This window comes from Carassius carassius, chromosome 1 (assembly GCF_963082965.1).
Source record: "Carassius carassius chromosome 1, fCarCar2.1, whole genome shotgun sequence".
Taxonomy (NCBI): Eukaryota; Metazoa; Chordata; class Actinopteri; order Cypriniformes; family Cyprinidae; genus Carassius; species Carassius carassius.
In genome coordinates this window covers 53,799,682-53,922,181 of record NC_081755.1, presented here as the reverse complement: position 1 = coordinate 53,922,181, position 122,500 = coordinate 53,799,682, and the positions used below count along the sequence as shown (strand labels likewise).

General features: G+C 40.6%; 2 protein-coding genes across 4 annotated transcripts; one reads left to right on the top strand and one right to left on the bottom strand.

Annotated features, from left to right (window-relative positions):
- Positions 1 to 9,787: 9,787 nt before the first annotated feature.
- LOC132153606 (glutamate receptor ionotropic, NMDA 2B-like) lies at positions 9,788 to 59,328 on the bottom strand. 3 transcript variants are annotated; one of them, XM_059562695.1, is made up of 18 exons: positions 58,817 to 59,328; positions 58,109 to 58,276; positions 52,378 to 52,477; positions 52,179 to 52,252; positions 42,604 to 43,176; positions 27,932 to 28,075; positions 27,585 to 27,855; positions 24,617 to 24,800; positions 20,371 to 20,485; positions 20,059 to 20,267; positions 19,642 to 19,813; positions 17,924 to 18,077; positions 17,721 to 17,846; positions 16,903 to 17,132; positions 16,634 to 16,794; positions 15,691 to 15,878; positions 14,912 to 15,150; positions 9,788 to 14,117 (listed from the first exon to the last, which is right to left on the bottom strand). In XM_059562695.1, exons 5-18 carry the CDS (start codon positions 43,156 to 43,158, stop codon positions 12,129 to 12,131), a joined length of 4,737 nt encoding a protein of 1,578 aa, XP_059418678.1. In that variant the 5' UTR covers positions 43,159 to 43,176; positions 52,179 to 52,252; positions 52,378 to 52,477; positions 58,109 to 58,276; positions 58,817 to 59,328; the 3' UTR covers positions 9,788 to 12,128. The 3 variants fall into 3 exon arrangements, with proteins under 3 accessions (XP_059418678.1, XP_059418680.1, XP_059418679.1); XM_059562697.1 differs by having other exon boundaries at positions 52,179 to 52,249; XM_059562696.1 differs by having other exon boundaries at positions 58,821 to 59,328.
- Positions 59,329 to 63,364: 4,036 nt separating this feature from the next.
- On the top strand, positions 63,365 to 84,124 carry LOC132145661 (zinc finger protein 271-like). The gene is made up of 3 exons (XM_059556876.1): positions 63,365 to 63,698; positions 77,129 to 77,290; positions 82,634 to 84,124. The coding sequence occupies exon 3, from the start codon at positions 82,700 to 82,702 to the stop codon at positions 84,122 to 84,124; it is 1,425 nt and encodes a 474-aa protein (XP_059412859.1). The 5' UTR covers positions 63,365 to 63,698; positions 77,129 to 77,290; positions 82,634 to 82,699.
- The last annotated feature ends 38,376 nt before the right edge of the window (positions 84,125 to 122,500 follow it).

Below are 122,500 nucleotides of genomic sequence, written 5' to 3'. Positions count from 1 at the left end.
AAATAAATAAACTGTACCTTGTGTGCAGTTTTCTAAGACTGCACACAGTTTACCAATCTGTCCACATGGATGTAAATTGACAGTCTGTACCCACAGTTTAAAATCCATCCCCACGAATTGTAAAACCATGCACACAGTTTATTTATTTTTCTCTTCCCAGAACCTGGGGGGGGGGTTCCGTAGAAAAAGTTGCTTGTTTTCACAGGCCTGGTTGCTTATTTGTCTCACGAGACCTGGCAACACTGGATGCTTTGAAGTGAATCAGAAGAGCCGGCTCGTATCGAGTGAGAGCCGGCTCCCAGTTTTTTTCCTTTGGCTGCTTACCTCAAGGCAGAACTTTGTTTTGATTGATCAGCAATTGCATCACGGCCAATCAGATGTGAGTATATGGGATCACAACATTATGTAAAAACAGAGAGGGGGATGAAGTCAAGCTGCACTCCACTGCAAGTTAACGAGTCGTAACAACGTTAATGGAGGGGAGACTGTGTATTGTGGCAACAACGGTTCCTTCAGAGAGAATCTTCTCAAAAACAGGGCAGATAATCACAGAAAGAAGAAATAGGATCAGTCCATCAAAGCTGAGGCATCTGATTTTTTTGAATGCCAATCTTGTCAGGGCAAAGAAGACTGGATGCAATAGCAAGTTAAATTCTCCTTTAATAGAGCTTAACGCAGAATAAGTCAGATGTACAATAAATGACAAGACAATAAAGCAGCAGGAGAGATGGCAACACAGGGACCTTGATGGGCGATGGTGTCCGTGGTGAGTGAAGTCCGTGAAGTAACTGAGGCTGACGAGAAGAACGAGGAAATCCGGAATAAATCCACAGGAACAGACAGGCAACAGGAAACAGCGACGAGAAAGCCTGAGCAGGAAACAATACGAACAAACACCAGGGCTCCAAACAAACGATCTGACAAACATGAGACGAAAGACAAGGTGTTAATATAGGCAAGATGTAATAAGCCGCAGCTGCCGCTGATCAGACATCACCGGCAACGCCGATTGTCCACACACAACAATCAGGTGATACACCCCGCAACCTACACACAGACAACAAGATGACACCATATATATGAGAACCGTGACAGTACCCCTCCTCCTAGGAACGCCTCTCGGCGTTCCCACCACCCCTTACCTGTCGATTGTAATCATCGATAAGGGAGTGATCCAGAATGTCCCGGGCAGGTACCCAACTTCTCTCCTTCGGACCGTAACCTTCCCAGTCCACCAAGTACTGGAATCCACGTCCCCTCCGCCTCGAGTCCAGAATACTGTTAACCGAATAGGTTGGTTCCCCGTCTACGAGTCGCGGCGGTGGAGGAACTGGGGCAGGCGGATTAAGCGGTGAATGAAAAACTGGTTTAATTTTGGAAACATGAAAGGCGGGATGAATCCTCCTGTACGCTGGAGGCAATTTGAGGCGGACTGCCACCGGACTAATGATTTTGGTGACAGTAAACGGGCCAATGAATTTGGGAGCAAGTTTATTAGCAACGGAGCGGAGTGGAATATTCTTGGTAGAAAGCCACACTTTTTGACCAACGACGTATACGGGTGGCCTTGACCGGTGGCGATCGGTCTTAGCCTTGGTGCGCGCCCTCACCTGCAACAGAGTCTCATGGGCTCTGTTCCAGGTGCGGCGGCACCTCTGGACAAAGGCGTGGGCAGAGGGAACCGCGACTTCGGATTCCAGACTGGGAAAAACAGGTGGCTGGTAACCTAAGCTAGATTCAAACGGGGAGAGGCCCGTAGAAGACACTGGTAACGAGTTATGTGCGTACTCAATCATAGAGAGTTGTTGACTCCAGGAGGAAGGATTCTTGGACGCCAAACATCGCAACATACGCTCTAAATCCTGGTTGGCTCTCTCGGTCTGACCATTGGTCTGGGGATGGAACCCAGAGGAAAGACTAACCGTTGCCCCCAGCAACTTACAAAACTCCTGCCAAAATTTGGACACAAACTGGGGCCCCCTGTCAGAAACCACATCCACCGGGAGGCCATGTATCCGAAAGATGTGGTCAATGACAGCAACCGCTGTCTTCTTGGCAGAAGGTAATTTGGCCAAGGGTATGAAATGGGTCGCCTTCGAGAACCGGTCCACAACGGTCAAAACAACCGTATACCCTTGGGAGGGTGGGAGGGCGGTGACAAAATCTAGCGCGATGTGGGACCAGGGTCTCGAAGGGACAGACAGCGGTTGGAGTAACCCATCTGGAGGACGGTTGGAAGTCTTACCAGTGGCGCAAACCGAGCAAGCCAAAACAAAATCGCGGATGTCACGAGCCATACCTGGCCACCAGAATCGTTGCTTGACCAAACACCTGGTTCGATTAACCCCTGGATGGCAAGCAATGTTAGAGCAATGACCCCACTTAATGACGCAGGACTTTAACTCATCTGGCACAAATAAACGGTTCGGTGGGCATGCAGGTGGAGGCGTTACCCCTTCTAAGGCCGCCAGGACCTTCGATTCGACCTCCCATGTCAGAGTGGAGACCACTAATGTCTCAGGAAGAATACACTCGGGAGGGGACGGGCGTTCGGACGGACCAAAAATACGAGAAAGGCGGTACGATAGAGCAAAATCACAATGAACGAAAAAAAGTGCCCACCGAGCCTGCCTGGAATTGAGCCTTTTAGCTGATCGTATATATAAGTTCTTGTGATCAGTCCAGACGATAAAGGGAACCTCCGAACGCTCTTACCAGTGACGCCACTCCTCTAACGCTAATTTGACCGCCAACAACTCCCTGTTACCAATATCATAATTACTTTCCGCGGGAGATGAACGGTGAGAATAAAACGCGCAAGGGTGCATCTTGTTATCTGAGGGAGACCGCTGGGAAAGAACTGCTCCTACCCCCACCTCTGACGCATCGACCTCCACCACGAACTGACGTGATGGATCAGGGGCAATCAGAATGGGAGCCAAAACGAAGTGACTCTTCAGTTTAGCAAATGCAGCCTCGGCTGCATCTGACCACCTGAAAGCCGTTCTGGGGGAGGTCAAGGCAGTCAGAGGCGTGGCTAGTTGGCTGAAGTTGCGAATAAAACGCCGGTAGAAATTGGCGAACCCCAGAAACCGCTGTAGGGCCTTACGGGAATCTGGACTTGGCCAATCCACCACAGCCTTAACCTTGTCAGAATCCATGCGAATTCCCTCGGACACTCCGCCGCGAGGGTGCGGAACTCAATGGCGTAATCAGCGACCGTGCGGTTGCCTTGTTTGAGTGCGGTGAGTTTCCGGGCGGCCTCCTTGCCCGCCACCGCACGGTCGAACACCCTCCTCATCTCGGCGGCGAGTGCTAAGAACGAGGAGCAGCAAGGATCACAGTTCTCCCAAACCACCGTTCCCCACAGCGCTGCCTTCCCCGTGAGTAGCGTGAGCACGAATGCTACTTTGGACTCCTCCCTCTCGAATGTACGGGGCTGTAAAGTAAAGTGAAGAGAACACTTGTTGAGGAATGCTCTACAAAAGTCAGGCTCACCGGAATACGTCTGTGGCACGGGGAGGCGGGGCTCCGAGATGTCCCGTTGTTCTGAAGGCGGTGGGGAAACGGTCGGCGGGGCTGGCGCAGTGGGAGCGCGAAGTTGTTGCATCTGTTGGGAGAGCTCGGACACCTGTGTTACCAGCGCCTGGACGGCGCGTCCGGTGGAAGAGATGTTCTCCTGCTGCTGATCCATTCGAGTTATGCTGTGGTTGATGAAATCGGTGAGAGCCGCTGAACTCGCTGCATCCATGATGATGGTCAGATCGTTCTGTCACGGCAAAGAAGACTGGATGCAATAGCAAGTTAAATTCTCCTTTAATAGAGCTTAACGCAGAATAAGTCAGATGTACAATAAATGACAAGACAATAAAGCAGCAGGAGAGATGGCAACACAGGGACCTTGATGGGCGATGGTGTCCGTGGTGAGTGAAGTCCGTGAAGCAACTGAGGCTGACGAGAAGAACGAGGAAATCCGGAATAAATCCACAGGAACAGACAGGCAACAGGAAACAGCGACAAGAAAGCCTGAGCAGGAAACAACACGAGAGACACGAACAAACACCAGGACTCCAAACAAACGATCTGACAAACATGAGACGAAAGACAAGGCGTTAATATAGGCAAGATGTAATAAGCCGCAGCTGCCGCTGATCAGACATCAACGGCAATGCCCACACAGAACAATCAGGTGATACACCCCGCAACCTAAACACAGACAACAAGATGACACCATATATCTGAGAACCGTGACAAATCTTCACTGAGGACATTAATACTGTTTGCTTGAGTTTGGTTCTAGTTCTCTGGATTTATTTGCTGTTTTGTTGTTAATTTGTGCAATAAAATGTTTGATTAAAATATTAAACAAAAGAATGGTTTTGTTACAAATTAAATGCACAAAATTAGACAATTATAAGGATTCTCATAAAAACACTGCACATGAAAGGGTTTTCAGCACACAAACCATTAAAGGATCACTTCACCCATTTGCATTTGGCTTTGTATTGTTAGAAACCCAGTCATATATTATAATGATCATGGGTTTTTCCTTTGTTTTTCCCTGAGATGGGAGAAATAAGGATTTAATTGTTTTACTTCCTGCTTATTATGACTTAAAAATCGTCATTTTGCGTCATAATAAGCAGGAAGTCAAAATTCATTGAAAAGTGTAGAGACTACAGACACTAGCTTATTATTATTCCAGGGGGTGGGACCCACTCACCCTACAGGCCTATTACAGATCAGTGGGTGGGACTAAACTTACAGAAACGAAAATGAAAATCCGCCATCTTGTTTGGAAGCTATGTAGCTATGCTAACAAGCGCTTATGGAGTCAGATTTACGAGAATGGCTGGAGGAACAACTCATGATATGGAAGAAGAGGATTTTCAAAGTCTGTAGCTCGAAACAGATGTTCGTGGCTATCTATACGAGCCACAATATAGCGCAGAGCAGCTGAGGCTGATGGAGGAACAGGAGGCGGCGGCTGCAGCGGAGGCCGGAGACCTGCCTGTCGCGTCCGAGGAGCCGGGCGTGCTCGAGCTGGTGCGGACTGGTGGTGCCTGTGCTCTCGTTGTGCGCCTACGGACACAGAGCTCGAGTCCGTCTGCTGCCAAGAATTTCAAAGATACCAATTTCTCCTCGAAGAAATGTCTGAGGCAGACAAGGACACGGATGTTTGCGTTCTGAACCATCCTAGTTTCGCCCCGCATATGGACAGAGGCGTCCTGGAGACATATTTCAGAATTCCGAAGGTAAACTGGAAACGCCAGCCGAAGCCTGCACAAATGGACGTCTAACTGTAAAATAAGTGTTTCAATTTAATTTATTATTCATTTCGTGAAATGTATACAATTTCTTCAAGCATTATTATCACGAAATGATTCCCGGTTAATAAGTTACGTAACGTCAACTGTAAACTGTTTGTGCAGTACCTTTTTTAATGCACAAAAAGCTTACTGTGGCATTGTTTACTACTGTGCATACATCGCTAACTGTGTCCTCAATGTCTTGTAGACAATATCGCCTAACAGCCTAACAGCGGTGTTCTGGATTAGTGGGAGTGGCTTGTGGAGCTGTGCAAATGTGTTGCATTATGGGAGTTGTGGTTTTCCATACAAATGAGCCCTAAAGTTACTTTCTGTAATAACTCGGTCAAAAAGGCACCAAAATCGAAAGTTTTAATAGATTTCGACTACATATATGACCCACTTTCAATGAAGATCAATGTTCCCACGGGTGAAATGCTCCTTTAAGTTTTGCTAAAACAAAGGCCTACAAAAAATCCTAAATTAAGAGCCATTCAGGAGTCGAAAGAGCTCTCTGAAAAGAGCCGAACTTCCCATCACTAACACTCACTGACATCACTCACTTTACACTCGTGCAAGATTCGCGGGCTAAATGTTCACATTTGAAAATGCAGAAAGATTTGCCCCGGATCGTGAACTTCGCCTACACGAATTTTGCATCTAATGCTGGAAAGAGCAGCGCTAAATGTTGTGTGTGTTATCGCAAAAGACTGGGACATCTTCAAACTTTAACAGACACCTGTCACGGATGCACCCAGAAAAGTACGTAAAATGCTTTCCATTGGCTAACGTTAGCTTTTAAAAAAACTATTATTGACTAATGCATATATAATAATAAACAGAAGAAGCTAGGGTTGGGCATGTTTGACAATTTGGCAACAGACGTCGACGATGTCTGTTGATAACTTACTAGTCACTGTGTCAGATCAGATTACATGATTGTGTTTGTCTGTTGCAATGGTCACTGTGTCAGATGGATGACGCAATTTTGACTCCTAAAATCCTGTGGTGTCATGGACAAGAAACATGTCAGACTAACGTTACACGTTGCTTTCTGACCAGTCACGTGCCGTCACACACACACACACACACAAATTCACTTGAACAGATACAAACGCACTCACGCTAAATCACTCGGTCACACACACACACACACACACACACACACACTCTCTCTCTCTCTCTCTCTCTCTCTCTGCATATCGTATTTATTTTTATGTTTTAAGTATCTTTAAAATACAGTGTCCTGTAAAATGCATCTTTCTTTTTTTGCCGTGTGTATTTATGTTATACAGTGTTAAAGGATTAGTTCACACAAAAATGAAAATTTCCTAATCATTTACTCCTCCCAATGCTTTCTTCGTATAATGGACTTCATTGCCTACCAACTCAGTTGGTTGCTATTGTTTCCTCAAAAAACTTAAAATCTTTTCCAATACGGGACTCGAGACTCGACTCGGACTCGAACACTGGTAATGGTGACTCGACTTGGACTCGACTCAGACTCTTCTTTGGTGACTCGGACTCGAACACTGGGACTCGAGACTCGACTCGGACTCGACAGTTGGTGACTCGACTACAACACTGGTGTGTGTTCACTGCTCCAGGTGTCTGTGTGTGTGGGTGTGTGTTCACTGCTCTGGGTGTGGTGCATCTCGTTTAGCTAATCATCTTAACTAGCACACAAGCGTATATATATCCAGTCTTCCTACCTCCTGTCCCACGACAGTTTTTCGGAATGGACGGTTTGTCAGCATTTGGTTCGCTCTGTCTGTCATCCTATCACAGACCCAATCTTCATTCCAACGAAGAGATCTGTACTGGGGATTTTTCAGATCTGCTGCTTTTTGCCGGCCCCATGATCACTCCTACCCCGCCAAACATGGCCGCTGAGCACCAACAAGCGTCATCGCGTCAGCTGCTCTTCTCGTCAAGCCACACGATGTGGCCAAAAGACAGTGCAAAGCCCCGAGCTCGCCTCACTCGACAACACGATCGCCTCGCCCAAGACCGGGCTCTCTTCGAGTGCTGGATCGCAGCAGCAGCAGGCATTCACCAGCCTGTGCCGCACCCCAATTCTCACTGCAGCAAGCCTCTCTAGCTTCCCGCCGCGGGTCAACCTTTCACCGCGGCTTTTCCGGCCGTGGCGCAGTTCGATGCTGCCTCCACTAGCGGTGAAGACCGTGCATTGTAGTGATGTGTCGTTTGTGAACGATTCGTTCAGCCCATGTAGCCCTGATAAGTATATAAAAAAATTCAGCATTTTAAATCATGTTGTTTACTTGATTAATCGAATCGCATCAGACGGGGCTCCCCTCCCAGTGCAGCAGACCCATCAGCTCCCTTGGGTCGCAGGGTCATTCTTCAGTCTGTCGTTCTGAGTATGATGCATGCTCAGCGGTGGACAGGGGATCTCCCTCCCGGTGCAGCAGAGCCGTTGTGTGTGTGTGTGTCCAGGTGTGTGTTCACTGCTCCAGGTGTGTGTTCACCTTGTGTGTGTGTGTTCACTGCTCCGGGTGTGTGTTCACCGTGTGTGTGTGTATTCACTGCTCCGTGTCTGTTTACTGTGTGTGTGTGTGTTTACTGTGTGTGTGTGCGTGTGCACTGCTCCGGGTGTGTGTTCACTGTGTGTGTGTGTGTGTGTGTGTTCACTGCTCCAGGTTTGTGTTCACTGTGTTTCTGTGTGTTCACTGTGTGTGTGTTCACTGTGTGTGTGGGTGTGTTCACTGCTCCGGGTGTGTGTTCACCGTGTGTGTGTGTTCACTGTGTGTGTGTGTGTGTGTGCACTGCTCCGGGTGTGTGTTCACTGTGTGTGTGTGTGTGTTCACTGCTCCAGGTTTGTGTTCACTGTGTTTCTGTGTGTTCACTGTGTGTGTGTTCACTGTGTGTGTGGGTGTGTTCACTGCTCCGGGTGTGTGTTCACTGTGTGTGTGTGTGTTCACTGTTCCGGGTGTGTGTTCACTGTGTGTGTGTGTTCAGTGCTCCGGTTGTGTGTTCACTGTGTGTGTGTGTGTGTGTTCACTGCTCCGGGTGTGTGTTCACTGTGTGTGTTTGTGTGTGTGTTCACTGCTCTGGGTGTGTGTTCACTGTGTGTGTGTGTGTTCACTGCTCCGGGTGTGTTTTCACTGTGTGTGTGTTCACTGCCCCGGGTGTGTGTTCACTGTGTTTGTGTTCACGGTGTGTGTGTGTGTGTGCACTGCTCTGGGTGTGTGTTCACCGCGTGTGTGTGTGTGTGTGTGTGTTCACTGCTCCGGGTGTGTGTTCACTGTGTGTGTGTGTTCACTGCTCCGGGTGTGTGTTCACTGCTCCGGGTGTGTGTTCACTGTGTGTGTGTGTGTGTCTGTGTGCACTGCTCTGGGTGTATGTTCACGGTGTGTGTGTGTGTGTGTGTGTGTGTGTGTTCACTGTTTGTGTGTTTTCACTGCTCCGGGTGTGTGTTCACTGTGTGTGTGTGTGTGTGTCTGTGTGCACTGCTCTGGGTGTATGTTCACTGTGTGTGTGTGTGTGTGTGTGTGTTCACTGTTTGAGTGTTTTCACTGCTCCGGGTGTGTGTTCACTGTGTTTGGTAATTTTTTGTGTTATTAGCATGTGATGTGCTGCGGTGGTAATTTTGTATGTTATTTTTGTGTTCAACGCTGCTGTGGTAATTTTGTGTGTTATTAGCATGCATGGCACTGCAGTTTAATTCCTCAGGAAAGTTTGCTGGCGTGAGTCAGTGTAGTGGGCAGAGCTTCAGATCTTCTTACCCCCCACCCCTTGCGCACCGCTCTGTTGCTAGGCAACTGTTAATAAGAGTGAGCTGCAGCTTCACAAAGGATTGTGGGACTGTGGGGGTGTTGAGAGGTTCATTAAACGGCAGCAGCACAGTCAACAAGAATGAAGATTCTCTCTCCCTGCTTTTATATTGTTTGGAAGTCCTTCCCTGTCCCTCCCTCCACTGCCTGTCTCTTTTTCTCTGTGTCTATCAATATTTCATATGCCTCATTCTCCTACGTGAGTGGGGAATGAATATGAGGAAAGACGATGTATGAGGAATAATAGATAACAGTCGAGCTGAGCGCTTCATTTGTAGTTTAGCATCTCACTGTACGACAGAAAACGCTAATGCTAAAAACATATTGCACTGTTCACACTGTCATTACTCCATACTGCATACTAGACAAAAACTGCTGCATTCAGTCAGCTGCGAGCCATTACTGATGAGGCACTTTAGCAGCTTTCTGCTCTTTGTTAATGCTTAAATTCACAATCATTTGTCTTGAATTTGCATACTAGAATGAAGCTGAAAATGGTAACATTTCATCATGGGATATCACGTATCGTTTGTACACTACACATGCATAATTTATTCCATGCATATAGAAAATCTAGTGCAGCAGATTATGTGACAGCGTAGTACAGTACATAGAGAGTACAGTACATAGGGGACAACACACACTAGAGCGCAGAGTGAGATGAGCAGCAGACGGATTCAATAGTTTATTTTAATTAGCTTTATTCAGCATTTGAAAGAATTCTGATCCATCATCATAATCATCATCAAAACACTCGCTCACTATTAAAGTCTCATAGAGGTTTGTGTTCATATTGTCATACAAAAGGAGGAATTCTCTCATTATAATATACACAATCTGTACAGGTTTTCACTTGAGAATCATTTCAGAGATGTAAATGACGTAAAAATTTCAGTAACATATCAAAGTGGATGTAGTTCTTATTCCATAGTGAAACAATTCACTCATTCAGCCCGCATTCTCTTGCACTGCAGTTACCATGGGAACAGCATTGTAACACCATGGCAGTGCCATAGCAACAAGAGTATTTAACATAGAAGTCAGTCTCGCACACGCACACCTGACAAGCGACAAATTCATCGATCATGTGGAGAAAACAACAGATGGAGTTTGTACCGTATTAATGTGAATAACAGGGTGCTCCTTACCTGTAGAATACTTTAAACCAGCTATACTTACCTTAGAATAATGAAAATATAGTAGTCAACGGAACGTTAAAAGTTGCTTATATATTGCAAATGCACTAGAAAAATTATAACTACAGCTATGCGTAATAGGCGTATTCCTCTATGAGCATAAGAAAATGTGATTTTCAAGCATATAGAGCTCAAGCTACTGTATAAGCAGGGAACTCTCTCTCTTTCTCTCTCTGTGTGTGTGTGTGTGTGTTTTAATCTAAACTATTTATGTTTTTAGGAAAACTCAAACATAGATTACTGCGCTATAACAGGAACGCCGCTGGCTTCAACATATGAGAAGAAAACACCCTAAAACTCTTTGATATAATAATAATAATAATATTAGTAATGCTCTAAAAAGAAAAAGTTTAAAGACGTGGTTAGAGTTACTCTAACTGTAGAAACAATACAAGAGGAGATGAAAGGTTATTTTGTGGCAGACCTAAAGTGAGGACTGGACCTCACGATAGCACTACAGTTAAAAACATGACACTCTAGCAGCTTACTAATCAGCTTTACAATGTCAGAAAAATCCTTAGGAAGGGTTCAAAGCCCTGCTTCAGACCATTAAACACACTCTGTGACGGATGCTGGCGATCTGTGTGTGTGTGTGTGTGTGTGTGTTTGTTTACTTGTTAGCTGATTGTTAGCTAAATTTGACAAAATCACCTCGTGTAAACATCCTGAAAGGTAAAAATAAATAAATAACAAAAATGCTTTTTTCCCCCTACATGTTATGGTTTGGGTGAGTTTATAGCAATTATGCCCTCATTTACATAGCAACCCAAATGTGTGTGTGTGTGTGTGTGTGTGTGAGAACCTAGAAACATTCTCCAGCAGACGACCAGACATCTAAATAAACACAACTGAAGGAAAACTTAGCAAGTAGTAATCAGTACAACTAATCGAGTAAACTATCCACGACAGCACTGCTCAGCTCTGTTACATTGCAAAGGTAAATCCGAATAAAGGTAAATCCTTAAAATGAAGCCGGTTAGGAGGCAGTAAACTATCATAATTAAGTAATAAACATGGATTTAAAAAGCAAACTATCGCTTAAAATATCACATATCATGAGTTATAATGCTTTTGCTAAATTTTGCATATTTTATGTTTTTGTTATTTTGTTCTGTTTTTATCGTTATTTTGGTTATACTTTAAAAAGCTATATTAAAGGTAGACCTTGTCGGCTTATATAAAGAGAAATGTATTTACAACCAAAGAGAGGCATTGATACGGTCATATCATCTCCCTTTGTTTCTCACCTTCTGAGCGAGAGTCACATGAGTTTTACCGAAGGCGTATTAGCACAATTTCTTGTTGGATATGAAATATCACGGCAGTAGAGACTTGAATACAAATGATGGCATAAAACAGAGGCTTGTGCACTTTCACAAATGCACGCATGTTTCATGGCAGTAAACAGCACAGAAGAAGGCTGTTGCCATGGATGTGTTAGGCTTATGCGGAGACTGGATTGATCGTCACATTAAAAAATCCCTAATGCTCAGCAAAGGCCTCAGGAAAAGAACAGACAAATGAAACCCAATTTCAACAATAGATTACCAGTCAGCAGTGTCTTCACAAGTTCTCTGAGTCAAAGTTATTACCCTGTTTGAAAAAAAAAAATCAATGCGCATTTATTATGCTTTCATGATTGTATCTTCACAAAAGACAAGGGTACAGGACTGGGCTGTTCTGTTGGCCATCTGACTCGGCAGATGGATATGCTCTTGTTCTTCTCACCAGCTCATGGAGATGAACCAAATGTGAACGTGAACTTCACAGGAAATGACATTTTCAGTTCTTTCGAGTTCTGTGTGTCCTGCTAAAATCTGGACTCGTTATCACACATCAGACTCTATGCTAGAGAGCTTCTCGTACACGTGTCCGTTGCTGCCGGTGAACGGTCGAGGCGGACCGAGGCTGAGCTTGCTGGTGTGGTGGTTCCCCATGCACAGCTCTGCAGGGAAGCCCATGGGGCTGAGCAAATCCCCGTGCTGCGACTGCTGCTTGGTAACATAGTAGGACTTGGCACCGTGCAGCAGACACTGGTCATCTCCGAATGTAGGGATGAAGGGGTTGTGGTCGGTTCGATCGGGATAGAGGGATTTAGATAAAGCATGAACAGGCCCCTCCAGGAGTCCTCTGTCTCTCAGATCCCTCTCTCCCACCGAGCGCCGATGGGGTGCATTCTGCAACCCAAACGGCGATCCTGCGCCCCTCACGGCGGCTCCGTAGAATAGCGGGTCTTGCTCCGTGCCCTGCTCAGGATGCTCGAATATGTGTGCGAAGGAGGCGTCCATGCAGCGCTCCCGCTCCTTGAGGCTGACGCTGCGTGGCGGCGGTGCTGCACATAATGCAGGCGGCACACCCATCCCACTAAACTCTTCTCTCTGCAGGTCTACGAATGCATCGTAGGAGTGTTGCCGGCGTAGCGGCTTCCCGCTGAAGGCCCTGCGGCGCTGCGCTGGCGTCTGGCCTTTACTGCCTCCCAGTTGCTCCATCAGGTGGTTACTGTCCTCGCTGATATCGTACAGGTTTCCAGACTTCTTGCAGGCTTCGCATCGCATGCAAGTGGCAGAACTGGGACGGCTGCTTCCAACTCTTCCTGCGGCTCCCGATGCCACGCAGCCACTTCCTACATGCAGAACTCCAGCTCCGTGCTTGCTGCCTGCGCTGCTGGCCCGACAGCTGCGACATTCCCGGTCGCTGCTCTCTGGTTTCTTGGGTTTGCTCTTTAGGAAGTCGTCTACAGACACCAAACTGGTGCAGTTGCCTCCTCCTCCTCCTCCACCGCTGGGGCCATCGGTAAGATCCACATGCTCCCACTGAGGGATGCCATCCTTGGGTCGGAACTGATCCAGGTAGAAATCCCTCAGGCTTTCCTTGTCTTGTAGCAGATATGAGGTTGAGCTCACACCTCGTTTGCGCTCGGACGGAGGCGAAGCCGAGCGGTGCCCGTGGTGGTGGTGGTGATGCTGGCGGCGGCGGTAACCCAACTCGATCTCGTCGAGTTCCCTACGGGACTTTGCTGATGCTGGACGCTTCTTCAAGCTGTCTCTATACTGCTTGCGTTTCTTTGCGTTTCCCTCTAAATTGCCATAGGTGACGGTATGAGTGGAAATGTCAGACACATCAGAGCGGATGTTTCCGTCGTCTGCACCACCGCAGAACCGGTCTTGGCCTGCGATGTAGCCCGAACTGGAAGCTCCACCTTTAAAGGAGAACTTTCCGTACAGGTCAGCTAGTCCCTGCTTCAGTCCTGGCCCAGACGGAGGAGTCTGGCTCTGAAGCAGGTCAAATTTACTCATGTTCCTGTGCGTTAGTGCAGAACGTGGCTGTGTGGTAAAGATGGGGCCTACGCCACCTCCAAGGCTGTCACAGTCAAACATGCCGCCCTCCAGAGAACTGCTGGAGCCCAGGCTGTGGGGCCGGTTGGGGCCCGTTAGCCCCAGCGTGGAGCCCCCGTGGTGGTGCAGGTAGGGGTCCTGGTACAGGTTACTGTCCTTCAGGTGCAGGTTGCCGAAGGTGCGCTCCACCTCACTGATGTAGTCGCTGAACATGTTGTCATCAGGCAGGTAGGGGGCCTTGCAGTCTGAGTGTCCGGCCAGGCTTCGGCGGTGCTCGCTGATATCATACACAGAGGACTCTCGGCGGATGAAGTCCAGTGCACTGTGTGGGGAGCCGTTGACCCCGGAGAGGGATGCCATGTTCTTGGCGGTGCGCAGCAGACGCAGGATATTCGAATGTGTGTTGTTCATGGTAGCCGAGGGTGAATTGAGTGCTGAACTCTTATCTTCGATTTCTACTCCATGAATGCAGCTGTACATCTCCTGAGAGAGGGAGAGAGAGACATTTCAGTGTTCAGACAGCCTCTTGAAACTGTATTTTGCACTACTCTGAAGTTTTTGAACAGTAAGATTTTTTATGTTTTTTAAAGCGGTCTCTTCTGCTCACCAAGCCTGCATTTATTCGACCCAAAGTACAGCAAAAACAGTAATATTGTGAAATATTTTTAATGTTTAAAATAACAATTTTCTGTGAATATTTGTGAAACCGTAATTTATTTCTGTGATGCACAGCTTATCAGATAAATGATGTTCTTCTGAAATTTCTAGTCAAAGAAACTTTAAAAAATTATTTTAACAATAATAATAATAATAATAATAATACATATTCTTTGAGCAGCAAATCAGAATATTCAAATGATTTCTGAAGGATCAAGTAACTGGAGTAATGATGCTAAAAATCAGCTTTGAAATCACAAGAATAAATTGCATTCTATATCACAATATTTCTATAATATTTTAGAAATAAAAATGGTGCAAATAAATTATTGATTTAGCCTTCATGTGAACAAGAAATGTGAAATCAGCATTAAATAAACAAGACTCTCAGACTCATCTTATTTATAATTACCGGAATATAATTACCAAAATTTATAATTTATAAATTTGAAACTGCAAATTGATTGAAATATCAGAAATGTGTTTAAAAATCATATCACCGTTACTGAAAATGACTGTATTGTGATATACAGTATACTGAAACTGAATTATTGTCCAGCTCTACTGCGACGCTGTGTTTTTCAGAGGTGTGGCAGTGTGTGGTTTGAGGACAGAATTACCCTGCTGATGGTGAAGGTGAGCCCTGGTTTCCCGTTACACACGCCCATGAAGCAGAAGCGAAGGTGCCAGTAGAAGACATGTTCAGCGATGAAGGTGATGAGCGACAGAGCCATGGCAGCACCCAGCATGTAGAACACACCCGCCATATTGTCCACGTCCAGCTGACTGCTCATCACTTCATTCTTCTCGTGATGGCAGATCCCTGTGAGCCAGAGAGCCTCGAACTCCTCCATATCACCTGAGACACACACACACACACACGTTATAAAGGGTGACGCAATGCTCTGACACACTGGTCCATTACAACAATGAGTTTGGTTCACTGAAGACTTATCAAAACAAGGCAAGTACATGAAGGCTTGCTGAGAGACTTGTTTAAAAAACAATAAACATCTTACTGTTGGAAAACTTTTGACTGTAGTGTAAAGAGAGGACAATAGGATCCGGGAACATAGGAATTACTCCCCGGGAACAGAGCACATGTCAAATCAAAAGCTTAAAAAATATACAGAATCAAGTCCAAGAAGCAAAAGCATATGAAAATAAAATCAAAATGTTAAATTTCCAAAAATGCAACAACAGTCAGCCAATCAGGTAAGTAAAGATGCTTTCAGGAGATGAGCTCCTTGGGTCACAGAAGAATACTTCCCAAGACTGCAAACATCATAATTGCATCACTTTTATTGGGTGCAGCATTTACTGAAGTGTTGCTGGATTATTATGACTAGTGAACAAGCTGGCAGTTTATCTGATGTGGATGACTCAACATGAGCAGTACCGTCTCCAAAGAGCTGAAGGATGGCGAGGTCCACCTGTCTCTTCCAGCCCGAGTCTTTCTGGATAGCGATGCCATAGCCGGTGGAAGCGAACACTTTTCCGGAGCCAATGGTGACCAGCTTACAGCCCTCATCTCGGCCCGCCATGTAGTTCAGCACCGCCGCATCGTAAATGAAGGCATCCAGCTTCCTGCCATTCAAGACACCACACACATTGGTGAACATGCACAGATAATGTTTTCATGGAAACACTGCTATGAATTAGTTGCATAGTGGCCATTTTTAGTTCTTTTACAACATGAAAAATCAGTGTGAGTGTGCAAGGGCTAATTTTGATCTTCACACAAAATTATACTTTAGTCAAATTTGAGGCTTTCACAAAAAATGAGTTCATAAAGCCCTCGAAAAGTGATCCCAATGCTCCAGATAGTAAAGAAACATCTAAAATTATCTTTGTTTGTACGGTTTCTGTGAGGAGTTCCTTTTCTCCACTTACTTCTCGACAGCATAGCAACACCCTTGCAAGCACTCGCAGGAACCCTGGCAACCATATAGCAACACCTTAGCAACCACTCAGCGTTCAAGTCGATTCAATCGAACTAAACAAGACAGCTGGGAATACACCCTTGGCAATATTTCTTAGCCATATGAACTCATTTACATTTAGTCATTTAGCAGATGCTTTTATTCAAAGGGACTTACAAAAGACAATGGAAGCAATCAAAACTAACAAAAGAGCAATGAAACACAAGTGCTATAACATGTCTGAGTTAGCTTAACACAGTACACATAGCATGTTTTATTAAACTAATCATTAAGTTAGGAGTTAGATGAGGGAAATCTCTTAATTAATAGTGAATATGTGTTCTAAACTGTTACCATTGTCAGTAATGACTGGTCGAGAGCCATGTCAGAGAAGCGTCTCAGGTGGTTTCCCACACTCACCCTGTCTTCAGGCTGTACAGCGCTTCATCCACGTTGCGCTGGTGGAATTTGACCATGTAGGAGTGCATCTCTCTGTAGTTATTGCGGATGTTTCTCTCTGTGCTGCCGTTGGGCACGGTCCCAAAGCGAAACGGCGGGGAGAAGTCATTGGGTCTCTGAAACTGAAGACAGACAAACAGCACAATGGTGAGCAGACAGACAGACTGACCAGAAAACTGAATATCCACTCTACCTGAAAAAGAAAACAGCTGTATCTTCTATTAGAGCACCTTTTTATCGCTGAGGCCTGACACCTGGTCCACATACTCTTCCTGGATCATAAATGCGGCCAGGTTAGCAGTATAGCTGGCCAAGAAAATCACAGCAAAGAAGGCCCAGACGGACACCATGATCTTGCTGGTGGTTCCTCTGGGGTTCTGCACTGGCACAGAATTATTGAAGACCAAACCCCAGAGCAGCCAGATGGCCTTTCCGACGGTGAATGATGGACCTCCGGCCTCTGCGAGCACAGAAACACAACACAAGTGACTCCACCACTATCGCTTAACACCTGAGAGAAGTGAAGGTGTCCATCCTGACAAAGGAGCAGTTTAGTAGCTGGAGATCCAGGTATAACACAACACTCAATATAACTCACTATACACTTCCTGTATACTCTAGAATATTCTGGTTCAGTTAAGTTAAACTGATACCAACATAGCAAGGATGTTTTTTTAGTGCTTCACAAAATATGCTGCTCCACAAGAATCCTCTCACACAACCTTCAAAGTCATAGCAACCAATTTCACCAGATTTGTAATGACAATCACGTATAAACCTGTAGCCAACAGGCTCTAAAACTATTGTTTCAAATACTCTTTTAAATAAAAACTGAAGCCTTTACAAATTCATTTAAATTCCAGTTACAGCTGTTTATATGTTCAGCCCTGATGGAAAGGCTGTGTGACATGAGCCATGAGCAAAACTACAGAAGAACTGCATGACATTAAAGTTTGGAAATTACAATCAATAATGAATGACTCCCAGGAAAAAGCAGCAGTATTAGTCATGCAGATGAGCCCATGTGTGCGGAAGCGTCGTTCTGTACCTCTGCCGTCAATGAGACGGCGATTGTAGCCCACGGGACTGAAGTATTCGAAGATGAACACGGCAATGGCACAAACCAGCAGCAGCATTACGAACATCATGATCCAGACGTCTGCACTGAACGGCTCTGTGGACGGAGAACAGACACATGTTAACAGGTACGGACAGCAGAGAGGAAGAGAGGGAAAGAGGAGAGAGTCTCACCGAGGAACGCAGACGGAGACACGGTTCCATTGCTCCGAGACACCATGACACTGATGCCTGTCTCTATGAAGGGCACGGAGAAATCAATGACCTCTGACCTCTCCTCATTGATGGTCAGCGAGCCAACAGCCATGTGAGCGTTCTTCAGCACCACCTGCAGACAGAAAGACAGGTGAGATAGAGACAGACAAACAAACAGGTGAGATAGAGACAGAAAGAAAGACAGGTGAGAGACAGACAAACAGGTGAGATAGAGACAGACAAACAGGTGAGATAGAGACATAAAGACAGACAGGTGAGATAGAGACAGACAGACAGGTGAGATAGAGACAGACAAACAGGTGAGATATAGACAAACAGGTGAGATAGAGACAGACAGGTGAGATAGAGACAAACAGGTGAGATAGAGACAGACAGACAGACAGGTGAGATAGAGACAGACAGGTGAGAGAGACAGACAAACAGGTGAGATAGAGACAGACAGACAGACAGGTGAGATAAAGACAGACAAACAGGTGAGATAGAGACAGACAGACAGGTGAGAGAGACAGACAGACAGACAAACAGGTGAGATAGAGACAGACAAACAGGTGAGATAGAGACAGACAAACAGGTGAGATAGAGACAGACAGGTGAGATAGAGACAGACAGACAGGTGAGATAGAGACAGACAGACAGACAAATAGGTGAGATATAGACAAACAGGTGAGATAGAGACAGACAGGTGAGATAGAGACAGACAAACAGGTGAGATAGAGACAGACAGGTGAGATAGAGACAGACAAACAGGTGAGATAGAGACAGACAGACAGGTGAGATAGAGACAGACAGACAGGTGAGATAGAGACAGACAGACAGACAAACAGGTGAGATAGAGACAGACAGGTGAGATAGAGACAGACAGACAGACAAACAGGTGAGATAGAGACAGACAGGTGAGATAGAGACAGACAAACAGGTGAGATAGAGACAGACAGACAGGTGAGATAGAGACAGACAGACAGACAAACAGGTGAGATAGAGACAGACAGGTGAGATAGAGACAGACAAACAGGTGAGATAGAGACAGACAGGTGAGATAGAGACAGAGAGACAGGTGAGAGACAGACAGACAGACAAACAGGTGAGATAGAGACAGACAGGTGAGATAGAGACAGACAAACAGGTGAGATAGAGACAGACAGGTGAGATAGAGACAGAGAGACAGGTGAGAGACAGACAGACAGACAAACAGGTGAGATAGAGACAGACAGGTGAGAGACAGACAGGTTAGCTTCATTCCCAGCATTCATAGCTGCACTGTGTTGACTTGAGGACAGATATGGTGATGTGAACAGCAGATATGAGATGAGAGATTCTAGATCAACAACAGACAGAAAGTGGGTTATCACACTGTCTCTCTCTCTCTCTGTCTGTCTCTCGCTCTCTGTTGGTAATTTTAGCTCTAAATACCTGAACTTCACTTCACACGACTTAACTGGGGCATGGCAGTGTGTGTGTGTCTTATAATGGGATGGCAATGAGAGAAACGTAGATTGAAACCATGAGCATTTTTAGCATAAAGACACACCGAGCTGTCTAAATGAGGACACTGCACACTCCATAAAGACTTTGATAGTTTTTATAGACAGCTAATTATAAACACTATCTCCTAACACGAACACACAAAAACCCTCACAGCACAGATTATAGTTCCTGACTTAATTTTTAAGCCATACCTCTCCCACCATCCCATTCCATGTGCCGTTGATCTTCTTGCCGTGTTTGCCATTGGTGACCAGATAAAGGTCGTAGGTGAACTTCACAGACTTGGCGATCTTCTTCAGGATGTCGATACAGAAGCCTTTACAGCAGCGCTTGATGTAGATGCCAGAATCCCCCGTCTTATTCCTGACAGAGACAGAGACACGTGATCTGATAGAGTTCTGTAGTAACCCTCTGCTCATATTCGCTCATCTTAGACCAAACAACCCCCGCCCCGAAAAACCAAACGTTTGGAAAAGAAATTTTGAAAAATCGATACTTCATCAGATTGGCTTTTGAGCAGAATGGTTACTGCTCAAATAAATAAATAAAATACGCAAAAATACAAAAAAAGATGTTTTTCAGGGGAGAATGAGTGTGTGTGTGTTTACAGTGTTTTGAGCTGCTTGCGGCAGGGAACCGTGTTCCTCATGCAGGTGCCGCTGAGTGGATCCACGTCCTCCACCATCACGAACGGAGCCTCCTCCAGCGTCACGATGGACAGATGATCGTCCTCTCGGCTCTCCGTCCCAGAGTAGAGCTCGAACCGCGGCCACACGTGAAACTTCATCGACAGAGAGCCGTTCTCCCACTTACCCACCTGCACACACACACTGATGTTACTCACTCGTTGGAGATCATACACTGCAGTACTTCATTACACCGAGCTCGTCTGCTGCTCGTTCACATTCACACGCTCTTACTCTGTCCCACTGTCTGTCCTTGTTCAGCAGGATGATCACCAGTTTGGGGTGCATCTGATAGCCGTCCTCACTGAAGGAGAGATTCCGGCCCTCGAACGTCACGTTCATCAGATACCTGAGAAACACACCGCACATCAGTAACGCACACACACACACGGCCAAAACACTGCTGCTAAATAACACCCATAGATAAATAACTCCATAAAGAACACATTTATTTTATCAAAATAAATAATAACAACAATGATTATAAAACCATAATAAAGCTTATAAAATATAATGCAATAATAAGAAAACTAATAAAAAGTTTGCTTTTAAAATGTGTTTTGATATTTTGAATGCAGTGCTTTATTTTGCAAGTGAGGCATTTTGCATGTGTGCAATTCTTGGATTTGTATGTAATGTTTTGAAAATGTAAGCAGTTGAAAGAAAATGTAATAAGACAAATAATACTAATATTGAATGAAAAATAAAATATTAAGAAGAAAAAGTATTTAAAAAACTGTCTGTAATGAGTGTGTGTTAATAACAACAGAAGAAAGAAGAAATAGGATTAATTTAAAAACAGAAAGGAAAATAAAGTAATAACAATAATAATGCACTAGTAAATAGAACAATTAATAAGGACAAATATAAAGAAAAATAAAGAAAAAACAAGAAAACATAATAATAGAAAAACACGCTATCATCTATGAGTACTTATTGATGCTTTTATGGTTTCATCTATTGTGTTGTTATGACAACCACAACCACTGCAGCTTCCAAACTCCTCCCCTGTGTTACCATGGAAACCATCGCCATGAGAGAGAGAGAGAACACGCTGCTCTACATCACATCTCTGAACACATCTGAGAAACACAAGACATGCAACATAAAACTGAATCCAAATACTTTGGGAAATCAGTTTGCAAGATGACAAATGGCTAAAATACTGGACATTCACAAGTCCTTATATTTGTAATATTCAACACTCAAGGATAGACAAAACATCTTCGTTTCCATATTTTCATTCTCCCTATAACAGCTGAAACGGAGCAAAATTTTGCACGTTTTATTTTTTTTTTTTGCTTTCTTTCTTTGTTAAACTTGCAAATACTAGGATAATTAACTTGCAATGATAGTCAAGTTAATGGATAGCATCAACCAATGGCTGATAGTTCAGCAGTTTGGAGAGATAGCAGGTATCCAAATACAGTGTTTGGAATGTTTTTGTAATAGTCACTGTCAGATGTGTGATGATAGAACCAGTTCAGTTCTACAGTAGTATGCTGGTAAAGCTAACTGTCTTTATGCATGTCCTTTACATTCAGATCAAGCAGGCGATTGTGTCTGGAAACATACAGTCCTTTTTAACAAACAATAACCATTTTAAAGGGGTCATATGCTGCTTTTCTAAAGATCATTATTTGTCAAATACTGTACATTATTGTAGGTCCTCTATGCCCCGCCTCTCAAACGCCTCGTTTTCTACTAAGTCTCTCCTACTGATAAGCACAGACTGCTCTGATTGGCCAACTGACCCAGTGCATTGTGATTGGCCGATCAGTGCTAGCACTCGTCAGAAACGTAACGCCCCTTTTCATAATCGCGAGCTTCATCTTTCAAAATGAATGTATGTCCTTAGTTTTAGCATCAGTTCAAGCTGAGAGAGGTGCAGAGTCTCGTGACAGACACAGTTCCACACAGTGATGTAGAGATGTGGGGGTGTGTTTAAACAAGGCGTTTCAGGGGGCGTGGCAGAGTCTAAACTTTGATATAGAGTATCTCTTTGGATTAGAGAAAGGAAACCTTGAAATCGCATCATATGACCCCTTTAAGATGCGGGCAACTATTGATTTTCCTGTTGATTTTGATGTAACAGACAGTGGGAATTATAATTTGACAGGTACCATATTGACAAATTGTACATTGTTGGAAAACATTGTAGTCGTGCTTTAATCATAAAAATTAGAATATCCTCTGATATTGAAAAGTTTGTCAAAACAAAGTGGGATAACAAATGATCAGTCGATTGGAGAAGTGCTTATTTTCCCTGCAGTTTAAGCTCATCCAGTGCTGGGCAGTTTGTTTTGTGTTTTCTGAGGTGAAGAAGTGAGACTCTTTCATTATTGGTTGATAGTTGACGAGGTGTACTTTCAGTGTGGAGTACCACTAGAGCAGAGATATTCGGGTCTGTCATTATGTTCTCATTAAGAGCAGCTACTGCCCCGTTGGGTCCCTGCAAAGATCATTTAAACCCAGCCAATCAGAGCGTACTCCAAATCCAGCTGTTTTGATGTCCAAGTTTCCATTCGGTTTTAGCAGCAGCCGGTATTTTGCGCCACTGTAGATGTAGATATAGTGACTCTGCCAGCTCTCTGACAGATGTATTGTTGTTATTCAGCATGTTAAGAAGATGACCTGTTCTGGAGGGAGTATAAATCCATTCAGTGTTTGGGACACTAAGACCTCAGTCTCAGTGAGACTGTATGGCTATTGAGGCGGAGCCATTTTCTCACTAACTTTACCATTTCATCATTCAATGTTGAAAGTGTGCATTGTGGAATATGAACATTCACAAATAGATGTTGAATTTTAACTGTTGCAATCAATCTGATAGCCTCGATCTTCATCTTTTTGGGGAGAGGGGAGTCAATCAATGCAAGTCTTAAATTCGGGTAAACACAGCTCTGTATCCTGTTCCTTCCAGTCACCACTAAAGTTTAATTTATGCCCCAAACAAGGATAGGTGTCATGACCTTCATACAAACGGATAGGTTTATGTGCTAATGCAAGACTTTGATCTATAATATCTATTTCCTCCATTCTGTCTTTCATACAGTGAGTGTTAGTGTGTCTGGGGCCCCGTGGCACACAGACTTGAGCAGTGTGTGTGTGTGTGTGTGTTATATAAAGGGTTTAATTTGGGCCGGGGCCGTCCGGAGCTGAGCCCCAGCACACAGACTCCAGGCTCGACCTTAACGCCAGACAAGTAACATGATTAAAACATCAGTAACCAAAAATAACTACGTAAACACCAAACACAAGTATTATTCTGATTTGATAACATGTAGAGTAAGTGGCGAATAGTGAAAATAGCTACTGTACAAAATTACAAAAATGACAAATATTTAAAATACAGTTAGTTAGGCAACATGACCCAACTTTTTCACCATTACGACTGTTTACCAGTTTTAAAAAACAGTTCAATAAACAAATACAATAATATTAGGTCACTTATATTTTAGGTGGAAACACAGTGCATCTCACAGCAACCAGACAATTGATGCGGATTGATTCTGTGTTTTGAACGAGTCGGTTGAGTCAAAGTTTCATTAGCCCATGCATTAACATCTGATGAATGTGCTGTTTGAACTAATTGTTTGAATGAATGACTCGATGACTCACTTATTAAATGCTCACTACTGGCACCGACTGCCGTTTTAATTTTGTTGAAAAGTATCATGTCCACCGTCATTTCTAGTTTGTATATTTATCATTTTTTTAATTATATAAAATGTATTTAATTTTATTTTTTTAAATTATATATTTATGCAGTTGTATATTTCAGTGTAAATTATTTAATTTGATAAAGTCTACATAGTCACATTATTATAATTGAATTTATAGATTAAATGTAAGATTTAGAAATGAAAGTATTAATAAAACTAGTGGGAAAATGCCTTCTATAAAGAAAATAAATTCCCTTGGATAAACTATAAAAAACACAGATTTATATGTCACAGCTGTCACAGACTTACACTCTGTGTAACAACACTCTGGACTTTATGAGAGAAGTCGTGGCCTAATGGTTAGAGAGTCGGACTCCCAATCGAAAGGTTGTGAGTTCGAGTCTCGGGCCGGCAGGAATTGTGGGTGGGGGGAGTGCATGTACAGTTCTCTCTCCACCTTCAATACCACGACTTAGGTGCCCTTGAGCAAGGCATCGAACCCCCAACTGCTCCCCGGGCGCCACAGCATAAATGATGAACACTGCTCCGGGTGTGTGCTCACAGTGTGTGTGTGTGTGTGTGTGTGTGTGTGTGTGTGTGTGTTCACTGCTCTGTGTGTGTGCACTTTGGATGGGTTAAATGCAGAGCACAAATTCTGAGTATGGGTCACTATACTTGGCTGAATGTCACGTCACTTTCACTTTCATTTACACCACACAGAGAGAAGCTTACAAAGATCTTACTCCCCCACCTCGGACCACATCACTGTCATGCTAATGCCTGCATACAGACCGCTGTGTGTGAGTGAGTCTGACCTGAGCACCTCGTTGCTGATGGGGCTCTTCTTGTCCGGGGCCCCGTGGCACTCAGACTTGAGCAGTGTGTGTGGCCCTCGTTCTATCATCATGGTGGAGGTGGCCGAGGCGATCACAGCCACACCGTCACGAACGCGTGCCTCCAGACCGTAATCCCACTCATCGTACGACACTGAGATCATGCCTGCGCAGACAACACACACTTCATCAGCGGCGTTAACAAAGCCAGAAACACTTGAAACACTTCAGCTGAAATACAATCTCCAGCTGGATTTTAGCACCATTTCTCACTTTCGTGCAGTTTAGCCTGATATACCAAAAACTTTAGCAAACAAACATACTAGTTTCAAACATATAAAACACAGATTACACATTAATGAATACATTTTATATATTCAATTATTTAATTTACAAGTGTCATGTTTGAGATTATTTTATGTACTATTTTATTTTACATACACCATACTCATGGTGTATGTGTGGTATTTGTATTACATTGTAATTTAATAATAATAATAATTTAATAAATGTAATATAAACATTTTAACTGAATCTGCCACTGTAATAATTCCAGAGCAAATTACCTTCTGTTTGTGACTGCCAGTGATATTTTTTTGTGAACTACCATAGCCGCTCTTACTACAACGCACATTTATTGCCTTCCAGCAAAGAAATATAAAAATATCAATAATAAAATCAAGAGCCAGATCACGTAAACTGTTAAGACTGGCTACTGCAATATCAGCATCAGGTAAGACTACTCTCGCTCATTTCTGCACTCAATTACATCATATTTTAATTACATATGTACCTTTATGAAAATTAAACATAGTCTTTCTACGAATGGATTAAAAAAATTCAATTGTTAAACTAAAGTCAACCACACATCAACCATGGCTTTCCTGTGCTAGCCATATAGCTTCATCATGATATTTGTAGTAAAACTGTGGTTATACTATGGTAGTCAATCTCAATAACTATACACAATAACTATACACAATAACTATACACAATAACTATACACAATGCATGCATACAGATAATGTGATCTCTGCTATGTCCAGATGTACAAAACACCCACCTCTGTAACAAACATGGAGATAATAGTGCTGTCTGAATTACTACATGACAATCACAGAAATGTTTTTTAGCCATTTTTGTGTGTTGAGATTAGGGATGCATGATATTATCGTACCGATATCAGAATCGTCCGATAATTTCTTAAAAAGGATATATCTGCATCAGCCCAATATGAACAATTATGCCGCTATGTCTGGCTGATGAGAGGACTAGGTTAACTCAGCTCAGGGTGTGCTAGAGATTAGATCAAGTCATCAGTGTGCAAAGTTTTGCCTGAATGATGATTAGATTCACTGTTTTTAATTTGAGAATGCAAGTACAAGATGATGCATTTACTTGGGGGGCGCTTTTGGCCTACTTCTAAAAAAATTTAATAAAATACACAAAATTCTGACTAAAGCAGTGTCAGTTTCATAAACACACACACACACCCACACACACCCGGAGCAGTGAACACACACACACAGCAGTGAACACACACACACACCAAAACACAAGTATTATTCTGATTTTATAACATTTAGAGTAAGTGGTGAATAGTGAAAATAGCTACTGTATAAAATAAAAAAATTACAATTTTTTTTTTACAAAATTAAACAAAATTTGTACAAAATTACAAAAATGACAAATATTTAAAATACAGTTAGTTAGGCAACATGACCCAACTTTTTCACCATTACGACTGTTTACCAGTTTTAAAAAACAGTTCAATAAACAAATACAATAATATTAGGTCACTTATATTTTAGGTGGAAACACAGTGCATCTCACAGCAACCAGACAATTGATGCGGATTGATTCTGTGTTTTGAACGAGTCGGTTGAGTCAAAGTTTCATTAGCCCATGCATTAACATCTGATGAATGTGCTGTTTGAACTAATTGTTTGAATGAATGACTCAATGACTCACTTATTAAATGCTCACTACTGGCACCGACTGCCGTTTTAATTTTGTTGAAAAGTATCATGTCCACCGTCATTTCTAGTTTGTATATAATTTTTTGTTATTATCTAAAATGTATTTTATTTTATAAAAAAATTTAATATATTAATGCAGTTGTATATTTCAGTGTAAATTATTTAATATGATAACGTGAACACACACCTGGAGCAGTGAATACACACACACACACACACACACACACACCCGGAGCAGTGAACACACACACACACACACCGTGAAATCCAGCGCTTCTTGAAAACTACAGACCGGTATCCCTTCTTTCATTCATTGCAAAGACACTTGAGCGAGCTGTGTTCAACCAGCTTTCTATGTTCCTTGTACAGAACAACCTCCTGGACAGCAACCAATCTGGCTTCAAAAGTGGCCACTCAACTGAGACTGCTCTGCTCTCGGTTACTGAAGCCCTGCGACTAGCAAGAGCAGCTTCAAAATCCTCGGTACTCATCTTACTGGACCTTTCTGCTGCTTTTGACACTGTTAATCACCAGATTCTCCTGTCCACCCTCAGAAAGATGGGCATCTCTGGAACAGCACTCCTGTGGTTTAAGTCCTACCTCTCCGACAGATCCTTCAGTGTGTCTTGGAGGGGTGATGTTTCTAAGTTACAAAACTTACTACTGGGGTTCCTCAAGGCTCAGTACTTGGACCATTTCTCTTCTCCATCTACATGACGTCATTAGGATCTGTCATTCAGAAGCATGGCTTTTCTTTCATTAGGCCACGACTTCCAGACATCTTTGATTTTGATTGCTTCCATTGTTCACACTTGTAAGTGGCTTTGGATAAAAGCATCTGCTAAATGTCTAAATGTAAATGTACTTCGGCTGGGATTTCAAATGGAAAAAGTATGTCTGTGAAACACAGATTTCTCTAGTGAGCCCCTGCAGAACCAGTGGTGTTCGAACAGTGCTAAAGTACACCTCACCTGTGGGGAACTCGGCCGGGATGTGGTCGGCGTCTCCTGCCACCAGAGACGGGGCGATCCAGGTGTAGCCGTAGCCCGTCAGGCCCACAGAGTGTGCCACCTGGAAGATGATGTTGGCCTCCTCTTTGGTGGAGTAGAGCAGGATGACGGGGCTCTGCAGCTTCTTCAGCTGGTTCTGGATCTTGGCGTCTCCGTCGTCCACAGACATGTCCAGCAGCAGCACCTCCTCCAGCTCCCAGCCCACAAAACTGTTCTCGATGGTGCTGCGGATCTGAGGCCGGGTGCACGAGAGAGCGTCACACACACACACACACACACACCATGACAACACTCAACACAGCATTTACCTTAGTAACAAAGTCCTGGTAGCCGGGGTAGTAAGTGGTGACGATGGAGAAGATGTACCAGTCGTACTCCTCCATGATGTTGAGCATGACAGATGCCTGCTGCTCGATGGAGGGTCCGAACTGAAAGAACATGGAGTTATCGTCCTGCAGAGAGACACACAGGAGTCATGATTACTTATATAATCACTTATCGTTCAGTACTAGTCAGCTAAACACCACTGTAAAGCATGGAGATATTATAAACATTAACATCAAGCCAGGTTGAGCAGATGGTGATCACAGGACCGGGCCGGACATCAAGCCCTTCCTAACGGAGCATGCTGCATGACTTCTTGTCAGGCCCTGGTCGTTTCTAGGCTGGACTACTGCAATGCTCTTCTGGCTGGACTTCATCAAGCACAAATCAAACCTCTACTAATGATTCAGAATGCAGCAGCACGACTGATCTTCGATGAACCCAAAAGAGCCCATGTTACTCCTCTCTTTAAATGACTAAATGTAAATGTACATTCACACACTTTACAGATGCTCACATTCAAGCCTCTTCGTTAAACGCTCCCGTTGCACTCCCATGTTTGTGCCGTTATGTCACACATATTGTGCATTCTCTAATTAAACTCATGCACATGTGATTAGTCCTTACAGCTTAATTAGAGCTGACCTCATTCTAGCGCTCATTTTTAATTAAATAGTTGGCTCCTTTTAACGAGACCATTAGAGACGCTATTAGCAGCTAAACCAGATCAACACAGGAAAACTACATGACTCACAGATGAACATCATCACGCTGAAACACCAGTCCATTATCCAGAATAACACTTCCTCCAGTGAAAAGGGGCATCTGTTGTCTCTCACATCAGGATCCAGTCACATTTGTTTAGAGCAGTTTAAACGTCTCTCCTGATTCACCACTTCTTTTTACTGAAGAAAGTTTTATTACGGATTATGGCCTGTATTTCAGTTAAAAAAATAAAATTTAATATAAGATGGCTTGTCTCAGCTTTTGTCTTCTCAAGATGTTTTATTAAATTTGAAATTACCAACATGAGACAATGCATGAAATGGTTCAAAAACAGAATAGAAAATTTGATATCAGACAGAGAGCGACTGAGGTGAGTCTACGCGCACGCACACACACACACACACACACACACACACACACACACACACGTTTGTTTTTGTGTAAAGTGTGTTCATCCCATAGGTGTAATGGTTTTTATACTGTACAAACTGTATATTCTATGGCCCTACACCAACCCTACACCTAACCCTAACCCTCACAGGAAACTTTGTGCATTTTTACTTTCTCAAAAAAACTCCTTCTGTATGATTTATAAGCGTTTTGAAAAATGGGGACATGGGTTATGTCCTCATAAGTCACCCTCTCCTTGTAATACCTGTGTCATACCCATGACATTATACAGAGTTACACACACACACACACACACACACGCAGTTCTTCCGCTGTCACACTGTGACTACACACTGCTTTGGCAGCTGTGCTTCTCTGACTATCCTGACATCAACACACACACACACACACACGCACACACACACACTCATGATAACTCACAGTCACATTCTGACAAGCTCCTGAATTATGAAAGACTAGTTTTATTTTTAATTTTATTTATCAAACTAGATTTTAAAGAACTTCCTGTGAATGTAACCCTTAATGTTTTGTAAAACAATCATTCTCACATTATTAGTGATTAGGGTTGCACAGACTCTTGATACAGAATAAAATACGTTCAGTTTAATGTCATATAACTGCATTGTTCTTCACTGTGTTTTCACTAATTAAAGACCTAAAAACATTAACAAACAACATATTCATTATGAATTAGTAAAACATGCATATATTTATCATCATGCTCCTCTCTAGAGTTATTTTTCAAGCTGACTATTGAGTTTATGTCCATTGAACGCCTTTTCTGAGGTAAATGTCACATTATTGATCTCGAGATCTTTTACTGATGTCATTCTGTGGTTTAAACACTATGATATATGAATAATGATTTATGATTCATTATGTTTCTTCTGATGTTCAGGTTTATTTGCTGCTGTAACTAGTAGTAAAGAGGAAGAGATGATCACTTCATTTGTGTCCTGAGAGTAATTCATGACAGTATTTTAATTGTTGGGATGAACTATCCCTTTAAACTGTCTAGAATCCCCCAAATTCAAGAATTTCCAATAAATGTATTGTCTTCAAAATTGGTCCTGACTAAAATAATGTTTAGTAAAGTTCACACAGCAAAAGTATGTGTGTGTGTGTGGTGTGTGTAGTGATTGTGTGTGTGTGTGTGTGTGTGTGTGTGTGTAGTGATTGTGTGTGTGTGTGTAGTGATTGTGTGTGTGTGTGTGGTGTGTGTGTGTGTGTAGTGAGTGTGTAACAGATTGTGGCGTCCTGACAGCAGGCGTCTTTGGCACAGAGCTCTGTGTAATTGACTGAGCACTTCTCATACGCTCATTCAGCCATCTCTCTCTCTCTCTCTCTCTCTGTGATGATCAGCAGACAGCAGGAACGACGAGCAGGACAGAGGAAGGACGAACAGAAGGAGAGATGCAAAGAGGAGCAGCGGGACGGGGGGGGGGGGGTCAGGAGGAGCCCTAAATATGCGTCCTAGTTCTGTGCTGTTTAAAGGGGAGCACACATGATAGAGTCACTATCTAAACCAGGCCACGGAGAGAGAGAGAGAAACAGGTGAGACTCTCTGTCTCTCTCTCTCTCTCTGTTGAAGGACTTTCTGTCTGACCTCTGACTCCTCAGGCTCTGTATCTACTGTCACTGTTAGCAGCACATCACATCACACACATCAGTCCATGTTCATCACAAGACTTCAACAGGGCACTGAACTCATGCTTTTGAGTTTTTAAGTCTCAGATCGGATCATTTTTGGATCAGTAAAAAAGGGGGGGTTAGGGGTAGAAAACGAAACGTTGCTTTCCATCTATTACTAAAAGAACATTGTAAGTACTTTTTCAATTCCTCTGCAAAACTATTCTAATTAGAGCCTGACCGATATAGGTTTTTGAGGGTGAAGCCGATACCGATATTAGGGAGTAAAAAAAAAGTCCGATATTGATATATCAGCCAATATTCTTTGTGTGTACTGTACTGTATATTATAGTATAGTAGCTACCAGTCAAAAGTTTGGACACACTCCCCCATTCATGTGTCAAAACTTTTGACTGGTACAGTATAGAATACAGTATATGCATGGAATATACACAAACTATTTTTAGCAATGCTAACTCAAATTTGGTGATCAAACACCAGTAATGATATGTATTGGAAGCAGGGTATTTAACAATTTCACAATAAACTTTATCTAAAAATAGTCTGACATCAGTGCACTAAACCGTATACTTCACATCACTTATTATAATTAACTTTAAAACACAAATAGAGCAATATAAATTGATTTAAGCAAGGTAACTGTGCAGGCAACAAGCTACTGCTAAACCAACTGGGGCAGGGTTAGGCAAGAAGCACAGCTTTTCCAAACCTAAACATATAAAATAAATTATGTATATATATATATATATATATAATAATAATAATAATAATGCATTTTATTTCATGGCGCCTTTCAGAACACCCAAGGTCACCTTACAAGCAATATACAGGTCACTGCATAAGACAAAACAAACAACAAAACAAACAGCATATACATATAAAGTGGATTTAAGTCTCCATAAAAAAATATTATAAAAAAGCCTGTATAAAAAGATATGTCTTAAGACGCTTTGTAAAAGTCAACAAGCAATCGCTATTGCGAACATCGAGGGGAAGAGAGTTCCATAGGCGGGGGGCAACATAACTAAAAGATCTGGCACCCATAGTAGTAAGTCAAATCCGAGGTACCGCAAGAGAAATTAAAGATGAAGATCTAAGTGCACGTGAAGGAGTATAAATCTGGAGAAGTTGAGTAAGGTATTGTGGTGCGAGATTATGAAGTGCCTTATAAGTGAGTAGCAAGATTTTGAATTCAACTCTATGTTTTACTGGAAGCCAGTGCAATTGCTGGAGAACTGGAGAAATGTGATCAGTATAAGGTGTTCTAGAGAGAACACGAGCTGCAGAATTCTGAACCAATTGAAGCTTATGCAGCAATTCGGAGGGAATACCTGTAAGAAGAGCATTGCAGTAGTCTATACGTGAGGTGACTAGTGCATGAATGAGAACTGCAGTATTATTATTTGAAAGAAATGGACGTAGACGATTAATATTGCGCAAATGGAAGTATGCAATCCGTGTGATATTATTAATCTGAGCTTTAAAAGATAGTGTGCTATCCATGATGACACCCAAACTTTTAACCTGAGAGGAAGGACAGATTGCAGTATTATCAATGTGTAAAGAGAAACAATTCGATTTAGACACAGCAGATCTAGTGCCAACAAGCAGAGCCTCAGTTTTATTGCCATTTAATTTCAAGAAGTTCGCTGAAAGCCAGTCTTTAATTTCAGCTAAACAGCTTGACAAAGATGGCGGAGGAAAAGAACCGGTAGGTTTGGCGGACAGGTAAAGTTGGGTGTCATCCGCATAACAGTGAAAATTACTACCATATTTCCTTAAAATATCACCAAGAGGGAGCATATATATAATGAAGAGAAGCGGGCCCAAAACAGAACCCTGGGGAACACCAGCGGTGACTGTAGATAGTCTTGAACTAAAACCTTTTAATTGAATACGCTGACTGCGTCCAGATAGATATGAACTAAACCAAGACAGAGCAGTGCCAGTAATACCAATGGAAACTAATCTGTCAAGAAGTATGTTATGTGAGACAGTATCAAAGGCAGCGCTCAGGTCAAGAAGGACAAGTATAGTTAAAAGCCCAGAGTCAGCTGCCAACAGTAGATCATTGGTTATTCTGACAAGAGCAGTCTCAGTGCTATGGTGGGGACGAAAACCAGATTGGAATTGTTCATACAAGTTATTATTGAACAGATGTTCATGAATTTGAATTGCAATACACTTTTCAACTACCTTAGAGATGAATGGTAAATTGTAAATTGGACGAAAATTTTCAAAATCAAATGGATCACCCCCTGGTTTCTTAAGTATGGGTGTAATAATAGCAGATTTAAGAGATGGAGATACAAAACCAGAACCAAGTGAAGCATGAACAATTTTAGTAATCAACGGCAAAAGGGCTAGTAAACAAGCTTTTACTAAAGGAGTTGGTAGAGGGTCTAATTGACAAGTCGAAAATTTAGATTTACCTATCAGACCCACTATCTCTGAAATAGTTGGTAGTGTAAAGTTAGAGAAGACAGAGTGGGGGGGGGGTATGTGAGTGATAGACTGACAGGATTCATTGTGAAGAGTACCAGTAAGTAATTGCCGATGTACATTTTCAACCTTAGATGTAAAAAAAGTCAAAAAGCGATCACATAAGTCAGTGGAATACATATCAGATGGCAAAGAATCAGGTGGTTTCAGAATATTGTTTACCACCAAGAAAAGAGTTCCCATTGCTAACTCCAATTACATTGGAGTAGTAATCGGATTTAGCTGTAGCCAGTAGGGCTGCAACTAACGACTATTTTAATAGTCGACTAGTCACCGACTATTGAAACGATTAGTCGACTAATCGAATAATTATAATTTTTTCCTAAAATTTAGCATGAGATTGCTTTAATTCTGTGGAAAATGATAGTAAACACAAGAAAGAAGGGGGTACTTCAATGAAAAATGCATATTTTATTGAACTTTGCTGCTGATAGGCCGATTCATACTAAAAGTAAATAAAAATGCCCTGTCTAAAACCAATTAGGCACAGCGCTCGGTCAGTATAGACATAAATGCATAAATAAAGAAACTCTATCATTTTTATAAAGGACAGGCACATTTGTTTTATAAGAAAAAATAAATTAAAATCAAGTAAACATTTTCTTCCTGTAAACCAGGGGCAGGCACATTAGCAGCAATAAAACAGTAATCAAAAATATTAAGTGCATTTTGTGAGATACATTCAGTGGTCAATCTGTTGCAAAAGAACTTTACAACTCGTCTCAACATTATGAAATCTAACGGTTTTAAAATAAGCTTTCAGAGTCGTCTGAATTTAAGTTGTAAACATGGACTGTGTGATACTACCTGGACACAAACCTGTCATGGTGGACAGACCAAGTTTAAAATCAACATGAGGCTCAGGCTATGTCGTTCAGTTTATTCATATTAAGGAAAGTCAGCATATCCACATGGTCTCGTGTGAGACTTGCGCTCTTCTGGGAGCAGATATTATCCTATCATAACAAACAATATATCAATGGAAAGATTATGTATTCAGCTTTCAGATGATGTATAAATCTCAATTTTAAAAAAATTACACATAAGACTGGTTTTGTGATCCAGGGTCACAAATGTACAATGTACATCCAAAACAAAACGCATTGGCTTCCATGTTATTTAAATCTTACCGAGGCGAGTCAAACTCAGTTTCATTCAACTGTCCGACGTGCTTTCTCTTTAAATGTTCATGCATCACGGAGGTGCTGCCGTGATACGCAAGGACTGCTTTGCAAACCATGCAGGTAATCATTTTATTCGCCGTATCCAGGCTAAAATGCTCCCAAACTTTAGATGTTTTGGTACGCGCAGCTGCTGCGTTGGACGCCGCCATTTCTGTATGTTATCGCTCAGCAGAGAAGCTAATGCGCATGTGCGACTCTCGGCAGAGATTGTAATGAAGAGAGATGCCTCACTCGGTCGGAAAAAACATGTCTGGCGACAACTTCGACAATGAAATTCATTGTCGACTATTTCTATTATAGATTTTTGTCGACAACGTCGACGAATCGTTGCAGCCCTAGTAGCCAGTGCATTTTTATAATTTTGAATGTGTTCAGCATACATGTCTTTATGAACAGTAAGGCCAGACCTGACGTACAGCCGCTCTAACCTACGGCCTTTAGTTTTAAGTTCACGCAGTTCAGGTGTAAACCAAGGAGCTGAATGCACAAATGAAACCCTTCGAGTTTTCACGGGTGCGAATTCATCTAAAAGCATGTTCAGTCCATCGTTGTAATATTTTACCAGTTCATCAACAGTAGTGAAATCAGATTTACTGGAAAAGATGGCAAGTTCATCAGCAAGAGTAGGCAAATCAATGTTCTTAATATTCCGAAATGTAATCGGGCGACAGAGGTTTACCTTAAAAATGGCCAGTTTGGCACAAAATGAGACCAGAAAGTGATCTGATATGGATAGATCAGAAACAGTACAATTAAAAGGTGTTATACCAGAGCAACAAACAAGATCAAGAGTATGCCCCTTAGTATGAGTGGGCAGTGTGTTAAATTGTTGTATACCAAAGCAATCCAAACATGATAGAAATTCGCTTGTAAATGCATTACTGACATTATCTGTATGAATGTTAAAATCACCCAGAAGGATAACATTTGAAGATATGGAACATAGGTAAGTTAAGAGTTCAGATAATTCAGGTAAAAATGCATTATTGCTCTTGGGAGGGCGGTAGATAGTTATGAGGATGGTTGGAATCGCACCATTTATTTTTATGGCAATTGACTCAAAAGAAGAATATGTAGACAAAGTTAACTGAGATACTTTCAATTTCTTTTTATAAAGTATTGCTAGCCCCCCTCCCCTTCCCGTATCACGAGATTTACAAACATAACTATATCCTGGGGGAACACACTCGTTTAGATAGAAAAAGTTGTCTGGTTTCTGCCATGTCTCAGTTAGACAGAGAAAGTCAAACTCACGGGTCAGACAGTAGATCGTACACCAGGGGTCCTTTAGTGGAAAGCGATCGTATATTAAGTAATCCAAAGAAAAAATAGTTTTTACCAGAATCGTTGCCAACCGATCTGGCCGGGTTGATTAGTACACTACGGTTGACACTGCGAGTCCGTGTACCTCCTAGGCGGGCGTGGTTTAGATGACCAAAAGGACCGAATTTGACATGAGCCATCGGTGTTATAACTCCGCCGAGACCCGCGGTGTATATATTTCCGACGTGGAATGTACACAATATCCAAGGGAAGATGTGGAGCTGACAGAAGATTAAAATGACGCAAACGGAGCTGAGTAAGTTCCGCCACCGAATACTGGAGCATCGCCCATGCTACCGAGTGGTATACTGCAGAAAGAACGACCCAGATGTAGTTCATCCGCACCATTAGCTCAGTGATCTTCATAGTTGAACCGCGTGCCAGAGGTACCGCAAAGAACACTTAGTAACCGGCAGTCAATCGGCAACCTCACAGAGCATCAGCAGTCATAGGTACACAGGTAGATCAACCAGCGTACAAACCCACCAAATCAGCGTGGATACAGAGGTCAGACTCCTTAAAATGATATAAAACAGTTCATAGATGCATCCATGCATTCATAAGTGCAGGACGATTTTGAAGCGCTAAAAGAGTTACAAATTATCTAATATATATATATAATTATTATTATTATTATTATTATTAGCAGTAGTAGTAGTAGTATTTTATTTTTTAATTGTTGTTAATTTATTTTCACAAATTCCTTATTTAATTTCCAGTAATCAAATTAACATGCAGAACATGAGGATTTGTATGTCAAATATTTTTTGTAATTTAATATTCAAAGATACTAGTCTATATTGCGATATGATTTAAGTGTACTGACTTGTTTTTCATATAGTTTATTGACTTTATAGCATTGCGTCTCACTAACTAGGTAGTGTTGGATCACTATTCAGCAGACTCAAGCCACCACCACACAGCTGTCTACTGGACTGTAAAACTATGTTGACTTAGGAAATGTGATGTTACTGATGTAATAAGAAGTAGCATCGAAAGAAATGAGTTTTCAGCTGTCATTTGAAAATGGTAAGGGATTCATCATTCCAGATAGAGGAGGGAAGATCCATCCACCAGCCAGGAACAGTGAAGCAGAATGTTCTGGAAAGTGATTTTGAGCCTCTCTGTGATGGTACCACGAGGCGTGGTTCACTAGCAGATCTCAGACTTCTGGAGGGGATGTATATTAGTAATAGTGAGTGGAAGTAGACGGGTGCTGATTCTGTGGCTGTTCTATATGTGGCTGTTCAATGTCTTGAAGTGAGAAGCAAACAAACTACCTAAAATTATAGCTTTACAGTGCCTGTGAAAACTGCATTATTGTATGAGGTAAATACACAAATCCCTATTAAAGCTAAAGAACTTACTTTGTAAAGATCAGCAAGTGATTGTCCATTTTTCTTTTGTTGTTTTATTTACATTATTAACATCAGAAATGGATGGATTATATTTGCACATATCTGATATTTTCTTGACTGTTTGCGTTAACTTAAAATGTTACCAATTATGTTTTCTTGGATCCTTGTCAAGAAAACCATTCTGACATTTTCTCAAGAAGATGCAATAGAGAACTCAATTGTGTACTTGTGTGCTGTTGAAGCAGTACAACCAGACCAACACAAACCAGCATAAACAGCTCATTCCTCAAATCACTCCAAACCTGCAAGACTTTACACAAGATATTGTGAAGAACACTGGGCCTCAAACGATGGAGCATCAGAGACGCTCCTCAAAATATCTTCTGTTGTTCCACTGACGAGCAGCAGTCATACAGGTTTAAATTAGTAAATGATGAAAGAACAATCACATTTTGGGTGAACTATTTCTTTAATCAGCATTGATTTGTCAGCATTGAGTCGCTTTACAGCTAAAATGAAAGTTGTTTAATAATTAATGAATTTTGCACACAGTACTACTAATATTTGCATATAACTATCTGTATCCCTAGAGAAATTAACATATTGTTTCAGACTTCAAATTAAAATATTTAGTTGTATAAAAATGATGAGACTGCTGCTGATCTACCATAGGAGAGGAAGAATTGTATAAACTTGTTAAATCATCTAAACCAACAACATGTATGTTAGACCCTATACCATCTAAGCTCCTAAAAGAGGTGCTTCCAGAAGTCATAGATCCTCTTCTGACTATTATTAATTCCTCATTGTCATTAGGATATGTCCCCAAAACCTTCAAACTGGCTGTTATTAAGCCTCTCATCAAAAAACCACAACTTGACCCCAAAGAACTAGTTAAATATAGACCAATCTCGAATCTCCCTTTTCTGTCCAAGATACTAGAAAAGGTGGTATCCACACAATTATATTCCTTCTTAGAGAAAAATGGTATATGTGAGGATTTCCAGTCAGGATTTAGACCGTATCATAGTACTGAGACTGCTCTCCTTAGAGTTACAAATGATCTGCTCTTATCATCTGATCGTGGGTGTATCTCTCTATTAGTTTTATTGGATCTTAGTGCTGCGTTTGACACAATTGACCACAACATTCTTTTGCATAGACTTGAATACTTTGTTGGCATCAGTGGAAGTGCATTAGCATGGTTTAAATCGTACTTATATGACCGCCATCAGTTCGTAGCAGTGAATGAAGATGTATCCTATCGATCACAAGTGCAGTATGGAGTACCTCAAGGCTCAGTACTAGGGCCGCTACTCTTCACGCTTTATATGTTACCCTTGGGAGATATCATCAGGAAACATGGTGTTAGCTTTCACTGTTATGCTGATGATACTCAGCTCTAAATTTCTTCGCAGCCCGGTGAAACACACCAATTTGAAAAACTAAAGGATTGCATAGTTGATATAAAAAACTGGATGACGAGTAATTTCTTACTGCTAAATTCTGAAAAAACAGAGGTGTTAATTATAGGACCTAAAAACTCTGCTTGTAATAACCTAGAACACTGTCTAAGACTTGATGGTTGCTCTGTCAATTCTTCGTCATCAGTTAGGAACCTAGGTGTGCTATTTGATCGCAATCTTTCCTTAGAAAGCCACGTTTCTAGCATTTGTAAAACTGCATTTTTCCATCTCAAAAATATATCTAAATTACGGCCTATGCTCTCAATGTCAAATGCAGAAATGTTAATCCATGCATTTATGACCTCAAGGTTAGATTATTGTAATGCTTTATTGGGTGGTTGTTCTGCACGCTTAGTAAACAAACTACAGCTAGTCCAAAATGCAGCAGCAAGAGTTCTTACTAGAACCAGGAAGTATGACCATATTAGCCCGGTCCTGTCAACACTGCACTGGCTCCCTATCAAGCATCGCATAGATTTTAAAATATTGCTTATTACTTATAAAGCCCTGAATGGTTTAGCACCTCAGTATTTGAATGAGCTCCTTTTACATTATAATCCTCTACGTCCGCTACGTTCTCAAAACTCAGGCAATTTGATAATACCTAGAATATCAAAATCAACTGCGGGCGGCAGATCCTTTTCCTATTTGGCGCCCAAACTCTGGAATAACCTACCTAACATTGTTCGGGAGGCAGACACACTCTTGCAGTTTAAATCTAGATTAAAGACCCATCTCTTTAACCTGGCATACACATAACATACTAATATGCTTTTATTATCCAAATCCGTTAAAGGATTTTTAGGCTGCATTAATTAGGTAAACCGGAACCGGAAACACTTCCCATAACAACCTATGTACTTGCTACATCATTAGAAGAATGGCATCTACGCTAATATTTGTCTGTTTCTCTCTTGTTCCGAGGTCACCGTGGCCACCAGATCCAGTCTGTGTCCAGATCAGAGGGTCACTGCAGTCACCCGGATCCAGTACGTATCCAGACCAGATGGTGGATCAGCACCTAGAAAGGACCTCTACATCCCTGAAAGACAGCGGAGACCAGGACAACTAGAGCCCCAGATACAGATCCCCTGTAAAGACCTTGTCTCAGAGGAGCACCAGGACAAGACCACAGGAAACAGATGATTCTTCTGCACAATCTGACTTTGCTGCAGCCTGGAATTGAACTACTGGTTTCGTCTGGTCAGAGGAGAACTGGCCCCCCAACTGAGCCTGGTTTCTCCCAAGGTTTTTTTCTCCATTCTGTCACCGATGGAGTTTCGGTTCCTTGCCGCTGTCGCCTCTGGCTTGCTTAGTTGGGGTCACTTCATCTACAGCGATATCGTTGACTTGATTGCAAATAAATGCACAGACACTATTTAACTGAACAGAGATGACATCACTGAATTCAATAATGAACTGCCTTTAACTATCATTTTTGCATTATTGACACTGTTTTCCTAATGAATGTTGTTCAGTTGCTTTGACGCAATGTATTTTGTTTAAAGCGCTATATAAATAAAGGTGACTTTGACATTGACATTGACATTGATCAACCGTCTCAATTCTTGTTTTTATGAATCTAAACTTTCAGATTTATATTGTTTGTACCCCATTTTTTCTCTTTCTGTTGTCATGTGAATTGTTCAATTTTCAATTTAAACATCTCCTGTGCTGTCTGGATGTTACACTTTTGTTTTTCTTTGTATTTTTGTGAATAATTAAAAGCTAAATGAATAAATATATATATATATATATATATATATATATATATATATATATATATATATATATATATATATATATATATATATAGTATGAAGTGCGAGACAAACATGCGTGACCTGACTAGCAGTGAATGTGTGTCTGGTTCCTCTGGGAAGCTGCTGTTTTGACATTGTGAAGGTTGCTCTGTAAGCGCTGGACAGGATGCGTGGGCTGAGCAGCGGTTCTTCATCTTCATCTTCATCGGCGTGTTTAGTGGAGAGAGAGAAGGAGACAAGCGCGGTGTTATTCCGCAGCGTTTAGAGCTCATAGCCTTGTGTGTGTGGGCGCAGCTCTGACTCACTGCCATCCGACAGCGACCGGATCATTTTCTCTCAGTGTCTGATGCTTCCAGCTGCTCATCATCATCCTCACACACACACACACTGTTTCCCATCATGCATCTCTTCAGAATTACTGTACATTAACACTGAGGTTTGGGGAAGCTAGGACGCTGTGTGCCTCAGTTCTAACGACTTCCTGTTTCATGGTGAAACATCGCAATTTGTCAGACTGCCACGGACACAACCTTCAAGCAAATCTCAAGATCTTTGCAATTTAACATCACTAAGGGCTTTAGATTACACTGAACACATTTGGTGTTGATATGATTAAATCTCTAGGAGTTTGTTAGAACGCTAGACTCTATTAAAAATAAAGGTGCTTCAAAAGGTTCTTCAAGTGATGCCATAGAAGAACCGTTTTTGGTTCCACAATGAACCATTCAGTCAAAGGTTCTTTAAAGAACCATTTCTTTTATACCTTTTTGTAATCTGAAGAACCTTCTTTCTCCCCAAGGAACCTTTTGTGAAACAGAAAGGTTCTTCAGATGTTAAATGTTCTTTGTGGAACCATTTGGACAAAAAGGTTCTTCTATGGCATTGTCAAGCACCTTTGTTTTTTTTTGTTTTTTTTTAAGAATATACACCTGAAAATGGACACAACATTTGCCTAAAGAAAATGAAAGTGAAAGTGAAGTGACATTCAGCCAAGTATGGTGACCCATACTCAGAATTTGTGCTCTGCATTTAACCCATCCGAAGTGCACACACACAGAGCAGTGAACACACACACACACACTGTGAGCACACACCCAGAGCAGTGGGCAGCCATTTATGCTGCGGCGCCCGGGGAGCAGTTGGGGGTTCGATGCCTTGCTCAAGGGCACCTAAGTCGTGGTATTGAAGGTGGAGAGAGCACTGTACATGCACTCCCCCCACCCACAATTCCTGCCGGCCCGGGACTCGAACTCACAACCTTTCGATTGGGAGTCCGACTCTCTAACCATTAGGCCACGACTTCCCGTACATGTAAGGACATCGGTAGACACATGTGTAGACACATTAAATTACAAATAAGTGACTTCCTATTGAGTTTGGGAATTTGCTTTAAGATCATTTTTTTGTAGGCATTGGTGTGTTACATGTGTCTACCGATGTCCTTACATGTACGCATGAGCCGCACTTCACTGAAAATTAATAGGTGGCACTATCGAGCCATTTAGCTACACTCACTTCTGAAACCCTCTCTTCACATCCAATTTAACATCACTAAGGGCTTTAGATTACACTGACCAAATTTGGTGTTGACCTGATTAAATCTCTAGGAGGAGTTCATTTGAATACTACGCCTGAAAACTAGTGGTTGACCGATGTGGGTTTTTATTTTGACAGCCGATGCCGATATCTTGGAAAGCGGGGGTATAAAGGGGGATATAAAGCCGATATAGAAGGAAAAGGAAGTAAACACTGTAACAGAAGAACAGGGCACTCAGTATTCTGGGAAGTTTGTGTGCACTGGGAATCATATTTTCAAATAAAGCCAGGTTAACACTCATTTAACATACAGCACACAGTGAAAATAACATGAATATGGAGGGAGAGTGTGAGCTCTGTGTGTGTGCTCAGGTGCTGCCGCTCTCAGCGCTGTCAAAATAAAAGTCCAGTGCACCTCAAACACATCAGCCAAGCAGAAAAAGTATCAGCTGATGCCAATATTTTAAAAATGCCAAATATCGGCCAATATATATCGGCCATGGTGATATATCGGTCAACCACTGCTCCAAACAGACACAACATTTGCTGAGAAAATTCAAGATAACTGATTTACAGTTGGGCTGGGATTTTACTTGAGTATACTTTTTTGAAGTTATTGGTGTGCTACACTTACTGAAAGTAAATAGGCGGCGCTAACAAGCCATTTTGCTAGTCCCACTTCTCCTCAAACATAAATGTTCTCCATATCTGTTTAAAAGCAAAATTAGCGCACGTACCTTAGCGGCCATGATCATGGAGGAGCCTCCCTTCACTCCCAGGATGGGGATGTGTGTCTGCGTGGAGATGAAGTCCAGGATCTGTGCGATGGCCTCCTGGTCGGTGTCGTCTCCGAACACCACGCCCTGCAGCCAGTGCTCCGTCATCAGGTCACAGATGCTCTTGATGATGCTCTTGGGGTCTGTCTCGTTCATCGTGACCATCTCCACACTGGGTGCCAGCGGCATGTGGCCAAAGTCGTCTTTGTCACGCATGCCGGCGAGCGCCACCTCACTGGAGTTCCCCACCAGCACCACTGCGATGCTCAGGCCCTGCATCAGCTTGGAGATGGGCGGATACTGAGCCACTGATGATGGGATATAGTGGGCCACGCCCCCTCCGCCTCGCTCGCGCCGTGATTGGACGGCCAGTGGCAGCAGCAGCAGCAGACACACGGCCAACAGCTGCTGCAGCGACGGACAGGGCCAGTGACGTGGGGGCGGAGCCAGAACATGAAGCCACGCCCGCCTTTCCTGAGAGGGTGGAGCTAAGCCACGGTAAATGCAGATGGACATGATGGAGGAGCGGACAACCTGTGAGAAAAACAGACAGAGGTTACAGCTCAGCAGCAGTCCTAAATGCAGATATCTGCGCAAAGATGACCTCACCGTTGTTTTTGTTATTCCTGAAATGGGCAGATCTTTTAGACGCGTCATGTGTTAATCAGTACTGTGAAAGGAAATTAGTAAACAAGCACTTGGAAATCTGAATTTCACAATACTGCACAGCATGTGCTAATGATCAGACGATATGTGGCTTTCAGAGGAGAACTGGCGAGAAATGCTTGTGTGCATATTAATACCATCCACTTCAAAAGATGAGTGCTTCTGAACCAAAGAGCCTGTTTCTGTCAAAGCGGAACGTCACAGACCAGAAACTCACACTTAATATCACTAGAGAGAGAGACAAAGAGAGAGAACAAGAAAGCACTATTATCCCAAAATGAACAAAATATTTACCCAAGTTAAAAATCACACGTTAACTGTAAGATTTCACTGCGCAAACACAGCTGCGAGATTTGGAGCGATCTGACAACCACCAATCAATATTCAATAAATGCACTGATAAAAACTAATTCAACAACCCTTTGTTACACACAAATATCTTCAAATATGGGCCAAGTTAGGCAGATGGTTAGTTACATTTCATAATAATATTAATATTGTTTATAAAATTTATGTTAATCAATTTCTTAATTATCATTTATTTATTTATTAAAAATCATAGGGAAAATGCACTCTAAACGGATCAGAAATGAAAAAATTGGAGGATCTACATCTCAAACTTGAAAAAAGCAGAAGATCAACCGAGACCAAAGGAGCGTAACAGATGAAGTGAGCACATAAGAGTCCTGAGGTCTGAGACACACATGAACAGGGCAGCAGCAGACGCTCAGCAGATCAATATTAGATGCACATCTTCAGCCTGTTTATTATGGATGAGATAAACTGTCCCCTGACGAGCAGAGAGAGAGTGACCCGGCCGGCGCCTACACACCGCACAGAGCCGCGTTACACAAGCGCTGTAATGATCGCTGTGAGACCGCAGATACTCTCATACTGTACTCCACTCAATCTCTCAGAGCTCGCTCCGGGGAACACAAGTGTTGCTGGAACCCACATCTTCATTCATTCAGGTTGGGCTGGACATTAGGGACAGTTAGTGATAACCCTAGTTCAAATGAAGATGTGTGGTGTATTGTACTGGACGTGACGGAGGAGAGGAAAGGGTTTGTGATGCAGAGACTGACACACAGTACAGAGATCTGAGTCTGCACTTCTCTTGACCACGCAGTTTCCATAGCAACCATTAAAATAGACCTCTCCATACAGTTGATGGCCTCACACACACACACACACACACACACACACACACACACACACACACACTCACACTCAGGCTCCGCCCCTCTGCAGAAGCCACTCACATCACTGTAATTAGCATAAGAGAGTCCTGTTTATGAGACACGCACACACACACACACACACACACACACACACACACACACTGTAATCAGTGAAATGAGATTGATTGATGCGTTCCACAGATTACAGCTTCAGCTCACTTGGCTATTTCAGGAGCACATTACATGGATGAGGACTGTGTGTGTGTGTGTGTGTGTGTGTGTGTGAGAGAGAGAGAGTTCAGGCTCTGATCAGGTGCAGTGATCTCAGACTGAACTCAGATCTTTAGCTGTTAACACACATCTTAAGTCCTTTGTAAGTGAAGCTGGATGTTCAGTGAAGAATAAAACCTGGACTAAGAGTTTGACCATAATGACAGGAGAAATATTCATAAACAGCATTATGTTTGATCGTATGCTGAAACTAAACTAAGAGAAATGCGCACACACACACACACACACACACACACACACACACACACACACGGCGCTGATAACCTCGTCAAAACAGTTGCTTATGGCAAGTGATAAAAGTTGAACTTTATGCAAATGAAGAGTGACTCTCAGGAGCGACAGCCAATAGGAGTGAAGCTCACACGTCTGGACAGGACAGTGAGATCCAGAGCAACTCACTGTTTTATTAGTATCATCACGTTTCATTATTAATAAAAACTAAATGTTTTCAAACATCATAAACAGTCCAGGCATGTTTTTGTTCCTGTAACTGTACAACAAATCTTTTTAGATGTAACTATTGAGAACAGACCAGGTATTATATGATATAAACTAAAATAAATTATACCAGCATTATTTAAAGAGAAAGTCAAACTACTGTTTCGTCAGAAATGTGCTTTACAGTTAAAGCTGTGCTCATGTTGCTCTCTCATTCAACACAAGAACAAATGTTTGTGCACTTGACATTAACTGCATCACATAAGCTGTTTTGGACTGTAAGTCTCAGATCTCAGATAAATACTAAAGAAAGTTTCTCTCGTCAGCTCAGCTCAGAAAGTGAGTGACGCCTTCTTTACGACAAAGAGTCACTCTCCAGACCCCAGACATTCTCTGTTCCTCTCTGCTGACCTCCGTCTGAACTGCTGAGACCATCAGATCGTTCAAGAAACAGCTGAAGACCCACGGCTTCCTTAAACACTTGACCAGCAACACCCTGATCCTCTCAAAACACCCTTCTCTCGCCCCCGAATGACAACACGTCATAAAGACCCCACTGCAGACACACACACACGCTTGAGCCTTGCAGAGGACTAAATGATGACAAGATTTTAAAGTATTCATGAGACATGAATCTCTGGAGCAAAACACTGCTGCAAACACACACACACACAAACACACACACACACAGAGACTGAAGTGTGAGGTGTGTCACATGACATCGGTTTATTCATCAATCAGTCAGTCTGCACACGTGCTGCCGCTGCGTGATCATGAGTGTCAACACATAATGATCTCAAATTAATCTGATCTAATTACACCATCAGGAATGAACACAAACCACAACACTCCATCAACCACACACACACACACACACACAGATCAATGGGTTGGTAAACACATTAACAGCCACACATCTAACATGTGGAGGGTTGGGCTAAAGCAACACACTCACTTATTTCTGCTAGTCCTGCGGCATCATGATTACAAGACCCAAATATTTGAGGAAATATTAAATAAATACAGTAAATACTGACAAAGCAATGTTTTATCAAATCATATGGGTGTAGTAAAAACATAACCAGAAAACTGACTAGAATTACAACTGATGACGAGGACATAGTTACCCACTGACTTCCCATTTATCAGTAGTGTATGAAATACCTGGAAGTCATATTCAAGTGAAAGTACAGATATCTTACTGTGTTAAATCTTAAACGTACTTAAGTATTGAAAGTAAAAGTACAAGTAAATGCAAAATGGAAAAGAAGCAAATATATATATATATTCATACAGCTTAAGTAGCAAAATTGTGTTCAGTTCTAACTATTTTTTCCATTTTGTATTTTTGAGTAAGAATAAGCAACACTTCATCCAACACTACCAACATAAGAAAACATTTCTGTAATCTGCATCTGAAATAGCATTTACCCAACCGTTGATGCATCTCAGAGGGGACATGGATTCATTTAAACTGCAGACACAGATGCATAAATACGGTTAATGATTGGTTTTTAACATAAAATGTTGAATACTGATATTTGAAATAATTTAAGACATGGGGAAAAATGGTCGAAATGTGAAGTTAAAACACACAAATGTGTAACAGCAAGTGAATGTTAATGTCAAAAAAACTGCTCGAAGCAGCTCACCAAAGCGAACTTTCTGGGGGAGTTCGTTTCGGCTCCTAAACACTTTTTAGTTTCTATTGGTCCGTGGCAGTTACACAATCAGTGTGTGTGTTCTGAAACTACACCTTCTTTGACCCGCACATTTTTTCATTTTTCCCCGTATCGTTCCTCATTCTGCGGAGGTCATTAAGGAGAGCAACATCTCCTGAACACACTGGAGTGTCAAACAGCTGAGCTGCACAGATATATCCACACCTGTACAATCGCTCTCGGAGAGACTTTAAAGATCTACAGACTGGATTTCATTCCTAGAAAGCGTCGTGAGTCATGTTTACATTAATCTACACCCCGCCTCCAGCAGCGGTGGTGTTGGAACGTTTGTTAACAGTACACCGTTAACAAACAAACTTTTTGCCCCCAAACAAAGAACGAAAACAAACTTTGTTTGAAATATATCGGTGCCTTTATGTCTAAAATGTAAGACACTTATTGCTTTACTGAACTTGTATAAAATTAATAAATATGATAATGCATCTGCAGAAAAAATGGTTCTCTTTGTGTGATGTATATTAAGTTAACTAGGCCTATATTAAATTATAGAAATATAAAAAGCATACAGAAGAGTTATTGCCATCTACAATTTAGAGTGCCCGGAATATTGAGTTTTAATAGACTAATAAATGAATGTGTGTGCACTCTGTGTGTGATTTGGTGATATAGACTACTTGATAGCATCAGATTGAACATCATTAAAACAACACTTACCATATCGTTGCAGACGATGCTGTATATCGCATTGCCCAGACTTGATTTGAGTGGAAAAGTTAAATCATCTGCGGTTGTGGCGGCGCACACTTGTTTGCACACGAGCAAAAGTGTTTTTATGAGTCTAACCTGCAAACCCCAGACCACTGATTCGTCAAACCTGCTTTCCTGCAGTCTGGGTTCTTCTGACTATTTTGAGGTAAGTAACTAATATACTTAGGGGACATTTATCAAAGTTAAACCATACATTTTAATTAGGAAATGTAGTGGAGTGATGGTGTTCTCTACCTCCTGGGGTAGGTCACCTGGAACCTCCATGTCTCATCCATTTACATTACATTTTATTTACATTTATGCATTTAACTTACAGTGCAATCAGGCTATACATCTTTTTTTTTTTTTTTACCAGAATGTGTTTTCCCTGGAAATTGAACCCAAATCTTTTTGCACTGCTAACACAATGCTCTACTACTGTGCCAGACAAGTTTCCAAAGGTCTAGACGGGGGAGCCAAATGGTGCCCGTCTATGAGTCAGTAGATCCTTCCTCAGAGGAATCAGCCAAGGAGGGGCTCTCACGAGGAGCACTAGTTTGGGGAGCCAGGTCCGAGTGGGCCATTACAGGGCCACTAGCAATACTTGCTCTTTGTGCTCCCGGACTTTGCACAGCCTATGCACGAGAACACTCGCTGGGGGAAATGCATACTTGCACAGGCCCCTTGGCCAGCTGAGAGCCAGTGCATCCATGCCAAGTGTTCCCTTAAGCCTGGTTCACACGGCAGGATAATTAGGCCCGATTGACACCTTCCGACAATCTTAAGGATGCTCCAATTATCGTAAAATAATCTGATCAGATATTCCTGCCGTGTGTGGTGTGTTAAGACTGCTCTCCTCTGCTCGGAAGGACGTCGGGACTGCTCCGATCTCAAATCGGGGATATCCAACATGTTGGATTTATTTGGCCCGATTTCTTCTCATGTGTGGTGTCCCCCGAGGACAAACGATCACGCAGCCTGTGGACTGTGGCGTGTAGCCAATCAGAAAGCGAGGTGACGAGGCGGCGAGGAAGTACCGGGAAACAAAATCAAAACAGCCGGCGGCTTGGCGCACCAGAAAATCCGGTGGACGTCGGAGATGGAGGACTTTGTCTCCACTTCTTTGACCATCACCTTTTCTTGTTTTTCTTATGTTTTTTTTTCGGTTACAAACAAAGCACAAACTATGGCCACTGCATCCTCTTCGTACATCCTCTTCGTCCGCCATGATTGTTTACTCTGAAGTCACGTTTGATCTCGAGGGATTTTGCGAGATTTCCCGTCTGACCTGGGAATGCTCGGGAGTCAAATCGGTTCGTGTGTGATGTGTTGATTTTGCCGTGTGGCTGCACACCACACACTGTATGACCAAAACTGTTAGACCCGTGATTTTTTATCGCCGTGTGTGGGGTCTCTCAGGTTTGGAAAATCGGCCGACAATTTTAAAATCGTCCCGTGTGAACCAGGCTTTAGTTAGGGATCAGAAAAATTATTACTTATAAAGCCCTGAATGATTTAGCGCCTCAGTATTTGAACAAGCTCTTATTGCATTAAAAATCCTCTACGTCCACTACGTTCTCAAAACTCAGGCAGTTTGATAATACCTAGAATATCAAAATCAACTGCAGGTGGCAGATCCTTTTCCTATTTGGCGCCTAAACTCTGGAATAACCTACCTAACATTGTTCGGGAGGCAGACACACTCTTGCAGTTTAAATCTAGATTAAAGACCCATCTCTTTAAAGGCGCAATATGTAATTTTTCTGCTTTAGCAGATATCACTATATCTATGTTATATATATATTTTTGTTGTTTACTTACATTATCCCGACAGTTTCCACGAACTTTAAAATCCAGAGAAAATTATAGTTTAATTAGAAGACACGGCACGTTTCTTTATTTCCATTTGTCGCCCGTCTATGGCGCCATATAAACTTTGACCCCTCTAGTTTATCTAACTTCCTGCGGAACCGCCAAATACAAAGGTGAACAGAATTAAAGACGAGACGAAGAAGAAAAAGTAGTAGCTAGCCTTTATCGAGACTATTATATTTTATATTTATATTCGTATTTATACCTCAATCAATAACTTAGTTATGGATCATGATTATGCTTTGCCTGCACGTTCTGTGAAGCGCAAACGTACGGGTGAAATAAATGACCTGAGAAGGTTTTGGGACGAAGAAGAAACGAGACACGGGTAAATATTGGAGTTGCATTTCCAAGATAGAGAGAGCTTCGTGACAAGCTGAAACTACAGAGAGATGCTTGCATTCTAATAAACAGGTATGCATCCATTCAGCTAACTGTATCTATCCGTATATTTTGTGAAACGATGATGTCTTGTGTAAAACGCAGATGGACTAGCTCTCATGTAGAGTATAATGTAAATCTACATGTGGACTATATGTAGCTGGATAAAGTAGCTTCAAATGCAGTTCACTATGTTGTTCGATATCATAGTATAAACGTAGCCTAATTATAATTATTAACGAAAGGCAACAGTGTTTTTTTTTAACATATATTACTACTAGCTAGATGGAATATTGATTTGATAGGGGTCTGATAATTCATATATCTCTCCGTTCGAAAATACGTGATTGTCAAAATACTAAGGCCGGTGACACACTGGCTGCGTGGCGGCTGCAGCTGCTTTAGGTGACACAGAGGGAGACCGCTGACAGACCAGGCTCTTGTCTTCATGACAACAATATCTATACTTCATGTTGAACATAAATATAAAGCCTACTGATAAAGGACACCGTCAACAGTATTGACGGCAAAATAGACTTATGTTTGACAGGTGCAATATTTGAAAATCGATAATTATCTATTTATTTTTTAAATTACATTTGTATCTGAATTTATGTCAACCTATAGACTTTCAAACATCAAAATGTCATGAATTAATATGTATTTGTGTACAAAATTACATATAAACATTTTCCTATTATATTTTGCCTGGAAACGCTTCCAACGCTTCCAACGCTTCGCGTGAAAAATAGGCGTCGGTTCTATTTCTAGCATGCACACATTTTCTGTGCGGCTCGAGCCGGGCCTGAGACACGCGTCTCACACAGGCAGTCTGCAAGCTCTAACCTATTCACATGGGAGCCGAATTAAAAACTGACACGCCACGCAGCTGAGACGCTTGCGCCACGCATCCAGTGTGTCGCCGGCCTCAGTTAAAATGAGTGAGGAATGTGGGGAGCGACAGAGCGCGTGTTCCAATGAACAACAACTCCTATGAGCCTAGGCTCTTTCCCGACGTCATCAAATTACGTCTCATGTTATTATTTTGATTGAGTGACCCCTGGTGGCCAAAAATTCCATACTGCACGTTTAAATCCATTAAAGGATTTTTAGGCTGCATTAATTAGGTAAACCGAAACCGGAAACACTTCCCATAACACCAGATGTACTTGCTACATCATTAGAAGAATGGCATCTACGCTAATATTAGTCTGTTTCTCTCTTATTCCGAGGTCACCGTAGCCACCAGATCCAGTCTGTGTCCAGATCAGAGGGTCACTGCAGTCACCCGGATCCAGTACGTATCCAGACCAGATGGTGGATCAGCACCTAGAAAGGACCTCTACATCCCTGAAAGACAGCGGAGACCAGGACAACTAGAGCCCCAGATACAGATCCCCTGTAAAGACCTTGTCTCAGAGGAGCACCAGGACAAGACCACAGGAAACAGATGATTCTTCTGCACAATCTGACTTTGCTGCAGTCTGGAATTGAACTACTGGTTTCGTCTGGTCAGAGGAGAACTGGACCCCAACTGAGCCTGGTTTCTCCCAAGGTTTTTTTCTCCATTCTGTCACCGATGGAGTTTCGGTTCCTTGCCGCTGTCGCCTCTGGCTTGCTTAGTTGGGGACACTTCATCTACAGCGATATCGTTGACTTGATTGCAAATAAATGCACAGACACTATTTAACTGAACAGAGATGACATCACTGAATTCAATGATGAACTGCCTTTAACTGTCATTTTGCATTATTGACACACTGTTTTCCTAATGAATGTTGTTCAGTTGCTTTGACGCAATGTATTTTGTTTAAAGCGCTATATAAATAAAGGTGACTTGACTTGATAGATCAGCCGTGAACCAGCACACTGTCCAGGGCTTCATGATCTGTTCGATGAAAGACAGACTTGAGACCTGCACCATAACTAAATGCTGATAAGTTCTGGATGAACGATCCCGTCAAAACACACATTAGTGTTTCTCCAAATGTCAGTGAATGTGTGTTGAGTTGATGAGATTGGATTTGTGTGAAACTCTGATGAGAGTAGCAGCTTTATCACAGATTATCGCAGATTACTGTGTGTGTGTGTATGTGTGTGTGTCTGGTGTTGCCATCTTTATGTGATCAAATGCCTTAAAACTCAGCAGCCAATCTAGCCAGTGAGAAAAACACACAATAATGAACAATGCTGAAAATAGTGAGGTTAATGGCAGGTGTGTGTGTGTGTGTGTGTGTGTGTGTGAGTGAGAGAGAGAGTGCATGCGTGTGTGTCTCACCTTGTATGTTTTTAGCCAAACTCTCACTCCTCCATCTCAGAAACCACATGATGCTGTAGCGCTCTCATACCCTACTGCACACACACACACACATCAGTATTAATGGAACGTGAAATATTCTAATTCTAAATAGAGTGATTGACTAATTCATCTCACAATCAATAAAGCTTCTGATTATGTGCGTGTGTGTTTTTGTTACCTGTGGACACTGATAGCAGTCGGTCTGCAGTATCTCTCTTTTTCTTATGTGTGCGTGTCCTCTGGAACTGCTGATCTTCAGTGTCCTGGTTTCAGAGCGTCTGCAGGGAGAGAAAATACCTTCATTTTCAGACATAACCCTCAGACACACACACTCACTCAATGCAGGCTTCAAGTATAACTTGTTTGAAGTAATGGTGCTTCATATAACATTATCCAGAGAAATAAATGTTAATGATAAATCCCCTGTTATGTTTGTACTGGCTACTGTATACAGGCCACCAGGGCACCATACAGACTTTATTAAAGAGTTTGGCGATTTTACATCCGAGTTAGTTCTGGCTGCAGATAAAGTTTTAATAGTTGGTGATTTTAATATCCATGTTGATAATGAAAACGATGCATTGGGATCAGCATTTATAGACATTCTGAACTCTATTGGTGTTAGACAACACGTTTCAGGACCTACTCATTGTCGAAATCATACTCTAGATTTAATACTGTCACATGGAATTGATGTTGATAGTGTTGAAATTATTCAGCCAAGTGATGATATCTCAGATCATTATTTAGTTCTGTGCAAACTTCATATAGCCAAAATTGTAAATTCTACTTCTTGTTACAAGTATGGAAGAACCATCACTTCTAACACAAAAGACTGCTTTTTAAGTTATCTTCCTGATGTATCCAAATTCCTTAGCATATCCAAAACCTCAGAACAACTTGATGATGTAACAGAAACTATGGACTCTCTCTTTTCTAGCACTTTAAATAAAGTTGCTCCTTTACGCTTAAGGAAGGTTAAGGAAAACAGTTTGACACCATGGTATAATGAGCATACTCGCACCCTAAAGAGAGCAGCCCGAAAAATGGAGCGTAGCTGGAGGAAAACAAAACTAGAGGTATTTCGTATTGCTTGGCGGGAAAGTAACCTATCCTACAGAAAAGCATTAAAAACTGCTAGATCCGATTACTTTTCTTCTCTTTTAGAAGAAAACAAACATAACGCCAGGTATTTATTCAATACAGTGGCTAAATTAACGAAAAATAAAGCCTCAACAAGTGTTGACATTTCCCAACACCACAGCAGTAATGACTTTATGAACTACTTTACTTCTAAAATCGATACTATTAGAGATAAAATTGCAACCATTCAGCCGTCAGCTACAGTATCACATCAGACAGTGCACTATAGACCCCCTGAGGAACAGTTCCACTCATTCTCTACCATAGGAGAGGAAGAATTGTATAAACTTGTTAAATCATCTAAACCAACAACATGTATGTTAGACCCTATACCATCTAAGCTCCTGAAAGAGGTGCTTCCAGAAGTCATAGATCCTCTTCTGACTATTATTAATTCCTCATTGTCATTAGGATATGTCCCCAAAACCTTCAAACTGGCTGTTATTAAGCCTCTCATCAAAAAACCACAACTTGACCCCAAATAACTAGTTAATTATAGACCAATCTCGAATCTCCCTTTTCTGTCCAAGATACTAGAAAAGGTGGTATCCTCACAATTATATTCCTTCTTAGAGAAAAATGGTATATGTGAGGATTTCCAGTCAGGATTTAGACCGTATCATAGTACTGAGACTGCTCTCCTTAGAGTTATAAATGATCTGCTCTTATCATCTGATCGTGGGTGTATCTCTCTATTAGTTTTATTGGATCTTAGTGCTGCGTTTGACACAATTGACCACAACATTCTTTTGCATAGACTTGAACACTTTGTTGGCATTAATGGAAGTGCATTAGCATGGTTTAAATCATACTTGTATGACCGCCATCAGTTCGTAGCAGTGAATGAAGATGTATCCTATCGATCACAAGTGCAGTATGGAGTACCTCAAGGCTCAGTACTAGGGCTGCTACTCTTCACGCTTTATATGTTACCCTTGGGAGATATCATCAGGAAACATGGTGTTAGCTTTCACTGTTATGCTGATGATACTCAGCTCTATATTTCTTCACGGCCCGGTGAAACACACCAATTTGAAAAACTAATGGAATGCATAGTCGATATAAAAAACTGGATGGACTAATTATAGGACCTTAATTGTTTTCTATTTCTATGAGTTTATGTGTTTTCTCAAAGTTCACCAGATAAAAACAAAAAAATAGCCAATCAAACATTTAGGACGTTCATAGAAAGAATGATGTGCAGAACTCATGAAACTGAGAAAGAGAAGAACATCATCTGATCCAGACCACAAACCACAACGAGGTTGTGTGTGTGTGTGTCAGTATTCTCTCTTGCTCTGCGCTGTATGGAGGTGTGTGTGTGTATGTGTGTGTGTGTCAGTAGTCTCTTTCGCTCTGCGCTGTACGTAGGTGTTTGTTTGTTTGTGTTGGCGTGTCTCAGGTGTCTGGAGTGTCGCTCGCTGCGGTGTGTCTGGCAGGAGCGTCTGGCAGGTATAAACAGGTGTGAATGTGACCGTGTGGCCTGCAGGGGGCAGAGGAGGAGAGAATCTTCCCTTCAGTCACTCGCATTATTACCCCTGAGCAGCAGGACATGAAGATTCTCATCAACCTGCAGGTCTTAAATCAGACAAAATGCTAAATATCTGTATGTTTGGTCAAATTCAGGACCGATGCACACAGAAGTTAGATTATAAATAACAAAAGTGCATTTTAGTGTAACCACCTTATTGGAATAATAAGCCTACACTTACCCTAACCATACCCAGTACTTTATTTTCAACTTTTTGATTATTTTTATTGAAAATAAATGCCTTTCCAATGTAATATGAGATTTGAAAAGGACTAAAAATAAAGATTAGAACTCGGTCAACGGTGTTAAAAAGACCACAGCTTGCTTTACCCTCTACACCACTGGATGTGTTGGTTGTCAATCATCTTTTGCAGTGTTGTCTAGTCACTGGAGTCACTGTAAATACAGTAGCTTCTGCCAACAAGGTGGGCAGTTTGATTTACTGTAAATAGACTGCGTATTAGGCAATCAAATAAACCAGAAGAATGAAATCTATGACACTTAGGGTAAAGGTCTTCAATGTAATAAATATTTTCATTCTAATAATCTCAGCATATTATATAAATTGTCTGTTTGGGAGGTAGATGCTGCATAAATTGCCTTGTGAAAAGAAAAAGAAAGATACTACAACTACATTACCTGTACTAAGAGAGAGATGTCACTAAATTGATTGGCCAAATGAGTTTCCACACTAAATCAGACAAAAAATAAATATCTGTGCATTCGGACAAATTCAGGTCAAATCTGCTAAAAGATGCACCTTGAGTCTGTAAAAAACAATGACGAAATAAAGTTATGGACTTAAGGTAACACTTCATTTTAAAGTGTCCTTGTTACACCTTACATGTCCTTACTTTTAGAATAACAGTAAATTATGCATAATCATGTGCAAGTAACCTTCAGTACCCAGGAATAAGTAATAAGGTTGATTTTCCAGCTGTATTTAAAATGCTTTATCATTGCTTTTGTTGTTTTATTAAGAATTAAGATTTTACTTAATTCTATAAGTGAACTTACGTATAGTTATGTAATATTTACTTTAATTCTTTATGAATGTTACAATAGAAGTAGATTGTACAGAGCAGCAGTATAATTAGACTGAAGCAAGGACACCTAAGACACTAGCCTGTGTTTGTCCGTCATCCGTGAGCTCATACAAACCTGCGTGATCATTACTCGGCTGTGTTTCTACTCAAACCTGGATTCTGTCAGCAGATTCTGACCGAGGCATAACTGGATCTGCATTAAAGAATATATAAAACATGAATGGCATTTGTTCTTCTTTTGTAATTGGCTTTGGATGAAAAAGTGTCCTGAAGGCGAGGCGTGGTGAGGGTTGATGGGCTGGTCTCATCGGAGTGAACCGTCTCAGGTCTGACACCGGATCAGCGAGAGGATGATGAGGAGGCGGTCAGAAATCAGCTTGAGCCAATTACAGCTGGATGAGTGACGAGCTGCTGTAATCTCTAATTACTTCAATCAATTTAAGAGCGGCGTCACTCATCTGAGGAGCTATTAGGAGCAGCGCGAGTGTGTGAGGCACTAAAGTGGGTTATTCACCGCCCGTGTGTGTGTGTGTGTTTTTAGACAGTGATATGTAGGTTGGAGGATACAGAGTTTGTGGGGTACATCAGAGACCAGAGGCAAGAGTTCGGCCCATTCGGGTCGGCCCAGTTTCTTAAAGTGGGACTGTGCTCCACTACCTGAGCTCTCCTCTGAGTGTGTGTGTGTGTGTGTGTGAGGCCAAACGCTAATGACATGCAGGACACAAGCATGTACTCGAAGCAAAACGTTTCTCCACACAACCCTTGAAGTGCAAGCGTTTGCCGCAGCGGTGGATTATTTGTGATCTGCTCACATCACAGATGCAGCATTCAAGATGTTAACGGAGGATCTTAATGAATATATTAGAAATTATACTTGCTAAACGTTTGGAATAACTATATTTCTGAAAGAAGTCTCTTCTGCTCACCAAGGCTGCATTTATTTGATCAAAAATAATGTACAAAACAATGAAATATTATTCTAATGTAAAACATCTGTGTTCTGTGTGAATCTGTGTTAAAGTGTAATGTATTTCTGTGATGCTCCGCTGTATTTTCAGCATCATTCCTCCAGTCTTCAGTGTCACATGATCTTCAGAAATCAGAATAATATGATGATTTACTGCTCAAGAAACATTTCTGATTATTATCAGTGTTGAACACAGCCCAAAAGTTTTTGTGGAAACCGTGATGCATTTTATTTTTCAGCATTCACAGATGAATAGAGAGCTCAAAAGAAAAGCTTTTATTGGAAATAGAATGTTTTGTAACATTATAAATCTATTAATATTACTAAATTTATTGACCTAATTTACCTCAATGTTTGTAATAGTACATTTACAGAAAAATGTGAAGCAGCAAACGAGACTTATTTCGAAAGCATCTTTTTGACCGACACTGTGAATATGATGAAATAATAAATACATAGTTTGTTTTGCATTTTATTGTTTGCATGTTCTTACAGATAATTGGTCACAAATGGCAGTTTAGGTAAGATAGTAGACTAACAGTACAGTAGTTACAGGATGAGTAATAATCTGTATTTTAGTTCTTCAATATCATCTCTACTCTGCATATTTCCTCATCTATGCTTTCTGTCCTAGTTTATGCACCTTTTTTGCACAGGTAACCTGAATGTTTCAGAAATTATAGACTTAGAAAAGGGGTCATTAATACAGGTTTTCTGAAAATGCTCAAATACACATGAGGCATTATCTAATTAAATATGTACTAATTTGCATACACTGGATGAACAAAGCCAGATGAAAATTCAGGTTTGATTTTGTCGACCAAATTTTTTCTAGATGGGGTTTGGGATTTCTATTTTTATCTCATACAGGCAAATAATATATAAACAAACCCCTGAGTAAAAGCCTTCAGAGTATAGATGGGAATAAAACGGTAATCTGGGGAATTTAAAGTGGGGGAAAAACATTTACAGATGCAAATGGATAAAGTGTAATTAAATAAAGAGGTAAAATTGTATTCCACTAGTCTGATACAACACATCTCGACCAGTGCCGGGAAAACATGTTTCTGTCTGTCTTAAAAACTTAAATCTAGTTTAGTTTAATCTCATGTAATGAAGTTTGGAGTTCATTATTTTGATGACTTAAAATAAAAGAAGGGGGGGGGTGTATAAATCTCACTCTCCTTTACACAATGAGAACTACACACACACACACACTCACCGAACAGCGCACACGTCCTCCGGCGACTCGGCGATCCGTTCACATTCACCTCTGCTAAACCGGCTTCACTCCGCATTTAGTCCAATTGTAAAAGAGCAGAAAGAGGCGCGCGTGTCTGCTCATCTGGAGACGCGACGCAGTCCAGACTCATGAATGAAGCGAGCGAGTCTCCTCAGGAGAAACAGAAGAGAAGAGCTGCATCCAAACCCTCATCCAGCGCAAGTCCTCTCAGACACAGATAACCACACGACCGCAGAGAGACACGCTGAGGATGATGGAGGGTCTCTCGCACACACACACACAGACACACACAGTATATCTGGTCTGATGAGACTCTCTATTAATGAACAGATTAATTATTCACACACACATGAGCACTGGTGCATGAATAATATCAGAAAGAGCAGCAGATCAATGAATGAAACACAGGCAAAGAGGAGCACAAAAAAAAATGAGACACACACACACACACACACACAGGTGAGAGACCAGTAGAATGTAGAGAGAGAGAGACAGGCAGAGAGACAGGTGAGTGTATTATAATGTGTTTGTGATCACACACACACACACACACACACACAGCTAACTGAGGTAAGACACACGTCTCTCTCTATCTCTACGTCACATACTGCATGTGTGTGTGTGTGTGTGTGTTCATGTGTGTGGTTTGCAAACAGAACACACACACTACAGTGAACACAAATCAACCTACCTACAATCAAACAAGCTTAGGAGGAAGAGAAGAAAAGGTAAGAGCACACAGTCCTCCGCTCACAAATCAGAGAAATTATAGATGAGATAGATGGAGAAATAGACGAGCAGGCAGATGATGGACAGCGCGAGCAGATGAGAGGAGAAAGCGCCTCCCACGACCACGATGAGGAAGAAGAAGAACAAAAAACGAAAGAAAAAGGCAAATAGTCCGACCGCCTCCGTGCTGCTGCTCGTTTGGAGGGTGTGTGTGACCCTCCCTCTGATGCCTGGCAAAAACACCTGCTCGCAAAACACACAGACATACACACACACACACACACACACATTCACTCACATGCTGCTGTCAGGACACACACACACTGCATCTGTATGACTGCGCCAAACACACTCTCTCTCTCACACACACTCCAGTGCTGCTGCCGTAAGAGCACAGACACAGCTTTCTCTCTCTCTCTCTCTCTCTCCCTCCCTCTCTCTCTCTCTGTCTCTCTCTCTCTCTCTCTCTCTCTCTCTGTCTCCCTCCCTCTCTCTCTCCCTCTCTCTGTCTCCCTCCCTCTGTCTCTCTCTGTCTCCCTCTCCCTCTCTCTCTCTCTGTCTCCCTCCCTCTCTCTCTCCCTCCCTCTCTCTCTCTCTCTCTCCCTCTCTCTGTCTCCCTCTCCCTCTCTCTCTCTCTGTCTCCCTCCCTCTCTCTCTCCCTCCCTCTCTCTCTCTCTCCCTCCCTCTCCCTCTCTCTCTCTCTCTCCCTCTCTCGGTCTCCCTCTCCCTCTCTCTCCCTCTCTCCCTCTCCCTCCCTCTCTCTCTCTCCCTCCCTCTCCCTCTCAGCCTCAGTTCTTCAGCAGACAGCACTGTGAAGACAGATCAGATCTACTCTGTCTCCCTCTGCTGGCACATAAGCACAACCTCACACTGATGTTCAGCATCTTGGGCTGTGCTACAGTCCATTCGTTATGCCCTTCACTTGCTAACTTCTCTTCGTCTCGTGGACTTGGATATATGTCATTGATTAGTACGCTGCATGTGTCGAAGAGGGCACAGGATCATCCCATCCCTGATGTCTCCTGCAAAGACCTTGAAGGATTTTCTTGACAGACAAAACAACAGGTGCCAAGAAACCAAGAGGGTCGTAAATCGAACTAGACACGGACAAGATTCCTCTTCTTTTGAGTGGGTGGTGTTTAAGTGTGATTTTAAACTTGAATGAGTCAGATTGGACACACCACTGCACATTTTGTGAGCTTAAAACTGCCTTTAGCACACATGGCACCAAGCTCTTGCCATAAAGATACTGCTTCCTCTTCAGAACCAATTGACACCAAACAATCATTGACGTAGAAATGGTGAAAGACAGTGTTCACTGCCATAGGACTGAAGAACTTTCGATTGTCTTCAACACACTACCTCAGGGCGAAACAGGCACAGCTAGGCACCCTGACCTGATGAAACATGGCCTCAATATCTGCCATGAGCACCACAGGTTGTGCTCAGGATGTCTAGATGAGGAGTCTTTCGGTTGGCCGTGTCCCCGAGATCCTCTGTCTTGTTTTCCACATCCCATTGGGCATTGCACCAGAGGTGGTCTCCACAGCATGTGTCCGCAGGTGTCTGTATGGATGGCTCTGGAGTTGTTTCACATTGGATTATTTTTGGATTTTTTATTGTACCAAATAAACCAGAGACAGTTGCTTCCCGTCATGCAGAGCCTCGTCTTAATCCAGTCTTGTTTTCCCATGGAGCGATCTAAAGTGACATTCACCATCACGCTTTTAATCGGACAAGCGAGAGAATGGGGAACGGCAATGTGGGACAATGAACCTCAGTGTTGCAGCTTGTTTAAGGAGTTTTCGGAGGAGCTCCGCAATGTGTTAGCTTTGCTGCAACAAGGAGGTCAGTCTGTGTCGGACTACTCCATAGAGTTCCGCACTCTCACCACTTCATGCAGATGGAATGCCAAAGTGCAGTGGGATCATTTTCTTCACGGGCTGGCAGACGATATCAAGGACGAGATTTATTCTCTCGAACTGCCTCCCAGCCTCGATGGAAGATTTGGAGAGCCCGGCTGAGGATCACCGAGCGGCACCATCACCTCACTTACAGTCTGTGTCTTTACTGTGGGGGGCTGGGGCATGTGGCAGCCTCGTGCCCAGTGAAGGGGTGGCGTTTTTCAGCACCCATCTCACTAGAATTACCCATTCTACCAGGTTTATTGCTCTCACCCTCTTGGGCTCTCACCCTCTTGGCTCATGCTGAGGAGATTCGTTTTCTCCTCATTCATTTTACTTCTGCTCCATTAGTATTAGGACACACATGGTTGGTCAAACATAACCCATACATTGACTGGACTCTTAATTCTGTTCTGGCATAGAACCCTTTTTCTTTAGCTCAATGTTTGGGCCCTGCATTTTCTCCTGTTATGTCTTGTTCTGTGTTACAGGAGGAGCCGGCGAGCCTGGCGAATGTACCGGAGGCTTATCATGACTTGAGTGGTTTTCAGTAAGTCCCGAGCTTCATCTCTTCCTCCGCATCCCCCGTATGACTATGTGATAGACCTGTTGCCTGGCACTTCTCCACCTATGGGGTGCCTTTACTCTCTTTCCGGGCCTGAGAGGGAGACCATGGAGAAGTACATCAATGATTCTCATGTAGCTGGCATCATCTGGCCCTCTTCCTCTCCGGCTGGGGGTTCTTCTTTGTGGGGAAGAAAGATGGATCGCGCCATCCCTGTATAGATTATCGTGGCTTGAATGACATCATGATCAAGAATCGTTATCCTATGCCGTTGATGTTATCTGCCTTCGAGCTCTTGGAGGGGGCAACCATCTTTACTAAGTTGTTTCTTCGCAATGCTTATCACCTAGTTCGGATTAGGAAGGGGGACGAACTGAAGACCGCCTTCAACACCCCCACGGGACACTTTGAGTATTTGGTTATGCCCTTTGGACTTTCTAACTCTCCGGCGGTCTTCCAGGCACTTGCAATGACGTGCTTATAGACATGGTTGACCGGTTTGTATTTGTGTATCTCGGCGTTTCTGTTGGTTACTGCAGACTCAGACTGCATTTTTAAATTTAAAGAGTCGCTTCTCGACTCCCATTCGGCTCCCATTCTTGCTACTCCTGATCCGTCTCATCAGTTCGTGGTGGAGGTGGATGCATCGAAGATGGAAGCGGGGGCCATTTTGTCTCAGAGGTCACCTTCGGATGACAGAGTAGATCCCTATGGATTTTTTTTCTCATTGTTTAACCCCCTCGATACAGAATTACGACGAGAATAGGGGGTTACTGACTGTTAAATTGGCACTTGAGGAGTGGCGCCACTGGTTAGATGGTGCAGACTTTATTCCAGACGGGCTCTCTGGGCATTGTTCTTCAGTCGGTTCAATTTTAACATCTTCTACCATCCGGGGTCCAAAAATGGTAAGCCTGACGCACTTTCGCGGATCTTTGAGGCAGAAGCTAGATCCATCCAACCGGTGACCATTCTGCCTTCCGATCAGGTGGTAGCGGTGGCCACCTGGGGGGTGGAGTCCAGAGTCCACTTGGCTCTTCGCAACATCACAGTTCCCGCGGGGTGCCCTGAGAGCCTCTTGTTTGTGCCAGAATCGGTTCGAACTAGTATCCTACAGTGGGGTCACTCATCTGTGCTAGCTTGCTACTCGTACCTGTAGTTTAATCAAGCAGCACTTCTGCTGGCCTTCCATGATTTGGGACGCTCGTCAGTTTGTGTCAGCATGTCCTGTTTGTGCTGCGGGTAAGGGCTCCAATTCGACCCCCAACAGGGTTACTCCAGTCGCTGCCTGTCCCATTGAGACGCTGGTCACACATAGCTATGGACTTTGTCACAGGCCTACCTCCATCTAGCGGAAACACAGTAGTCCTTAGCTCCCGCCAGGAAGTAAATCAGAGAGAAGACGCACACGATTCCCTCGAAAACACGTCTGTGCAGAAATCACAAAAAGGTGTCCTACAGTGGGGTCACTCATCCGTGCTAGCTTGCGACTCGTACGTGTAGTTTAATCAAGCAGCGCTTCTAGTGGCCTTCCATGGTTTGGGACCTGTTTGTGCTGCGGGTGAGGGCTCCAATTTGACCCCCAGCAGGGTTACTCCTAGTAGTGGTCACACATTTTTAGGTTCTAAAAAGCCGCACATTTTATTCCTAACCCCAAATTGCCTTCAGCGAGGAAGACGGCGACTATATTCCTGGATCACGTTTTCTGTATTCATGGCCTCCTGGTGAACGTGGTCTCTGACGGGGTCCTCAATTTGTGTCTAAGTTTTGGGCAGAGTTCTGTTGACAGATTATTATTTAGTCATTTAGCAGACACTTTTATCCAAAGCGATTTATAAATGAGGACAAAAGAAGCAATCAATTGTAGTACTAAAACAACTAAAAACAGATAAAAAATTAAAACTGTATAAATGCTACCTATACACATAAAAAAAATAAAGAAATTAAATAAAAAAATGACAAATGCATAAAACAAAATGTAAAAACTTGAATGAAAAAAATAAAGCTAAAAACTGTTCAAAATATTAAAGAACAAAAGGTATAAGAGTATAATAATGATTCTAGCATAACACTAAACCAAACACCAAAACAACAAACAGCATATATGTGTATGTACAACCAAACACACACACAATTTCAAATGATATATATTATATTAAATTATAAATGCCGTTTTAAAATGCATTACAAATAGCGCACTGAAGAACAGAATATGCACAGCTAGACTGAAATCCCTTCACTCTCCAGCACAGCAGATGGCGATATACACCTCAAATCTGGTCTACACCTCGCTAATAACCCCACAGAAGAAGAAGAAGATGCGGCAGAAACTTTTGCAGCTGTAGAGTCCAGTCGAGTCTTCTGAGGAGAGGTGAGCAATTCACAGTTTTTCACTGTTTAGAACATTGTAACGGATGCAGAACAATTGTTTTGGTCACTTTTTTTATTTTGTAATCTGTATTAACAATAGATTTTTCGTATTAGAGTATTGCAGTAAATAGGGAAGTATTGGCAAAATGTCATTTAACTCGTTTAATCCCATTTTTTTTCCAGACATGAAAATATCACAATAATGTAACATTAATAACCCTTTGAAATAATGAATAATTATTAATGGTCGGTCACAGTTGTGACCGGTGGGGAAATGTGTGTACTGAATTAACACTTTTCTTCAGTCATAGATATATATCTCAGACCAGCTATTTTAAACTGTTAGATCACATACTATCATTCATTAAAAGCCCTTATACAACATTGACAGGAATACTGAGATAAAATACAACCAACAACATATATCAGAATGGTTTTTGTAACGTGTATCATCAAGTATTCATATAGTGCTACCAGCATCACAACATCAATAGTGTAATTTATTTGCAGTGGCGGCTCCAGACAATTTTGATTGGGGGGGCAATGGGGGGGTCCTGGTCATTTCAAGGGGGGTCTAATGAAAACCAACAAAAAATACAGTGGACACGGCTAATAACTGCTACTAAACAACAACAACACAACATATCAATTACTTTGTTTTTAATTAATCAATTGCAGTTTGCAAACAATATGCTCAAACTTTAAAGGGTTGGCGTTTTAAACGGTTCTCGTCTCCAATACGCATCAATCCACAACTGACTTAAGCGGTTAACTTTTTTACCGTGGCTGACTCCCTCTGAACAGGGCCGTGCAGACACCTTTGGAGGGGCAGGTGCTCGAAGTATAAAAGGGGCACATGGAACAAGGCTTTAAATGGCGCTGGTCTAAATATCAGTACAGCAATATATTGTGATGCATTCCTTGCTGATTCACGTATAGATATGGATGATTATGTGTTGATACAGCAGCAAATGCTTTGATGCAGTTTTGAAAAAGAAACAATAGAGAAGACAATTTTAAGTTTAAAATAATAATAATAGCTCTGGGATTAGAAACTGAAATGTCTTAAATTGTCCCAACCTGATGGCTTTTTCTTCTCTGTTCTACAGAATAATTAAGAACAGCTGTTATAGTAAAAACTATAGGAAACGCTCGTGCCTCTACATGTTCCTCTTTCTCACCAGCCTCTGTCTCCTGGCTTGCTGTTACCTGCTCTCTTTCTGTCACTTGTGCCTCTACATGTCCCTCTTTTTCTTCCTCATCTGATCTATTACTTTCCACTCTCTGTCCATCTAGGAACAAGGCTCAATTTACTATTTCAGCATTAATCTATTATTTTAACCATCACTACTACTCTTACACCTAATCAAGAAGTCCACCTTAAATATTGATACAAAACATAAAAAACTGATACAAATGACAGGCTACATGTGTTATTCATATCCTTCACACTGCACTTTGATGTCACGTATATTATGCATTTTTTTATTGACATTGATATATTTACATTTATTTCCAGAGAGATATTATTGAGTTTACAGGCTAAAGTGGTCTTGCTGTTGTAAACACTGTTGCTATTGTAGAAAAAAAAATATTTGCGTCACATTTAAATTATAATTATATTTTCATTCATTTCTGAATTGTTTTTATTTTTATAATGATAATTCAGAGAATGAGAAAATCTGAATAAGCCTTACCAGTGTTGTGATGATTATTTTTAAGGCACTCTATGTGTTAAAAAATAAATAAGTACTGTAATATAATACTAGTTTAGTCAAATAACATAAAAAGACCAGACCCCTCGATGCCTGTGAGACTTTTCTCCCTCAAACAGCACGCTAGCGTTACTCTACACTACAGACTACACACAGCAATATAAACAACATATCTGCATGTTCTCACATCACATCGTTCTTGTAAAATAATAATGAGTAAATACACATCAAAATCACTTCGCTGAGAATGAAACACCACTCACCAGCTGCCACGGTGTTAATAATATCCTCTAGCAATTAAAACATGTGCGTGCAGCTTGAGAGGAATCGTCCCGCTCGGATGAGGTGAAAGGTCATCAATCATGTGGGTCTTTTTATTTACGGCTAAATTATAATTAATACATTGTACTAATATTATGATTGGGCGTGGGCAGGCATTCACAAAAGGGCATGTTATTACAAAACAATTGCAAGGAAATTTTGCTTTGACAAAAGGGCACTTAAGGGGCAAAGGAGCAGGTGCTCATGTGAACCGGTTCTTTCGGACAGTTCGATCAAATAAACCGGTTGAAAAAAAAAACGGTTCACTGGTTCTTTTGTGCTCGATGTAATTAGTGATGCACCGAAATGAAAATTTTGCGCCAAAACCGAAACTTTAGGATGCACTTGGCCGAAAACCGAAACTGAAGCCGAAAATGGCTTCTTTTAAAAACGTATATATATATATTGCTTGGATTTAATGGATCTGAATTGAAAAATCACAATATAATAAATCAAACTTTATTTAACTGTTACATTAAACATAAAATATTTTTTACAATAAATATAAATAATAATTATTCTTCAAGTTTTATGTTCCATCAAATAAAATAGTTTTTTAAAAATTGTGCATAAAAATCCACAATTTTGGAGATTTTTGCAGAACAAATGCTACATATTGCAACTTTGGTGTCCTCTCGTATAGGGCTGTCACTTTTGTGAAAAAAAATCCTGTTCGATTTTTGAGACATAGGCAAAGTGTTCATTGAATCGTTAGTAAATTGCCTATATTTGGCGTTGATCCATTTTTCAACGCCAAATATAGGCAAATCCACCGACAACTAAACAGGCATTAGGGCGAACGTAAAGAGGGCGCTTGAGACGCGCACAAGTCAGCAATGTGGACTGCCATAACATCAATGAAAAACATTACTGAAGGCTACATTGATATTACGCACTTATAGGCTGTGTGTGTGTGTGTGTGTCAGAACCTGCAGTTGCTGTGTGACGCGCGTTCGCTGCGAGCGTATAGTGGCGAGCTGGACGCGCTCCGAGAGAAGGCCGTTAAAATCGATTCCCTGTTTTCGTTTTCGAAACTTGTGTTGGTTGGTCCGATGGATTGTGCAGCTTTTGTGACAAGCTTTTTTTGATTGTGACAGCCCTTTGACATGCTTAATCTTTGATAGGCAGACGCGTGATAACAGCTCGACCGTGAGTGAAACCTAAGCGCTTGCTCACGGATGGGAGGGGCGGGTGACATTCATTTTCGGTTTACGTTTTCGGCTGTTTTTTTTTATTTCGGCCCGAAACCGATAATGCCATTTCGGCCGAAAATTTTCGGCAGCCGAAATTTCGGTGCACCCCTAGATGTAATGGCGTCATTGGCGATGATTGCCCTTGATTCAAGCCTTCGGTTTACCTGGGCTCATAACACTAGCACAGAATCAGTTCAGAATCAATCACCAAAAGAATCAGTTCGGTTCAGACGCTCTGTGTGTCGGTCTGCTTCACGCTGAATCACACATGCGCAGTATCATCAGCTCCTCGGTTCTCCAATCGGACTCGTCTGACAGAAACGGTTCTCGTTCAGTGTATGAATAAATATCGAAATAATTATTATTTATTATTGTTCTGCGTAGTTTAAAAAGAAACATTTTTTAATCTTTATCCTGGATATATATATTTCTAATCAGGAAGAGGGTGGGGGGTCAAATGGGGGGCGGCGTTTTTTGCCAGTGTCTTGAGACCCCCCCCCCCCCCCCCCCCCCAAGACCCCCCCCCCCCCCCCCCCCAAGACCCCCCGCCGGGGTTTATTTGTAACATTTGAAGTTTAAATCAGTGCAATATTTCATCATGCCTTAACAGAGATCAGGTGGTCAAACGCGCGCTGCTCCTCTCCCGCGAGTGACGTCATCGAAGGGGAAACATTCGGTTTCCTGGAGAATACGCGCGCCCGAGCTATGCTCCAGAGAGAAGATGCACACGATTCCCTCGAAAACACTTTTTTCAGGACATGAAAATATCCAAATGATGACATTAGTAACCCTTTTTAAATTGTACTGGATTAACACATTTCTGCTGTCATAAACATATTTTATATAGCTCCGCTATTTTAAACTGTTTGATCAACATCAATATTTTTAGGGATGCACGATCATGACTTTTCATGGCAAATTCCGATACAGATTTCCGTTTTTTTTTTCTTTAAGCAACAAACAAGAAAGAGGGAAAGTGTGCATAAACAAGATGTTTATTTGGTATTTAATAGACCAAACTGGCTTTTTATCTATTGAAAACAATAACCGTCACCATCTGAAATTAACGGCAGTAACTGCACAGTAAGTAGACTACACTTAATACAAACATAGATGGTACAGACATCAGCATTTAGCATCTGTTTCTGAATTGGGTTGAAACTACAGAGAAGTGGCCTTAAATTAAAAGATTAACTCTCTGTAACCGTGTGAAATTAAAGGCAATAACTGCATAGCACTACAACACAATCAACACACATTCAATAAGATGTTTCTTAATCAGCATTCAGTATTTGTTTTAGTTTTTACATTTGGTTTTAAATTAAAACAAGGTCTTTACCAGTCAGACTAAATAAAAGTATGCTATATAAATACATTAATCCAAAATGTATCAATTAATGTTGGTGCGAATAAAACAAAGATGCAGTGTTTCATTCATCCAATAAAAAAAAAAAATAGGGAAATGATTCGCATCTATATTTTTTATTTGAGCCAATGAAAAATAAATAACTTATCTCAAGTAAAAAAAAAAATATATAGATGTGAATCATTACCCTAAAATGTTTTAATTGGATGAATGAAAGACTGTTTTTCAGTGTGCTACAGCAGGTGATTTTAAGATCAAATTAAGTGGATGTAATTTTAAGGTAAAATAATCATCATCTTGTGCAGTCGCTGTTCACTTCCTGCTCTCTGTGCCTCAGACGTGTAACACTTCCAGTGCTGATCGGCTGTCCGTGTCCTGCGCACAGATTTACAAATACTTCCACACAAACCACATGATAGTGAATGATTATAATGTTGTCTGTGCACGCAGGCGCATTTCTGAAAAAAAATCGGCCGAAAAAAGACCGGTCATGGTTTATGGCCGGTCAACCGGTGCACCCCTAAATATTTTAACTTTATTTGGAACATTTGAACTTCGATTCAGTCACTGCAACATGTTTGTGTAATTTGGGTTTATATAGTAGACCTACGTTCACGGTTATCAGCATGTTTACTCATTCTGTGACCACACGCAACAAAACTGAATAACTGTGAATGCATATATTAATATTTCACACCTTAAACATCATGTGGACCAAAAATCTTTGTCATATCTTGATGTTAACATACTTTGCCAAAAGCAGAACGAAACCACGGGAATCCTGTCTGATTGTGAGTGTGTACAGGTCGGCCGATCTTGTTTCGTCTGTTAAAGTTAACCTTTTCAAATACCAATGGAGGTCACAGACAGTGCATGATCTTTCACATGAAGATGAAATCAGACTTTCTCCAGTCATTATAACACAAATCATAGCTAGCGTTAGTGTTTACTAACAGAGAAAGGTGCTGTAGTATATACTATAGTGTTTAAAGTAGTTTAAAGCCTTATGAAACATAATTGATAAACTGTAGAAACAACAATCAGAAGACTTTTCAATCTACAAATCACCATCATTTACCATTGATTTACTGTAATAACTGCACCATGGTATTGTCGCAGAAATGTGGGTATTTGTATCTAATTTCATTATTTTATTAATGTAGACATGCATTAAATATATTAAGCTATAGGAGTAATATAATTAGTCATTTGTGATTAGGCTAAGATAAAGCATGAGTGCATTTATACCAAATATTTTTAGACTATCTACTGTATTTCATACAAATACCTCCAAACCATAGAGTTATATTTTGACCCTGTTATTGAGGTTTGCTGTAGCCTGTGTGTGGTTTAACGGTGTTTCATGATTTCGCTCTACGCTACTATGCAAGACCAATGAATAAAGAAAATTCATAATAATTACATTTCCGAACTCAAGCTACTACTACTACTATAATCAAATGTGCAGAGACAAAAAAGTAATATTGTGAATATTATCAGGGAACACAAACCGGTTTCTTGATTTGAAACCATCTCACTTACGGCTGCAGGATAAATCCGTCACTCGTTCAGTGTGATCAGCAGTAAATCTCCATCCGAAGGCCAGAGGGCGCTCTCACGCTCAAACTCCAAACACACCTCGCAGAAGAAACCCAGCAAACGCCTACAGAGATAAACAAGTGTGAACTGCTTTCATTGATTCAGCCTGACTAATAAAAACACCACTATTGCAATATTTAGTTTATGTTAGGTGCCTTATTCTGTGTAAGAAGCCAGAAGAAGTCGGTGTTTATTTCAAAAACTCCACTGATGTTATCGAGTGAGTAGTGTTGTCAAAAGACCCGGTAATTCAGTACCAAGTCAGTACAAGAAAAAAAAAAAAAGTTACGGTGTTACGACCCTACTTTAGCTCTTAACAATCTAGGGATTGAGAAGGGGAACATTAAACCAGTTCGGGCACCTGTCAACCATATCCCTGAATGAAATGAGAAAACCGAGAATCACAAAGTTAATTTAATACATGTAAAATAACCATTTTACATCAAGAAAACCAATATTTAAACAAAGATAATTTTTAGGAACTGAGGAGGACAAAGGGGAAATCTGGATTGTGCCAAATAAAACAAATCAAAAAAGGAAACTAACTAAACCCTTTCAGTCTACTCCTAAACTAAAAACAAAAGATCAAAGAAAAAAGTCTTCAACGTCCGTGACGTCGTAACTAAACTGTTCCCATATATGTATTAATACCAAAACTGCAGCGTTTGTGAGCACAGGCTCACAGCTGTTTACTGGGGAAACCGCTATCTCTCTGCCGCTCTACAAGCGCCTCCTGCTGGCAGAGAAGCAGTTTACATATATATGACAAGGCTGTGGGAAACACCATTGTGAATATTATAAAATATGTTAACTTGGATGTCGGATTGAAATGAATGCTGGTATTAGAGTGGTTCATAATGCTAATATAATGAGCAGTAGAATGTCATTTCTTTATTTAATGCTCCTATAACTTTTATTAGGGTAAAAAACAGGATGATAATATTTACTATTTTAGATTTTTAAATGCTTTTAAATTAATTTTGAATCTAAAATATGCATGGTTAACATTGTGTCATATCAGTCAAAAAAGCAGTTTGGGGCTTTAATTTTTTTTTTTTACCTTACTAAGTTGTTGTTCTTGGCTTTAAAATTCAAAAGCCCTTTAAAATTAAATATGTTCACATTTTGGATTAAACGAAAGTATAGTAACATTTTTTTAATTAGCATGGTTTTGTGTTTTGCTTTGGTAAAGAAATTGGTACCAAGAACGGTGGATTTTCAGTGTTATTGGTACCGAATACTGACAATACTAGAAGTGAGTTTGGAGTAAAAATATGTTATTAAATGTGGTATTTTCAAATGCTTTCAGATGGAGCAGCATTTACTACACAGAGCCGTAGTTCATCAACAATTTACTAACAAAATTTACATGACAATCATTCAATTAATCATGTAGCCCTAATATCACTCGTTAAAGTAACCAAGAAATAATGAACTAATGCTTTCTTGTCGCCTGCAAGATGACATTCACGGTGCTGACTCTCACATGCACACCTTACGAGAGAAATGCAACCTTCACAGATTACATGATCAAGGAAGTATTTGCTTTGGTTCTGAACAGGTTAGTTTAAACGTAGACATTTCAAGCTTTCTGTAGATATATTTCTCAAGTATGTGAGGCGTCCCTGTCATGCGTGCGCATTAATCATTTTCACAAAAACACTTGAATATGAATAATAATAGAGCACATTTCTTTTAGGTTACAGTATGGGATCCACATTGAAAATTAATCTTCACAAGTCTACAACCGAGACGGATGCAGTTATAACCTGTAAATTGAAAGCTATTTGACGTTTTAAAATGATCTAACGGCCGATGCCACTCCAAATGACTGATCTTGATCAAGATTAAACGGATGCATGACTCTCATGAACAGTGTTTTAATAAAACTCTTTTGCATTAAATAATAAAGATAGGTTAAATATTATTGTACAAATAATTATATAAATTCTGAATAAGACTGAATAAGATGAAAGTATGACATTTTGCATATGCATTACAAAGTTAATTATTTTTTACATGCAATTATCCAATATAAAAAATCTTGTAATGAAGATAAAATATATAGGCAAATAAGAATAAATGTTGCACGGTGCACTCCGACTCATGCACACCGTGATACACACCTGCATTTAAATGCGGCTGCAGTTGTTTTAGTTTTACTTAAATTGTATGAAAGCATGTGAAGTTGTCTATTAATGAAGATCTTTTTTAATGTGCTGTGCACTTTGTTGATTATAATGAGAGAATTTGAGTTTAAATGTGAGGATGTTTTATTAATCCCTCCATTTTGTTTTAGTGTCAGTGATTTAGCTAAATCATTCCCAGGTTTAGTTTATTCATTTGTTTTAGTTAAGTCTAAATATTGGATTTTTGGATTGGATATAGATAAACAAGATCCTCAATCATAACACAGGCACCTTTCGAGCAACAGCAAGTTAACATTTATAAATCCTTTTTGTTTTTTCTGAACTATATAATGCTATTGTAACTCCGAGGTAATTATAATTATCCAGCGATGTCCAGTAGTCTCCAGTGAGAGCAACAGTTGGTGCACGTTGTAACGCCGTCGCTTTTGTAGTCCTCTCCTTTTCATGCAACTTGTGTATTCCTCTTGTGATGGTGTGATTGCTGTCATTCGTTGCAATCCTAAGAACGTTCTTCAGACCGATATCTTCCACAATACTAATCTAAGTCTCCCACATGCTGCATCCAATGTAGTCTGCTGAAATAGGCCTTATATATGAGAATATTGACATTTTGTGTATAGTTCAAGCACAAATAAAAACAAGTTAGGAAAAAATAAAAGATTAAGGACTTTAAAGTCAGCAAAACAGTTTAAAACAAAACACTTATAAAGTACACTAATAGTAGCCAAACCGTTTATGATAGAAGACCCTTATAAGCTAAAAGCAACAGAGAACAGATAAGTTTTAAGACATGATTTGAACTCAAAGTGGAGGCAGATCTAATATGGAGTGGGAGCTTGTTCCACGGTGTCTGGTCGGCCAATTCAAAGGCTCGGTTACCCCTTGATTTTAGCCGAATCTGGAGGAGCTTCTCTTTGGATCTAAGGCCTCTAGTGGGAAGGTAGTGATGAAGTAGATCGGACAAATAAGAAGGTGTTAAATCATTTAATGATTTAAAAATCAGTAATACAATCATAAAATCAATTCGAAAATTAATCGGAAGCCGGTGAAGGGATCTTTGAACGACCTGTAGGCGTACTGTTTGGGACTTCGATATACCAAAGCAGCGGCGTAGATTGCGCAGGGGACGTGTCCCCCCCACTTTTAATATCACGGAAATTCATCCCCCACACTTTTTGAGTCAAATGTGTTCGCATAGAGGTTTTCAAGAGCTGGTGTGAATAAATATAGATTTAAACTCAAAGAGACAGGATAGTCTGCGCATGACCTGATATTTTATTCGGACCCAGAAGCGCTAAACTCTCCTCGAAGCCAGAGGGCGCTCTCGCTCAGAAAGACATACCAGGAAACTCCTAATATGGGCAACAGCGTCCAGCTATCGCTGTATGAAAACAGTTGTTTTGACAGAAGAACTGAAACTTTTGTAAACACGAAGACATTAATATACGATTTCGACAATATATGGTTTTCCAAGTCATCTCCAGCAGGTGATAAATACAGTATATCAACAAAACAGTGCTAATTGACATATATTTATTACAGTATAGAAACTATTCTGCCTTATTATGTGATAAAAACGTTTATATAGTATATCATTATTATTTGTTATTGTCCAGCAGTTATGGATTTCTAAGCCAATTAAAAGCTAGAAATGAGAGAATGATTAAAGTTGCCTATAATATCCACTACCAGTCAAGTCTCTTCTGTTCACCAAGCCTGCATTTATTTGATCCAAAGTACAGCAAAACAGTAAACAGAAATATTTTTACTAGACTATTTAAAATAACGTTTATAAATAATCTTTTCTATAAATAATGTTTTCTATTTGAATATATTTCAAAATGAAATTTGAGATTTTAAAGCTTGCTAAATAAAAGTATTCATTTCTATAATTTTCCAAAAATTTATTTTTTTGAATGATATACTGTATAATGTTGCAAAGGCTTTTTATTTCACATAAATGCTGATCTTTGGATCCTTCTATTCATCAAAAAATGCTGAAAAAAAATGTACTCATGTTTTAAATATTGTTAATCTGCAAATCAGCATATTATAATGATTTGATTTCTGAAGGATGTGACACTAAAGACTAGAGGAATGATGCTGAAAATTCACCCTTGATCACAGGAATAAATAACATTTTAAAATATATTCAAATAGAAAATAGTTATTTTAAATAGTAAAAATATTTCACAATATTACTGCTTTTGCTGTACTATGGATCAAATAAATGCAGGCATGGTGAACAGAAGAGACTTCTTTAAAAACATTAAAAATCTTACTGTTCAGAAACTGTTGATAACAAGTCTCAGTTAGGTTAACACAGTACACGTAGCATGGGCTTTTAAATAATATAATAAATAAAAAGAAAACCGGTAGAATAGAAAAAGAATAGAGCAAGCTAGTGTCAGAGGTCTGTACACACACACACACACACACACATTTGCATAATAAATGAAAAGAAAATAGAATACAAAAATATTAGAAAGGTAATCTAATTAAATATATAGTACAGACCAAAAGTTTGGAAACATTACTATTTTTAATGTTTTTGAAAGACGTTTCTTCTGCTCATCAAGCCTGCATTTATTTGATCAAAAATACAGAAAAAACAGTAATATTGTGATATATTATTAGAATTTAAAATAATAGTTTTTAAATGTATTATACTTTAAATGATCATTTATTTCTGTGATGCAAAGCTGAATTTTTAGGATCATTATCACATGATCCTTTAGAAATCATTCTAATATGATGATTCATGATCAAAGTTGGAAACAGTTCTGCTGCTTAATATTTCTTCAGAACATGTGATACTTTTTTAGGATACTTTGATGAATAAAAAGTAAAAAGAAAAGAAGCTATGTTTTTAAAATATCAATATTTTGTAATAACAATATACACTACTGGTCAGTAATATGGGGTCAGTAATTTCTTTTCTTTTTTTTAAAAAATAAAATCAATACTTTTATTCAGCAAGGATGTGTTAAATTGATAAAAAGTGATAGTAAAGAAAATATATTATTAGAATTTTGCTTTTTTTTTTTTTTTGAATAAATGCAGTTCTTTTTAACCTTTTATTCATCAAATATATTAGACAGCAGAACTGTTTCCAACACTCATAATAAATCAGAATAAATAAATCATTTCTGTCCCCCTCACTTCTGAGAAGATGGCTACGCCCCTTTACCAAAGTATAGGGAATTGCAATAGTCCAGGCGAGAGGTAATAAGAGCATGGATAGCAGTCTTCAAATCTTTTCTCCCCAAGCGCTCCATGATTTTTGATAAAGAGTGAAGAGAGAAGAAGCTGGACCCAATGACTGCGCTTTTCTGCTTGTCAAATTTGAGGCACCTATCTACCATCACACCTAGATTCCTTACTTGGGGAGAGATTCAAAGTCAAGGTGATTTCTTGGTCTGGATTCTGAGGAGTTAAAAACAATGACTTCTGTTTTGTCAGAGTTCAGAAAAAGAAAATTATTGGCAAGGCAAGCTTTCACATTCTCAAGACATGCTGTTAAGTTGCCTGGAGAACCGTTATTTTTCTTAGATACAGGCATGAAGATTTGCATATCATCAGCATAGCAGTGAAATGAAACATTGTTTCCTAAAAATGAAACCCAAAGGGAGAAGATAAAGAGAAAAAGGGACAGGAGCTAAAACAGAGCCTTGGGGCACACCACAGGAAAAATTGCTAGGAGAAGAAGAGAAATGTCCTATTTTTACTGAGAAAAACAGCCCCCCCAACCCAACACAATGTTCCAGCTGAAAGATAAGGATTGAGTGATCATCGCTATCAAAAGCAGAGGACAGGTCTAATATTACTAAAATGAGTCCCCCGAATCTGTTGCCATATAAATATCATTGAGAACACAGTGGTTTCTGTGCTGTGCAGTAATTTAAACCAAGACTGAAACTTCTCAAGAACCTGATTAAAAACACCATTTTTTCCAGTATCTTAGAAATAAAAAACGAAAATTTGATAAAATAGAAGCATCAAGTGAGTTTTCTTTAGAAAAGGAGTAACCATGACCATTTTCAAATTAGATTGCGTAGCTCCTTCTAACAAGGATTTCTTAAATAGTGACACCAGCCATGGGCTGACAGTGTTAAATATTTGTCTCAGATAGTACGGATGTATGGTGGTGGATGAGGAGATACCCCCAGACTATGTAAAGCGCTTTGAGTGCCTAGAAAAGCGCTATATAAATGTAATGAATTGTTATTGTTATTGTGTCATGTGAGGTAAAGGAGGGTTACATAATGCTGAGAGACAGGATTGAAAGAAGACCACAGGACAGGTGAAGTCATCTCTGTTGGTATTACCTGTTCAGAGATCAGAAACTGGGCTCTCAGACTTGAAGCTTTATTGCCGAAATAACTAGAAAAATTCTCACAAAGAGCTACCCACTTTTAATGCTCCAATGAAAAGTAAACAACCATTTCTTTAGGATAATATAACACATAATATATATTATATAAATAATACTGCACACCTGGTAAATGTTTCAAATCGAAAATATGGTGTTATACTGTGTAGCTTAGAGAAAATACAAGCACAGGCTCATAGGCTTGACATTTATCCTGCTTGAATAAATTCTAAGAAACACACATAACTTCATAAGTAGGCCTACTTAATTTTCATAAAATATTTTAACTAGTGTTTTTCTTTAATTTTTCCCGACTGCAGCCCCTCAAATGTAACACATTGGTGAGGTAAAGCTGACAGCTATTTGTTGGTGAGCGCACTCTGTCGCGGATGTAACCCGATCCTTCCGACGGGTAAATATCCGCAAGGCTGCGGGTCCTGATGGCATCCCAGGCCGTGTGCTCGAGCATGCGCATTCCTTCTAGCTGGTGTTTTCACAGACAGATTCATTCTTACTGTTATTTAGAAATACATAGAGTATGTGCACTAGCACTCGTGAGAGCAGTGTTACTGAATTAACATTTTAAACTGATGTGCTTTACACTATTTTGTGTCAACACTCTTTTAATATAGTGATTTAATGATTTACAAAGAGAACACACTTCTAGATTTCTTGATTTCTTGTTGATTATGGCAAATCAGCTTCTTCCACACAGAAATTCAGCTGGAATATTCCCATTAGTTTACAAGTGAAGACGAGCATCAAAGCTTCAAGAATAAATCTGTAAAGACTGAGTTTATTAAAGAGGAAAGAGAGGAGATGGGAGATCCAGAACCCTGCAGAATCAAACACACTGAAGATACTGAAGAACTAACAGGTTGGTGTTTATTCTTGATTCTTCATTAATAATACTGATGGTTAAACACTTTCAAGTAGTTTTATATGGGTGAAAATGTACATCTAAGGGTTTCAGAATTCGTTGTGTAACAAACCATTACCTACAAAAAAAGTCTCCTTGTTCAAAATTATTTTTATTTTCCTGAATGATTTTTGGGCAGTTTTTGTCATTTTCAGGCCTCGTGCGTTAACAAACTCCTCCTACTGTTTTAATCAGATCATCTTTACATGTGCTGAGTGTAATCATAAGGACTTTGCAATGCGAAATTGCAAAAATCTTGAGTTTTAGTCGAAAGGCGTGTCCCTGGCGGCCTGACAACCTTTGTTTTGCAATGTCAAACACAATAGGAATAAAAAATACAAAAAAAATACAAATAGGTGGGTAAGGAATGACAATATACAAATTGACAATGTATGGCAGGTATATTACAATGAGCATTTATGTATGTACATGTATATTATGTGCAAAAGATTTCGTGTGTTCGCTAAGTATGTGTGTTGGATAAAAAGTGTAGTGTATATAAATATAAATAGTGTAGTGTGTCCCACAGTTATTATCAGCTGTTCATAAGATGGATTGCCTGAGGGAAGAAACTGTTCCTGTGTCTGGTCGTTCTGGTGCTCAGTGCTCTGTAGCGTCGACCAGATGGCAACAGTTCAAAGAGGGAGTGTGCTGGATGTGAGGGGTCCAGAGTGATTTTAACAGCCCTTTTGCTCACTCTGGATAAGTACAGTTCTTGAATAGATGGGAGGGTTGTACCGATAATTCGCTCAGCAGTCCGGACTACCCTCTGTAGTCTTCTGAGGTCCGATTTAGAAGCTGAGCTGAACCAGACAGTTACTGAAGTGCAGAGGATGGATTCGATGATGGTGGAGTAGAACTGTTTCAGCAGATCCTGTGGCAGGTTAAACTTCCTCAGCTGGCGAAGGAAGTACAACCTCTGCTGGGCCTTTTTCACAATGGAGTCAATGTGAATGTCCCACTTCAGGTCCTGAGAGATAGTGGTGCCCAGGAACCTGAATGACTCCACTGCAGTCACAGTGCTGTTCATGATGGTGAGTGGGGGGAGTGCAGGGGGGTTTCTCCTGAAGTCCACAATCATCTCCACTGTTTTGAGCGTGTTAAGCTCCAGGTTGTTGAGAGTGCACCAGACAGCCAGCTCTTTAACCTCCTGTCTGTAAGCAGACTCGTCACCGTCCTGAATGAGGCCGATGAGTGTGGTGTCATCTGCAAACTTCAGGAGCTTGACAGAGGGGTCCTTAGATGTGCAATCGTTAGTGTACAGGGAGAAGAGCAGTGGGGAGAGAACACAGCCCTGGGGAGCTCCGGTGCTGATTGTACGGGTGCTGGATGTGTATTTTCCCAGCCTCACTAGCTGCTGCCTGTCTGTCAGGAAGCTGTTGATCCACTGACAGACGGAGGTGGGCACGGAGAGCTGAGTTAGTTTGGGCAGGAGGAGGTGTGGGATGATCGTGTTGAAGGCAGAGCTGAAGTCCACAAACAGGATCCTCACATAAGTCCCCGGTCTGTCTAGGTGTTGCAGAACATAATGCAGTCCAATGTTTACTGCATCGTCCACAGACCTGTTTGCTCTGTAGGCAAACTGAAGAGGATCCAGCAAGGGTCCAGTGATGTCCTTCAGGTGGGCCAGCACCAGTTTTTCAAATGACTTCATGACTACGGATGTTAAAGCCACAGGCCTGTAGTCATTTAGTCCTGTAATTTTGGATTTCTTTGGGATAGGGATGATGGTGGAGCGTTTGAAGCATGAAGGGACTTCGCACAGCTCCAGCGATCTGTTGAAGATCTTTGTGAAGATGGGGGCCAGCTGGTCAGCACAGGATTTCAGACAGGCTGGTGTAACGCAATCTGGGCCTGGTGCTTTTTTCCTTTTCTGCTTCCGGAAGACCTGGCGCACCGCATCCTCGCTGATCTGTATTGCAGGTGTGGGGGAGAGGGGGGATGCAGGAGGTGTGAATGGTGAGAGGGCTTGCAGTTAATGAAGAGTGTTTCGAGATTTGAGCAGAACATCTTCTTTAACACAGTTACATCTGTACACCACCGTTCATTGATGTAAAAGCATGTCCCGCCGCCGTGCGATTTCCCCGTTGATTCTGCTTCGCGATCCGCTCTAAACAGCTGAAAGTCCGACAGATGGAGCGCGCTGTCCGGTATGGCGTCATTCAGCCAAGTTTTCGTGAAACACAGAGCAGCAGAGTGTGAGAAATCTTTATTTGTCCGAGAGAGCATAAGCAGTTCATCCGTTTTGTTGGGTAGAGAGCGGAGATTTGCCAGATGGATGCTGGGCAACGGCGTTCGAAATCCGCTTTTTCTGAGTCTCACGAGCGCGCCAGCTCTTTTTCCCCGTCTGCGCGTCCTCTTGAAGCGTGTGATCAACGCAGCCGCTCCGTTGACAAGAATGTCCAGCAAAACACCAGAATAGTCGAAAACCGGTGATTTATCGGGAGATGTGTGTTGCCGAATGTCCAGCAATTCGTCCCTGGTGAAACTGATTGCAGGAATATAACTAAAGACAGGACAAACTAACAAAAACACAAAAACAACTGCAGAGCACATCACGGAGGCAGCCATCCTGTATCGGCGCCAGCGAGCACGTGATCTGCCCCGAACCTCACACATTTGATTGGTGTTATGTCCTGAACACATACCCATGCCCAAATTCAGTTGAACTCATAGCGCCACCTGCTTGTAACAGGAAGTGTCATGGTTAACACTGTTATGGATTCCTAGAAACATATTTAAAAAGCGTCAACAAGTGTTAAATAGGCTGGCAACATGTTAGAAACATGTTCAAATATGCTAGCAACACATAGCTAAGTGCTAAAGCATGCCATTAACCCCATCAAACAGGAAGTTGTTGTAACACATGCATGCAATGTGCAATATGCCTCAAACTTCACATATTTGATTAGAGTCCTAGCCTGAAGATATCTAAATGCTCATATTCGGTTATGGTTATGGTGCCACCTACTGGCAATAGGATGTGACATTTAACACTGTGGTACACTATGAAAGTGAAAGTTACATTCAGCCAAGTATGGTGACCCATAATCAGAATTCGTGCTCTGCATTTAACCCATCTGAAGTGCACACACACAGAGCAGTGAACATACACACACACACACACACACACACACACACACACACACACACACACTGTGAACACACACCTGGAGCAGTGGGCAGCCATTTATGCTGCGGCGCCCAGGGAGCAGTTGGGGGTTCGATGCCTTGCTCAAGGGCACCTAAGTCATGGTATTGAGAGTGGAGAGAGAACTGTACATGCACTCCCCCCCCTACAATTTCTGCCGGCCCGAGACTCGAACTCACAGCCTTTCGATTGTGAGTCCGACTCTCTAACCAGTAGGCCACGACCACCCCCCCCCCCCCATTAGCAACACAGTAAAATATGCCATTGTGTGCTAAACATGCTAGCAACATTTACTAAGTGCTAAAGCATGCTGTTAATATTACGAAAGAGGAAGTTGTTGTAATTCATGCATATATGAAATGCAGTTTTCTCCAAACCTCATGTTTGATAAGAGTCCTGGCTTGTAAACAAAATTAAATTTAGCTTTTTCAAAGCTTAATCTCATGCCCCTAACAGAGACCTGGATCAAACCAGAGGATACTGCTACACCTGCAGCACTCTCCAATAATTTCTCATTTTCTCTTTTTCTACGCGAACACTGTTCTAAGCTTAGAGCTGCTGAAAGGGTGTGGCGCAAATCCAAAAATACTACTGACCTGTGTATCAGTCACTCCTATTTTCCTTCTCTGCTAATGTCTCCACTGCTAAAATGAAATACTACCATAACAAAATTAACAATTCGTCTAACTCTCGCTTGCTTTTTAAAACATTTTCCTCACTTCTTTGTCCTCCTCCTCCCCCTCCTGCTTAACCTCTAATAGCTGACGACTTTGCCACGTTTTTCATTAATAAAATTAAACACATTAGTGCACAATTTTCCACACCACAATCAGTCAAGCTCATATCACCAGCAAACATACACTCATTTACATCCTTCTCTTCACTCTCTGAGGCAGAAGTCTCCAATCTCATCCTTTCTAATCACCCTACTACTTGCCCGCTTGATCCTATTCCATCTCATCTCCTTCAAGCCATTTCTCCTGCAGTTGTACCTGCACTTGCTCACATCATTAACACATCCCTCCACACTGGTGTTTTTCCATCATCATTTAGACAGGCACGTATAACTCCACTACTTAAGAAACCCACCCTCAACCCTTGAGTCTTACCTATCAGATAGGTCCTTCAAAGTATTTTGGAGAGGTGAGGTATCCAAGTCACAACATCTAACTACTGGGGTACCTCAGGGCTCAGTTCTTGGACCACTCCTCTTCTCTGTCTACATGGCATCATTAGGTTCTGTCATTCAGAAACATGGCTTTTCATACCACTGCTATGCTGATGACACTAAACTCTACCTCTCATTCCATCCTGGTGATCCGACGGTAGCCATTCGCATCTCAGCTTGTCTAACAGACATTTCTTGCTGGATGATGGACCATCACCTTCAACTCAACCTGGCCAAGACAAAACTGCTTGTGATTCCAGCAAACCCATCGATTCATCACAATTTCACCATCAAGTTAGGCACATCAACCATAACTCCTTTAAAAACAGCTAGAAGCCTTGGAGTTATGATTGATGATCAGCTGACTTTCTCAGACCACATTGCTAAAACTGTCCGATCCTGCAGATTTGCAGAACGTCGCTTGATTGTGCCATCCCAAAGAAGCACAAAGTCACTTTTACGGACTTTTAAATTAAATGTTCCTCCTGGTGGAATGACCTCCCCAAATCAATCCTTAGCCATCTTCAAGAATCTGTTTAAAACACATCTCTTCCATCTTTATTTGACCCTCTAACTTTAACACTCACTATTCTAATTCTATTCTTAAAAAAATCTTAACTACCTTTCTAATCTTTTTGTATTCTATTTTCTTTTCATTTATAATGCAATTTTGTGTGTGTGTGTGTGTACAGACCTCTAACACTAGCTTGCTCTATTCTTTTTTTATTCTATCGGTTTTCTTTTTATTTATTATATTATTTAAAAGCCCATGCTACGTGTACTGTGTTAACCTAACTGAGACTTGTTATAGCACTTATATATCATTGCTCTTTTTGTTTGTTTTTGATTGCTTCCACTGTCCTCATTTGTAAGTCGCTTTGGATAAAAGCATCTGCTAAATTAATAAATGTAAATGTTAACATTTACATACCAATATTTTTTTGAGTTACTGACAAATTAACTGTTTTTGCATTTATTTTAGAGTTGATTGAAGAAAACGAGCAAAATGAAGATTTGAGTGAAGTTGAAGAGAAAAATAACTTTAAAAATGGAGAAAAAACAATTTTTTTTAAAGAAAACAAGAGCCAAGAGATCTTTCACCTGCACTCAGTGTGGAAAGAGATTGACATCGAAATATAATCTTCATGTTCACATGAGAATTCATACAGAAGAGAAACCATTCACTTGTGACCAGTGTGGAAAGCGTTTCACACACTTAGCAAACCTTAAGGATCACTTGAACATCCACACTAGAAAGAAATTGTACACATGTGATCAATGTGGAAAAACATTTTTGTGGGCTTCAGTCCTGAAAACACACCTAAGAGTTCATACAAAGGAGAAACCACATTCATGTCATTTGTGTGGAAAGAGTTTTTCATATCTACACCATTTTAAAGAACATCAGAAAATACATACTGGTGTGAGAGACTACATGTGTTTTGAGTGTGAGAATACTTTTACTTCAGCGGGTGGTTTAAAACAGCATGAGAGGATTCACACTGGCGAGAAACCTTACAAGTGTTCACACTGTGACAAGAGATTCAATCAGTCAGGAGACCTGAAAACACATGAGAAGATCCACACTGGAGAGAAACCTTACAAGTGTTCACACTGTGACAAGAGATTCAGTCGGACAGGAGCCCTGAAAAGACATGAAAGGATCCACACTGGAGAGAAACCTTACATGTGTTCACACTGTGACAAGAGATTCAGTAATTCAGGAGACTTGAAAACACATGAGAGGATTCACACTGGAGCGAAACCTTACACATGTTCACATTGTGACAAGATATTCAATAATTCAGGAGACTTAAAAACACATGAGAGAATTCATACTGGAGAGAAACCATACAATTGTTCACACTGTGAGAAGAGATTCAGTGTGTCAGGATACCTAAAAACACATGAGAAGATCCACACTGGAGAGAAACCTTACAAGTGTTCACACTGTGACAAGAGATTTAGTGTGTCATCATATCTGAAAACACATGAGAGGATCCACACTGGAGAGAAACCTTACAAGTGTTCACACTGTGACAAGAGATTCAGTGTGTCATCAAGTCTGAAACTACATGAGAGGATCCACACTGGAGAGAAACCTTACAAGTGTTCACACTGTGACAAGAGATTCAGTGTGTCATCAAGTCTGAAAACACATGAGAGGATCCACACTGGAGAGAAACCTCATAAGTGTTCACACTGTGATAAGAGATTCAGTCAGTCAGGACATCTAAAAACACATGAGAGGATCCACACTGGAGAGAAACCTTACAAGTGTTCACACTGTGACAAGAGATTCAGTGTGTCATCAAATCTGAAACTACATGAGAGGATCCACACTGGAGAGAAACCTTACAAGTGTTCACGCTGTGACAAGAGATTCAGTATGTCAGCAAATCAAAAAACACATGAGAGGATCCACACTGGAGAGAAACCATATCACTGCACTGCATGTGGGACACAGTCATAGAAAAAACATTCACAGTAAGTAGATCATCTTCAGATCCAGCACTTTCAGATCTGAATTACCAAATCACCAAATGTGACAATAATGCATCAAGCAGTATAATATCTGGATAAAGATATTAAAAGTCATTAAAAGTGACATGACAAAGAAGCATTATCTATGTAACGATCATTAGCTGGAGTACTCATAAACTCCAATAGAGGGCTCTCCACTCAGGACTCTGACATTTTTGTTTCCATACCATTTTTCGAACTCCATTTCCCATCCTGCCTCATTCCTGGGACTGCTTGCACACAAACACACCTGCATCTAACACACACACACACACACACACACACACACACACACACACACACACACACACACATATAATCGGCACAATCACACTCTCAGTCATGGCAAAGTCTTGTTTAGCCCTGTCTAGCATTTCCGAGCGTTTTCCCTGTGTTTGTTCTTCCCATGTCTGATTCTGGATTGTGTATACTGCCTTTGATTCTCTGCCGCCTTCCTCGACCTCTTGCTTGTTAACGTTTCTGAATTTGGATATATCCCTGAAATACTTGACGCTCTTATCCGATCTCTGCCTGTATAACCATTCTCTTATTAAATATACTGCATATGGTTCAGAACGTCTCTGACTCTCATCGTAACAATCTACACTTTTCACAGTGAATAACATCTTCATAACCAACTGTGAGATTCAGATCAACTCAAAGATGGAGTTCCTTCATAAAGAACAATGTCATAAAGTTATATTTTATTTAATTTTGCTTTATCATTTAAAGGATATTATTGTGCTTTTTTACATGACAGCCAGCCATAATTTCTGACAGTATTTTTTATATGGTTTACTCACTAGACAGGTTTTTTTAATCATAGAACTTTAGTATTTAGAATTCAAACTTGACAACCATGTTTAAATGCATATTAGTCATTAGGGGCCAAGCCCAAAGGGCTGTAGCCCCTATTGTATCTGTATGTTTTATTATTATTATTCTACTTCTTTTTCTTCTTCTTCTTACTGGGCGTCTATGGCAGGCCTATGAAGGGAAAATGGGAAAATTATTAAATTTGGCACACTTGTAGAGATTGCCATTATTAGTGATCTGACCAAATTTGGGGTCTTTAGGCCCAACTCTATAGAGCCACCAGCAGTCCAAAAATTCAACATTCAAACGTTATTAACTTTTGAACCACTAATTCTATGAAAATAAAACTAAGTACACCTGAATATGCTCTTCATGGAGATTCCATTCCATACCTTACATTAAGAGTCCACCCATTACAGTAGCGGCCATTTTGAAAAGTACAGTATTCAGCTACTCCTCCTTTAAAATTGGTCCAATTTCTCTGAAATTTGGCTCAGATAATCTTTGGACTGAGCCGCACAGAAATGACTGAACAGAATTTTTTAAACACTAGTGAAAAAAAAAAGTTATGATGCTGTGAACTTAATTATGTGGACGTAAAACCGGTTCAGAGGCTGTATCTTGGCCAAACTTTGATCAATCGATACCAAACTTGGTACACTTCATCTACACCATGATCTGAGGGTCCATGCCAAAGTTGGGAATAGCGCCACCTATGGGTGTTGAGATACCAAAAATGCATTTTTTTGCTTATAACTTCTGAAAAATTCATCAGAAAATTATTATCTTGATGTCTATGGATTCTTTACATCATTCCGAATCTGTGGATGTCAATTTTGTCAAGACCACCTTGACCACCTGTCCGCCATTTTGAATTTTGTCATAAATTGCTATTTTTTTGATCTACTGGACAAATCTCCACAAAAATCGGTAGGCATCATCAACACCATATCCCGGAGGTACCCCGGAAGTTTTAAGACAGCGCCACTTAGTGTTCAAGAGATATAACGATTCTTACAAAACTCCTTATAACTTTTGAAATCGTTGATCAATTTTTGTTATTTTTGTCATTTTGTTCCTTGGGTTATGCCGATTCTGAGGATGTCTAATTTTTCATTTTCCAACATGGCGTCTGTCCACCATATTAAATTGAATGAAAAACTGTGTTTTCGCTACTCCTCCCTGAAATATTGTTCAATTTTGTTCAAAGTTTTATCAGATGATCTTCAGACCAGGCCGGACAGAAATGACTGAACTGATTTTTGATATTCACTCCCGTTCCCGACATGTAGAGGTCTGAAGTTGACCGTGCCTGTGCTAGTTGATTTGTGCTAGTTAGCTTAGCATGCGAATTAGCTAAAATGCTAATACGTTTCTATTCACTCTAATGGGTATCTTGAGCTGTCTGGTTAAATTTGAGCAACGTTAAATTTTTTTAGCTTAGCATGCTAATCTGGCTAAAATGCTACTTCAGGCTTTTGAGAGATCATTCTCGCACCTTAACCTTGCTTCTTTGGCCTGTCAATTGTGTGTCAACTAATGTGGCGTTTCTGAACCTCTGAGGTTGTGGGTTCAAATCCAGGGAGGTTTGTGTTGCTTCTGTTCCAGATGTTGGAATTTCTGTGTGTCTTGAATCAATAATGGTCATTCTCCTCTGATCTTCTCAATTTTGAACTTCTCCTCTTCTGAAATTAGCTGTTTTTTAATGTACCTCCCTTTTCTGCTGTACTTGCTCTGCACTACACTTAATGAATATCCTTGCTTAGCATGCAAGTCAGTGCTTGCTCTGTGTTCCTTTTTATATTCAAACAGATCTTCATTATAGTGACAGCTGTATTTGAATTCCAGTCTCACATTTAAGGGCCTGATATGGCCCTTCTCATTCTCATACTGTATTCTTTGGCTGCCTCTGAACTCCGGAACCCTTTACTCCATAGCATATAAAGAAAAATTAAAATAGGCTTATCAGCACTAGTGTCGTCTACAACCCGAATTCCGGAAAAGTTGGGACGTTTTTTAAATTTTAATAAAATGAAAACTAAAAGACTTTCAAATCACATGAGCCAATATTTTATTCACAATAGAACATAGATAACATAGCAAATGTTTAAACTGAGAAAGTTTACAATTTTATGCACAAAATGAGCTCATTTCACTTTTGATTTCTGCTACAGGTCTCAAAATAGTTGGGACGGAATATAGTTTGGAGGGAAGCATATGTTGCTCTAAAACCTTTATATACCTTTCAGCATTCACAGAGCCTTCCAAAACATGCAAGCTGCCCATACCGTATGCACTTATGCACCCCCATACCATCAGAGATGCTGGCTTTTGAACTGAACGCTGATAACATGCTGGAAGGTCTCCCTCCTCTTTAGCCCGGAGGACACGGCGTCCATGATTTCCAACAAGAAAATCAAATTTGGACTCGTCTGACCATAAAACACTATTCCACTTTGAAATAGTCCATTTTAAATGAGCCTTGGCCCACAGGACACGACGGCGCTTCTGGACCATGTTCACATATGGCTTCCTTTTTGCATGATAGAGCTTTAGTTGGCATCTGCTGATGGCACGGCGGATTGTGTTTACCGACAGTGGTTTCTGAAAGTATTCCTGGGCCCATTTAGTAATGTCATTGACACAATCATGCCGATGAGTGATGCAGTGTCGTCTGAGAGCCCGAAGACCACGGGCATCCAATAAAGGTCTCCGGCCTTGTCCCTTACGCACAGAGATTTCTCCAGTTTCTCTGAATCTTTTGATGATGTTATGCACTGTAGATGATGAGATTTGCAAAGCCTTTGCAATTTGACGTTGAGGAACATTGTTTTTAAAGTCTTCCACAATTTTTTTACGCAGTCTTTCACAGATTGGAGTGCCTCTGCCCATCTTTACTTCTGAGAGACTCTGCTTCTCTAAGACAAAGCTTTTATAGCTAATCATGTTACAGACCTGATATCAATTAACTTAATTAATCACTAGATGTTCTCCCAGCTGAATCTTTTCAAAACTGCTTGCTTTTTTAGCCATTTGTTGCCCCCGTGCCAACTTTTTTGAGACCTGTAGCATGCATTAAATTATAAATGAGCTAATTAAGTGGATAAAAGTGTAAAATTTCTCAGTTTAAACATTTGCTATGTTATCTATGTTCTATTGTGAATAAAATATTGGCTCATGTGATTTGAAATTTCTTTAGTTTTCATTTTATTAAAATTTAAAAAACGTCCCAACTTTTCCGGAATTCGGGTTGTATATCATATGTAACAACAATAGAACACCTTCTGTATTTCACTTTAGATATACTGTATAGCAGGATCATTAATAGGATTTAAGAGCCTTCAATAATATTACTCCCACACCCAGCCCAAGGTAATAATAAAAAAAACCTGTATGGCACATTTACTCCAAATAAACATGGAGTTCAGCTAACAAGCCACCAACTTTAATTTACCAAATAAAAAAAATAAGAACCCAGAGTCTCTGAATGCATCACAGCATAAGTATTAATAGCTGTACCATGTTTTTGGCTTTATTTAAGTGCAATGGTTAAAGATGCTCTTTATTAAAAAAAAAAAAAAAAAAAAAAAAGTTTCAAACCTACATTTAAGTTAAACAAGTGATTGTGAAATTCACTCACGAGAAGTCAAACTTAGAAAATGGAACTCAAACAGGCTTTATTAAAGCAGTATTTAAAGCCTAGATCACGTTCATAAAAAAACAAAAAAATAAAACAAAAAACAAGTCAGCAATAAAAAAGGGGGTAGAAGAAAATTAAAAAGCATAGTGAAACAGGTCCCCTTAAAAAAAAAAAAAAAAAAAAAAAAAAAATCACATCCCTGAAAGACAACTTAAATTATTTTTCTTCAGAAAAAAGAAAATCAAGCCCTTCTGATTCTGCATCAGACTCAATTTGGACCAGGGGATGTACCGCTACTTGGACCAGGGAAGGCAGCAGTACTTTCACAAACGTCAACAAACTCTGCCTTTACAAGTACACGGCCCATCATTTGGACCCTTAGCCGGTCATGACTCAAGACTTTGGTTGCCAGGTCATTGGTTGTCTCTCTGAATTTTTGACAAAAGAATCCAAGATGTGCTCACAAGCAACAAAAGCAAGGATATCAAACTTAATTCCCCAAGTGCCACAGCCCTGTAGAGTTTAGAGCCATCCCTGCTCAAACACACGAGTGTTTTTGTGAAGTGGGTATATCCCATAGGCACAATGGCTTATGTACTGTAGAAAGGGTATATTCTATCACCCTACACCGAACCAGAGCAGAAAACTTTGTGCATTTTTACTTAAAAAGATGTTTTGATTGTTTTATAGGCATTTTGAAAAATGGGGACATGGTTGATGTCCTCATAAGACACACTTCCCTTGTTATACATGTCATAACCATGTCATTATACAAAAGTTGTGTCCTGATGGGTCACAAAAACGTGCCCACACAGACACACCCTGCACTTTTCAAAGAAGCCTAAATAACTCCATTAGCTGGCTCAGGTGGGTTAAAAGACTGTGGCCCTACAGAGAACAAAGCATTCCTCAATTAAAGCGTAGTCTAACAGAGAATGAGAATAGTCTAAGGGGTTTTTTCATTTATATAAAACTTTTGGTCCCACTTTATATTAGGTGGCCTTAACTACTATGTACTTACATAAATAAGTACAATGTACTTATTGTGTTCATATTGTATTGTAAAACACTTTTGCTGCTATTGAGGTGGGATGGGTAAGGTTAGGGAGAAGGTTGAAATGTGTTGTTTCACATTTTGGAAAAGCATGTCTGTGTAGCCTATGATAAAACGTCAGGGAAAAAACGGCAAGGAGTTGCGGGATGAGAATGCGTTAGATGATCATATGAATAATTAACATAACAAGTTAAGCAGGCTAATTCAACGTTAATGGCTATCAAGTCCGATAAAATTTGTAAGGTTAGTAACAGAGACTAAGATAGCAGTTACTTGATAACCATTAACATTGAATTAACCTGCTTAACTTGTTATGCTAATTATTCATATGATCATCTAACGCATTCTCATCCTGCAACTCCTTGCCGTCAATTGGGAAATACCGGGAAATACACATAAATACATACAGCCAGACGGAGGTACCGTGACCTAAGCATAGAACGCCCTCTTCTGACGTTTTATCATAGGCTACATGGACATGCTTTTCCAAAATGTGAAACACTTCAATAATTAATGAACCAGTCTGCACACTACTATAGGTTAACTTAAAATCAGAATCAGAAATACTTTGATCTTTATTGATATTGATAACCCGGGGGACAATTCTTGTGTCACAGTTGATGTGCACATCAAGACATTTAAAGGAATATAAATAATAATAGAAGTTGGTAAATAAACAAGTAGCCTATATACACACATGTGTAAAAAGTATAAAAATATGCTATAAAATATGAAGAATTATAAAGGACTATGGATATGCAGCCTACAAGATCTACATTACTGCATTAACAGAATTGAATTGATTGTGATGAACAGTACTAGTAAATAAATAGAAACAGAACTGCAGCAAATTATATTACACTGAATATTAAAACCGATAATATTGCACAGAATGTGAAGTATTACATTGCACTACAGTACAGGGTCCAGTTTAATAACAAAGGGTCCATGTGTCAGACACTTCACTATCTTGAGGCCACGAGTTAGTAATATATATTTTTTTTTTTGACAAAGTGGGACCAGAGGGGCTCCGTACATTTTATTGGTTGTGTGCCTCTTCATAAAAACAGTTCATGCAGTGGGGAATCATAATGGATAAGGAACAACTTTTAAGTGTAACATTGCACAAACCTGAAAATGTACCAACAGGTAAAAGACTGCTTTAAGAAAGGAGTCAATTTAAATTTTGCAGATATATGAATTAAAATTTACCTTTTTATTGGTTTTGTGCTGCTTCATAAAAATATTTCATGGCGTAGAAAAATCAAACAAAGGATATGGAAGTCTCACATATGTAGAGTATTGCAGAAATCTGAAAATGCATTCAAGGAACATTAACTGCTTGGTAAAGGGTTTACACAATTAAAACATTTTGAAACTAAATGTAGACATCTGTACACTCACCTTTTGGGAGTAGTGGACATTAGTTATTGAATTGTTCTGCACAAAACTGAAAGAACAATTGGTTTTAATTACTGCTCAAACAAATGAGTCAATTCAAGTTTTGCAGAGATTAAATGAATAAACTTACCTTGTTAATCAGTTTTGTGCAGCTTAAAAAGCTATAAAACCAGTTCATGGAGTGGAGAATCATATAATGGAGAAGGAAGTTTGAAGTGTAGAGAATTGCAGAAATCTGAAAATATATTCATGGAACATTAACTTCTTGACAAAGTGTTTGTACATCTAAAACATTTAGCAAATTATGTAGACATCTGCACGCTTACCTTTGAGAGTAGTGGACAGTAGTTAGTGAGATTTGATGCACAAACCTGAAAATGTATTGCTATTAGGTGAAACAGTGCTTGAAATTAGTCAGTTCAATTTTATTCTGACACTACTTCACTTACATTTTCAGCAGTTGTTTTCTTCATTAAAGGAGCATTGCGTAGGGTCTGAAATTTCTAACCGTTACTGACACCAGTGGCCGTTAGAGGAACTGCAGCCAGTCTCATGCTCGTTCTCAGTGCGCACGCTCTTTTATTTTATTTACTTACTAGGAGTTTCCGTGGCTGTCTGAATTGTGCTGGAGGCTGTTCACTTCTTTCCATCCGCAGAGTCCATTTGAAAACACTATTGCCGCTGCTTACTATAATGGCTGGCGTGCCGTACGGTTGTAAGCCCAAGTAGACGAGAACGCGCATGACGTCACATTTTGTGAATTTTCGCGCCAATTCGGGCCCGACTCCTCCACACACAATCGAGCCTACAGGCTGATAGAGGCAACCGTGGTGGACAGTCGAGGTGTCATTCGTTTTTTTACATCATGGTTGGCTCATACATGTACAAATGAAAACTATCTTAAAAAAAAAAAAAAAAAAAAAAAAAAAATCTTTAAGTAAAAACCTCCACATAGCTCCTTTAAGGAAGTTATTGAGCTACAGAATTATATAATTAGAAGAGAGGTTATACGCCATCCATGGCAAAAATTCTGACTTCAGTGCATTTCATATGTCTAAAAAGATTACTTGCGTGTGCTTGAATTGAATGATGAATTTACCAATGCATTTACCAATGCTTCCGGCTTTGCTACCGTTCGGACGTTCTAGCTTACTGCTCTGCGCTTTGCTTCTTATTTCTGTACTTTTCTCTGATTTTTCTAAGATTTTTCTAAGATTTCTACATCAGCAGATCAGCACAGTGCTCAAAAAACAGATTTTTTGGCACAAACGCTAAAACTAAAAACTCTTTGGGACTGGAATAACACTACAAAAAGAAAACTTTGCCTCCCACTGATAGCAGCTTACATTCCAGAGAGGGGAAAACAACTGCCTACATTCAAACAGAAGAGAGAAAAAATGCCTCCTGTTGGATGTACTTGTTGCATGAACTGCTGCAAACTTCTACAAAGGATTGTGATTCTCGAAACAAAGTTACTTGCTGGACTTCCAAAACAGACGGAACACTCAGCAGATCGTCGTCATGGACCTTCTCAGCATACAGCCGATGAGTCCCATGAATCTTATGAATCTCAACAGTTTATACCAAGTGTAGAGGAACAAGCCGAAACTGATCGCCACACTAATCGATGGCACAAACAGGGAGCGAGACCCAAAGGAACACGAGATATCAGATTGTCACGAGTTTCTCGTATTGCTGCCGTAGCTTCCTCTACCCCAGATTCAACTATGACTATGGCATTCAACCACCCCCTATACATCTTGAGAACAGATTTAAGGCATTAATGAATGTGGGTGAGGAATCCCCAAATGTATTTAAAGATGGATCTGATCAGCCATCAGCTAACATCGCTACTAACAGGCGCTCAAGGACGAGCAGACAGCGGCTTTCAGCTCAGAGCGCAGTCGAGCCCAGGACTCTGATAGTGGGTCAATGTCAATGTCAATGTCACCTTTATTTATATAGCGCTTTAAACAAAATACATTGCGTCAAAGCAACTGAACAACATTCATTAGGAAAACAGTGTCAATAATGCAAAAATGATAGTTAAAGGCAGTTCATCATTGAATTCAGTGATGTCATCTCTGTTCAGTTAAATAGTGTCTGTGCATTTATTTGCAATCAAGTCAACGATATCGCTGTAGATGAAGTGTCCCCAACTAAGCAAGCCAGAGGCGACAGCGGCAAGGAACCGAAACTCCATCGGTGACAGAATGGAGAAAAAAACCTTGGGAGAAACCAGGCTCAGTTGGGGGGCCAGTTCTCCTCTGACCAGACGAAACCAGTAGTTCAATTCCAGGCTGCAGCAAAGTCAGATTGTGCAGAAGAATCATCTGTTTCCTGTGGTCTTGTCCTGGTGCTCCTCTGAGACAAGGTCTTTACAGGGGATCTGTATCTGGGGCTCTAGTTGTCCTGGTCTCCGCTGTCTTTCAGGGATGTAGAGGTCCTTTCTAGGTGCTGATCCAGCATCTGGTCTGGATACGTACTGGATCCGGGTGACTGCAGTGACCCTCTGATCTGGACACAGACTGGATCTGGTGGCCACGGTGACCTCGGAACGAGAGAGAAACAGACAAATATTAGCGTAGATGCCATTCTTCTAATGATGTAGCAAGTACATAGGTTGTTATGGGAAGTGTTTCCGGTTCCGGTTTACCTAATTAATGCAGCCTAAAAATCCTTTAACGGATTTGAATAATAAAAGCATATTAGTATGTTATGTGTATGCCAGGTTAAAGAGATGGGTCTTTAATCTAGATTTAAACTGCAAGAGTGTGTCTGCCTCCCGAACAATGTTAGGTAGGTTATTCCAGAGTTTGGGCGCCAAATAGGAAAAGGATCTGCCGCCTGCAGTGGATTTTGATATTCTAGGTATTATCAAATTGCCTGAGTTTTGAGAACGTAGCGGACGTAGAGGATTATAATGTAAAAGGAGCTCATTCAAATACTGAGGTGCTAAACCATTCAGGGCTTTATAGGTAATAAGCAATATTTTAAAATCTATACGATGCTTGATAGGGAGCCAGTGCAGTGTTGACAGGACCGGGCTAATATGGTCATACTTCCTGGTTCTAGTAAGAACTCTTGCTGCTGCATTTTGGACTAGCTGTAGTTTGTTTACTAAGCGTGCAGAACAACCACCCAATAAAGCATTACAATAATCTAACCTTGAGGTCATAAATGCATGGATTAACATTTCTGCATTTGACATTGAGAGCATAGGCCGTAATTTAGATATATTTTTGAGATGGAAAAATGCAGTTTTACAAATGCTAGAAACGTGGCTTTCTAAGGAAAGATTGCGATCAAATAGCACACCTAGGTTCCTAACTGATGACGAAGAATTGACAGAGCAACCATCAAGTCTTAGACAGTGTTCTAGGTTATTACAAGAAGAGTTTTTAGGTCCTATAATTAACACCTCTGTTTTTTCAGAATTTAGCAGTAAGAAATTACTCGTCATCCAGTTTTTTATATCGACTATGCAATCCATTAGTTTTTCAAATTGGTGTGTTTCACCGGGCTGCGAAGAAATATAGAGCTGAGTATCATCAGCATAACAGTTAAAGCTAACACCATGTTTCCTGATGATATCTCCCAAGGGTAACATATAAAGCGTGAAGAGTAGCGGCCCTAGTACTGAGCCTTGAGGTACTCCATACTGTACTTGTGATCGATAGGATACATCTTCATTCACTGCTACGAACTGATGGCGGTCATATAAGTACGTATTTAAACCATGCTAATGCACTTCCACTGATGCCAACAAAGTATTCAAGTCTATGCAAAAGAATGTTGTGGTCAATTGTGTCAAACGTAGCACTAAGATCCAATAAAACTAATAGAGAGATACACCCACGATCAGATGATAAGAGCAGATCATTTGTAACTCTAAGAAGAGCAGTCTCAGTACTATGATACGGTCTAAATCCTGACTGGAAATCCTCACATATACCATTTTTCTCTAAGAAGGAATATAATTGTGTGGATACCACCTTTTCTAGTATCTTGGACAGAAAAGGGAGATTCGAGATTGGTCTATAATTAACTAGTTCTTTGGGGTCAAGTTGTGGTTTTTTGATGAGGGGCTTAATAACAGCCAGTTTGAAGGTTTTGGGGACATATCCTAATGACAATGAGGAATTAATAATAGTCAGAAGAGGATCTATGCCTTCTGGAAGCACCTCTTTCAGGAGCTTAGATGGTATAGGGTCTAACATACATGTTGTTGGTTTAGATGATTTAACAAGTTTATACAATTCTTCCTCTCCTATGGTAGAGAATGAGTGGAACGGTTCCTCAGGGGGTCTACAGGGCACTGTCTGATGCGATACTGTAGCTGACGGCTGAATGGTTGCAATTTTATCTCTAATAGTATCGATTTTAGAAGTAAAGTAGTTCATAAAGTCATTACTGCTGTGGTGTTGGGAAATGTCAACACTTGTTGAGGCTTTATTTTTCGTTAATTTAGCCACTGTATTGAATAAATACCTGGGGTTATGTTTGTTTTCTTCTAAAAGAGAAGAAAAGTAATCGGATCTAGCAGTTTTTAATGCTTTTCTGTAGGATATGTTACTTTCCCGCCAAGCAATACGAAATACCTCTAGCTTTGTTTTCCTCCAGCTGCGCTCCATTTTTCGGGCTGCTCTCTTTAGGGTGCGAGTATGCTCATTATACCATGGTGTCAAACTGTTTTCCTTAACCTTCCTTAAGCGTAAAGGAGCAACTTTATTTAAAGTGCTAGAAAAGAGAGAGTCCATAGTTTCTGTTACATCAAGTTGTTCTGAGGTTTTGGATATGCTAAGGAATTTGGATACATCAGGAAGATAACTTAAAAAGCAGTCTTTTGTGTTAGAAGTGATGGTTCTTCCATACTTGTAACAAGAAGTAGGATTTACAATTTTGGCTATATGAAGTTTGCACAGAACTAAATAATGATCTGAGATATCATCACTTGGCTGAATAATTTCAACACCATCAACATCAATTCCATGTGACAGTATTAAATCTAGAGTATGATTTCGACAATGAGTAGGTCCTGAAAAGTGTTGTCTAACACCAATAGAGTTCAGAATGTCTATAAATGCTGATCCCAATGCATCGTTTTCATTATCAACATGGATATTAAAATCACCAACTATTAAAACTTTATCTGCAGCCAGAACTAACTCGGATGTAAAATCACCAAACTCTTTAATAAAGTCTGTATGGTGCCCTGGTGGCCTGTATACATTAGCCAGTACAAACATAACAGGGGAATTATCATTAACATTTGTTTCTTTGGATAATGTTATATGAAGTACCATTACTTCAAACGAGTTATACTTGTAGCCTGCCCTCTGAGAAATCCTGAAAACGTTGTTATAAATTGAAGCAACACCTCCACCTTTGCCTTTTAGACGTGGCTCATGTTTATAACAGTAATCTTGGGGGGTGGACTCATTTAAAATAATGTAATCATCAGGTTTTAGCCAGGTTTCTGTCAAACAGAGCACATCCATATTATGATCAGTGATCATATTATTTACAAAAAGTGTTTTCGTAGAAAGGGATCTGATATTCAATAAGCCAAGCTTTATCATTTGTTTATCCATATTGCTTCTGTTTTTTATTTGTTGAACCTCAATTAAATTGTTAATCTTAACCTGGTTTGGACGTTTTTTGTTTTTTCTAGTTCAGGGAACAGACACAGTCTCTATAGTGTGATATCTAGGTGAAAAAGTCTCTATGTGCTGAGAATTAACTGACCTCTGTGACGGGAGGCAGCTAGCAGACGGTCGGTTTAGCCAGTCTGTCTGCTTCCTGACCTGGGCCCCAGTTAGTCAAGTATAAACACTAAGACTATTTGCCATATTTCTAGAGAGAAGAGTGGCGCCACCCCAGGAGGGATGAAGACCATCTCTTTTAAACAGGTCAGGTCTGCCCCAAAAGCTTGTCCAATTGTCTATGAAACCTATGTTATTCTGTGGGCACCACTTAGACATCCAGCCATTGAGTGATGACACTCTGCTATGCATCTCATCACCACGGTAAGCAGGGAGGGGACCAGAGCATATTACAGTGTCTGACATCGTGCTTGCAAGTTCACACACCTCTTTAATGTTATTTTTAGTGATCTCCGACTGGCGAAGTCGAACATCATTAGCGCAGGCATGAATAACAATCTTACTGTATTTACGTTTAGCATTAGCCAGCACTTTTAAATTTGCCAAGATGTCAGGCGCTCTGGCTCCCGGTAAACATTTGACTATGGTGGCTGGTGTCTCTATATTCACGTTCCGTACAATAGAATCACCAATAACTAGAGCACTTTCATCAGGTTTCTCAGTGGGTGCATCACTGAGTGGGGAGAACCTGTTTAATGTTTTGATCGGAACAGAAGAGCGGTGTTTTGACCCACGACTACGCTGCCTCACTGTCACCCAGTTGCCCTGCTGCAGGGGCTCTGTTTCCGGAACCGAACAATGTACAGGAATCCCTGAGCTAGACGCATCCAAAGCCGTATCTAGAGCCCTAACATTTTTACTATCCTCAATTAAAGTTTGGATGCGTGTCTCTAATTCTGAAATCTTCTCTGTCAGCCTAACTATTTCCCTGCATTTATCACATGTGAATCCCTCATCAGCGACAGAGATAGATAAACTGTACATGTGGCAAGAGGTGCAAGAAACAATGATAGGAGAAGCCATTACTCACCGTGCTTGATGAAAATTCTTACTGCGGTTGTTTGATGAACTTGTGAAAAACTGGAGCGAGGGAGAGGAGAAAAGAAAACAGCGATGGGTTCGAATGAAGACACTAATGACAAGCTAACGAGTGCTAACGCTTTGCAGGTGTACTGCACTCACGGAAATAAAATAAAAGTGAACGATCAAAGTTAATCTGATAAGATTGATCAATAATATCAGAAATATGGTGTGAATTAAGTTATATTTTACCACTTTAAAAAACAGAGAGTGATAGTAAGATAAAGATTCGAGAGGAAAAAATAAAATAAAAACAGCTACACGGAGCTACAATTTGCTACAGAAGGCCAACAGGAAGTAGAGAAAACACTGTCCAACAGCGACCAGTGGGTGACTGTTATCAGAAACATCCGTAGCAGGACTACAACAACATGCTGCCTTCCTCAAGCAACGGTCTCTGATGTGAACAAGGAACTTCAGAACATTCTGATGAAGCACAAGACTGCAAATCGAATCATCATCCATGTGGGGAAGAATGATATTCGGAAAGAGCAGTCAGAACTCCTTAAGAAGGACTTCAGTGAACTCTTTGAAACACTTCGAAGACTCAAAGTTCAGTCGTTCATCAGTGGACCACTCCCAGCAAGGGGAACAAATATGTTTTCACGGTTGCTTGGGCTGAACACATGGCTACAAAGATCTTGTAATATAAAAGGAGTGAATTTCATCGACAACTTCAATCTTTTCTGGGGCTATAGACAATTGTTTAAACCGGATGGCCTCCACCCAAACAAACTTGGTGCCAGAGTGTTTAAGGACAATATCTACTTTTCCCTCCGTCATCCTTCAGCAGAGTGTGTCAATCCATTCAGCACACACACACACCGGGTCCGAGTCATCATGTGGTTGACATATCCCACAAGAACACTGATAACACCACGCAGCCAAAACAAGCACTGCTCATGGACACTATCCCGGCTGAGCCCTGCCCACAGAGCTCCTCACAGACTGACTGTGACGTATCAAAACAGCTACAAGATTCAGCACCCAGGGATGACTTTCTGGAAAACAGCCAGGGAAGCCAGGATAACATATCACAGCCACCGGAAACACCAGAGACACAGCCCATCTCACCAGACACATTATCACTTTCTCCAGCATCTCCACTTTTGTGCTTCTCACAGAAAATGGAGGAATTGGTGTATGCTGGGACTAAACTCTCACTCATTTGCTGCAAGCCCGCAGATATCACAAAAAAAACGGCAGGCCCCAAAACCACCAAAGCCTGTGGTCCCTGCTCATGCAAGAGCTCTTCGACCACTGCCACAACGGCAGGGCCCAAACCTTCTGTCTGCTGAAGGTGACCAAAAACAACTGATAGCAGCTCTCAGTGATATGTGTCAGGTCCCCGCTATAATAACAGCAACATTCACAAATGCCTACTGAACAAGCGGGAACCCAGTGTGCCTGTAGCTTTCTCTATTTCAGTTTTATCACGTGATAGAAAGTCTAAGGCCATCTCAAACCGAAGGGCAAACTCATCTAATCTGCGGCCTATTATGCATCAAACTAAAATTGATGTAAAGACACAAAGCACAGCCATCAAGTTAGCATCTTTAATCATTCGCTTACTAAAAAATAAATCAATTCTAATCAATGACTTTATAACCACAAACAATCTGGATTTTGTTTCTAAACGAAACATGGCTTGAAGACAGCTGCAATGCAACAGTCCTTAATGAAGCAGCCCCTCCTAACTTAACTTACATGAGTGTCTGCAGGACTGTTAGGAGAGGTGGGGGTTCTATTTAAAGATGTTTATCAATGCAAGCAAGTGTCATTTGGTCAGTACTTGTCTTTTGAATATCTAGGGATTGTGCTGAAAGGTGCTCCACGCATTCTGTTTATTATTATTTACAGGCCTCAAAAATACTCTCCAGTCTTTGTTGAAGAGGTCACAGAAATGTTATCAATGATTTCCTCAGAGTTTGACTGTTTTGCTATTGCAGGGGATTTTAATATTCACACAGATAATTCAGAAAACAAAACTACAAAAGAAATGTTAATGGTTCTAAACACTTTTGACTTGACTCAGCATGTGCATGGACCCACACACAAAGGTGGACACACTCTGGACCTAATCATCAGTAGGGGTCTAAACATTTCATCCATTGTTATTAAGGACATAGCACTATCTGATCATTTCTGTATTTTCTTTGATATTTTGATGTCTGCTACAACTGAATCTAGATCGGTCTGTCAGAAGGAGATGTATTAACGAGAACACAAGTGTACTATTTATGGAGGCTATATCTTTAACACCAAGCATTTCTGCAGACTCTGTTGATACTCTCCTTGATTCCTTCAACTCAAAAGTTAAGAATGTTATTGATGATATTGCTCCAATAATAGTCAGTAAGAAAACAAACAGACAGAAATCAGTTTGGAGAAGATCAACAGCAGTTCAGACTATGAAAAGACAATGCAGAAAAGCAGAGCGGATGTGGCGGAAGACAAAACTTGAAACTCACTATAGCATCTACAAAGACAGCCTTCATGCTTTTAATGTGAAACTAGCCACAGCTAGACAGAATTTCTTCTCAAACCTTATAAACAGTAACTTAAATAACACTCGTACTCATTTTGCCACTGTTGAGAGACTGACAAACCCCCCAAGTCAGATTCCCAGTGAAATGCTCTCAGACAGCAAATGCAATGAGTTTGCATCCTTCTTTTCTGAGAAGATCATCAATATCAGGAAGGCGATTAGCACATCCTCAAGTAATGCAGAGGTCAGACAGATTAGGCCACAATATCAAAAAGATACTATGTCGATTTTTGAAGCAATTGATAGCAAAATTCTGGAAGACATAGTGCAGCACCTAAAATCGTCAACCTGCTGTCTTGACACACTTCCCACATCTTTTTTCAAAAATGTGTTTAACTGCCTAGAAGCAGATCTTTTAGAAGTGGTGAACGCCTCACTTCTTTCTGGGACTTTCCAAACTCCTTAAAAAATTCAGTTGTTAAGCCCCTCCTGAAAAAGAGCAATCTTGATCTTGATAACACCATTTTGAGCAATTTTAGACCAATATCTAATCTTCCTTTTATAGGTAAAATTATAGAAAAGGTCGTTTTTAATCAGCTGAACAAAATACTTACACTCAAATGGATACCTGGACAATTTTCAATCTGGTTTTCGACCGCATCACAGCACAGAGACAGCACTCATTAAGATAATAAATGATATTCGCTTAAATTGTGACTCCCAATTTATCGGCAAAATATCGGTGCTGGTATTGCTAGATCTCAGTGCTGCGTTTGACACTGTCGATCATAACATACTACTAGAGAGACTGGTAAACTGGGTCGGGCTTTCTGGGATGGTACTCAAATGGTTCAGGTCATACTTAGAAGGGAGAGGTTATTATGTGAGTCTAGGAGAGCATAAGTCTAAGTGGACGTCCATGACATGCGGAGTCCCACAAGGGTCAATTCTTGCACCGCTCTTGTTTAGCCTGTATATGCTTCCCCTAAGTCAAATAATGAGAAAGAACCAAATTGCCTATCACAGCTATGCTGATGATACCCAGATTTACCTAGCCTTATCTCCAAATGACAACAGCCCAATTTACTCCCTCTGCCAATGCATTGATGAAATTAATAGTTGGATGTGCCAGAACTTTCTTCAGTTAAAGGGACACTTCACCCATTTGCATTTAGCTTTGTATTGTTAGAAACCCAGTCATATATTATAATGATCATGGATTTTCCCTTTATTTTTCCCTGAGATGGGAGAAATAAGGATTTAAGTGTTTTACTTCCTGCTTATTATGACGTAAAAATCGTCATTTTGCGTCATAATAAGCAGGAAGTCAAAATTCATTGAAAAGTGTAGAGACTACAGACACTAGCTTATTATTATTCCAGGGGGTGGGACCCACTCACCCTACAGGCCTATTACAGATCAGTGGGTGGGACTAAACTTACAGAAACGAAAATGAAAATCCGCCATCTTGTTTGGAAGCAATGTAGCTAAGCTAACAAGCGCTTATGGAGTCAGATTTACGAGAATGGCTGGAGGAACAACTCATAATACGGAAGAAGAGGATTTTCTGTTGCTCGAAACAGATGTTCGTGGCTATCTATACGAGCCACAATATAGCGCAGAGGAGGAACAGGAGGCGGCGGCTGCAGCCGAGGCCGGAGACCTGCCTGTCGCGTCCGAGGAGCCCGGGCGTGCTCGAGCTGGTGCGGACTGGTGGTGCCTGTGCTCTCGTTGTGCGCCTACGGACACAGAGCTAGAGTCCGTCTGCTGCAAGAATTTGAAAGATGCCAATTTCTCCTCGAAGAAATGTCTGAGGCAGACAAGGACACGGATGTTTGCGTTGTGAACCATCCTAGTTTCGCCCCGCATATGGACAGAGGCGTCCTGGAGACATACTTCAGAATTCCGAAGGTAAACTAGAAACGCCAGCCGAAGCCTGCACAAATGGACGTCTAACTGTAAAATAAGTGTTTCAATTTTATTTATTATTCATTTCGTGAAATGTATACAATTTCTTCAAGCATTATCATCACGAAATGATTCCCGGTTAATAAGTTACGTAACGTCAACTGTAAACTGTTTGTGCAGTACCTTTTTTAATGCACAAAAAGCTTACTGTGGCATTGTTTACTACTGTGGCACGTAAATACCATACATCGCTAACTGTGTCCTCAATGTCTTGTAGACAATATCGCCTAACAGCGGTGTTCTGGATTAGTGGGAGTGGCTTGTGGAGCTGTGCAAATGTGTTGCATTGTGGGAGTTGTGGTTTTACATACAAATGAGCCCTAAAGTTACTTTCTGTAATAACTCTGTCAAAAAGGCACCAAATTCGAAAGTTTTAATAGATTTCGACTACATATATGACCCACTTTCAATGAAGATCAATGTTCCCACGGGTGAAATGCTCCTTTAAACAAGGAAAACACTGAAGTCATTGCATTTGGAAACAAAGATGAAGTGTTCAAGGTGAATGCATACCTTGACTCTAGGGGTCAAACAACTAAAAATCAAGTCAGGAACCTTGGTGTGATTCTGGAGACAGACCTTAGTTTCAGAAGTCATGTCAAAGCAGTAACTAAATCAGCATACTATTATTTAAAAAACATTGCAAGAATTAGATCTTTTGTTTCCAGCCAAGACTTGGAGAAACTTGTTCATGCCTTCATCACCAGCAGGGTGGACTATTGTAATGGGCTCCTCACCGGCCTTCCCAAAAAGACCATTAGACAGCTGCAGCTCATCCAGAACACTGCTGCCAGGATTCTGACTAGAACCAGAAAATCTGAGCATATCACACCAGTCCTCAGGTCCTTACACTGGCTTCCAGTTACATTTAGGACTGATTTTAAAGTACTTTTACTCGTATATAAGTCACTAAATGACCTAGGACCAAAATATATTGCAGATATGCTCACTGAATATAAAACTAACAGAGCATTCAGATCATTAGGATCGAGTCAGTTAGAAATACCAAGGGTTCACACAAAACAAGGGGAGTCCTCCTTTAGTTACTATGCCGCCCGCAGCTGGAATCAGCTTCCAGAAGAGATCAGATGTGCTAAAACACTAGTCACATTTAAATCTAGACTTAAAACTCATCTGTTTAGCTGTGCATTTATTGAATGAGCACTGTGAAATGTCCGAACTGATTGCAATATACATTTTCATATATATTTTTTTTAATTTCTTTTTTTTTTATTTAATTTTATGTAAAATCATTTTCTTACTGTTTTAAATTCATTTTAAATAAGTACAGTTTTAATAATTTTAAAAGTTTTAAAATTGCTTGTTTTATTCTTGTTATTATTTTTCTTCATTACTATTTTACTTTTATGTAAAGCACTTTGAATTACCATTGTGTACGAAATGTGATATATACATAAACTTGCCTTGCCCCGTTAAAAATAAAAGAATTTAATGTTTGTGTAATCATGCACAACTTACCTCAACCCAACATTTGTGTTGTTCTTAATTGTGATATTAAGAGACAAATGGATGGATGCAGGCAGTCTTTGTGGATGCTTCCTATCTTTGGAAGCATCCATTATTATATGGATGGCTTAGAATGACTGAAATTAGATCAAGTATAAAATGTTAGTTTCAAAAAATTATTATTATTACTTAAAATTAAAAATGAGCAGAATTTTAAAAAGTAATTTGAAGCATTAAGATGAATGAAACACTACAGTTACCTTGGCTGGATGAAGCTTACTAGCTCAAGAAAGAAGAGCAATTATGGGAGATATAGGATTGTGAATGATGATCACTTGTTTGAATTCGAGGCTGGATTGACTGGACTTTGACCATCTTGGAATCTCAGGATAGTGCTCGCATGGTATGTACACAAAAACAGAACAGACAATACAGTGATACAACTCTCATTTCAGTGTGTTGCATTGATAAAATTGATTACCTTCAGATAGTACTTCATTCATAACATGGAACATCTGTACAGAATCAACTGATGGGTCATTATAAGAGTGATTCATTTAGATATAGATAGACTTAGAACATACCGACTCCAGTTATACACTTGTTCTGTAGTTGTATGCCAGTTGGAAGCTCAGGATGAACATCACATAGTAAGGGGACAGACAATAAAAAAATAATGCAGTTATACTGATTTCAATACAGGTCACACGTATGAATTACCTCAGTGAAATAAGGACTCCTTGGGGGTAACTGTAATATGTTTGCACAATTTCAACAGAGACATTTTCTGCATCTTTAACATAGACATGGTCTATCCGTGTACCTTTTTCAGTAGTACAGTCGTGGCCAAAAGTTTTGAGAATTACATAAATATTTGGAAAAGTTGCTGCTTAAGTTTTTATAATAGCAATTTGCATATACTCCAGAATGTTATGAAGAGTGATCAGATGAATTGCATAGTCCTTCTTTGTCATGAAAATTAACTTAATCCCAAAAAAACCTTTCCACTGCATTTCATTGCTGTCATTAAAGGAGCTGCTGAGATCATTTCAGTAATCGTCTTGTTAACTCAGGTGAGAATGTTAACGAGCACAAGGCTGGAGATCATTATGTCAGGCTGATTGGGTTAGAATGGCAGACTTGACATGTTAAAAGGAGGGTGATGCTTGAAATCATTGTTCTTCCATTGTTAACCATGGTAACCTGCAAAGAAACGCGTGCAGCCATCATTGAGTTGCATAAAAATGGCTTCACAGGCAAGGATATTGTGGCTACTAAGATTGCACCTAAATCAACAATTTATAGGATCATCAAGAACTTCAAGGAAAGAGGTTCAATTCTTGTAAAGAAGGCTTCAGGGCGTCCAAGAAAGTCCAGCAAGCGCCAGGATGGTCTCCTAAAGAGGATTGAGCTGCGGGATCGGAGTGCCACCAGTGCAGAGCTTGCTCAGGAATGGCAGCAGGCAGGTGTGAGCGCATCTGCACGCACAGTGAGGACAAGACTTCTGGAAGATGGCCTGGTGTCAAGAAGGGCAGCACAGAAGCCACTTCTCTCCAAAAAAACATCAGGGACAGATTGGTCTTCTGCAGAAAGTATAGTGAATGGACTGCTGAGGACTGGGGCAAAGTTATATTCTCCGATGAAGCCCCTTTCCGATTGTTTGGGGCATCTGGAAAAAGGCTTGTCCGGAGAAGAAAAGGTGAGCGCTACCATCAGTCCTGTGTCATGCCAACAGTAAAGCATCCTGACACCATTCATGTGTGGGGTTGCTTCTCATCCAAGGGAGTGGGCTCACTCACAATTCTGCCCAAAAACACAGCCATGAATAAAGAATGGTACCAAAACACCCTCCAACAGCAACTTCTTCCAACAATCCAACAACAGTTTGGTGAAGAACAATGCATTTTCCAGCACGATGGTGCACCGTGCCATAAGGCAAAAGTGATAACTAAGTGGCTCGGGGACCAGAATGTTGAAATTTTGGGTTCATGGCCTGGAAACTCCCCAGATCTTAATCTCATTGAGAACTTGTGGTCAATCCTCAAGAGGCGGGTGGACAAACAAAAACCCACTAATTCTGACAAACTCCAAGAAGTGATTATGAAAGTATGGGTTGCTATCAGTCAGGATTTGACCCAGAAGTTGATTGAGCGCATGCCCAGTCGAATTGCAGAGGTCCTGAAAAAGAAGGGCCAACACTGCAAATACTGACTCTTTGCATAAATGTCATGTAATTGTCGATAAAAGCCTTTGAAACGTATGAAGTGCTTGTAATTATATTTCAGTACATCACAGAAACAACTGAAACAAAGATCTAAAAGCAGTTCAGCAGCAAACTTGTATTTATGTAATTCTCAACTTTTGGCCACGACTGTAGGGTGCTGCACATGTTGACTGTATCCATGTAGTTCCATTAATGTACCAATCGTAGATGATGTCAAGATGTCCTCATTGGAGTCTCCCATAATCACTTTCTTTCCTGAATGTTTCTCCAGCTCATCAATAACATGCAACATATTTTGTCAAAACAGGTTAAGTGGATATGAATTAGGTCTGTACAGCAAAGCAGCATTCAAACTTAGATGTGGAACTGCAAAGTATATACATTCTAAGTTACAAGGTTCTGGAACAATGACATTAAAATGAATGCTTGCACAACAGAATAGTACAACTCCACCTCTTTGTTGTTTTAAATCAGTGAAAAGTGGAGCACTGTTGTCATAACATTTAGCTCTTGGATTGTTCTTGAAAACTAATCCTGGAATCTGTACTTGGTCTTCTACTTTTAGCCAAGTTTCAGTTAAACAGATGCAATCTGCATTTATTATCTGTCTGTGAACTTGAATATCTTGAACATGAGCTCGAAGACTTTGTACATTATGAAGAGCAATTGTAAACACACCAGGTGTCTTTACAAAACTGTAATTTTCTAAAGCAAGTCGGGGCATGTTTTTCATAGCGGAGTCAATTTTCCCGTTACAATATATGACAGAGTCTATATAAGTTATTAATTATTAGTCCATCGAGGGTTCTCACACGACTCCGTGCAACGAATGCTTGTCCCGAAAATACCTTGTCAAGTGAGACAACCGCTTGATGTACTGCGAGTCCTTGCACTTTATGAATGGTGCATGCCCATGCCAATTTAAGTAGAAACTGACGTCTTAAACCACCATAATTTGTGACGTGATCTTCTTCCACTTCAATAACCGTTGAATTTGGGGAACATGTCTTTCGTTGCTTTGATCTCTGAACTTTACCAACATTTGGATCATCAAATTCAACATAAATAGCTGATGGGAAGTCATCTTCATCATAATCACGTCTTTGTTTTCTGCTTATGTGGACAACTGTGCCAAAGGCTCCATTGAAAAGTCCATCAGAAACATCAACATTTTTCCTTAGCATTTCTCTGGCTCCAACACCCAAGGAAACATTTGTCGGGTGGCAGCTCTGGTTTATTTTTCCTGATCGTCCCAACCATGGCTATTTTTTTCCTCAGAAGCTCCTGAGCAAGAGGTAAAAAAGTTGTCACAAGTGACAGTGACGCCCTGAAGTCCTTCTGTCATCTCCATGACGACACGCTTTCCCTGACCCACCTCTGCAGCATTACCCCGTCTTACCCAGGTAAATGGCACACCTCCAGGCATAGGATGTGGCAACATCAGCAGTCACCCAGATTTTTTGTCCATATTTGGCTGTTTTTTTTGGCATGTACAGCCGAAAGCTGCATCGCCCTTTGAATGGCACAAGCTGCTCATCCACTGTGACATCTTTGCCAGGGTTGAATAGGAGGGGAAGGCGATGCGTCCACATTTCCCACAGGGATCTGATGGGGACGAGCTTGTCCTCTCTATGTTGAGCTGGTCTCTGCAGTTTGTCATCAAAATGCAGAGCTCTGTTGATTTCTTTGAATCTAGAGAGGGACATGGTGGCTCTGAAAATTGCACGGCCACTGCGATCATCCCACAGGCAACATGTGGACTCCCCTCTGGACCTGTAGACGCCGGCCAAATTTAGTAACCAGATGTAGGCATGGAGATCTGTGGAGTCCACCCTGGTCCAGTTTCTCATTGTGCAGCACCCATGGAGGTTGGTCATGCTGACAATGAGGTCAATCATCTCGTCTGTAAAAAAAAAAAAAAAGATTGAACACAGAATCCACGTTCTGGACTCTTGCAATTGCATAATGCGTCGGCCCTGGAGTCACACCTCTGGTAGGCTGAAAAAAGGGAGTTGTCTCCTTGTTGGTGGAAAACCAGACTTCGCCGTTTCTCCCAATCCACCCAGATCCAGGATCCTCTGAATCCTCCCCGCCTTCAGTGGAAGCTGAAGAGGATGATCAGGTGCCACAAAAAAATCTGGATCTGACTCTCCTGAGTCTGTGGTGTCAGAGGGAGAAGATAATACATCCTGCAGCTCGCTGGAGGGATCAGGCTGCATAACCATTTCTAAAACTTTGTACAAGTCAAGCTCTTTCTCATGTTGCTTGCTTCTCTTCTCACCATCAAATGACAAGCAGGATGGCATGCAAGTGTTTAATTCAACTTACTTTGTTTTTGTTTAGTCCGTAATTGTCACCATCAAAAGGCAGCAGTTGCATAAATACACTTACATTGTTTTTGTTTACTCCATGTAGTTCTGAGAGCTAAGGTGCATATTTTGATTTTCTCAGACATATCAAAGTAAGTGCACAAAGGTCTCTCTTTCACACACATGCACACACACACACAAACACTATAATATACTGTTATACTACATATAACTCCATATAAAAGCCAGAAACAAAGCTTTTTTTGCACAGGCCTAAAGGGTTAATGGTGCCACCTTATGATCAACAGTAAAAATTAAAACTTTTACCCCTTCCCAACAGGTAACACCACCAACAAACAAGAATGCATGATTATATGGTGTCATGGCTTTGCAATAAAAAAAAAATGTTGTTATAACGGAAGTCAATGGGGCAAAAACAGCCACTAACAAATGAGGGAGAAAAAATTCAAATCTAATGCTGCACAAAAACCAACGTTGTTACTAATCTTTGACATGCCCAAGACTGTGATAAAAGGTAAAAAAAAAAATTCAGTCCACAATCCCCTTTTATATTGAAAATGTAATTTTGTGTGTTTTTTTCCCCAAATCAGTGACATCATTTATGAATTTGGTAATTAAAGAGTTAAAATCTTGGATTTTTTTTTTTACATTTGGTAGTTTTGATCAGGACTGAGGTTGATTAATCGATTTATGCAAAACAATTTGAAAAAAATATTTCTCATACATTTTTACAGCAGGTTTAAATTTAGTGGATGTTTTTATCCACGAACATCCCGAAAGGGTAGTGAATTTGCCCAGAGTGTACCGTTGAGTTTTTGAAAGATTTCAAAGCATTTTCCCAAAATATGGGTCAAAATAAGATATCACCAAAAATCATTCCATTAGCTCAAACACAGAGAAAGTTGTGGCCAAAATAAGACTCAACTTTACCCCCTAGTGGACGAAAACGTCCCCAACAACCCAAAAGGGTTAACTATCATTTTGCATTATTGACACTGTTTTCCTAATGAATGTTGTTCAGTTGCTTTGACGCAATGTATTTTGTTTAAAGCGCTATAAAAATAAAGGTGACTTTGACAAACTCTGGACCACTTCCAATTTCTTTTCTAAAATGATCAATAGCAACATAAATGTCTTGTTGTTCCTTCTTTCTTGCATACCTTTCACAACCTTTTTGTATTGTACGCACACGGAAGTTCACATCTTTATGGTATTTCATCACAGAATACTCACGCACTCTGGCTTTGAAGGCCAGGTTTTGCAGATATTTCTTCTTTGAATTCTCGCATACATTTGCCTGAAAAGAGACATTATATTTATATTTCAACCGAGAATACTGGCAAACACGTTTTTAGAACTGAACATTGCTCAAGTACTTGGCCTTCAAACATTCACACTTTGATAAACGAACATCAACATTTTTTAGATATTTGTCACGAAGAATCCCCTTTTTTTCCCCCCTGTAAACTGAGTCACCACAATATTTTGTTTTGGCATGCTCAATTTAGTTTTTTTCTGTACTCCCGGTCATTGCGATATCTCTCCCGAAGCCTTTTGGTGGGACAACATTCTGCAGCATCGCTTGCCTTTCTTTTACGCAGACATGGCTTGCTGAGCTCATTTGACACCGCATTTCCACATGCTCCTGCACAAACAGCATCTCGATCTCTGTGCTTAACACATGTCACAAATTCATAATGATTAATGTTACAGTGTTTTAGATAAATTGCATTCGGAGTAGATACCTCTCCAGTAGGTTTGTGTGAATTCCATCGGCCATCATTAAAAGTCATTATGGTGGTTTGGAAAAGATCGGCCGCAACAAATATGTCAATTTCTGTTACCCATGAGCCAGAATAAAACATTCTAGATCGTGTCAGATAATCCTCTGCTGAGGAATACTCACTTCTCACGTACCTCTCAAACAGCGGAGTATTCATTTTCAGATGTTTCACAACTGCACGGCGAACCTTCAAGGGTTTCTCCTCACTTGGTGAAACACACCAATTTGAAAAACTAATGGATTGCATAGTTGATATAAAAAACTGGATGACGAGTAATTTCTTACTGCTAAATTCTGAAAAAACAGAGGTGTTAATTATAGGACCTAAAAACTCTGCTTGTAATAACCTAGAACACTGTCTAAGACTTGATGGTTGCTCTGTCAATTCTTCGTCATCAGTTAGGAACCTAGGTGTGCTATTTGATCGCAATCTTTCCTTAGAAAGCCACGTTTCTAGCATTTGTAAAACTGCATTTTTCCATCTCAAAAATATATCTAAATTACGGCCTATGCTCTCAATGTCAAATGCAGAAATGTTAATCCATGCATTTATGACCTCAAGGTTAGATTATTGTAATGCTTTATTGGGTGGTTGTTCTGCACGCTTAGTAAACAAACTACAGCTAGTCCAAAATGCAGCAGCAAGAGTTCTTACTAGAACCAGGAAGTATGACCATATTAGCCCGGTCCTGTCAACACTGCACTGGCTCCCTATCAAGCATCGCATAGATTTTAAAATATTGCTTATTACCTATAAAGCCCTGAATGGTTTAGCACCTCAGTATTTGAATGAGCTCCTTTTACATTATAATCCTCTACGTCCGCTACGTTCTCAAAACTCAGGCAATTTGATAATACCTAGAATATCAAAATCAACTGCGGGCGGCAGATCCTTTTCCTATTTGGCGCCTAAACTCTGGAATAACCTACCTAACATTGTTCGGGAGGCAGACACACTCTTGCAGTTTAAATCTAGATTAAAGACCCATCTCTTTAACCTGGCATACACATAACATACTAATATGCTTTTATTATCCAAATCCGTTAAAGGATTTTTAGGCTGCATTAATTAGGTAAACCGGAACCGGAAACACTTCCCATAACACCCTATGTACTTGTTACATCGGTAGAAGAATGGCATCTACGCTAATATTTGTCTGTTTCTCTCTTGTTCCGAGGTCACCGTGGCCACCAGATCCAGTCTGTGTCCAGATCAGAGGGTCACTGCAGTCACCCGGATCCAGTACGTATCCAGACCAGATGCTGGATCAGCACCTAGAAAGGACCTCTACATCCCTGAAAGACAGCGGAGACCAGGACAACTAGAGCCCCAGATACAGATCCCCTGTAAAGACCTTGTCTCAGAGGAGCACCAGGACAAGACCACAGGAAACAGATGATTCTTCTGCACAATCTGACTTTGCTGCAGCCTGGAATTGAACTACTGGTTTCGTCTGGTCAGAGGAGAACTGGCCCCCAACTGAGCCTGGTTTCTCCCAAGGTTTTTTTCTCCATTCTGTCACCGATGGAGTTTCGGTTCCTTGCCGCTGTCGCCTCTGGCTTGCTTAGTTGGGGACACTTCATCTACAGCGATATCGTTGACTTGATTGCAAATAAATGCACAGACACTATTTAACTGAACAGAGATGACATAACTGAATTCAATGATGAACTGCCTTTAACTATCATTTTGCATTATTGACACTGTTTTCCTAATGAATGTTGTTCAGTTGCTTTGATGCTTTTGTTAAAAGTGCTATATAAATAAAGGTGACTTGACTTTAAAAGAATTAAAAATGTCTCATAGCAACCTTTATTGACATTCTATCACATTGGGCCCTATTAAACAATCTAAATACAAAGTGTAAAACGCATGGCACAGGTGCACTCAGGGCGTGTCCAAATCCACTTTTGCCATTTTAACGATGGAAAAATGGTTGGCAAATCCAGGTGCATGGTCTAAATGGGTTATATCCCTATTCTCTTAATGAGTAATGGGTGTTTTTTTGGGTGTAATGTGCAATAAACCAATCAGAGTCTCATCTTCCATTCCTTTTAAGAGCCAGTTGCCTTCGTGCCATGTAACGGTTCGTATATTCGTACCGGACCGTTTCGGTACAGGGCTTTCGGTACGGTGCACCGAATGACTGAATGCAATATTTTGTGTGCTGAACATAGGTACATTTTCGTGTTTCCACACGAACATATTAAGTGGCGGAAGTCTCCGCGTTCAGCGCAAATCCCGCCCTGCAGCTGATTCTAAAGTTTTCAAAAGCTATCATGCAAGTGTGAAAATCACTACAACTAGGAAAAAAACGATTGTAATTCAAACGCAGCTCCCGTCTGCATTTAAACAGACCTTGGCTCTTAATTCCGATCGGGCCAACGCTATAACGAAATCTGAGCAGGTCTAAAAACTGAAACCGTTGACGCCGCACTTTACACTTTGGAAAAGTTGTATTTTTTTATATATATATATATATATATATATATATATATATATATATATATATATATATATATATTTTTTTTTTTTTTAAATATGAGCAGGCCTACAGACTGGGATTGCTAATGCTGCACTGTAATCATAGTTATTTATATTTTTCATTATATTTTATGATGTGATCTTGGTTTGAGACTGAGAGTATTTATATATATATATTTTTTTTTTTTTTATTAAAGTGTTAAAAAAAAGTCTATAGTAATAAACAACCTGCAGTTTAATGTTTGCATTTCTTTCCCTTACTGTACCGAAAATGAACCGAACCGTGACTTTAAAACCGAGGTACGTACCGAAGCGTGATTTTTGCGTACCGTTACACCCCTAATATATATATATATATATATATATATATATATATATATAGTGATGCATGGGTTGATCCGCAATGAGCGTCATGGTCGTCATCGTCGGGTCGTGGTTGGTCGTTAACTCATGTCCAGTAGTTCAGAGGAGAGCAATAAAAGCATTAGTCGATAGGCTGAGTCATACGTCAATCAAACTGTTGACTGGTGCACGAACGCCTCCTCAACATTCAACAATCTCAAATTGGAGAGCACGCACGCTGTTTGGTCAGGTTAAGCAGCCGTGGCCACGAAAAAGAGAAGATGCACTTTTAATAGCGAATGGATCACAAAATACTCTTGGTTAAGACCTGTAGATGGCGAAGCAGAGAGAGCTTTTTGCATTTTATGTAAAAGCAGTTTTTCTGTGGGACATGGTGGAGAATACGACGTGAAGCGACATGGTGCATCTGAGTACCACAGAAAAAAAACAACATCATCAAGAAATATGCAAATCAGTGCAGTCATTTTTCAATAAATCAAATGACCCAGAAGCTGACAAAGTTTGGGCAGCAGAAGTGACGAGCATTTATCATGCCGTACATCACACACATTCATATCGCTCTACTGCAATAACAAGCTTGCCCTAGTCATTTTTCCAGATTCTGAAATAGAGAAGAAAAAAGCTGTAGAAACTTTGGGTGATATTTTTGGTCAGGTAGTGTCTTAATCTTTCAGTTGGTGGGTTTAAAAATATATATAGGCAATATATTACAGAAGCTTGAAATGTCTACTTTTAAATGAAAATATTCAAACCAAAATAAATAGGCTACTCTCTGATGATGCAATCCATATGAAATGTGCATTTCTCTCTGGCGTTCATGGTGAGTCTGCTGCGACACAGAAAACACCAGTTTATTACTAAACAATTTAATGTCTCCTTGCTAATTTAGACACATTCATAATCATTACTGGTTCTTTGTGGCAAGCTTGTGTGTGCGGTCATAACGCTTATTATCCTGTAGGCTACCCAGCCGGCATTTCAACGTTGAAACAACGAGGAGCATGTTATATGCATTAAAGCTGTGAGTTGCATAATGGAGGGTGGTAGCTCAGCAGGGGAAGCATACACCCTTCGAAACTTAGGATGAATGAAAGTGCTCCATATAAACACCTCAGTCAGAATAAAATTGCCCAAACCGAAATGGTAATCTGTTGAGAGGGGTGGGATAACCTTCTATAACCGAACGAAGTTAAAATTCTGCCATGTAAAAGTGTTAAACCGATTACTTGTATCTATGTAATCACATCGATAGTCGTGGTCATCAGAATGGGAACATGATGTTGGCAACGCTGTGCATTCAGTGAATAGTAGACACTGACATTACAGTAGAGACTGGGAAATAGTGGAAGAAGATGATACGATTCTGATTATATAATAACACACATTAGAATGGAATCTGGAATCTCAGGACCAGAGCAGAAAGCTGATGTAATAAGTGAAGCACCATTTACTGCTTTTCAGCTTAGAAACAACACTATGATAGTGAATAGCTCAATGAAAACACTTGACCAAAATTGGCTGTCATTGTCTGAATTATACAGATTCATAAACCCATGTGTAAATGTTGTGCAATAGCTCGGTGCAAGCACTATCTGTGTTCATAAGCCCCCTCATGATTCATCGTTTAACGAAACATGGTTAGAGTCGTGTATTTCTCCATGTAAGTACAGAATTATTAATAGTATTATTATTTATTATTATAAAAATCAGAATACAATTAATTTCAGAGCTGCATTACAGAAGGTAGGCTGAATTGACATGCCTGTGTTGGTGTTTTCCAGTTTACTCTTCATGCAGTTAACATTATTCTGGATGTTTTCAGCCAGCATCACTACAGAACCTTTAATGTGCTCATGTGTCACACAGCATGCCAGTATCCATCACTGTACACTGCAGCGCAAACACAGCGCTGTGCGCGAGACTCTAATGTGTGCAGCTGGCGGATGCAGTCTGGTGTAGTTTAGAAACAGTGCCTAATGTGGGGGAGGTTTCCCTCGCTTCGGCGATCAGCTCAAGGTTCGAATAGAAGTCTTGATTCCAAGCAAGTGCGAGCAGTTATTAAAAATATTAATGCAACCGCGGCAGTGTTTTTCCCCCTCTCTCTCTGGTAATTTACAGATCATCGTAGGCCACTTAGTATTTCCACCGAATCTTTAAATCTGGACGAAAAAATAAAATGCATGTAAACGTGGCTATTGAAATCACGTACTTATAAGCCTTTATAAAGAAGCCATAGAGCGATGAATGCGTGCTTTTGAAGCTGCGTACATCTGAAACACTCACACAGTTAATGTGACATCAATCTTAGAAATAAACACCGGTGACATTGAGATTCCGCCGCTAAAACCAGCGAACCCCTGTTGAAAGGCTTACACGAGAATGCTGGTCTCGTTTAACCCTGTTCTCATTGCTCCAGGTGTATGAACACAGGTGTATAAATGCTGCTGCAAATATGCTTAATATTCGTTCCTGCAACCGATGCAAAACCATGTTACCCAGCAGGCAACATACACAGCGATATGGATTAAAAAGCATTCACTTATCTTATGGGGATTTCAGATGTTCTGAAACAAACTGCAACAGTTAGATTTGGATGCGATGGAAGAGACACTGAAGAATGGGAGTTTAAATAGAGCGCAGGTGATAGGGGTCGAGACTGGATTGGTACACGTCACTGTCAGCTGATGCAAGCGTGACTCACGTGACCTGACTGAACTCGATGCTCCATAATCAACTTCAATAAACTACCACATGCTCAAAACTGTAAAACAGCAGTTTTATTTTGGAAACATACTGTATAAAAACAGATGAAAATAATCCCAGACTTTATTTTGCAGCGTATGCATGGATGTATTGTTAAAAACATGTAGAAGAACAATCCAAATACAATAATATTTAAAGGTTTTTACGAAATAGTTTTGCATATAAATGCATATTTTTTGTGGCACTTGCAAGAGAAACCATTGTACCTTTATGACTTAAACCAGTTGATCTTTTATTTTGGTGGAAAACTACAGTTTCTGTAGAATGAGATTTCTACCAAAGGGGACTCTAATATAATGTCTAAAATGTAGACCCAACAGCCTCGTGCATACAGTGTGGTTGTGCTTCGGGTGATCCTTGAAAGAGTCCCAGCGCTAGGTCCTTTCTGACGCCGTCCCCTCCACTCTCTCACACTTGTGCGCTTTCTGTACCGTCCTGTATAAACATTTACATTTAATCATTTAACAGACGCTTTTATCCAAAGCTGTCTTTAATCCAAAACAACTGTCTTGCGTCGCATTGCACCGGGTGTATGATAGGGCCCATTATTTTGACAGGTTTTTTTTGTAGTGGGCGAGGTTGTGTGAACTTTGGGGCTGGAAATCGTCCGTCCCATCTGCCCACACTGACGTGTAGTGTACAGAGCGCTGACGTCACGTCCGCCAGAGCGGGTTCAGTTTACTTTCAGTTTCATCTTCTACGAGTGATGAGTGTAAGTTCATACATCTGTATTTATCTGTCATACCGTGATCATGTTGCCGCTGCTAGACAGAGCTGGGTAGTAACGAGTTACATTTACTTCGTTACATTTACTTGAGTAATTTTTTGGGGTAACTAATACTTTTCGGAGTATATTTAAAGATGGGTACTTTATACTCTTACTTGAGTAAATTTTGGGGGAAATATCTGTACTTTTACTTCGTTACTGTGTGTTACGCTCCTCTCGTTACTTTATCTTAATGCAATAAATGTTATAAATGCTTCAGTTTATTCCAAACGCGCCGTCTACTTTTCTCTGGGCAATGAGCGATGCCCATTCGTGAATGATTCATTCTTTTGAGTCAACTCTGTTCAAAGGCTTGATCAAACCAATTGGCAAACGAGTGAATTGGTTCATGAATCAGTTTGAATGAGTCGTTCAGTTCCCTGCCGCACGCGCTGAGCATCTGAAGTGGTTCACTCGGAGTTGTAACGTTTAAGAACATCCGCAGCGTGGCTATGGAACTGCACTGAAGTGAAAGCAGATTTGCAAAGGCTATTATTTGCTAGCGATGGAGATCCTTATTAGATGAACACCGCGTGTGCTGTCTACTGTTTAACAGGTAATAACTTTGGCCAGGCACGTGCACACATAGACATGAAAGGGGGCTTGAGCACCTGCCCTTTTTATTCCTGGAGAGAAAGTGCCCTTTTTTCTGGGATGCTTTTTTTCATTTTTTGAAAAATAATATATATTTCTGTTTGCACACAGCTTCCCTGTCAAACAAATATATTTATTGAAATATAGTATCTAAATATCAGGTCAGGAGTTCTGAAGCGCTCCCTCTCCCTCTCCCCCGTTAAACCTGATTGTGTTGCTTCCGCTAAAGAAAATAGTCCGCTCCGTCTCTACGGTTAGAATCCTAGAGTCCATAGCAACGCTCTGTTTTTCATGGCAACGGTCTGTTATACTCCGCACAGCGGTCTGTTGGTTATAACACACCGCATTCTACATTGGAATTCAACCAAGCCATGTAATAAAATAAGTTAATAAAATAAGCATATATCACCACCAGGTGATATTTACCTGCATTTCCCTGTCAATTAGATGCAAATGTGCGCATTTTAACTAGTTGACGCCTAATTTGCATACAGAACGTCCCCAGTTATTGACTTACATCAAGAGTCTTTCCCCCTGAAATTTAGAAATTTAAATTGGTGAATTTAGAAGAAATCTACAGATGCAAACAGATGGAGGATACACTCTAAAAAATGTAGTAAATCTGAGTAACTGCATCTGGTACATTAATAAATAAAACTGAGTAGAAATAAGTTAACATTAAACTTTAAAAATAACAATATTTATAAATTAACTATTTAAGTAATTTAACTTTTTTTATTTCCTCAAAACCTTTATAAAATAGTATTCCATACCACCACAAATACATACATGACATTGGCTTTTATTGAATTTTTACTCAATTATTTTGGTAAGTTTAATTTTAAAGTGTTATGTATTCTGATAACACCAAAATAATTAAAACGATGTAGTGCCTTGTGCAAAAATAAACAAATTATTAGTGAAACACGCCCCTCTGTTTGATGCAGTTATTTAGGTTATTCTAAATATGAAGAGTTCAGATGAAAAATCCTCTAAGTGCCATCTGTAATTTCCTTCAATAATGATCATTTTTATCAAGCTTGTATGTTTATGTTCACTTATTTCACATTACTGCCAATGGAAATTACCTATTAATTGTCATTTAAGTTAAATTACTGAACTTAAATACGAGCTTGAAAAAAAAAGCTCATAAGAAAATTTCAGATGGCACTTAGAGGCTTTTGCATCTGTTTGAGGAAGATAAAATTATAAATTGGAGTAAAGGCTGATGAAATATATACATTTATACACACACACACACATTACATACATTTTATCTATATATCTAAATAAAAATAGGCTCAGTATATATGACCCAAAGTAACTAGTAACTAACTACTTGAGTAGATTTTTTATCCGATACTCTTTTACTCTTACTCAAGTAACTATTCAAGACTAGTACTTTTACTTTTACTTGAGTACAGTTTTTGGGTACTCTACCCATCTCTGCTGCTAGAGAAGCATTCTGTACCAGCGAAGCATTCAACACAGTTGTATCGTGAAGATTCATTTCTCGAAGCTTTTCACGAGCTTCCGTGTTAGCGCTGTGTGTGTGAGTTACGCATGTTTAGCGCCATCTGTCATGTTATCTTTAATATTAGAGAAGATGTATCCGGAGGTCACTGTTTCCTGTACACAGACGGGTTCTGATATATCTGATTTGTTTCAGACAAACCACATTTGACCACGTCTGTTATCTTAATGTCTGTACAATGCTTGGAAATCTAAAGTGGCACATCCAGAAGAGATGAACAGATGAACAATCTTCTGTCTTCTGTCACACTTCTAGCATTCTTCCTGACTTCAGAGAACGATTCTTTTACGATCCACACATTCTTCTGGTAAGAGTGTAACACACCTCTATTCTCTGCTGGTTTACACCGTTTCTTTTACGTTTCTTCTTCTTGTTTTCGTGTCTCACTGTCACTGATATCTCTCCTCATCAGACATCTACCTGCTCCACCTCCTTGTGTTCTGTTTGCAATAACAGAACCTTATTTTAGTTCATGTGCTTTTTATTTCACTTCAAAAGATTTAAATGCTATAGATTTAACAAAACTATATTTTCAAAGGTGTCTGGTGATATGTGAGTGATTAAAAACCTTTTCCTCCAGTCCAACAGCAGTGAAGGACGATGGCATCTGGTCAAACACAGCCGAATCTTGAGGAAGGTAATGAAGAAGAGAATCTCAGTGCTGTTAACGTTGTGATTTGGGAAAGGTACTGAATCTCTGTGTGTGTTTCAGTCAGCAGTGCTCACACAGGAGTCAGTGTTAATGTCAATAGTAAGCAGGGAGGAACTGTAAATGCTCCTATACTGACTGGAAACACCATCACAGGCTCAGTGACCATCAACTACAGCCCAGCAGCACACGGTACTGTCACTGGGATCATGTGTGTGATCCTGAACACTATTACTGTTCAGGAGTCAGATCTCTCTTCATCACTTCAGTCATGATTGGGAAGAACTGTCTGGCACACAAACACATGACCATACTGTTCTCACGCAGACATACTTTACACTATTTCCTTTCATGTATCTGTATATTGGATATATTATATATATGTCCTGTCTCTTCACAGAGCCACGGAGTATCACAGAGACGTCAGAGAAACCAGGTGCAGTCTTATCAGTCACACTCTTTTCCCTCATCATTTTCACCGTGTAAATCACAGTTAGTGTAAGATTATTCAATATTAAAGCTGTCACTTAAAGGTGTTTATGACAGATTTTCAGTGATCAGTTGTTTTTATAAATGTATAAACGTAAATACATGTCTGTTAGCTCATTCTTTCCATCACAAACAGCTCTCTGAGAAGTCATTTCAATCTTTTTCTCTTTGTTTGACTCAGAATGGGAATTTGTGAAGAGACACAGAGACCAGCTGATTCAGAAGGTTTTATCAGTGATGCCGATCGCTGACGGCCTGAGGACCAGAGACATGATCTCAGATGAAAAGTACAGTGAAGTTGGTTCTAAAGTCCTGCGACAGAATCAAATGCGTGTCCTGTTTGAAGTGTTTGACTGTGGAGCGGCTGCTGTAAAAGCAGAGTTTGTGAGACTGTTGGAGGAGAAGGAGCGTTATCTCGTAGAGGAGCTGAAGTCTGGAGCCAGTAAAACACAGCAGTGCTGAGGACACTTCAGCCCGTCTGACGTCTCAAGGACAGATACAGCTTCTTTATACTTACTTACATCTTATAATTCACTCGAATATTCCTCTACTAAATATATTACTGGCAGGAACTCCACAAATGAAGATAATGTTCTCCCACATGATTAAAGATTAATAAAAAGAACACATTTTCACTAAATCGATGAATCTGAACTATTACTTTGTTATAACTGTACTTTTTCTCTTCACATTAGCAGTCACTTTACAGAAAAAAAATAATACTTTTTAAACATAATTTCTCCTGCCTGATCATGATGCAAACTTTTGTTGTTGTGGTAATTATGGATTAGAGCGTCAGATGCTCAGTGTGGGAAAGATGGACATTTCAGTAGATTAAACCTGAATCAAGACAGATTAAACTCAAGAGCAGAAAGGTTTCTGTGCTCATAATAAAAGAGATGTTGAGTGAGTGTGTGTGTGTGTGTGTGTGTGTGTGTGCATCAGTGTGGTGTGTACCCACGACGCTCACAGTCATTGTGTTGACCTTGAACTCCTCTGTATACCAAAGTATTTTAGAGTCAAATGTGAGGCTGATCTGTCTGACAGCTGAAGTTTGGCCAAAATTGGGTGATGCAACAGGACAATGTTTCCCAAGCACACCAGCAAATCGACAACAGAATGCCTAACAGGGAAATAATCAAGGTGTTGCAATAGCTAGTCAAAGTCCAGACATCATCCTGACTGAAACGCTGTGGCGAGAGCTGTGCAACATCGTAAAGAAGAGTGGGCCAAAGCTTCAGCATGTTGTGACTGCTTCAAGTTAATGCTGCTAAAAGTGGATCTACAGAGAGCCGAATCCTACCTTTGACACATTGCTTTTCTATCTTGGCTTTATTTTTGTTAAATAAATAAATCATGTGATGTTGTTATCTGAGGTTTTATTTTCCAAATCTGAACACCTGGCAAGGACTAGATATTTTTTATTTATTTCCTGATACAGAAAACCATGCAATTAAATAGGGTTTCCTAAGTTTTTTCACATGACTGTATATTGTTTATTTTACTTCATTTTAGTCAATGCATTTACTGATGTTAACTAATGAGACATTATTATTAAGTGTTACCAAAATGTTTAATGAATTATAAGACCCATAAGCATTCGTGAAATAGTTTTGCCTGATAACAGCTTAGACTTCATCTATGAGTTGAACTGTTTTACTGTTCCATCTAGGAGATGATGTCAATTCAGATAAATGGCATGTCACAGGATGTCATAGTTTTATAGAAACTAGGATGGATTTACTAGTTTTGTCTGCAGGAAAACAAGGAATGCAGGAAACAAAAGTTAAAGTTTGACACGTTGCCATGCCAACAGTAATTAAAATATCAAGGACCCCCTTTGCAGATTCTCATAGGCTATGTTTTGACATTATTTTGATGAATACCAGGATGTATAAGAGGGTGTATTCAAAGCATTTTAAAAAGTAACACACTTCTTGCTGCCAGTTGGTGCCGCTATAACTCTATGTGATCGGACTCCTTGAACAAATAAACTGCTGAAGTTTGAGCAAATGTTATTAGAGACTTCCTGTTTCTCATTTCTCGCCATAATTTCAAGGTCGACTGATGGTGGATTTGCTGATACCGATAGCTAGTTTGGACCACACTGGCTCATACAGATTAATTAACTGATAGTTTTTAAAATGGTGGTGGGCCGTTATCGGCGTTAACGTGCTGCGTTAACATGAGACTCTTATCGGGTGATAAAAAAATATGGCCGTTAATCTATTCTCAGAGTTGGGTTGGGAGCTGGGTCTATACTAAGCAAGCAATGATGACTTTCACCTTGATATTTTATATAACCGACTGGCTGAGGCATGCAGCCTAAAAACATGCTCAGGACAGTTGACAGACCACTGCTGCGCAAAGATTATCTTTTTCACGCATCCAAACACAAGACGCGGGAAAGCTGAACACTGTGTTCGGTGCGGAGAGAGAGAGAGAGAGAGAGAGAGAGGAGAGAGAGAGAGAGAGAGATTGAGACAGAGAGAGAGAGAGACAGAGAGAGAGAGAGAGAGAGAGACAGAGAGAGAGAGATAGAGACAGAGAGAGAGAGAGGAGAGAGAGACAGAGAGAGAGAGACAGAGAGAGAGAGAGAGAGAGAGAGGGAGAGAGAGAGAGAGAGACAGAGAGAGAGAGAGAGAGAGAGAGACAGAGAGAGAGAGAGAGAGGAGAGAGAGAGAGAGAGAGGAGAGAGAGAGAGACAGAGAGAGAGAGAGAGAGAGAGAGAGACAGAGAGAGAGAGAGAGAGGAGAGAGAGAGAGA

What these genes read in the sequence shown, in the direction of transcription:
- LOC132145661 (XM_059556876.1), top strand. Translation starts at nt 82,700, where the DNA reads ATGGAGAAAAAACAATTTTTTTTAAAGAAAACAAGAGCCAAGAGATCT.
- LOC132153606 (XM_059562695.1), bottom strand. Translation starts at nt 43,158, where the DNA reads ATGTCCATCTGCATTTACCGTGGCTTAGCTCCACCCTCTCAGGAAAGG. An exon ending in CCTTCAGCTCTTTGGAGACG is followed by an intron (nt 15,151 to 15,690) that starts GTACTGCTCATG and finishes TGTGTGTCTCAG; the next exon opens with GTGATATGGAGGAGTTCGAG. An exon ending in TCACCTTCACCATCAGCAGG is followed by an intron (nt 14,118 to 14,911) that starts GTAATTCTGTCC and finishes TCCCTCTCTCAG; the next exon opens with GAGATGTACAGCTGCATTCA.